Source organism: Tachyglossus aculeatus, chromosome 8 (genome assembly GCF_015852505.1).
Source record: "Tachyglossus aculeatus isolate mTacAcu1 chromosome 8, mTacAcu1.pri, whole genome shotgun sequence".
Lineage (NCBI taxonomy): Eukaryota > Metazoa > Chordata > Mammalia > Monotremata > Tachyglossidae > Tachyglossus > Tachyglossus aculeatus.
This window is the reverse complement of record NC_052073.1, coordinates 6,076,145-6,211,138: the sequence shown is the minus strand read 5'-3', so window position 1 is coordinate 6,211,138 and position 134,994 is coordinate 6,076,145. Positions and strand designations below refer to the sequence as shown.

The 134,994-nt window shown below is 48.3% G+C and overlaps 3 protein-coding genes and 1 pseudogene across 3 annotated transcripts; 1 reads left to right on the top strand and 3 right to left on the bottom strand.

Moving 5' to 3' along the window:
- Window positions 1-12,086: 12,086 nt before the first annotated feature.
- Window positions 12,087-40,956, bottom strand: MATN4 (matrilin 4). The gene is made up of 12 exons (XM_038750696.1): window positions 40,869-40,956; window positions 39,853-39,872; window positions 37,112-37,363; window positions 36,905-37,018; window positions 36,629-36,742; window positions 36,256-36,535; window positions 35,646-36,218; window positions 28,301-28,423; window positions 21,665-22,069; window positions 18,565-18,717; window positions 15,377-15,507; window positions 12,087-12,161 (listed from the first exon to the last, which is right to left on the bottom strand). Exons 1-12 carry the CDS (start codon window positions 40,954-40,956, stop codon window positions 12,087-12,089), a joined length of 2,328 nt encoding a protein of 775 aa, XP_038606624.1.
- On the bottom strand, window positions 24,685-24,789 carry LOC119931931 (annotated as a pseudogene).
- Window positions 40,957-45,835: 4,879 nt separating the features above from the next.
- Window positions 45,836-71,176, top strand: RBPJL (recombination signal binding protein for immunoglobulin kappa J region like). The gene is made up of 12 exons (XM_038750518.1): window positions 45,836-45,860; window positions 49,478-49,586; window positions 53,035-53,160; window positions 53,370-53,440; window positions 53,572-53,675; window positions 57,823-57,997; window positions 60,970-61,107; window positions 64,076-64,185; window positions 66,399-66,548; window positions 66,649-66,804; window positions 69,128-69,231; window positions 70,903-71,176. Exons 1-12 carry the CDS (start codon window positions 45,836-45,838, stop codon window positions 71,174-71,176), a joined length of 1,542 nt encoding a protein of 513 aa, XP_038606446.1.
- Window positions 71,177-81,903: 10,727 nt separating this feature from the next.
- SDC4 (syndecan 4) lies at window positions 81,904-124,195 on the bottom strand. The gene is made up of 5 exons (XM_038750711.1): window positions 124,079-124,195; window positions 94,691-94,841; window positions 90,584-90,630; window positions 87,327-87,516; window positions 81,904-83,387 (listed from the first exon to the last, which is right to left on the bottom strand). The coding sequence occupies exons 1-5, from the start codon at window positions 124,148-124,150 to the stop codon at window positions 83,236-83,238; spliced, it is 612 nt and encodes a 203-aa protein (XP_038606639.1). The 5' UTR covers window positions 124,151-124,195; the 3' UTR covers window positions 81,904-83,235.
- Window positions 124,196-134,994: the final 10,799 nt, after the last annotated feature.

Below are 134,994 nucleotides of genomic sequence, written 5' to 3'. Positions count from 1 at the left end.
AACCTGTTTCCCTAGGACACCCAATCCCCCATTCAGTGGTATTTATTGAGTGCTTAATGTGCGCAGAGCATTATTCTCAGAGCTTGGGACGGTACCGTATAATGGATTTGGTAGACACGGTCCCTGATCACAACGAGCTTCCAGTCTAGAGGGGGAAATGGGCATTAAAATAAAGATAATAATAATAATGGCATTTATTAAGCGCTTACTATGTGCAAAGCACCGTTCTAAGTGGTGGGGAGGTTGTACCGCTTAGTACAGTGCTCTGCACATAGCGCTCAATAAATACAATTGATTGATTGATTACAAGGTGATCATGTTGTCCCACGGGGGGCTCACAGTCTTAATCCCCGTTTTAAAGATGAGGTCACTGAGGCCCAGTGAAGTGACTTGCCCAAAGTCACACAGCTGACAATTGGCAGAGCCGGGATTTGAACCCATGACCCCTGGCTCCAAAGCCCGGGCTCTTTCCCACTGAGCCACGCTGCTTCTCTAAAGGATGGATAAGCGCTTACTATGTGTCAAGTGCTGCCCTAAGTGCCGGGACAGACACAAATTAGAGAAGCAGCATGGTTTAGTGGAAAGAGCCCGGGTTCTAATCCCGCCTCCGCCACTTGTCAGCTGTGTGACGTCGGGCAAGTCACTTCACTTCTCGGGGCCTCAGTTACCTCATCTGCAAAGTGGGGATGAAGACTGTGAGCCCCATGTGGGACAACCTGATTGCCCTGTATCTACTCCAGTGCTTAGAACAGTGCTTGGCACATAGTAAGTGCTTAACAAAGCGCTCTCCCCCTCCTCCCCCTCTCCATCCCTCCCACCTTACCTCCTTCCCTTCTCCACAGCACCTGTATATATGTATATAAGTTTGTACGTATTTATTACTCTATTTTACTTGTACATATTCAATTTATTTTATTTTGTTAATATGTTTTGTTTTGTTCTCTGTCTCCCCCTTCTAGACTGTGAGCCCGCTGTTGGGTAGGGACCGTCTCTATGTGTTGCCAACTTGTACTTCCCAAGCACTTAGTACAGTGCTCTGCACACAGTAAGCGCTCAATAAATTCGATTGAATGAATGAACAAATACCAATATTATAATTAAGTTAATCTAGTTGGACTTAGTCCCTTTCCCATATGGTGTTCCCAGTCTATAATTATAATCAAAATAATAATGATGGCATTTATTAAGCACTTACTATGTGCAAAGCACTGTTCTGAGCGCTGGGGAGGTTACAAGGTGATCTTCTTGTCCCACAGGGGGCTCACAGTTTTCACCCCCATTTTACAGATGAGGTAACTGAGGCCCAGAGAAGCGAAGCGATTTGCCCAAAGTCACACAGCTGACAATTGGCAGGGCCGGAATTTGAAACTAGGACCTCTGACTCCAAAGCCTGGGCTCTTTCCACTGAGCCAGGCTGCTTCTCATAAGTAGGAGGGAGTAGGGTTTTATCTCCATTTTACAGTTGAGGAAACTAAGGTACAGAGAAAAGAAGCGGCTTGCCCATGGTGGTAGAGCAGACAAGTGGCAGAGTCTGGATTAGAACCCAGGTCCTCCGGGGCTGAGGGTGGGGTGACTGTCTGATATTTAAAGGATTCGGATCCAAGTTTGCAAGGGAGTGGCAGAAGGGACAGGGAGTAGGGGAAAATAAATACCCTCTCAATAAATACGATTGATTGATTGATTGACAAGAGGGCTCCGTTGGGGAAGGTCTCTTGGAGGGAATGACCCCGCCAAACTGTAAACTCCTTGCGGGCGGGGATCCTGACTACCGATTCTATTGTAGATATTCCCCCAAGCACTTAGTACACCAGCAGCGTGTACACTTAGTACACTGCAGCAGCGTGGCTCAATGGAAAGAGCGCGGGCTTTGGAATCAGAGGTCATGGGTTCAAATCCCGGCTCCACCAATCAATCAATCGTATTTATTGAGCGCTTACTGTGTGCAGAGCACTGTACTAAGCGCTTGGGAAGTACAAGTTGGCAACATACAGAGACAGTCCCTACCCAACAGTGGGCTCACAGACTAGAAGGGAACTGACACCAACTGTCAGCTGTGTGACTTTGGGCAAGCCACTTCACTTCTCTGTGCCTCGGTTCCCTCATCTGTAAAATGGGGATTAAAACTGTGAGCCCCCCCTGGGACAACCTGATCACCTTGTAACCTCAACAGAGCTTGGCACATAGTAAGCACTTAACAAATACTGTAGTTATTATTATTATTATTATTATTAGACCACTCAGCTGCGTGTGCAGTAAGTGCCCAGTAAATACAATTGATTGATTGTTGGATTTACCTTGAGGGGACGCGGCTGCAAAACGAGATGGCAGGTCTTCGGATTTCAGGAAACCTCCTTGGGATTTCCCCCAGATGGTTTTGTGAGCTTCTTTTCCTCCTCCGATCTGGCATCTCACACCTCCTCTCCCAGTTCCTCCCCTGACTGACCTTTTGAGAGCCAGTTCTTCCCCTAACCACCTCATGGGATTGGGATCCCGCTAAAGAACTCATTTCCAACACTCATTCTCCCATACCACTCCCGCAATAACGACGGTATTTACTGACCGCTTGCTCTGGGCCAAGCACTGTGGGGTGTTCAGAAAAATCAGATAAATAATAACAATGGTGGTATTTAGTCTGAGTTTTTACTCTGTGCCAGGCACTTTATTAAGCCCTGGGGTGGATACAAACAAAGAGAGTTGGACACAGTCCCTGTCTCACATGGGGCTCACGGTCTCGATCCCCATTTTATTGTTGCCAACTTGTACTTCCCAAGCGCTTAGTACAGTGCTCTGCACACAGTAAGCGCTCAATAAATACAATTGATGATGATGATTTTACAGATAACTGAGGCCCAGAGAAGTGAAGTAGTAATAATAATAGTATTTGTTAAGCGTCTATGTTCTAAGCACTGGGGTAGATAGAAGGTAAGCAGGTTGTCCCACGTGGGGCTCACAGTCCTTATTCCCATTTTATAGATGAGGTAAGTGAGGCACAGAGAAGCTAAGCGACTTGTCCAAAGTCACACAGCTGACAAGTGGTTAGAACCCACGACCTCTGAATCAGTCGTATTTATTGAGCGCTTACTGTGTGCAGAGCACTGTACTAAGCGCTTGGGAAGTACAAGTTGGCAACATATAGAGACGGTTCCTACCCAACAGTGGGCTCACAGTCTAGAAATCACCTCTGAATCCCAAGCCCGGGCTCTTTCCACTAAGCCGCGCTTGCCCAAGGCCTCCCAACAGACACGTGGCGGAGACAGGATTAGAATCTGTGACCAGACCCCCTTTGCTTGTATCCACCCCAGGGCTTAATACAGTGCCTGGCACAGAGTAAAAACTCATAATAAACACCACCGTTGTTGTTATTATCTGATATTTCTGAACGCCCCACAGCACTCGGCCCAGTACGAGCGGTCAGTAGATACCGTCGTTATTGCGGGAGTGGTATGGGAGAATACCACTGACCTCTGTCCCCTAGGCCGCTATCTACTAGGTCCAGAGAAGGGACAGTTGGGCTCTGAGTTCCAGAAACACAACCCACCCCACACGGGGCTCAGTGTCCAAGAGGAAGGGAGAACAGGGATCTTATGTGTTGCCAACTTGTACTTCCCAAGCACTTAGTACAGTGCTCTGCACACAGTAAGCACTCAATAAATATGATTGATTATCCCCATTTTACAGGTGAGGAAACCAAGGTTGTGGTGTGGCAGGGCCCCGCGCTTCTGTGCTCAGAGACTGGCTGGGATAATAATAATAATAATAATAATGGCATTTATTAAGCACTTACTATGTGCAAAGCACTGTTCTAAGCGCTGGGGGGGTTATAAGGTTATCAGGTTGTCCCATGGGGGCTCACAGTTTTAATCCCCATTTTACAGATGAGGGAACTGAGGCACAGAGAAGTTAAGTGACTTGCCCAAAGTCACACAGCTGACAATTGGCGGAGCCGGGATTTGAACCCACGACCTCTGACTCCAAAGCCCGGGCTCTTTCCCTGTATATATGTATATATGTTTGTACATATTTATTACTCTATTTATTTATTTATTTATTTTGCTTGTACATATCTATTCTATTTATTTTATTTTGTTAGTATGTTTGGGTTTTTTTTTTCCTCTGTCTCCCCCTTTTAGACTGTGAGCCCAATGTTGGGTAGGGACTGTCTCTATATGTTGCCAATTTGTACTTCCCAAGCGCTTAGTACAGTGCTCTGCACATAGTAAGCGCTCAATAAATATGATTGATTGATTGATTTCCACTGAGCCACGCTGCTTCTCTAAAACTCATGGATCCAAAAACTCACGGTTGGACAGCCTATCTTGGCCTTCTAATCTCAAGGCTGACTCCGTGGTGACTCCACTGAAACCGACGGGTACCCTGACACAGGTAATATTAATAATAATGACGATGGCATTTCTTAAGCGCTTACTACATGCAAAGTAGCGTTCTAAGCTCTGGGGAGGATACAAGGTGATCAGGTTGTCCCACGTGGGGCTGACAGTCTTCGTCCCCATTTTACAGGTGAGGTCACTGGGGCACAGAGAAGTGAAGTGACTTGCCCAGAGTCAATCAGTCAATCAATCAATCGTATTTATTGAGCGCTTACTGCGTGCAGAGCACTGTCTGACAGTCGGCAGAGCCGGGATTAGAACCCACATCCTCTGATTCCCAAGCTTGGCTGCTGCTTCTCAGGGTTTTCGGGCATACCGAGGCCCACGCCTCAGAGGGCCACGGCAGGCCTGAGGAGCGTCCCAATCCGGCTTCGGCTACTCCCGGGCCGACGAGGCTACCTGGAGTTGGCTCCGGGCCCGGCTGGGGAGGCGGGGAGCGGCCCACGAGGCCGTTCTGGTAGCCGCATTTCCGAAAGGACGCGGCCGAGGGACCTGAGCCAGAAATCCTCCACGAGGGAGGGCCCGCCATCACGGTGTTCCCGCCCCTGCGTGCGAGCCTGACCAACTGGATCTTTGGAAGTCAGCCGAGGGAAAGGGATGGGTCACCAAGCTGGGGCATTCCCACAGCAGACACATCATCATCGTAATAATAATGATGGCATTTATTATTAAAGCACTCTACCTTGCCCCTTCCTACCTCACCTCCCTTCTGTCCTTCTCCAGCCCAGCCCGCACCCTCCGCTCCTCTGCTGCTAATCTCCTCACCGTACCTCGTTCTCGCCTGTCCCGCCATCGACTCCCTGCCCACATCATCCCCCGGGCCTGGAATGCCCCCAATCCCTCTGCCCATCCGCCAAGCTAGCTCTCTTCCTCCCTTCAAGGCCCTACTCAGAGCTCACCTCCTCCAGGAGGCCTTCCCACACTGAGCCCCTTCCTTCCTCTCCCCCTCGCCCCCCCTCCATCCCCCCATCTTACCTCCTTCCCTTCCCCACAGCACCTGCATATATGTATATATGTTTGTACATATTTATTACTCTATTTTACTTGTACCTACCTATTCTATTAATTTTATTTTGTTAGTATGTTTTGGTTTTGTTCTCTGTCTCCCCCTTTTAGACTGTGAGCCCACTGTTGGGTAGGGACTGTCTCTATACGTTGCCAACTTGTACTTCCCAAGCGCTTAGTACAGTGCTCTGCACACAGTAAGCGCTCAATAAATGCGATTGATGATGATGATGATTTATTAAGCACTTACTATGTGCAAATAATCATCATCATCATAATAAAGGCATTTATTAAGCGCTTACTATGTGCAAATAATAATAATAATAAAGGCATTTATTAAGCGCTTACTATGTGCAAATAATCATAATAATAATAGTAAAGGCATTTATTAAGTGCTTACTATGTGCAAATAATAATAATAATAATAATAAAGGCATTTATTAAGCGCTAACTATGTGCAAAGCACTGTTCTCAGCACTGGGGAGGTTACAAGGTGATCAGGTTGTCCCACTGGGGGCTCACAGTCTTAATCCCCATTTTACAGATGAGGTCACTGAGGCCCGGAGAAGTGAAGTGACTTGCTCAAAGTCACATCATCCCCACCCACCCTGCCCCCTTGGCGCAGACGGCCCCTCCTGAGGGCAGGGCAGGTGCTGGGCCCCAGCCTGGGCGTCGCAAGGACCTGGATTCCAATCCTGGCTCCGCCACTCATCTGCCCTGTAATTTTGGGCCAGTCACTTCCCTTCTCTGGGCCTCAGTTCCTTCACCTGTCAAATGGGGATTAATAATAATAATAATAACCATATGAAAAATTATGGTATTTGTTAAATGCTTACTGCTGCTACTACTACTAATAGCATTTATTAAGCGCTTACTGTGTGCAATCAATCAATCAATCGTATTTATTGAGCGCTTACAGTGTGCAGAGCACTGTACTAAGCGCTTGGGAAGTACACGTTGGCAACATATAGAGACAGTCCCTACCCAACAGTGGGCTCACAGTCTAAAAGAAAGCACTGTTCTAAGCTCTGGGGAGGTTACAAGGTGATCCGGTTGTCCCACGGGGGGGCTCACGTGTCTGCTGTGTGACCTTGGGCAAGCCACTTAACTTCTCTGAACCTCAGTTACCTCATCTGTAAAATGGGGATTAAGACTGTGAGCACCACGTGGGACAACCTGATCACTTTGTATCCCCCTCAGCGCTTAGAACAGTGCTTTGCACATAGCAGGCTCTTAACAAATGCCAACATTATTATTATTATGTTATTATTTATCCCCATTTTATAGATGAGGGCCCAGAGAGGTGAAGTGACTTGCCCAAAGTCACACAGCTGACAACTGGCGGAGCCGGGATTTGAACCCATGACCTCTGATTCCAAAGCCCGGGTTCTTTCCACTGAGCCACATTACTTCTCTAACTAGGTGACAGGCACCGTTCATTCGTTGTCGTATTTATTGAGCGCTTACTGTGTGCACAGCACTGTAGTAAGCACTTGGAAAGTACAATTCAGCAGCAAATAGGGACAATCCCTGCCCAAGGCACTGTTCTAAGCATTGGGGTAGATGTAATAATAACGTTGGCATTTGTTAAGCGCTTACTATGTGCCAAGCACTGTTCTGAGCGCTGCGATAGATACAAGGTCATCAGGTTGTCCCACGTGGGTCTCACAGTCTTCATCCCCATTTGACAGATGAGGGAACTGAAGCACAGAGAAGTGAAATGACTTAATAATGATAATAACGGCCTTTATTAAGCACTTACTATGTGCAAAGCACTGTTCTAAGTGCTGGGGAGGTTACAAGGTGATCAGGTTGTCCCATGGGGGGCTCACATTTTTTAATCGCCATTTTCCAGATGAGGTAACTGAGGCCCAGAGAAGTGAAGTGACTTGCCCAAAGTCACACAGCTGACAAGTGGCGGAGCCGGGATTAGAACCCACGACCTCTGACTCCTAAGCCCGGGCTCTTTCCAGTGAGCCACGCTGCTTCTCATAGATATAAAATAATCGGGTTGGAGAATAGTCCCTATCCCACATAGGACTCACAGTCTTCATCCCCATTTCACAGATGAGGGAACTGAGGCACAGAGAAGTAAGTGACTTGGTAATAATAATAATAATGATGGCATTTATTAAGCGCTTACTATGTGCCAAGCACTGTTCTAAGCACTGGGGTTGATACAAGGTAATCAAGTTGTCCCACGTGGGGCTCACAGACCTAATCCCCATTTTCCAGATGAGGTAACTGAGGCCCAGAGAAGAGAACTGACTTGCCCGAAGTCGCACAGCTGACAAGTGGCGGAGCCGGGATTTGAACCCATGACCTCTGACTCCAAAGCCCGGGCTCCTTCCACTGAGCCACGCTGCTTCTCTTCTCTTAATCTCTTGGTGTGAGATTAAGATTGGGAGCCCCACATGGGGTGTGGACGGGGTCTAACCTGACTATCTTGTATCTACCTGTATATATATTTGTACATATTTATTACTCTATTTATTTTACTTGTACATATCTATTCTATTTATTTTATTTTGTTAATATGTTTGGTTCTGTTCTCTGTCTCCCCCTTCTAGACTGTGAGCCCACTGTTGGGTAGGGACTGTCTCTAGATGTTGCCAACTTGGACTTCCCAAGCGCTTAGTACAGTGCTCTGCACACAGTAAGCGCTCAATAAATACAATAGATTGATTGATTACCCCAGCGCTTAGTGGAGTGTTTGTCTCAGACAAGTGAGACTGTGAGCCCACTGTTGGGTAGGGACCGTCTCTATATGTTGCCAACTTGTACTTCCCAAGCGCTTAGTACAGTGCTCTGCACACAGTAAGCGCTCAATAAATACGATTGATTGATTGTTAGGCAATAAATTACCGATAAACAGAAAGCTGACGGACCGCTCGAGAAGGAGTCGGAGTGTGGCCGAGTGGAAAGAGCACGGAACTGGGAATCAGAGGCCCTGGGTTCTAATCCCAGCTCCACCACTTGTTTGCCGGGTGACCTTGGGCAGGTCACTTCCCTTCCTCTCTGCCTCAGTTACCTCATCCGTAACCTGGGGACTAGGACTGTGAGCCCCGCGTGGGACTTGGACTGGGTTCAACTTGATTATCTTGTAGCCAGTGCTCAGAAGTAGCGTGGCTCAGTGGCTTGGGAGTCGGAGGTCATGGGTTCTAATCCCGGCTCCGCCACTTGTCAGCTGGGTGACTTTGGGCGAGTCGCTTCACTTCTCTGGGCCTCAGTTACCTCATCAGTAAAATGGGGGTGAAGGCTGTGAGCCCCATGTGGGACAGCCTGCTGACCTTGTATCCCCCCCAGCGCTTAGAACAGTCTATCCCAGCGCTTAGAGCGGTGCCTGGCACATAGTAAGCGCTTATTAAATACCATCATCATCATTATTATTATTATTATCCCGAATGAGCGTGGATCAGAGCCAACCTGGGATGGAAGGAGGGCGGGAAAGGCCTCCTCGCCCCTCTTCCTGGGCCTTCCTGGTGGCCCAGGCTCCGAATAAAGGAGCCATATGTTCTCGGCTAAATAAACAAACTCCTCTCCCCCCTTCTTCCCCTTTGCTTCCTCTGCCCCCCGAGTCCCGCTCGACCCCAGCAAAATGAGCCTTTCTCTCGGGGAGACGTCCAGCGGAGGACCGGCACCGTGGGCCTGTGATGAGCGACCCCCACCCCCATCCCCATGGGGCAGCATGGTGTATTCATTCATTCTTTCAATCGTATTTATTGAGCGCTTACTGTGTGCAGAGCACTGTACTAAGCACTTGGGAAGTCCAAGTTGGCAACATAGACGGCCCCTACCCAACAACGGGCTCACAGGCTAGAAGGGAGAGACAAACAACAAAACAAAACATAATAAGCGCTTCACAGTAAGTCTTCTAGACTGTGAGCCCACTGTTGAGTAGGGACCGTCTCTATATGTTGCCAACTTGTACTTCCCAAGCGCTTAGTACAGTGCTCTGCACACAGTAAGAGCTCAATAAATACGATTGATTGATTCACTAATACCATCGTTATTATCATTCCGTTACTCCGTGCCTCAGTTCCCTCATCTGGAAAATGGGGATTGACACGTGGGACAGGGGACTGGGTCCAATCCGATCAGCTTGCCATAATAGAAGCAATAATAGAAGCAGTGAGGTTTAGTGGAAAGAGCCTGGGCTTGGGAGGCAATGGTCACGGGTTCTAATCCTGCCTCCGCCGCTTGTCAGCGGGGTGACTTTGGGCAAGCCACTTCATTCATTCATTAATTCAATCGTATTTATTGAGCGCTTACTGTGTGCAGAGCACTGTACTAAGCGCTTGGGAAGTACAGGTTGGCAAAATATAGAGATGGTCCCTACCCAAGAGTGGGCTCATAATCTAGAAATTTCATTTCTCTGTGCCGCAGTGATCTCCTCTGTGAAATGGGGATAAAGCCTGTGAGCCCCACGTGGGACAACCTGATGACCCGTGTATCTACCCCAGTGCTTAGAACAGTGGTACGCTCTTAAATTCCATTATTATTATTAATCTTCTTTGGGCCTCAATTCCCTCATTAGTCAAATGGGGATTAAGACTGTGAGCCCCACGTGGGACAACCTGATGACCCGGTATCTTCCCCAGCGCTTAGAACAGTGCTTGGCACATAAGAAGTGCTTAACAAATGCCATTATTATGATGATGATGGTGATTACCCCAGTGCTTATAACAATGATTGGCCCTTAGTAAGCCCTCAACAAAATACCATCATTATTATTCTTCTCTGGGCCTCAGTTCCCTCATCTGTCAAATGGGGATGAAGACTGTGAGCCCCACGGGGCACAATCTGATGACCTGCTGTCTCCCCCAGCGCTAAGAACAGTGCTAGAAGCATAGTAAAAGCTTAACAAATCCCATTATTATTATTTTTATTCTTCTCTGGGCCTCAGTTCCCTCATCAGTCAAATGGGGATGAAGACTGTGAGCCCCACAGGGGACAACCTGATGACCTGGTATCTCCCCCAGGGCTTAGAACAGGGCTTGGCGCATAGTAAAAACTGAACAAATCCCATCATTATTATTTTTATTCTTCTCTGGGCCTCAGTTCCCTCATCTGTCAAATGGGGATGAAGACTGTGAGCCCCACGGGGGACAACCTGATGACCTGGTATCTCCCCCAGCGCTTAGAATGGTGCATAGCGCATAGTAAAAACTGAACAAATCCCATCATTATTATTTTTATTCTTCTCTGGGCCTCAGTTCCCTCATCTGTCAAATGGGGATGAAGACTGTGAGCCCCATGGGGGACAATCTGATGACCTGGTATCTCCCCCAGCGCTTAGAACAGTGCTTGGTGCATAGGAAAAGCTTAACGAATCCCATTATTATTATTTTTATTCTTCTCTGGGCCTCAGTTCCCTCATCAGTCAAATGGGGATGAAGACTGTGAGCCCCACATGGGACAACCTGATGGCCTGGTATCTCCCCCAGTGCTTAGAACGGTGCTTGGCGCATAGTAAAAACAGAACAAATCCCATTATTATTATTTTTATTCTTCTCTGGGCCTCAGTTCCCTTATCTGTCAAATGGGGATGAAGACTGTGAGCCCCACGGGGGACAACCTGATGACCTGAGATCTACCCCAGGGCTTAAAACAGGGCTTGGCGCATAGTAAAAACTGACCAAATCCCATTATTGTCATTTTTATTCTTCTCTGGGCTTCAGTTCCCTCATCTGTCAAATGGGGATGAAGACTGTGAGCCCCACGGGGGACAGTCTGATGACCTGAGATCTCCCCCAGGGCTTAAAACAGGGCTTGGCATATAGTAAAAACTTAACAAATCCCATTATTATTATTTTTATTCTTCTCTGGGCCTCAGTTCCCTCATCTGTCAAATAGGGATGAAGACTGTGAACCCCACGGGGGACAACCTGATGATCTGGTATCTCCCCCAGCGCTTAGAACGGTTCTTGGCACATAGTAAAAAGTGAACAAATCCCATCATTGTTATTTTAATTCTTCTTTGGGCCTCATTCCCTCATCTGTCAAAGGGGAATGAAGACTGTGGGCCCCACGGGGGACAACCTGATGACCTGGGATCTCCCCCAGGGCTTAAAACAGGGCTTGGCGCGTAGTAAAAACTGAACAAATCCCATTATTGTTATTTTTATTCTTCTCTGGGCCTCAGTTCCCTCATCTGTCAAATGGGGATGAAGACTGTGAGCCCCACGGGGGACAGTCTGATGACCTGAGATCTCCCCCAGGGCTTAAAACAGGGCTTGGCGTGTAGTGAAAACTGACCAAATCCCATTATTGTCATTTTTATTCTTCTCTGGGCCTCAGTTCCCTCATCTGTCAAATGGGGATGAAGACTGTGGGCCCCACGGGGGACAACCTGATGACCTGGTATCTCCCCCAGCGCTTAGCACAGTGCTTGGCACAAAGTAAAAGCTTAACAAAACCCATTTTTATTATTTTTATTCTTCTCTGGGCCTCAGTTCCCTCATCTGTCAAAGGGGGATGAAGACTGTGAGCCCCAAGGGGGACAACCTAATGACTTTGGATCTCCCCCAGCGCTTAGAACAGTGCTCGGCACGGAGGAGGCGCCTCCCAAATGCCATTCTGATGACGAGGAGGATGATGATGATGATGAAGATGGATGATGAAGGTGATTTCCCCAGCGCTGGGCCCATGGTAAGCGCCGGGTCGTCGTGAGGAGAGTGGGGGAGGGGGCCGTCAGGGATGGCGGGAAAAAAGGCGCCGCTCGGCGGCCCGCAGGCGCGCGGTCACCTGCCGCAGTGATTGACAGCGCTAAGGACCAACAGCCGAGAGGGGGCGGGGCCTAACGCCGGGGCTCCGCCCTCCCCCTGCCTGTAGCCCCGCCCTCCGTCGGCGCCCGGCGTGCAGCCCCGCCCTGCGCCTGCGCGTGGCCCCGCCCTCCCTACATGCAGCCCCGCCCTGCGCCTGCGCGAAGCCCCGCCCTCCGTATATGCAGCCCCGCCCTGCGCCTGCGCGTGGCCCCGCCCTCCCCCTGCCTGTAGCCCGCTCTGCGCCTGCGCGCGGCCCCGCCCTCCCCCCTCCTGTATGCCGCTCTGCGCCTGCGCGCGGCCCCGCCCTCTGTCATAGAGAAGCAGCGTGGCTCAGTGGAGCCACAGGTCATGGGTTCGAATCCCTCCTCTGCCACTTAACAATAATAATGATGGTATATTATTATTGTTATTATTATTATTATTATTATTATACTATTATTATTGTTAAGAAGTGCTTACTTACTCTCGCCCTCCTCATCCCCCCCCGCCACGCCTTACCTCCTTCTCCTCCCCACAGCACCTCACAGAGAAGCAGTGTGGCTCAGTGGAAAGAGCCCGGGCTTTGGAGTCAGAAGTCATGGGTTCTAATCCTGACTCTTCCAATTTCCAGCTGGGTGACTTTAGGCAAGTCACTTCACTTCTCTGTGCCTCAGTTCCCTCATCTGGAAAATGGGGATGAAGACTGTGAGTTCCCCGTGGAACAACCTGATCACCTTGTAACCTCCCCAGTGCTTAGAACAGTGCTTTGCACATAATAATAATAAGAAGAATAATAATAATGGCATTTATTAAGTGCTTACTATGTGCAATATAATAATAATAATGATGATGGCATTTATCAAACACTTACTATGTGCAAAGCACTGTTCTAAGCGCTGGGGGGGTGACAAGGTGATCAGGTTGTCCCCCTGGGGGCTCACAGTCTTAATTCCCACTTTACAGATGAGGGAACTGAGGACCAGAGAATAATAATAATAATAATGGCATTTATTAAGCACTTACTATGTGCAAAGCACTGTTCTAAGCGCTGGGGAGGTGACAAGGTGATCAGGTTGTCCCCCGGGGGGCTCACAGTCTTCATCCCTATTTTACAGATGAGGGAACTGAGGCCCAGAGAAGTGAAGGGACTTGCCCAAAGTCACACAGCTGACACTTGGCGGAGCTGGGATTTGAACCCATGACCTCTGACTCCAAAGCCCGGGCTCTTTCCACTGAACCATGATGCTGCTGCTTCACACAGTAAGCACTTAATAAATGCTATCATTATTATTATTATAGCGCATGTATATATGTTTGTACATATTTATTACTCTATTTTAATTTACATATTTATTCTATTTATTTTATTTGGTTTATATGTTTTGTTTTGTTGTCTGTCTCCCCCTTCTAGACTGTGAGCCCACTGTTGGGTAGGGACCGTCTCTATATGTTGCCAACTTGGACTTCCCAAGCGCTTAGTACAGTGCTCTGCACACAGTAAGTGCTCAATAAATACATTTGAATGAATGAATACTATGTGTGCCAAGCACTGTTCTAAGCACTGGGAAAGATACAAGGTTGTCAAGTTGTCCCAAGAGGGGCTCACAGTCTTAATCCCCATTTTACAGATGAGGGAACTGAGGCTCAGAGAAATGAAGGGACTTGCCCAAAGTCACACAGCTGACAAGTGGCAGAGCTTGGATTTGAACCCACGTCCTCTGACTCCCAAGCCCAGGCTCTTTCCACGGAGCCATATAAGTCACTTCACTTCTCTGTGCCTCAGTTCCCTCATCTGTAAAATGGGGATGAAGACTGTGAGCCCGCGTTGGACAACCTGATCAGCTTGTATCTGCCCCAGTGCTTAGAATAGTGCTTCTAAGCTGTGAGCCCACTGTTGGGTAGGGACTGTCTCTATATGCTGCCAACTTGTACTTCCCAAGCGCTTAGTACAGTGCTCTGCACACAGTAAGCGCTCAATAAATACGATTGATTGATTGCTTGGCACAGAGTAAGCGCTTAACAAAATATTATCATTATTATTCAGTACTTAGAGCAGTGTTCAGCACAGAGTAAGCGCTTAACAAATAATAATAATAATGATGATGGTACTTGTAAAGCACTTACTCTGGCACAGAGTAAGCGCTTAACAAATAGTAATAATAATAATGATGGTACTTGTTAAGCACTTACTCTGGCACAGAATAAGCGCTTAACAAATAATAATAATGATAATGATGGTACTTGTAAAGCACTTACTCTGGCACAGAATAAGCGCTTAACAAATAATAATAATGATAATGATGGTACTTGTAAAGCACTTACTCTGGCACAGAATAAGCGCTTAACAAATAATAATAATGATAATGATGGTACTTGTTAAGCACTTACTCTGGCACAGAATAAGCGCTTAACAAATAATAATAATGATAATGATGGTACTTGTTAAGCACTTACTCTGGCACAGAATAAGCGCTTAACAAATAATAATAATGATAATGATGGTACTTGTTAAGCACTTACTCTGGCACAGAATAAGCGCTTAACAAATAATAATAATAATAATGATGGTACTTGTTAAGCACTTACCCTGGCACAGAATAAGCGCTTAACAAATAATAATAATGATAATGATGGTACTTGTTAAGCACTTACTCTGGCACAGAGTAAGCGCTTAACAAATAATAATAATGATAATGATGGTACTTGTTAAGCACTTACTCTGGCACAGAGTAAGCGCTTAACAAATAATAATAATGATAATGATGGTACTTGTTAAGCACTTACTCTGGCACAGAATAAGCGCTTAACAAATAATAATAATGATAATGATGGTACTTGTTAAGCACTTACTCTGGCACAGAATAAGCTCTTAAATAATAATAATAATAATGATGGTACTTGTTCAGCACTTACTCCGTGCCAAACACTGTTCTGAGCACTGGGGCAGATACAAGGTCATCAGGTTGTCCCACATTCTGGCTCACAGTCTTCATCCCCATTTTACAGATGAGGCAGCTGAGGCCCAGAGAAGTGGAGTGACTTGCCTAAAGTCACACAGCCGACAAGTGGCAGAGGCAGGATTAGAACCCAAGACCTCTCTGACTTCCAAGCCCGGGTTCTTTTTATTCAGCGCTTAGAACAGCGCTTGGCACAGAGTAAGCGCTTAACAAATACCTTCGTTGTTATTATTATTATTATTATTATTATGCCTTGAGCGCATCCCCGTCCCCCACGTGCCCCCGGCGTGTGCCCCCAAAGGATATAGTGTCCCTGCAGTCGGTGCAGCTCGTCCTGTACACTGGTCTGGAAGTCCATCACACTCTCGCAATCGCACGGGCGGCGCTGAGCCGTCTCCCCTTTCCCCTCCTCTGCCCAACAACAACAACAACAATAATAATAATATTATTAATAATAATAATGATGGCATTTGTTAAGCGCTTACTATGTGCCAAACACTGTTCTAAGCGCTGGGGGGGATACAAGGTGATCAGGATGTCCCACGTGGGGCTCGCGGTCTTCATCCAACATACATCATCCAACATCCATCATACAACATCTTTATGGTTGTACATATTTATTACTCTATTTATTTATTTATTTATTTTACTTGTACATTTCTATCCTATTTATTTTATTTTGTTGGTATGTTTGGTTCTGTTCTCTGTCTCCCCCTTTTAGACTGTGAGCCCACTGTTGGGTGGGTGGGGACTGTCTCTATGTGTTGCCAATTTGTACTTCCCAAGCGCTTAGTACAGTGCTCTGCACATAGTAAGCACTCAATAAATACGATTGATTGATTGATTGATTCATCCCCATTTTACAGATGAGGGAACTGAGGCCCAGAGACATGAAGTGATTTGCCCAAAGCCACCCAGCTGACAAGTGGCAGAGCCGGGATTTGAACCCATGACCTCTGATTCCCCAGCCTGGGCTCTTTCCACCAAGCCATGCAGAAATATCATTGTTATTATTATTATGATTATTACTGCTCATTACCCTACAGAGAAGCAGCATGGCTCAGTGGAAAGAGCCCGGGATTTGGAGTCAGAGGTCATGGGTTCAAATCACGACTCCACCAATTGTCAGCTGGGTGACTCTGGGCAAGTCACTTCACTTCTCTGGGCCTCAGTTACCTCATTTGTAAAATGGGGATTAAGACTGTGAACCCCCTGTGGGACCACTTGATCACCTTGTAACCTCCCCAGCGCTTAGAACAGTGCTTGGCACATAGTAAGCGCTTAATAAATGCCATTATTATTATTATTTTTACTCAGGGAGGGCCAGAGAAGACCTCTAGCCTGTGAGCCCGTTGTTGGGTAGGATTAGAGGAGCAGCGTGGCTCAGTGGAAAGAGCCCGGGCTTGGGAGTCAGAGGTCATGGGTTCGAATCCTGGCTCTGCCCATTGTCAGCTGTGTGACTTTGGGCAAGTCACTTCACTTCTCTGGGCCTCGGTTCCCTCATCTGTAAAATGGGGATGAAGACTGTGAGCCCCACGGGGGACAACCTGATCACCTTGTGTCTTCCCCAGTGCTTAGAACAGTGTGCAGCACATAGTAAGCGCTTAACAAATGCCATCATTATTATTAGTAGTAGTAGTATTTACTCATTCATTCATTCAATCGTATTTATTGAGCGCTTACTGTGTGCAGAGCACTGTACTAAGCACTTGGGAAGTACAATTTGGCAACATATAGAGGCAGTCCCTACCCAACAACGGGCTCACAGTCTTGTACTTCCCAAGCGCTTAGTACAGTGCTCTGCACACAGTAAGCGCTCAATAAATATGATTGAATGAATGAATGAATGAATAGAAGGGGGAGACAGACAACAAAACAACATGGGGACAGGTGTCAATACCAACAGAATTGTCTCTGTTGCCGAATTGTCCTTTCCAAGCGCTTAGTCCAGTGCTCCGCACGCAGTAGGCGCTCAATAAATACAATGGAATGAATGAATTAATGAACTGTCCTTTCCAAGCGCTTAGTCCAGTGCTCTGCACGCAGTAGGTGCTCAATAAATACGAGGGAATGAATGAATAAATTGTCCTTTCCAAGCGCTTAGTCCAGTGCTCCGCACGCAGTCGGTGCTCAATAAATACGATGGAATGAATGAATAAATTGTCCTTTCCAAGCGCTTAGTCCAGTGCTCCGCACACAGAAGGCACTCAATACGATTGAATGAATGAACTGTCCTTTCCAAGCGCTTAGTCCAGTGCTCCGCACGCAGTAGGCGCTCAATAAATATGATGGAATGAATGAATTAATGAACTGTCCTTTCCAAGCGCTTCGTCCAGTGCTCCGCACGCAGTCAGTGCTCAATAAATACGATGGAATGAATGAATTAATGAACTGTCCTTTCCAAGCGCTTTGTCCAGTGCTCCGCACACAGTCGGTGCTCAATAAATACGATGGAATGAATGAATTAATGAACTGTCCTTTCCAAGCGCTTCGTCCAGTGCTTCGCACGCAGAAGGTGCTCAATAAATACGATGGAATGAATGAATTAATGAACTGTCCTTTCCAAGCGCTTCATCCAGTGCTCTGCACAAAGTAAGCGCTCAATAAATATGATGGAATGAATGAATTAATGAACTGTCCTTTCCAAGCGCTTCGTCCAGTGCTCCGCATGCAGTCGGTGCTCAATAAATACAATGGAAGGAATGAATAAATTGTCCTTTCCAAGCGCTTAGTCCAGTGCTCTGCACTCAGGAAGCGCTCAATAAATACGATGGAATGAATGAATGAATGAACTGTCCTTTCCAAGTGCTTCGTCCAGTGCTCCGCACGTAGTAGGCGCTCAATAAATACGATGGAATGAATGAATTAATGAACTGTCCATTCCAAGGGCTTCGTCCAGTGCTCTGCATGCAGTCGGTGCTCAATAAATACAATGGAATGAATGAATAAATTGTCCTTTCCAAGCGCTTAGTCCAGTGCTCTGCACTCAGGAGGCACTCAATAAATACGATGGAATGAATGAATGAATGAACTGTCCTTTCCAAGCGCTTCGTCCAGTGCTCCGCACATAGTAGGCGCTCAATAAATACGATGGAATGAATGAATTAATGAACTGTCCTTTCCAAGCGCTTCATCCAGTGCTCTGCACAAAGTAAGCGCTCAATAAATATGATGGAATGAATGAATTAATGAACTGTCCTTTCCAAGGGCTTCGTCCAGTGCTCCGCACGCAGTCGGTGCTCAGTAAATGCGATGGAATGAATGAATGAGTGAATTGTCCTTTCCAAACGCTTAGTCCAGTGCTCCGCACGCAGTCGGTGCTCAGTAAATGCAATGGAATGAATGAATGAGTGAATTGTCCTTTCGAAGCGCTTCGTCCAGTGCTCCGCACGCAGGAGGCGCTCACTAAATAGGATGGAGAGCGGGAATGAGTGGCTGGAGAGCTGTGGCCTTGGGTGGGCCCCTCACCTGGACAGGTGTTGAGCTCGAGGTTCTGTGAGAGACGCTCCCTGGTGCCGAAGTCCACTGTGCGCAACACGTGCTGCTCCACGGGCTCGGAGGCGATTTCCCGCAGCTCCTCCTCCACGGCCTTGCCGACCCCCACGGCGAACAGCACGATGCCTGGGGTCGGGGGTCAGGGGTCAGGGGTCAGGGGCGTCCAAGACCCAGCCTCGCCGCTCCGCAGACTCCTGGTCCTCCCCCTCCTCTCCCCCCACTCTGCCCCCCCAGTTCTTGGACTCTGCTGGGATCTCATTCATTCAATCGTATTTATTGAGCGCTTACTGTGTGCAGAGCACTGGACTAAGCACTTAATGATCTCATCATCATCAGGCTGACATTAGAGAAGCAGCGTGGCTCAGTGGAAAGAGCCCGGGCTTCGGAGTCAGGGGTCATGGGTTCAAATGTTGCCAACCTGTACTTCCCAAGCGCTTAGTACAGTGCTCTGCACACAGTAAGCGCTCAATAAATACGATTGATTGATTCAAGTCCCGGCTCCGCCAACTGTCAGCTGGGTGACTTTGGGCAAGTCACCTCCCTTCTCTGTGCCTCAGTCGCCTCATCTGGAAAATGGGGTTAAAACTGTGAGCTCCCTGTGGGACAACCTGATCACCTTGTAACCTCCCCAGTGCTTAGAACAGGGCTGTGCACATAGAGCTTAACAAATACCATCATCGTCATCATCAGTGGTCGTGGGTTCTAATCCCGGCTCCGCCAGTTGTCAGCTGTGTGACTTTGGACAAGTCACTTCACTTCTCTGGGCCTCAGTTCCCTCATCTGGAAAATGGGGTTAAAACTGTGAGCTCCCCGTGGGACAACCTGATCACCTTGCTGGGAATTAAAGCGTGGATGTCAAGACCGGGGTTGTATTCTGCGATTGACATTGCCGCCTCCTCGGGGCTATAAACTGGGATGATAATAATAATAATTATGATACTTGTTAAGCTCTTACTATGTGCCAAACACTGTTCTAAGCAACTGGGGAGCACTGGGGGCTCCCAGACTGAGCCCCCTCCTTCGTCTTCCCCTCCTCCCCCTTCTCATCCCCCCCGCCTTCCCTCCTTCCCCTCCCCACAGCACCTGTATATATGTATATATGTTTGTACTTATTTATTACTCTATTTATTTTACTTGTACATATTTATTCTATTTATTTTATTTTGTTAATGTGTTTTGTTTTGTTGTCCATCTCCCCCTTCTAGACTGTGAGCCCGCTGTTGGGTAGGGACCGTCTCTCTATGTTGCCAACTTGGACTTCCCAAGCGCTTAGTCCAGTGCTCTGCACACAGTAAGCGCTCCATAAATACGACTGATTGATTGATTGTTGGGTAGGGACTGTCTCTATATGTTGCCAACTTGGACTTCCCAAGCGCTTAGTCCGGTGCTCTGCACACAGTAAGCGCTCCATAAATACGATTGATTGATTGATTGATGGTTGGGTAGGGACTGTCTCTATATGTTGCCAACTTGGACTTCCCAAGCGCTTAGTCCGGTGCTCTGCACACATTAAGCGCTCCATAAATACGATTGATTGATTGATTGATGGTTGGGTAGGGACCGTCTCTATATGTTGCCAACTTGGACTTCCCAAGCGCTTAGTCCGGTGCTCTGCACACAGTAAGCGCTCCATAAATACGATTGATTGATTGTTGGATAGGGACTGTCTCTATATGATGCCAACTTGGACTTCCCAAGCGCTAAGTCCGGTGTTCTGCATACAGTAAGTGCTCCATAAATACGATTGATTGATTGATTGATAGTTGGGTAGGGACTGTCTCTATATGTTGCCAACTTGGACTTCCCAAGCGCTTAGTCCGGTGCTCTGCACACAGTAAGCGCTCCATAAATACGATTGATTGATTGTTGGATAGGGACTGTCTCTATATGTTGCCAACTTGGACTTCCCAAGCGCTTAGTCCGGTGCTCTGCACACAGTAAGCGCTCCATGAATACGATTGATTGATTGATTGTTAGGTAGGGACTGTCTCTATATGTTGCCAACTTGGACTTCCCAAGCGCTTAGTCCGGTGCTCTGCACACAGTAAGCGCTCCATAAATACGATTGATTGATTGTTGGATAGGGACTGTCTCTATATGTTGCCAACTTGGACTTCCCAAGCGCTTAGTCCGGTGCTCTGCACACAGTAAGCGCTCCATAAATACGATTGATTGATTGATTGATGGTTGGGTAGGGACTGTCTCTATATGTTGCCAACTTGGACTTCCCAAGCGCTTAGTCCGGTGCTCTGCACACAGTAAGCGCTCCATAAATACGATTGATTGATTGATTGATGGATGGGTAGGGACTGTCTCTATATGTTGCCAACTTGGACTTCCCAAGCGCTTAGTCCAGTGCTCTGCACACAGTAAGTGCTCCATAAATACGATTGATTGATTGATTGATTGTTGGGTAGGGACTGTCTCTATATGTTGCCAACTTGGACTTCCCAAGCGCTTAGTCTGGTGCTCTGCACACAGTAAGCGCTCCATAAATACGATTGATTGATTGTTGGGTAGGGACTGTCTCTATATGTTGCCAACTTGGACTTCCCAAGCGCTTAGTCCGGTGCTCTGCATACAGTAAGTGCTCCATAAATACGATTGATTGATTGATTGATAGTTGGGTAGGGACTGTCTCTATATGTTGCCAACTTGGACTTCCCAAGCACTTAGTCCGGTGCTCTGCACACAGTAAGCGCTCCATAAATATGATTGATTGATTGATTGTTGGGTAGGGATCGTCTCTATATGTTGCCAACTTGGACTTCCCAAGCGCTTAGTCCAGTGTTCTGCACACAGTAAGCGCTCCATAAATACGATTGATTGATTGATTGATGGTTGGGTGGGGACTGTCTCTATATGTTGCCAACTTGGACTTCCCAAGCGCTTAGTCCGGTGCTCCGCACACAGTAAGCGCTCCCTGAATACGATTGATTGATTGATTGATTGTTGGGTAGGGACTGTCTCTATATGTGGCCAACGTGGACTTCCCAAGCGCTTAGTCCGGTGCTCTGCACACAGTAAGCGCTCCATGAATACGATTGATTGATTGATGGATGGATGGACTCACCTTGGTCTTTGGCCCAGGCGGCCCACGGGGACACGGCGTCCTGGGAGCGGCCGTCGGTGAGCAGCAGGCCGACCCGGCGGGAGCCAGGCCTGGCCCCCTCGGCCTCGGTGAAACTGCGCTCCACCAAGTGCCGCAGGGCCAGGCCCGTCCTGGTGCCCTGCCCCATGGGGGCCAAGGCCAGGATGGCCGCCTTCACCTCGCCCGCCGTCCCGTAGCGGCCTAGCGGGAACTCGGTGCGGGCCCGGCTGGAGAACTGCAGCAGCCCCACGCGCGTCCCCGCGGGGGACACGTCCAGCAAGTCCACCAGGCCGGCCGCCCAACGCTTCACCAGCTCCAACTGCCGCCCGCCCACGCTCTTCGAGCCGTCCACCAGCAGCACCAGGTCCAGGGGGCCCGCCGCGCAGCCTGCCACGGAGGGAGACGGTGGGCACATAGTAACAATAATAATAATGGCATTTATTAAGCGCTTACTATGGGCAAAGCACTGTTCTAAGCGCTGGGGAGGTTACAAGGTGATCAGGTTGTCCCATGGGGGGCTCACAGCCTTAATCCTCATTTTACAGATGAGGTCACTGAGGCACAGAGAAGTTAAGAAGGCCCTGCTGAGAGCTCACCTCCTCCAGGAGGCCTTCCCAGACTGAGCCCCTTCCTTCCTCTCCCCCTCGTCCCCCTCTCCATCCCCCCATCTTACCTCCTTCCCTTCCCCACAGCACCTGTATATATGTATATATGGTTGTACATATTTATTACTCTATTTATTTATTTATTTTACTTGTACATTTCTTTCCTATTTATTTTATTTTGTTGGTATGTTTGGTTCTGTTCTCTGTCTCCCCCTTTTAGACTGTGAGCCCACTGTTGGGTAGGGACTGTCTCTATGTGTTGCCAATTTGTACTTCCCAAGCGCTTAGTACAGTGCTCTGCACATAGTAAGCGCTCAATAAATACGATTGATTGATTGATTGATTGATTGATTGATTAAGTGACTTGCCCTTCTAGACTGTGAGCCCACTGTTGGGTAGGGACTGTCTCTAGATGTTGCCAACTTGGACTTCCCGAGCACTTAGTACAGTGCCCTGCACACAGTCAAGTCGGAGCCGGGATTTGAACCCATGACCTCTGACTCCAAAGCCCTTAAGCGCTTACTGTGTGCGAAGCACTGTTCTAAGCGCTGGAAAACACTGCTGTAGGTGCGGAGGAGGTTACAAGGTGATCAGGTTGTCCCACAGTCTTAATCCCCATTTTACAGATGGCGTAACTGAGGCACAGGGAAGTTAAGTGACTTGCCCAAAGTCACCCAGCTGACAGTTGGCGGAGCCGGGATTTGAACCCATGACCTCTAACTCCAAAGCCCTTAAGCGCTTACTGTGTGCAAAGCACTGTTCTAAGCACTGGAAAACACTGCTCTAGGTGCGGAAGAGGTTACAAGGTGATCAGGTTGTCCCACAGTCTTAATCCCCATTTTACAGATGGTGTAGCTGAGGCACAGAGAAGTTAAGTGACTTGCCCAAAGTCACACAGCTGACAAGTGTCGGAGCCGGGATTTGAACCCATGACCTCTGACTCCAAAACCCTTAAGCGCTTACTATGTGCAAAGCACTGTTCTAAGCGCTGGAAAACACTGCTCTAGGTGCGGAGGAGGTTACAAGGTGATCAGGTTGTCCCACAGTCTTAATCCCCATTTTACAGATGGCGTAACTGAGGCACAGAGAAGTGAAGTGACTTGCCCAAAGTCACACAGCTGACAGTTGGCGGGGCCGGGATTTGAACCTATGAACTCTGACTCCAAAGCCCGGGCTCTTTCCACTGAGCCACGCTCGTTAAGTGCTTACTATGTGTTGAGTTTACAAACAATCAATCAATCGTATATATTGAGCATTTACTGTGTGCAGAGCACTGTACTAAGCGCTTGGGAAGTACAAGTTGGCAACATATAATAATAATAATGATGGCATTTATTAAGTGCTTACTATGTGCAAAACACTGTTCTAAGCGCTGGGGAGGTTACAAGGTGACCAGGTTGTCCCACGTGGGGCTCACAGTCTTAATCCCCATTTTACAGAGGAGGTAACTGAGGACCAGAGAAGTGAAGTGACTTGCCCCAAATCACACAGCTGACAATTGGCGGAGCCGGGATTTGAACCCATGACCTCTGACTCCAAAGCCCGGGCTTTTTTCCACTGAGCCACGCTGCTTCCCCTACCCAACAGTGGGCTTACAGTCAAGGTGATCAGGTTGTCCCACGGGGGGCTCACAGTCTTCATCCCCATTTGATGATGGCATTTATTAAGCGCTTACTATGTGCCAAGCACTGTTGTAAGCGCTGGGGAGGTACGAGGTGATCAGGTTATCCCACATGGGGCTCACAGTCTTAACCCCTATTTTACAGCTGAGGGAACTGAGGCCCAGAGAAGTGAAGCTACTTGCCCAAAGTCACACAGCTGACAAGTGGTGGAGCCGGGATTTGAACCCATGATCTCTGACTCCAGAGCCCGTGCTCTTTCCACTGAGCCATGACAGATGAGATAACTGAGGCCCAGAGAAGTGAAGCGACTTGCCCCAAGACACCCAGCTGACAAGTGGCAGAGATGGGATTTGAACCCATGATCTCTGACTCCAAAGCCCGGGCTCTTTCCACTGAGCCATGACAGATGAGGGAACTGAGGCCCAGAGAAGTGAAGTGACTTGCCCGAAGTCACCCAGCTGACAAGTGGTGGAGCCGTAATTCGAACCCATGACCTCCGACTCCAAAGCCCGGGCTCTTGTACATATTTATTACTCTATTTATTTATTTATTTTACTTGTACATATCTATTCTATTTATTTTATTTTGTTAATATATTTGGTTTTGTTCTCTGTCTCCCCCTTCTAAGACTGTGAGCCCACTGGTGGGTAGGGACTGTCTCTAGATGTTGCCAACTTGGACTTCCCAAGCGCTTAGTACAGTGCTCTGTACACAGTAAGCGCTCAATAAATATGATTGATTGATTGATTGATTTCCACTGAGCCACGCTGCTTCTCCAAAAACTTGGTTAGATGCCACGAAGTAGGTGACAATGCCTTAACTAGGACCTCTTCCATCCATCCCAAGGGGAGTGCTAACCTTCTCTCTTTTCATACAACACATAGTAAGCGCTCCGCAAATACCATCGTTATTATGATTATTATCCAGTTTAGAACAGTGCTTGGCACCTAGTAAGCGCTTAACAAATACCATCATTAATATGATTATCTAGCGCTTAGAACAGTGCTTGGCACACGGTAAGCGCTTCACCAATACCATCATTATTATGATGATTATCCAGCATAGAACAGTCTAGTGCTTAGAACAGTGCTTGGCACCTAGTAAGCGCTTAACTAATACCATCATTAATATGATTATCCAGCGCTTAGAACACTGCTTGGCATCTAGTAAGTGCTTAACAAATACCATCATTATTATGATGATTATCCACCTTAGAATAGTCCAGCGCTTAGAACAGTGCTTGGCACCTAGTAAGCGCTTAACAAATACCATCATTAATATGATTATCCAGCACTTAGAACAGTGCTTGGCACCTAGTAAGCGCTTAACAAATACCATCATTATTATGATTATCCAGCGCTTAGAACACTGCTTGGCATCTAGTAAGTGCTTAACAAATACCATCATTATTATGATTATTATCCACCTTAGAATAGTCCAGCGCTTAGAACACTGCTTGGCATCTAGTAAGTGCTTAACAAATACCATCATTATTATGATTATTATCCACCTTAGAATAGTCCAGCGCTTAGAACAGTGCTTGGCACCTAGTAAGCGCTTAACAAATACCATCATTAATATGATTATCCAGCACTTAGAACAGTGCTTGGCACCTAGTAAGCGCTTAACAAATACCATCATTATTATGATTATTATCCAGCTTAGAAAAGTCTAATGCTTAGAACAGTGCTTGGCACCTAGTAAGCGCTTAACAAATACCATCATTAATATGATTATCCAGCGCTTAGAACAGTGCTTGGCACATAGTAAGCGCTTCGCCAATACCATCATTATTATAATGATTACCCAGCTTAAAACAGTTCAGTGCTTAGAACAGTGCTTGGCACCTAGTAAGCGCTTAGCAAATACCATCATTAATATGATTATCCAGCACTTTGAACAGTGCTTGGCACCTAGTAAGCGCTTAGCAAATACCATCATTATTATGATTATTATCCAGCTTAGAAAAGTCTAATGCTTACAACAGTGCTTGGCACCTAGTAAGCGCTTAACAAATACCATCATTAATATGATTATCCAGCGCTTAGAACAGTGCTTGGCACATGGTAAGCGCTTAGCAAATACCATCATTATTATGATTATTGTCTAGCTTAGAATAGTGCTTGGCACCTAGTAAGTGCTTAACAAATGCCATCATTAATATGATTATCCAGCGCTTAGAACAGTGCTTGGCACACGGTAAGCGCTTCACCGATACCATCATTATTATGATGATTATCCAGCTTAGAACAGTCCAGCGCTTAGACAGTGCTTGGCACCTAGTAAGCGCTTAACAAATACCATCATTAATATGATTATCCAGCGCTCAGAACAGTGCTTGGCACATGGTAAGCGCTTAGCAAATACCATCATTATTATGATTATTGTCTAGCTTAGAATAGTGCTTGGCACCTAGTAAGTGCTTAACAAATGCCATCATTAATATGATTATCCAGCCCTTAGAACAGTGCTTGGCAGATGGTAAGCGCTTAACAAATACCATCATTATTATGATTATTATCCAGCTTAGAACAGTCCAGCGCTTAGAACAGTGCTTGGCACCTAGTAAGCGCTTAACAAATACCATCATTAATATGATTATCCAGCGCTTAGAACAGTGCTTGGCACATAGTAAGCGCTTCACCAATACCATCATTTTTATGATGATTATCCAGCATAGAACAGTCCAGCGCTTAGAACAGTGCTTGGCACCTAGTAAGCGCTTAACAAATACCATCATTAATATGATTATCCAGCGCTTAGAACAGTGCTTGGCACACAGTAAACGCTTCACCAATACCATCATTATTATGATGATTATCCAGCTTAGAACAGTCCAGCGCTTAGAATAGCGCTTGGCACCTAGTAAGCGCTTAACAAATGCCATCATTAATATGATTAGCCAGCGCTTAGAACACTGCTTGGCACATGGTAAGTGCTTCACCAATGCCATCATTATTATGATTATTATCCAGCTTAGAACAGTCTAGCGCATAGAACAGTGCTTGGCACCTAGTAAGCGCTTAGCAAATACCATCATTAATATGATTATCCAGTGCTTAGAACAGTGCTTGGCACACGGTAAGCGCTTCACCAATACCATCATTATTATGATGATTATCCAGCTTAGAACAGTCCAGTGCTTAGAACAGTGCTTGGCACCTAGTAAGCGCTTAACAAATACCATCATTAATATGATTATCCAGCACTTAGAACAGTGCTTGGCACATAGTAAGTGTTTAATAAATGCCATTATTATTATTATTACTTTATTATTATTATTATTATCTGGGCCTCAGGCCCCTCGTCTGTCAAATGGGGATGAAGACTGTGAGCCCCATGTGGGACAACCTGATCACCTTGCATCTACCTCAGCGCTTAGAACAGTGCTTGGCACATAGTAAGCGCTTCAGAAATGCCATAATAATAATAATTATTATTATTCTCTGGGCCTCAGGCCCCTCATCTGTCAAATGGGGATGAAGACTGTGAGCACCACGGGGGACAACCTGATGACCTCGTATCTACCTCAGCACTTAGAACAGTGCTTGGCACATAAGTGCTTAAGAAATGCCATCATTATTATTATTATTATTATTATTATCTGGGCCTCAGGCTCCTCATCTGTCAAATGGGGATGAAGACTGTGAGTCCCAAGTGGGACAACCTGATGACCTTGTATCTACCTCAGTGCTTAGAACAGTGCTTGGCACATAGTAAGCGCTTCAGAAATGCCATCATTATTATTATTATTATTATTGTTCTCAGGGCCTCAGGCACCTCATCTGTCAAATGGGGATGAAGACTGTGAGCCCCATGGGGGACAACCTGATGACCTTGTATCTACCTCAGCGCTTAGAACAGTGCTTGGCACATAGTAAGTGCTTCAGAAATGCCATCATTATTGTTATTATTATTATTCTCAGGGCCTCAGTCTACTCATCTGTCACATGGGGATGAAGACTGTGAACCCCACGGGGGACAACCTGATCACCTTGTATCTACCTCAGCGCTTAGAACAGTGCTTGGCACATAGTAAGCGCTTCAGAAATGCCATCATTACTGTTATTATTATTATCTGGGCCTCAGTCTACTCATCTGTCAAATGGGGATGAAGACTGTGAGCCCCACGGGGGACAACCTGATCACCTTGTATCTACCTCGGCGCTTAGAACAGTGCTTGGCACATAGTAAGCGCTTCAGAAATGCCATCATCATCATCATTATTATTACTCTCAGGGCCTCAGGCTCCTCATCTGTCAAATGGGGATGAAGACTGTGAGCCCCACGGGGGACAACCTGATGACCTTGTATCTACCTCAGCGCTTAGAACAGTGCTTGGCACATAGTAAGCGCTTCAGAAATGCCATCGTCATCACGGAGACACTCACGGCCGCAGCTCTTCTGGTCAGGCTGGAGCCGGCTCCCCTCCGGACAGGCACAGTGGTAGGAGGAGCCCACGCTCACGCACTCGAACTCGCAGCCGTGGTCCACGCCATTGCAGAGATCTTGGGCTACAACGAGACGTGGAGGGGAAAGTTACAGGTGGGATGGGAGAGATTCCCCCCACCTGCCTTCACTCTGCTGCCTCGATTAGCTTTGTACAGAAATGCCCTGGGCAATGCCCACCCTCAAAAATCTCCAGTGGTTGCCCGTCAACCTTCGCATGAACCCAAAACTCCTCACTCTGGGCTCCAAGAGAAGCAGCGTGGCTCAGTGGAAAGAGCCCGGGCTTTGGAGTCAGAGGTCATGGGTTCAAATCCCGTCTCCGCCACTTGTCAGCTGGGGGACTTTGAGCAAGTCACTTCACTTCTCTGGGCCTCAGTTCCCTCATCTGGAAAATGGGAATGATGACTGTGAGCCCCCCGTGGGACAACCTGATCTCCTTGTAACCTCCCCAGCGCTTAAAACAGTGCTTTGCACATAGTAAGTGCTTAATAAATGCCATTATTATTATTATTATCTGGGCCTCAGGCCCCTCATCTGTCAAATGGGGATGAAGACTGTGAGCCCCACGGGGGACAACCTGATGACCTTGTATCTACCTCAGCGCTTAGAACAGTGCTTGGCTCATAGTAAGCACTTAATAAACGCTATTATTATTATTACTTTATTGTTATTATTATTATTATTATCATCATCATCATCTGGGCCTCAGGCCACTCATCTGTCAAATGGTGATGAAGACTGTAAGCCCCACGGGGGACAACTTGATGACCTGGTATCTACCGCAGCGCTTAGAACAGTGCTTGGCACATAGTAAGCACTTAATAAACGCTATTATTATTATTACTTTATTATTATTATTCTTATTATCTGGGCCTCAGGCCCCTCATCTGTCAAATGGGGATGAAGACTGAGCCCCATGGGGGACAACCTGATGACCTGGTATCTACCTCAGCTCTTAGAACAGTGCTTGGCACATAGTAAGCGCTTAATAAACGCCATTATTATTATTATTACATTATTATTATTATTATTATCTGGGCCTCAGGCCCCTCATCTGTCAAATGGGGATGAAGACTGTGAGCCCCACGGGGGACAACCTGATGACCTTGTATCTACCTCAGCTCTTAGAACAGTGCTTGGCACATAGTAAGCGCTTAATAAATGCCATTATTATTATTACATTATTATTATTATTATTATTATCTGGGCCTCAGGCCCCTCATCTGTCAAATGGGGATGAAGACTGTGAGCCCCACGGGGGACAACCTGATGATCTCGTATCTACCTCAGTGCTTAGAACAGTGCTTGGCACATAGTAAGCGCTTAAGAAATGCCATTATTATTATTATTATTGTTGTTATTATCTGATCTCCTTGTAACCTCCCCAGCGCTTAGAACAGTGCTTGGCACATTGTAAGTGCTTAATAAATGCCATCATTCTTATGAATAATAAATACGATTGAATGAATGGAGATGGGAGTGGACCTGGCCCACATGGGAAGCTGACAGACTGGTGCTGTGGTTTCTGAGGCTGCGGAGGGGGCGACCAGGGAAACTGAGTCCCAGCCGGTGGTCAGGGGGCGGGGGGCGCTTATTAAGGGTGCTTACTGGTGCAGCTCCTCTGGTCCTGATGGAGGCTAGAGCCCTCTGGGCAGCGGCAGGAGAAGGAGCCGGGCGAAGGCACACAAAGATGCTGGCAGTCAATTAATCAATCAATCAATCAATCGTATTTATTGAGCGCTTACTGTGTGCAGAGCACTGTACTGAGCGCCTGGGAAGTACAAGTTGGCAACACACAGAGACGGTCCCTACCCAACAGTCAATGGTTGCCAAATGACACAGGTTAGGTTGGGTCCCTCTGGGCAACTGACACCACCACCCCCTGGCCCTCCTCCCTCCTTTTTAATGATGATAATAATAATAATAATAATAATAATAATGGCATTTATTAAGCACTTACTACGTGCAAAGCACTGTTCTAAGCGCTGAGGTAGATACAGGTATTAAGCACTTACTATGTGCAAAGCACTAAGCGCTGGGGTAGATACAAGCACAGGTATTAAGCACAGTGTACCAGGCACTGTAATAATAATAATAAAGGTATTTGCTAAGCAGTTACTATGTGTTAGGCACTGTAATAATAATAATAATAATGGTATTTGTTAAGCGCTAACTATGTGCAAAGCAGTGTTCTAAGCACTGGGGTAGATACAAGCACAGGTATTAAGCACAGCGTACCAGGCACTGTAATAATAATAATAATGGTATTTGCTAAGCGGTTACTATGTGTTAGGCACTGTAATAATAATATTAATAATGGTATTTGTTAAGCGCTTACTATGTGCAAAGCACTGTTCTAAGCGCTGGGGTAGATACAAGCACAGGTATTAAGCACAGTGTACCAGGCACTGTAATAATAATAATAAAGGTATTTGCTAAGCAGTTACTATGTGTTAGGCACTGTAATAATAATAATAATAATGGTATTTGTTAAGTGCTAACTATGTGCAAAGCACTGCTCTAAGTGCTGGGGTAGATACAAGCACAGGTATTAAGCACAGTGTACCAGGCACTGTAATAATAATAATAATGGTATTTGCTAAGTGGTTACTATGTGTTAGGCACTGTAATAATAATATTAATAATGGTATTTGTTAAGCACTTACTATGTGCAAAGCACTGTTCTAAGCGCTGGGGTAGATACAAGCACAGGTATTAAGTGCTTACTCTGTGCCAGGCACTGTAATAACAGTAATAATACTGTTGACATTTGTTAAGCGCTTACTATGTGCCAAGCACTGTTCTAAGCACCGGGGGAGATACAGGTCATCAGGTTGTCCCCCGTGGGCCTCACAGCCTCATTCCCCATTTGTCAGATGAGGGAACTGAGGCCCAGAGAAGTTAAGAGCGCTTAGTACAGTGCTCTGCACACAGTAAGCACTCAATAAATACGATTGATTGATTGATTGATTGATTGATTGATTGATAAGAGACTTGCCCAAAGTCACACAGCTGACAAGTGGCGGAACAGGGATTAGAACCCACGACCTCTGACTCTCAAACCCGGGCTCTCTCCACTAAGCCATGCATGGTATTTGCTAAGTGCTTATTATGTGCCAGGCACTGAAATAACAATAATAATAATCATGGTATTTGTTAGGCACTTACTATGTACCAGGCATGGTAATAATAATAATAATAGTATTTTTTAAGCACTGGGCTGGGATTAGAACCCATGACCTCTGACTCCAAAGCCCTGGCTCTTTCCATTGAGCCACTCTGCTTCTCATTCATTCATTCATTCATTCATTCATTCATTCATTCATTCATATTTATTGAGCGCTTACTGTGTGCAGAGCACTGGACTAAGCGCTTGGGAAGTCCAAATTGGCAACATATAGAGACGGTCCCTACCCAACAGCGGGCTCACAATCTAGAAGGGGGAGACAGACAACAAAACAGTGGAGAAGAGCCTGGGCTTTGGAGTCAGAGGTCATGGGTTCAAATCCCTGCTCCGCCAATTGTCAGCTGTGTGACTTTGGGCAAGTCACTTCACTTCTCTGGGCCTCAGTTACCTCATCTGTAAAATGGGGATGAAGACTGTGAGCCCCCCGTGGGACAACCTGATCACCTTGTAACCTCCCCAGCGCTTAGAACAGTGCTTTGCACATAGGTGCTTAATAAATGCCATTATTATTATATTAACAAAATAAAGTAAATAGAATAGTAAATATGTACAAGTCAAATAAATAGAGTAATAAATATGTACAAACATATATCCAGGTGCTGTAGGGAGGGAAAGGAAGAGCTCAGTCTGGGAATTATGACTGAGGGCCCCATGTGGGACAGGGACTGTGTCCAACCTGATTACATAGTAGCCACCCCAGCGCTTAGTACAGTGCCTGGCACATAGTAAGCGCTTAACAAAGACCAGAGGGAACTGAGGCCCAGAACAGTAAAGTGACCGGCCCAGGGCCACCCGGCGGACACGTGGAAGAGGCAGGATTAGCACCCAGGTCCTCCGGGCTCCCAGGACCATACTCACCGGAGCAACTCCGGTTGTCGGCGTCCAGCTGGTAGCCGGGATTACAGGCGCAGTGGTAGGAGCCGGGGCTACTGACGCACAGGTGCTGGCAACCGTGAGCCTGCCCCGCGCACAAATCCGCGCCTGTGGACAGGATAACCAAATCATCATCATCATCATCATCATGGTATTTGTTAAGCGCTTACTACTACTAATAATAATAATGGTATTTGTTAAGTGCTTACTATTACTACTATTCATTCATTCATTCAAACATATTTATTGAGCGCTGGGTGCAGAGCCCTGTACTAAGCGCTTGGGAAGTACAAGTTGGCAACATAACATTACTACTACTACTAATAATGATGATGGTATTTGTTAAGCACTTACTACTACTACTACTAATAATGATGGTATTTGTTAAGCACTGCCTCTATATGTTGCTGACTTGTACTTCCCAAGCGCTTAGTACAGTGCTCTGCACACAGTAAGCGCTCAATAAATACGACTGATTGAATGAATGAATGAATAATAATAATGATGGTATTTGTAAAGCACTTACTACTACTACTACTGATAATAATGATGGTATTTGTTATGCACTTACTACTATTACTACTAATAATCATAACAATAATGGTATTTGTTAAGCGCTGTCTCTATATGTTGCCAACTTGTACTTCCAAAGCGCTTAGTACAGTGCTCCACACACAGTAAGCGCTCAATAAATAGGATTGAATGAATGAATGAATGAATAATAATAATGATGGTATTTATTAAGCGCTTACTACTACTAATAATAATAATAATGGTATTTGTTAAGCGCTGTCTCTACATGTTGCCGACTTGTACTTCCCAAGCGCTTAGTCCAGTGCTCTGTACACAGTAAGTGCTCAATAAATACGATTGAATGAATGAATGAATAATAATAATGATGGTATTTGTTAAGCACTTACTACTACTACAAATAATAATTATGGTATTTGTTAAGCGCTTTCTACTCCTCCTACTACAAATAATCGTATTTGTTAAGCACTTACTTTGTGCCAAGCACTGTTCTAAGCGCTGGAGGAAATACAAGGTCATCAAGTTGTCTCATGTGGAACTCACAGTCTGATGACCTGTATCTCCCCCAGCGCTTAGAATAGTGCTTGGCACATAGTAAGCGCTTAGCAAATACCATCATTATTATTCCAGAGCTTAGAACAGTGTTTGGCACATAGTAAGCGCTTAATAAATGCCATCATTATTATTATTATTGTATTTATTACTCTATTTTATTAATGATGTGTATCTATCTATAATTCTATCTATTTTGGTGCTATTGATGCCCGTCTACTTGTTTGGCTTTGTTATCTGTCCCCTTCTAGACTGTGAGCCCATTGTCCGGTAGGGATTGTCTCTATCTGTTGCCGAATTGTACTTTCCAAGCGCTTAGTCCAGTGCTCCGCACACAGTAAGCGCTCAATAAATACGATTGAATGAATTAATTAATGATGTGTACATAGCTATAATTCTATTTATCTATGTTGATGCTGTTGATGCCCATCTTCTTGTTTTGTTTTGTCGTCTGTCTCCCCACTTCTAGGCTGTGAGCCCGTTGTCCGGTAGGGATTGTCTCTATCTGTTGCCGAATTGTACTTGCCAAGCGCTTAGTCCAGTGCTCTGCACACAGCAAGCGCTCAATAAATACGATTGAATGAATTAATTAATGATGTGTATATAGCTATATTTCTATTCATCTATGTTGATGCTAGTGATGCCCATCGACTTGTTTTGTCGTCTGTCTCCCCCCTTCTAGACTGTGAGCCTGTTGTTGGGTAGGGATCACCTCTATTGTCTAACGGTGCTTTCAAAGTGCTTAGTCCAGTGCTCTGCACACAGTAAGCGCTCAATAAATACGATTGAATGAATGAATTAATGATGTGCACATAGCTATAATTCTATTTATCTATGTTGATGCTATTGATGCCCGTCTACTTGTTTTGTCATCTGTCTCCCCCCTTCTAGACTGTGAGCCCGTTGTTGGGTAGGGATCATCTCTATTGTCGAACGGTGCTTTCCAAGTGCTTAGTCCAGTGCTCTGCACACAGTAAGTGCTCAATAAATACGATTGAATGAATGAATTAATGATGTGTATATAGCTATAATTCTATTTATCTATGTTGATGCTAGTGATGCCCATCTACTTGTTTTGTCGTCTGTCTTCCCCCTTCTAGACTGTGAGCCCGTTGTTGGGTAGGGATCATCTCTATTGTCGAACGGTGCTTTCCAAGTGCTTAGTCCAGTGCTCTGCACACAGTAAGCGCTCAATAAATATGACTGAATGAATGAATTAATGATGTGCACATAGCTATAATTCTATTTATCTATGTTGATGCTATTGATGCCCGTCTACTTGTTTTGTCATCTGCCTCCCCAATTCTAGACTGTGAGCCCGTTGTCGGGTAGGGATCATCTCTATTGTCGAACGGTGCTTTCCAAGTGCTTAGTCCAGTGCTCTGCACACAGTAAGCGCTCAATATATACGAGTGAATGAATGAATTAATGATGTGCACATAGCTATAATTCTATTTATCTATGTTGATGCTATTGATGCCCGTCTACTTGTTTTGTCGTCTGTCTCCCCCCTTCTAGGCTGTGAGCCCGTTGTCGGGTAGGGATCATCTCTATTGTCAAACGGTGCTTTTCAAGTGCTTAGTCCAGTGCTCTGCACACAGTAAGCGCTTAATAAATACGATTGAATGAATGAATTAATGATGTGTATGTAGCTACAATTCTATTTATCTATGTCGATGCTATTGATGCCTGTCTACTTGTTCTGTTTTGTCGTCTGTCTCCCCACTTCTAGACTGTGAGCCCGTTGTCCGGTAGGGATTGTCTCTATCTGTTGCCAAATTGTACTTTCTGTTGTACTATAATTCTATTTATCTATGTTGATGCTATTGATGCCCATCTACTTGTTTTGTCATCTGTCTCCCCCCTTCTAGACTGAGCCCTTTGTTCATTCATTCAGTCATATTTATTGAGCACTTACTGTGTGCAGAGCACAATACTAAGCGCTTGGGAAGTACAAGTTGGCAACATCTAGAGACGGTCCCTACCCAACAGCGGGCTCACAGTCTAGAAGACTGTTGGGTAGGGATCGTCTCTGTTGTCGAACTGTGCTTTCCAAGCGCTTAGTCCAGTGCTCTGCCCACGGTGGGTGCTCAATAAAGACGACTGAATGACTGGGGGCCGCCCCCCGGCTGCCCGAGGCTCACCGCACAGCAGGCCGCGGAACTGGAGGCCGGCCTGGGGGAGGAGGTCGAAGGAGTCGACGAGGAACACGTGCCCGTCCAGCGGCGGCGAGGCCATGGCGCGCAGGGAGTCCACGTCTGCCCGCCGCACCCCCACCGCGTAGATCTCGATGCCCCGGGCCCTGGCCCTGGATGCCACCTCGTCCACACGGTCCTGCGGCCGCCCGTCGGTCACCACCACGGCCACGCGCGGGACCCGGGCCTGGGGAGGCCGGGCGCCCTCCGGCCCGGTGAAGGCCACGTCCACGGCATACTGGAGGGCCAGCCCCGTCATGGTGCCCCGCGCCAGGGGCACCATGGCCCCCACGGCCCGCTCCAGGTCGGCCAGCGGCCGGGCAGAGGCCGCCAGCGGGAAGATGGGCTGCAGGCGGCTGGAGTACTGGACCAGGCCGACGCGGGTGGCGTCGGGGCCCACGTCCAGGCCCCGGAGGACGGCCAGCAAGAAGCCCCGCACCGCCTCGAACTCCCGGGGCCGCACGCTGCGAGAGCTGTCGACCAGGAACACCAGGTCCACGGCGCCCGTCCGGCATCGCCCACCTGCGGGGACCCACCCGCCCGCCCTGCTCAGGATGACCGCTCGGAGGATATTCGTTGTTTAGCGCATAGCAGTAGTAGTAGCAATAGTAGTAGTATTCAGGATGACTGCTCTGAGGGTATTCGTTGTTTAGCGCGTAGCAGTAGTAGTAGTAATAGTAGCAGTGTTCAGGATGACCGCTCTGAGGGTGTTCGTTGTTTAGCGCGTAGCAGTAGTAGTAGCAATAGTAGTAGTGTTCAGGATGACTGCTCTGAGGGTATTCGTTGTTTAGCGCGTAGCAGTAGTAGTAGCAATAGTAGTAGTGTTCAGGATGACTGCTCTGAGGATATTCATTGTTTAGCGCATAGCAGTAGTAGTAGTAATAGTAGTAGTGTTCAGGATGACTGCTCTGAGGGTATTAGTCGTTTAGCACGTAGCAGTAGTAGTAGTAATAGTAGTAGTGTTCAGGATGACCGCTCTGAGGGTATTCGTTGTTTAGCGCGTAGCAGTAGTAGTAGCAATAGTAGTAGTGTTCAGGATGACTGCTCTGAGGGTATTAGTTGTTTAGCGTGTAGCAGTAGTAGTAGCAATAGTAGTAGTGTTCAGGATGACTGCTCTGAGGATATTCGTTGTTTAGCGCATAGCAGTAGTAGTAGTAATAGTAGTAGTGTTCAGGATGACTGCTCTGAGGGTATTAGTCGTTTAGCACGTAGCAGTAGTAGTAGTAATAGTAGTAGTGTTCAGGATGACTGCTCTGAGGATATTCGTTGTTTAGCGTGTAGCAGTAGTAGTAGCAATAGTAGTAGTGTTCAGGATGACTGCTCTGAGGGTATTAGTTGTTTAGCGCGTAGCAGTAGTAGTAGCAATAGTAGTAGTGTTCAGGATGACTGCTCTGAGGGTATTAGTTGTTTAGCGCGTAGCAGTAGTAGTAGTAATAGTAGTAGTGTTCAGGATGACCGCTCTGAGGGTATTCGTTGTTTAGCGCGTAGCAGTAGTAGTAGCAATAGTAGTAGTGTTCAGGATGACTGCTCTGAGGGTATTCGTTGTTTAGCACGTAGCAGTAGTAGTAGCAATAGTAGTAGTGTTCAGGATGACTGCTCTGAGGGTATTCGTTGTTTAGCACGTAGCAGTAGTAGTCACAATAGTAGTAGTGTTCAGGATGACTGCTCTGAGGGTATTAGTTGTTTAGCATGTAGCAGTAGTAGTCACAATAGTAGTAGTGTTCAGGATGACTGTTCTGAGCGTATTCGTTGTTTAGTGCGTAGCAGTAGTAGTAGCAATAGTAGCATTCAGGATGACTGTTCTGAGGGTATTAGTTGTTTAGCGCGTAGCAGTAGTAGTAGTAATAGTAGTAGTGTTCAGGATGACTGCTCTGAGGGTATTCGTTGTTTACCGCGTAGCAGTAGTAGTCACAATAGTAGTAGTGTTCAGGATGACTGCTCTGAGGGTATTAGTTGTTTAGCGTGTAGCAGTAGTAGTAGTAATAGTAGCAGTGTTCAGGATGACTGCTCTGAGGGTATTAGTTGTTTAGCGCTTAGCAGTAGTAGTAGTAATAGTAGCAGTGTTCAGGATGACTGCTCTGAGGGTATTAGTTGTTTAGCGTGTAGCAGTAGCAGTAGTTTATTACACTATTTATTTTATTTGTACATGTTAATTCTATTTGTTTTATTTTATTAATACGTTTTGTTGTCTGTCTCCCCCTTCTAGCCTGTGAGCCCGCTGTTGGGTAGGGACCGTCTCTATAATAATAATAATAATGATGGTGATGGCATTTGTTTAGCGTTTACTATGTGCAAAGCACTGTTCTAAGCGCTGGGGGGGAGGAATACAAGGTGATCAGGTTGTCCCACGTGGGGCTCACAGTCTTCATCCCCATTTTATGGATGAGGGAACTGAGGCTCCGAGAAGTTGAGTGACTTGCCCAAGGTCACACAGCAGATGTGGTGGAGCCGGGATTCAAACCCATGGGGGAAATGCAAGGTGATTAGGTTGTCCCACGGGGGGCTCACAGTCTTCATCCCCATTTGACAGATGAGGTCACTGAGGTCCAGAGAAGTGAAGTGACTTGCCCAAGGCCACACAGCAGATAAGTGGCGGAGCCGGGATTAGAACCCACGACCTCTGACTCCCCAGCCCGGGCTCATAATAAAAATAATAATGATAATAATAATAATAATAATAATAATTTCTCTGCTAGACTGTGAGCCCGTTGTTGGGTAGGGATTGTCTCTGTTGCCGATTTGTCCTTTCCCAAGCGCTTAGTCCAGTGCTCTGCACACAGGAAGCGCTCAATAAATAGGATCGAATGAATGAATGGCATTTGTTAAGCGCTTACTATGTGCCGAGCACTGTTCTAAGCGCTGGGGGAGATACCAGGTCATCAGATTGTCCCCCATGGGGCTCACAGCCTTCATCCCCATTTGACAGATGAGGGAACTGAGGCACGGGGAAGTGAAGTGACTTGCCCAGGGTCACCCAGCTGACAAGTGGGTCAGAGAAGCCGCGTGACTCAGTGGAAAGATCCCGGACTTGGGAGCCAGAGGTCGTGGGTTCAAATCCCGGCTCCGCCACTCGCCAGCTGGGTGACTTTGGGCAAGTCACTTCACTTCTCTGGGCCTCAGTTCCCTCCTCTGTAAAATGGGGATTAAGACTGTGAGCCCCACGTGGGACAACCTGATCACCTTGTATCCCCCCAGCGCTTAGAACAGAGCTTTGCACATAGTAAGTGCTTAACAAATACCATCATTATTATTACTATTCTCTGTGCCTCAGTTCCCTCCCCTGTAAAATGGGGATGAAGACTGTGAGCCCCCCCATGGGGCAACCTTATCACCTTATAACCACCCCAGCGCTTAGAACAGTGCTTTGCACATAGTAAGCGCTTAATAAATGCCTTCATGATCATCCCCATTTTACAGATGAGGGAACTGAGGCACGGAGAATAATAATAATAATGGTATTATTGGCAATAATGGCATAATAATAAGCGGTTACTCTGTACCAAGCACTGTTCTAATCGCTGGGGGGATACAACGTTATCAGATTGTCCCCCGTGGGGCTCACAGTCTTAATCCCCATTTTCCAGAGGAGGGAACTGAGGCCCGGAGAATACTAATAATAATAATGATGGCATTTATTAAGCGCTTACTATGTGCAAAGCACTGTTCTATGGGCTGGGGAGGTTACAAGGTGATCAGGTTGTCCCACGGGGGGCTCGCAGTCTTAATCCCCATTTTACAGATGAGGGAACTGAGGCCCAGAGAAGTTAAGTGACTTGCCCAAAGTCACACAACTGACAATAATAATAATAATAATAATAACAATAATAATAATAATAATGGCATTTACTGAGCGCTTACTATGTGCAAAGCACTGTTCTAAGCGCTGGGGAAGTTACAAGGTGATCAGGTTGTCCCACGGGGGGCTCGCAGTTTTAATCTAGACTGTGAGCCTTCTGTTGGGTAGGGACCGTCTCTAGATGTTGCCAACTTGTACTTCCCAAGCGCTTAGTCCAGTGCTCTGCACACAACAAGCGCTCAATAAGTTACGACTGACTGACTGACTGAATCCCCATTTTCCAGATGAGGCCCAGGGAAGTGAAGTGACTCGCCCAAAGCCACCCAGCTGACCAGCGGCGGCGTCGGGATTAGAACCCACGACCTCGGCCGCTCTCTGCGCTGAGCGGTCAGTTCGGGGGTGGGGGGGGAGGGGAGATCCCCACTTCATCATCATCATCATCAATCGTATTTATTGAGCGCTTACTGTGTGCAGAGCACTGTACTAAGCGCTTGGGAAGTACAAGTTGGCAATATATAGAGACAGTCCCTACCCAACAGTGGGCTCACAGTCTAAAAGGGGGAGACAGAGAACAAAACCAAACATACTAACAAAATAAAATAAATAGAATAGATATGTACAAGTAAAATAAATAGAGTAATAAATATGTACAAACATATATACATATATACAGGTGGTGTGGGGAAGGGAAGGAGGTAAGACGGGGGGATGGAGAGGGGGACGAGGGGGAGAGGAAGGAAGGGGCTCAGTGTGGGAAGGCCTCCTGGAGGAGGTGAGCTCTCAGTAGGGCCTTGAAGGGAGGAAGAGAGCTAGCTTGGCGGATGGGCAGAGGAACGGCATTCCAGGCCCAGGGGATGACGTGGGCCGGGGGTCGATAATAATAATAATAATAATAATAATAATAATAATAATGGCATTTATTAAGCGCTTACTATGTGCAAAGCACTGTTCTAAGCTCTGGGGAGGTTACAAGGTAATCAGGTTGTCGCACGGGGGTCTCACGGTCTTAATCCCCATTTTACAGATGAGGGAACTGAGGCCCAGAGAAGTGAAGTGACTTGCCCACAGTCACACAGCTGACAATTGGCGGAACCGGGATTTGAACCCATGACCTCTGACTCCAAAGCCCGGGCTCTTTCTACCGAGCCACGCTGCTTCTCCATGGCGGGACAGGCGAGAACGAGGTACGGTGAGGAGATTAGCGGCAGAGGAGCGGAGGGGGCGGGCTGGGCTGGAGAAGGACAGAAGGGAGGGGAGGTAGGAGGGGGCGAGGGGATGGACAGCCTTGAAGCCCCGGGGTCTCCCCTGGCTCCCCCCAGGCTGTGGGGAGGCAGCCGGGGAGGGCCCCCAGGGAGAGGAGGGCGCCGGGGGCTCACCTGCGGGCTGGGGTCTGTCATCCAGGGCGGCCAGTACAGTGATGAAGAGGGAGAGGAGGGGCAGGGGGCTGCAAGGAAGGAGCCCCATGGCTGGGAGGGGGCAAGGACTGGACACACACACACACACACACACACAGACAGAGAGACAGAGACAGAGGGAGAAGGGGCAGGGCAGGGCATGGGGGAGATGCCCAGCCAGCCCTGCCCCTCTCCCTGTGCCCGCCCCTCACTCCTCTGTGCCCACCCCTCTCTGGGCCCCCAGCGCACAAGGCCCCTCTTTGTGCGGCAGCCCCCTCCTCCTCTCCCCTCTCCTCCCCCAGACCCCCAGGCCTCCTCCTCCCACCAGGGCCTTTACAATAATAATAATGTAATAATGGCATTGGCATTATTGGCATTAATAATAATGATAATAATAATTAATAATAATAATATTGGCATTATTGGCATTATAATTGGCAATAATGGCATTGGCATTATTGCCAGTAATGGCAAATGCCATTATTATTATTATTATTATTACTATGTGCAAAGCCCTGTTCTAAGCTCTGGGGGGGGGGATACAAGGTGATCAGGTTGTCCCACGTGGGGCTCACAGTCTTCGTGCCCATTTTACAGAGGAGGGAACTGAGGCTCAGAGAAGTGAAGTGACTTGCCCAAGGTCACACAGCAGACATGTGGCGGAGCCGGGAGTCGAACCCATGACCTCCGACTCCCAAGCCCGGGCTCTTTCTATTGAGCCATGCTGCTTCTCTAAATAATAATAATAATAATGGTATTTGTTAGGCGCTTACTATGTGCCAAGCACTGTTGTAAGCGCCGGGGAGGATACGGGGTTGTCCCACATGGGGCTCACAGTCTTCATCCCTGTTTTACAGATGAGGGAACTGAGGCCCGGAGAAGAAGAAGAATGATGGTATTTGTGAAGCGCCAAGCACTGTTCTAGGCGCTAGGGAGGATACGAAGTGATCAGGATGTCCCACATGGGGCTCACAGTCTTCATCCCTATTTTACAGATGAGGGAACTGAGGCCCGGATTAGAATAAGAATGATGGTATTTGTGAAGCGCTTACTATGGGCCAAGCACTGTTCTAGGCGCTGGGGAGGATACGAGGTGATCAGGTTGTCCCACATGGGGCTTACAGTCTTCATCCCCATTTTACAGATGAGGGAACTGAGGCCCGGAGAAGAAGAATAATGATGGTATTTGTTAAGCGCTTACTATGGGCCAAGCACTGTTCTAAACACTGGGGGGGGGGGGGAGGATACAAGGTGATCAGGTTGTCCCACATGGGCTCACAGTCTTCATCCCTATTTTACAGATGAGGGAACTGAGCCCCGGAGAAGAAGAATGATGGTATTTGTGAAGCGCTTGCTATGGGCCAAGCACTGTTCTAAGCGCCGGGGAGGATACGAGGTTGTCCCACATGGGGCTCACAGTCTTCATCCCTGTTTTACAGATGAGGGAACTGAGACCCGGAGAAGAAGAATGATGGTATTTGTGAAGCGCTTACTATGGGCCAAGCACTATTCTAGGCACTGGGGAGGACACGAGGTGATCAGGTTGTCCCACGTGGGGCTCACAGTCTTCATCCCTATTTTACAGATGAGGGAACTGAGGCCCGGAGAAGAAGAAGAATGATGGTATTTGTTAAGCGCTTACTATGGGCCAAGCACTGTTCTAAGCGCTGGGGAGGATACGAGGTGATCTTACTCTATTTATTTATTTATTTTACTTGTACTTATCTATTGTATTTATTTTATTTTGTTAATATGTTTGGTTTTGTTCTCTGTCTCCCCCTTCTAGACTGTAAGCCCACTGTTGGGTAGGGACTGTCTCTATATGTTGCCAACTTGTACTTCCCAAGCGCTTAGTACAGTGCTCTGCACACAGTAAGCGCTCAATAAATACGATTGATTGATTGATTGATTCATCCCTATTTTACAGATGAGGGAACTGAGGCCCGGAGAAGAAGAATAATGATGGTATCTGTTAAGCGCTTACTATGGGCCAAGCACCGTTCTAAGCGCTGGGAGGATACGAAGTGATCAGGTTGTCCCACATGGGGCTCACAGTCTTCATCCCTATTTTACAGATGAGAGAACTGAGGCCCGGAGAAGAATAATGATGGTATTTGTTAAGCGCTTACTATGGGCCAAGCACTGTTCTGAGCGCTGGGGAGGTTACAAGGTGATCAGGTTGTCCCACGGGGGGCTCACAGTCAATCCCCATTTGACAGATGAGGTCACTGAGGCCCATAGAATAATGATAATAATAATAATAATAATGGTATTTATTAAGCGCTTACTATGTGCAAGGCACAGTTTTTAGCGCTGGGGAGGTTACAAAGTGATCAGGTTATCCCACTCGGGGCTCACAGTCTCAATCCCCATTTTACAGATGAGGGAACTGAAGCACAGAGAAGTGAAGTGACTTGCCCAAAGTCACACAGCTGACAGTTGGCGGAGCCGGGATTTGAACCCATGACCTCTGACTCCAAAGCCCGGGCTCTTTCCACTGAGCCACGCTGCTTCTCCAGAGAAGTGAAGTGACTTGCCCAAGGTCACACAGCAGGCAGGTGGCGGAGCCGGGATTAGAACCCACGACCTCTGACTCTCAAACCCGGGCTCTTTCCACTAAACCATTCTTATCCCATCGCTTAGAACCGTCCCTAACACATTGTGAGCTCTTAACAAGTTCCCTAATTAGCAGCGATTAGAATAGTGCTTGGCACATAATAAGCGCTTAATAAGTTCCCTAATTATCAGCGCATAGAATAGTGTTTGGCACATAATAAGCACTTAAGGTCCCTAATTAGCAGCGCTTAAAACAGTGCTTGGCACATAATAAGCGCTTAACAATTTCCCTAACTAGCAGCGCTTAGAACTGTACATGGCACAAAGTAAGCGCTTAACAAGTTCCCTAATTAGCAGCGCATAGAATAGTGTTTGGCTCATAGTAAGCGCTTAACAAGTTCCCTAATTAGCAGCGGTTAAAACAGTGCTTGGCACATAGTAAGCGCTTAAGTTCCCTAATTAGCAGCGCTTAGAAAAGTGCTTGGCACATAGTAAGCGCTTAACAACTTCCCTAATTAGCGCTTAGAACTGTACTAGGCACAAAGTAAGCGCTTAACAAATTCCCTTATTAGCAGCGCTGAGAAAAGTGCTTGGCACATAGTAAGCGCTTAACAACTTCCCTAATTAGCACTTATAATTGTACTTGGCACAAAGTAAGCGGTTAACAAGTTCCCTAATTAGCAGCGGTTAAAATAGTGCTTGGCACATAGTAAGCGCTTAACAAGTTCCCTAATTAGCGCTTAGAACTGCACTTGGCACAAAGTAAGCGCTTAACAAATTCCCTAATTAGCGCTTAGAACTGTACTTGGCACAAAGTAAGCGCTTAACAAGTTCCCTAATTATCAGCGCATAGAATAGTGTTTGGCACATAGTAAGCGCTTAACAAATTCCCTAATTAGCAGCGCTTAAAACAGTGCTTGGCACATAGTAAGCGCTTAACAACTTCCCTAATTAGCGCATAGAACAGTGCTTGCCCCATAGCAAACGCTTAATACCACTATTTATTATTATTATTATTATTATTATTATTATTATTATTTTCCCCCCATGGGCTTTTCTGGCCTCATCTTCAGCCTGCTTCTTGGTTGGAGTGGCTGGAGGCTGGGAGGTTGGGGGTTGGAAGTTGGAGGCTGGAGATTGGAGGCTGGAGGATGGAGGTACTAGACTGTGAGCCCACTGTTGGGTAGGGAAACTATATGTATATATGTTTGTACGTATTTATTACTCTATTTCTTTATTTATTTTATTTGTACATATTTATTCTATTTATTTTATTTTGTTAATATGTTTTGTTTTGTTCTCTGTCTCCCCCTTCTAGACTGTGAGCCCGCTGTTGGGTAGGGGACTGTCTCTATATGTTGCCAACTTGTACTTCCCAAGAGCTTAGTACAGTGCTCTGCACCCAAGAAGCGCTCAATAAATACGATTGGATGAATGAATGGAGGTTGGGGTTTGGAGGCTGGAGGTTGTGGGGCTGGGGTTTGGAGGCTGGGGGTTGGAGGCTGGAGGTTGGGGGTTGGAGGTTGGGCTGGAGGCTGGAGGTTGGGGGTTGGAGGCTGGAGGCTGGAGGTTGGGGATTGGAGGTTGTGGGGCTGGGGGTTGGAGGTTAGAGTTTGGAGGCTGGAGGTTGTGGGGTTGGGGGCTGGAGGTGGAGGTTGGGGTTTGGAGGTTGGGGGCTGGAGGCTAGAGTTTGGGGGTTGGGGGCTGGAGGTTGTGGGGCTGGGGGTTGGAGGCTGGGGGCTGGGGGCTGGAGGTTGGGGGCTGGAGGTTGTGGGGCTGGAGGCTGGAGTTTTGTTTTTTTTCGATGGCATTTATTAAGCGCTTACTATGTGCAACGCACTGTTCTAAGCGCTGGGGAGGTTACAAGGTGATCGGGTTGTCCCACTGGGGGCTCACATTTAATCCCCATTTTCCAGATGAGGTAACTGAGGCCCAGAGAAGTTAAGTGACTTGCCCACAGTCACACAGCTGACAAGAGGCGGAGTCGGGATTTGAACCCATGACCTCTGACTCCAAAGCCCGGGCTCTTTCCACTGAGCACTGTACTAAGCGCTTGGGAAGTCCAAGTTGGCAACAGATAGAGACGGCCCCTACCCAACAGCGGGCTCACAGTCTGGAAGGGTCTGGAAGCTGGAGGTTGGAGGTCAGAGGCCGGAGGTTGGAAGCTGGAGGCTGGAGATTGGAGGCTGAAGGTTGTAGGGATGGAGGCCGGGCTTGGAGCCGTGGGAAGCTGACATGTGCGGAGCAGGTGTGGGAGAGGAGTGTAAACAGGGCCCGGCCTGGGCTGGTGGGGGGTGGAGGGGAGGGCAGGGGAAGGGGAGGGCCCAGCCAAGGGAGCCAGGCGTCCTGTCCACTGGGAAGAGGCCGGGGATCAGGGGGGCTTGGGCCCAGCCATGGAGCCGCCACCGGGGCCACCAGGTGAGAGACCGTCCGCTCCCCCACCCCAGACCCCACCCGCATCCCCAAGAGGCCCAGCCAGAGAATCAGCATCTCTATTTGTTGCCAACTTGTACTTCCCAAGCGCTCAGTACAGTGCTTTGCACGCAGTAAGCGCTCAATAATAATAATGTTGGCATTTGTTAAGCGCTTACTATGTGCCAAGCACTGTTCTAAGCGCTGGGGCGGTTACCAGGTGATCAGGTTGTCCCACGGGGGGGGGGGGGGGGGCGCACAGTCTTCACCCCCATTTTACAGATGAGGTCACTGAGGCCCAGAGAAGTGAAGTGACTCGCCCAAAGCCACACAGCCGACAACTGGAGGAGTCGGGATTTGAACCCATGACCTCTGACTCCCAAGCCCGGGCTCTTTCCACTGAGCCACGCTGCTTCCCTAAGGAAGGAGAGAGGCTCCAGTTTTTCCCTTTCCCGCATCCCGGCCCTCGCTTTTCCCTCTCCTTCCAAACACACTCCTTCCTGAACAAAGAGGAGGAAACACAGACCAACCCTAACCCGACACGCGCTTTCCTTTTATAAATTGGTATTTCGTGCATTCAGTCGTATTTATTGAGCACCTACTGTGTGCAGAGCACTGGACTAAGCGCTTGGAAAGACAGTCCCTACCCACTTGTCAGCTGTGTGACTTTGGGCAAGCCACTTTCATTCATTCAATAAATACGATTGATTGATTGATTCATTCATTCAATCAATCGTATTTATTGAGCACTTACTGTGTGCAGAGCACTGGACTAAGCGCCTGGGAAGTCCAAGTTAGCAACATCTAGAGACGGTCCCTACCCAACAGCGGGCTCACAGTCTAGAAGGGGGAGACAGACAACAAAACAAAACATATTAACAAAATAAAATAAATAGAATAAATATGTACAAATAAAATAAATAAATAAAAGGCCTCAGTTCCCTCATCTGTCAAATGGGGATGAAGACTGTGAGCCCCACGTGGGACAACCTGATGACTTTGTATCTCCCCCAGCGCTTACAACAGTGCTTGGCACATAGTAAGCGCTTAACAAATGCCATTATTATTATTATTACTTTAATAATAATAATAATGGCATTTAAGCGCTTACTATGTGCAAAACAATAGTTCACTCCGAGCAGGCAACTTTCATCCCTGGTGCCCACCGTGCCCAGGCCATCAATTTTTAGACTGTGAGCTCGTTGTTGGGTAGGGATCGTCTCTATATGTTGCCGATTTGTACTTCCCAAGCGCTTAGTACAGTGCTCGGCACACAGTAAGCGCTCAATAAATACGATGGAATGAATGAAGGAATGGAGTGGAGCTAATCAAGTTGGATACAGTCCCTGGGGCTCACAGTCTAAGAGAAACAGAGTGGCTTAGTGGAAAGAGCCCGGGCTTGGGAGTCAAAGGACGTGGGTTCTAATCCTGAGTCTGCCAGTTGTCTGCTGCGTGACTTTGGGCAAGTCACTTCACTTCTCTGGGCCTCGGTTCCCTCCTCTGGAAAATGGGGATGAAGACTGTGAGCCCTGTGTGGGACAACCTGGTCACCTTGTATCTATGATAATAATAATAATAATAATAATAATAATAATGGCATTTATTAAGCACTTACTATGTGCCAAGCACTGTCATCGGGTTGTCCCGTGTGGAGCTCACAGGCTTCATCCCCATTTTACAGATGAGGGAACTGAGGCCCAGAGAAAAATAATGATGGTATTTGTTAAGCACCTACTATGTGCCAAGCACTATTCTAAGCGCTGGGGGAAACACAAGGTGATCGGGTTGTCCCACTTGGGGCTCGCAGTCTTCATCCCCATTTGACAGATGAGGGAACTGAGGCACAGAGAAGTGAAGTGATTTGCCCAAAGTCACACAGCTGAGAATAATAATAATAATGATGGCATTTATTAAGCGCTTACTATGTGCAAAGCACTGTTCTAAGCGCTGGGGAGGTTACAGGGTGATCAGGTTGTCCCATGTGGGGCTCACAGTCTATCCCGAGAAGCAGCATGACTCAGTGGAAAGAGCACGGGCTTTGGAGTCAGAGGTCATGGGTTCAAATCTCGGCTCCGCCAGTTGTCGGCTGTGTGACTTTGGGCAAGTCACTTAACTTCTCCCCCTTCTAGACTATGAGCCCAGTGTTGGGTAGGGACCATCTCTATATGTTGCCAATTTGCACTTCCCAAGCGCTTAGTACAGTGCTCTGCACACAGTAAGCGCTCAATAAATACAATTGAATGAATGAATGAACTTCTCTGGGCCTCAGTTCCCTCATCTGTAAAATGGGGATGAAGACTGTGAGCCCCCCGTGGGACAACCTGATCACCTTGTAACTTCCCCAGCGCTTAGAACAGTGTGTTGCACATAGTAAGCGCTTAAGAAATGACATCATTATTATTATTAATCCCCATTTTACAGATGAGGTAACTGAGGCCCAGAGAATTTAAGCAACTTGCCCAAAGTCACACAGCTGACAATTGGCAGAGCCGGGATTTGAACCCATAATAATAATAATAATAATGACATTTGTTAAGCGCTTACTATGTGCAAAGCACTGTTCTAAGCGCTGGGGGGATACAAGGTGATAAGGTGGTCCCTCGTGGGGCTCACAGTTTTAATCCCCATTTTCCAGATGAGGGAACTGAGGCTCAGAGAAGTGAAGCGACTTGCCCAAGGTCACACAGCAGACATGTGGTGGAGCCGGGATTCGGACCCATGACCTCTAACTCCAAAGCCCGGGCTCTTTCCATTCATTCATTCGTTCAATCAATCAATCAATCGTATTTATTAAGCGCTTACTGTGTGCAGAGCACTGTACTAAGCGCTTGGGAAGTACAAGTTGGCAACATATAGAGACAGTCCCTACCCAACAGTGGGTTCACAGTCTGGATCAGCTTGGGGAATAAATTCAAGAAGCTCGACCATATATTTACCCTCCCTCTTGAAAGACGATTCAGTCGTCTTTATTGAGCGCTTACTGTGTGCAGAGCACTGTACTAAGCGCTTGGGAAGTCCAAATTGGCAACATATAGAGACGGTCCCTACCCAACAGTGGGCTCACAGTCTAGAGCCGCGCTGCTATGCCAGCTCTCAGAACAGTGCTTGGCACATAGTAAGCACTTAACCCCCCTCTCCCCCTCCTCCCCCTCTCCATCCCCTCCGCCTTACCTCCTTCCCTTCCCCACAGCACCTGGATGTATGTATATATATTTGTGCATATTTATTACTGTATTTATTTTACTTGTACATATATAATTCTATTTAGTCTATTTAGTTAATATGTTTTGTTGTCTGTCTCCCCCTTCTAGACTGTGAGCCCGCTGTTGGGTAGGGACCGTCTCTATGTGTTGCCAACTTGTGCTTCCCAAGCGCTTAGTACAGTGGTCTGCACACAGTAAGCGCTCAATAAATACGATTGATTGATTGATTGATTAACCAATACCGTCATTATTATTATTATTATTTTAGTTCACTCCAAGCAGGCCACTTTCATCCCCCGTGCCCAGGCTCTGGAGGAGGGATGGAGGAGCAGAGGGGAGAGGCTGGGAGGTTTTTTGGGGGGTATGGGGGGCACCGAGGGGGCTGAGCTTGTCCTCACTGCTCCTCTGTAGTGGCCGCAGACCTCCAGCTGTGCCCAGGGCCTCTCACTCATCTGGGGCGGCTGGAGAACTCCGAGGGGACACTGGAGAGACGAGGCGACGGGCCAACTCCACCAGGCCGCTGGGACAGGTAACGGGGGGACAGAGAGACGGGGGCACTTAGGACAGTGCCTGGCACGTAGGAAGCCCTTCACAAATAATAATAATAATAATAATGACATTTGCTAAGCGCTTACTATGTGCAAAGCACTGTTCTAAGCGCTGGGGGGGATACACCGTGATCAGGTGGTCCCACGCGGGGCCCACAGTCAATCCCCATTTTCCAGATGAGGTCACTGAGGCTCAGAGAAGTGACTTTCCCAGGGTCACACAGCAGACACGTGGCAGATCCGGGATTCGAACCCATGACCTCTGACTCCAAAGCCCGGGCCCTTTCCACTGAGCCACACTGCTTCTCTAAATGCTATCATTATTATTAGTAATCAATCAATCAATCGTATTTATTGAGCACTTACTGTGTGCAGAGCACTGTACTAAGCGCTTGGGAAGTACAAGTTGGCAACATATAGAGACGGTCTCTACCCAACAGTGGGCTCACAGTCTAGAAGGGGGAATAATAATGATGGCATTTATTAAGTGCTTACTATGTGCAAAGCACTGTTCTAAGCGCTGGGGAAGATACAAGGTGATCAGGTTGCCCACGGGGGGCTCACAGTCTTAATCCCCATTTTACAGATGAGGGAACTGAGGCCCAGAGAAGTTAAGCGACTTGCCCAAAGTCACACAGCTGACAGATGTTGGAGTGGGATTTGAACCCATGACCTCTGACTCCAAAGTCCGTGCCTGTCCACTGAGCCACGCTGCGTCCCCTAATAAATGCCATCATTAGTAGTAGTAGTAGTAGTAGTAGTACTACTTTAGTGCCTTAGTACCCACCCCAGCGCTTAGTACAGTGCCTGGCACATAGTAAGCGCTTAACAAATACCATCATTATTAATAGTAGTAATAGTAGAAGTACCTTAGTGCCTTAATATCCCACCCCAGTGCTTAGTACAGCCCCGCCTTACCTCCTTCCCCACCCCACAGCACCTGCATATATGTATATATGTTTGTATGTATTTATTACAGAGAGGCAGCGTGGCTCAGTGGAAAGGGCCCGGGCTTGGGAGTCAGAGGTCATGGGTTCGAATCCCGACTCCTCCACTTGTCAGCTGGGTGACTTTGGGCAAGTCATTTCACTTCTCTGGGCCTCAGTTCCCTCATCTGTAAAATAGGGATTAAGACTGTGAGCCCCCCGTGGGACAACCTGATCACCTTGTATCTCCCCAGCGCTTAGAACAGTGCTTTGCACATAGTAAGCGCTTAACAAATACCATTATTATTATTACTCTATTTTATTTGTACATATTTACTATTCTATTTTATTTTGTTAATATGTTTTGTTGTGTTGTCTGTCTCCCCCTTCTAGACTGTGAGTCTGCTGCTAGGGAGGGTGCCTGGTCCATAGGAAGCACTTAACAAATACCATCATTATTATTAGTAATAGTAACGGAGCCTCTGGCATCAATGCGGTCATTGTGCGGGCCGGCTGGGCACGGGGCCAAGGTGGGTGGGGAACTTGGGTGGTCGCCCCCGCAGAGCCGGGGGGGGCCGAGGCTCCGCAAAGGCCCCATTGAGCCCGGGGCTGCCCAAATATTTAGACACCGGCCTACTCCGTGCCAACTCCCCACTCCCCAACCGAGCCCGGGCCTGGCAGTCAAAGGACCTGGTGGCTCCTCCGCATGTCTGCTGTGTGACCCTTAATCATCATCATCATCATCAATCGTATTTATTGAGCGCTTACTGTGTGCAGAGCACTGTACTAAGCGCTTGGGAAGTACAAATTGGCAACATATAGAGACGGTCCCTACCCAACAGTGGGCTCACAGTCTAAAAGGGGGAGACAGAGAACTAAACCAAACGTACTAACAAAATAAAATAAATAGGATAGATATGTACAAGTAAAATAAATAAATAAATAAATAGAGTAATCAATCAATCAATCGTATTTATTGAGCGCTTACTATGTGCAGAGCACTGTACTAAGCACTTGGGAAGTACAAATTGGCAACATATAGAGACGGTCCCTACCCAACAGTGGGCTCACAGTCTAAAAGGGGGAGACAGAGAAGTAAACCAAACATACTAACAAAATAAAATAAATAGGATAGATATGTACAAGTAAAATAAATAAATAAATAAATAGAGTAATAAATATGTACAACCATATATACATACATACAGGTGCTGTGGGGAAGGGAAGGAGGTAAGATGGGGGGGATGGAGAGGGGGGCGAGGGGGAGAGGAAGGAAGGGGCTCAGTCTGGGAAGACCTCAATAATAATATTATTATTATTATTATTATAATTTATAATAATATCATCATAATAATAATGATGGCATTTATTAAGCACTTACTATGTGCAAAGCTCTGTTCTAAGCACTGGGGAGGTTACAAGGTGATCAGGTTGTCCCCCCGGGGGCTCACAGTCTTAATCCCCATTTGACAGATGAGGTCACTGGGGCACAGAGAAGTAAAGTGAGCCCACTGTTGGGTAGGGAAGCACTCAATAAATACGATTGAATGAATGCATCCGGGCAATCATAACACCAAGCTGGCACCCACCGCCCTGACGCATCGCTAGTTGGCTGGCTGCCCCTTCTCCTGTACCAAGCCCCGGGTGATGTGATACTCACCCATCTTCTCATTCATTCATTCATTCAGTCAATCCTATTTATTGAGCACCTACTATGTGCAGAGCACTGTACTAAGCGCCTGGGAGAGTACAATAGAACAATAAACAGACACACTCCCTGCCCACAGTGAGTTTCCCAGCGTGGCTCAGTGGAAAGAACCCGGGCTTTGGAGTCAGAGATCATGGGTTCAAATCCCGGCTCCGCCAGTTGTCAGCTGTGGGACTCTGGGCAAGTCACTTAACTTTTCTATGCCTTAGTTCCCTCATCTGGAAAATGGGGATTAAGACTGTGAGCCCCCCTGTGGGACAACCTGATCACCGTGTAACCTCCCCAGTGCTTAGAACAGTGCTTGGCACATAGTAAGCACTTAATAAATGCCATCGTTATTGGAGGAGTAGCATGGCTCAGTGGAAAGAGCACGGGCTTTGGAGTCGGTGGTCATGGGTTCAAATCCCGGCTCCGCCACCTGTCAGCTGTGTGACTTTGGGCAAGTCACTTCACTTCTCTGTGCCACAGTTTCCTCATCTGTAAAATGGGGATTGACTGTGAGCCCCCCCGTGGGCCAACCTGGTCACCTTGTAGCCTCCCCAGCGCTTAGAACAGTGCTTTACTCATAGTAAGCATTTAATAAATGTCATCATCAATCATATTTATTGGGGGCTTACTGTGTGCAGAGCACTGTACTAAGCGGTTGGGAAGTACAAATTGGCAACATATAGAGACAGTCCCTACCCAACAGTGGGCTCACAGTCTAAAATGTCATTATTATTATTATTATTCTTAGAGGGACTGTAAGCTGACCATGGTCCTTCAGACTCCGGAGGCTGTTCCTCATTTCCCCAGGGTCCTCCAAGAGCAGGCGGCCTTCCGGCAGGATTGGATGCGTCGCTCCCTGCAGCTGCCTTCGGAGCAGACGGTGCGGATTCTGCATGCCAAAGTGGCTCAGAAATCTTACGGGAATGAGAAGCGGTAGGAGCCTGGACCCCTGGGTGGGCAGCCCCCTCCCCATAACCTCTCCCATCTCATTCCTTCGCAGCCCCCCATCGTGCCCTCCCTCCCTCTCCACCTGGTCCTGTGCCCACCGGGTGGGTAGGCCCGGGGGGAACCTGTGTCTGGGTCCGCGGGGGGCATCGAGGCCCCGCGGGGACCCGGCTGATCCGCGTCTGGTTCTGGTTTAGGTTCTTCTGTCCTCCGCCGTGCGTCTACCTTGCGGGCCCAGGCTGGAGGCTCAAGGCTGAGCAGGGGCAAGGTGGGAAGGTGGAGTCGGGCGGGTGCGGGCCACGAGGGCCTGGTGTTCCTGGGGAGAAAGGAGAGGGCCGCACGGGGCAATCCTGGTGGCGGCTGACCCCTGGATGACCGCTGGATGACCTCCGGTTGCAGCGCCGGAGGCCGGGGAGTTGGGCCCCACGGTCTGCGGCTACATGGGCCTGGACGGGACGGCCGAGACGCAGAAGCTGAACTTCGAGGAGCAGCCCGACTCCAGAGTGAGCTCAACCCGCATCCTTCTATTGATGATGATGATGGGATTTGTTGAGCTCTTACTACGTGCCGAGCACTCTTCTAAGTGCTGGGGGAGATACAGGGTTATCAGGTTGTCCCCCATGGGACTCACAGTCTTCACCCCCATTTTACAGATGAGGGAACTGAGGCCTTAGAGAAGTGAAGTGACTTACCCAAAGTCACCCAGCTGACAAGCGGCGGAGCCGGGATTAGAACCCACGACCTCTGACTCCCAAGCCTGGGCTCTTTCCACTGAGCCACGCTGTTCCAGTTTTGGGGGGCAAGGTGGAGGCAGGGCAGGGGAGGAGATGGGGGAGAGGGGGACAGGGGCCTAGGGTTCAGAAGGTCACATGTTCTGATCCCAGCTCTGCCACTTTTTTTTTTAATGGCATTTATTAAGTGCTTACTATGTGCAAAGCACTGTTCTAAGCACTGGGGAGGTTACAAGGTGATCAGGTTGTCCCACGGGGGGCTTCACAGTCTTAATCCCCATTTTACAGATGAGGTCACTGAGGCACAGGGAAGTGAAGTGACTTGCCCAAAGTCACATAGCTGACAAGTGGCGGAGCATTTGAATTTGAACCCATGACCTCGGACTCCAAAGCCCGGGCTCTATCCACTGAGCCACGCTGCTTCTCTACTTGTCACTTGTCTGCTGCGTGACCTTGGGTGAGTCACTTCACTTCTCTGGGCCTCAGTGACCTCATCTGTAAAATGGGGGATTGAGATTGTGAGCCCCACGTGGGACAGGGACTGTGTCCAAACCCATTTGCTGGTACCCACCCCAGCGGTTAGAACAGTGCCGGGCACCAGGGAAGCGCTTAACAAATACCACAATTATTATTATTATTATTAGAGGGGGCGGTGGAAGGGATAGGGGTGAGGCGGAGGGGAGTGGAGGAGAGCTGGAGGGGGAGTTGTGACAAGTTTCCCTTTGTCAAAAAGCTCCTGTCAGCTTCATGTGGGGGGCTTGTGCCTCACCACTGTGGGGCCAGTAAAAGTCTCATCTCTGCTGGCTTGGGACCTTGGGTTCAAGATAAGGAACACATTCCGCCAGCGAAGACGGTTTCCAGGGACCCATCGCTGATCATTGCGCTCCCTCTGCTTTCAGAACTTGGATTTACACCCTTTATTCACCCCTCCCTTAGCCCCACAGCACTTATATACATACCTATAATTTGTTTGTCAATATTAATATCTGCCTCCCCCTCTAGACTGTAAGCTCGTTGTGTTATAAGCTGTTATAATGTTCTCTCCCAAGTGCTTAGTACGGTGCTCTGCACACAGTAAGCGCTCAATACATCTGATTGATTGATTCAGATAGGGGTGGGACAGAAGGGGCAGAGCTGGGATGGAGGGGGCAGGGGTGAAGCGGAGAGGGGCAGAGGAGATAGAGGTGAAGCAGAGGGGGCAGGGGGGGCAGGGGTGGGATGGAGGGGGCAGAGGTGAGGTAGATGGGGGCAGATATGGGATGGAGGGGGCAGGGGTGAGGCAGAAGGGGGAAGAGAAGATAGAGGTGAAGCAGGGGGGAGGCAGAGGGGGACAGAGGTGGGATGGAGGGGGTAGGGGGGAGGCAGAGGGGGCAGAGGTAGGATGGAGGGGGCAGAGATGAGGCAGAGGGGGCGGAGGTGGGATGGAATGGGCAGGGGTGAAGCAGAGAAGTGGGGTGGAGGAGATAGAGGTGAAGCAGAGGGGGACAGGGGTGAGACGGGGGGGCAGAGGTGGGATGGAGGGGGCAAGGGTGAAGCAGAGAGGGGCAGAGGAGATACAGGTGAAGCAGAGGGGGCAGGGGTGGGATGGAGGGGGCAGGGGTGAAGCAGAGAGGGGCAAAGGAGATAGAGGTGAAGCAGAAGGGGCAGGGGGGGAGGCAGAGGGGGGCAGAGGTGGGATGGAGGGGGCAGGGGTGAAGCAGAAGGGGAAGAGAAGATAGAGGTGAAGCAGAGGGGGCAGAGGGAGGCAGGGGGGGCAGAGGTGGAACGGAGGGGCAGGGGTGGGGCAGAGGTGGGACGGGGGGCAGGGGTGAAGCAGAGAAGTGGGGTGGAAGAGATAGAGGTGAAGCAGGGGTGAGGCAGAGGGGGACAGAGGTGGGATGGAGGGGGCGGGGGGGGCAGAGGTGGGATGGAGGGGGCAGAGATGAGGCAGAGGGGGCGGAGGTGGGATGGAATGGGCAGGGGTGAAGCAGAGAAGTGGGGTGGAGGAGATAGAGGTGAAGCAGAGGGGACAGGGGTGAGACGGGGGGGCAGAGGTGGGATGGAGGGGGCAAGGGTGAAGCAGAGAGGGGCAGAGGAGATACAGGTGAAGCAGAGGGGGCAGGGGTGGGATGGAGGGGGCAGGGGTGAAGCAGAGAGGGGCAAAGGAGATAGAGGTGAAGCAGAAGGGGCAGGGGGGGAGGCAGAGGGGGGCAGAGGTGGGATGGAGGGGGCAGGGGTGAAGCAGAAGGGGAAGAGAAGATAGAGGTGAAGCAGAGGGGGCAGAGGGAGGCAGGGGGGGCAGAGGTGGAACGGAGGGGCAGGGGTGGGGCAGAGGTGGGACGGGGGGGCAGGGGTGAAGCAGAGAAGTGGGGTGGAAGAGATAGAGGTGAAGCAGGGGTGAGGCAGAGGGGGACAGAGGTGGGATGGAGGGGGGCGGGGGGGGGCAGAGGTGGGATGGAGGGGGCAGAGATGAGGCAGAGGGGGCGGAGGTGGGATGGAATGGGCAGGGGTGAAGCAGAGAAGTGGGGTGGAGGAGATAGAGGTGAAGCAGAGGGGACAGGGGTGAGGCGGGGGGGCAGAGGTGGGATGGAGGGGGCAAGGGTGAAGCAGAGAGGGGCAGAGGAGATACAGGTGAAGCAGAGGGGGCAGGGGTGAAGCAGAGAGGGGCAAAGGAGATAGAGGTGAAGCAGAAGGGGCAGAGGGGGGCAGAGGTTGGATGGAGTGGGCAGGGGTGAAGCAGAAGGGGAAGAGAAGATAGAGGTGAAGCAGAGGGGGCAGAGGGAGGCAGAGGGGGGCAGAGGTGGAACGGAGGGGCAGGGGTGGGGCAGAGGTGGGACGGGGGGGGCAGGGGTGAAGCAGAGAAGTGGGGTGGAGGAGATAGAGGTGAAGCAGAGGGGACGGGGCGAGGCAGAGGTGGGATGGAGGGGGCAGAGGTGGGATGGAGGGGGCAGGGGTGAAGCAGAGAGGGGTAGAGGAGATAGAGGTGAAGCAGAGGGAGCAGGGGTGAGGCAGACGGGGCCAGAGGTGAAGCAGAGAGGGGCAAAGGAGATAGAGGTGAAGCAGAGGGGGCAGGGGGAGGCAGAGGGGGGTGGAGGTGGGACGGAGGGGGCAGGGGTGAGGCAGAGGGGGCAGAGGTGAGATGGAGGGGGCAGGGGTGAAGCAGAGAGGGGCAGAGGAGATAGAGGTGAAGCAGAGGGGACAGGGGTGGGACGGAGGGGGCAGGGGTGAAGCAGAGAGGGGCAGAGGAGATAGAGGTGAAGCAGAGGGGACGGGGGTAGGACGGAGGGGGCAGGGGTGAAGCAGAGAGGGGCAGAGGAGATAGCGGTGAAGCAGAGGGGGCAGGGGGAGGCAGAGGGGGGCAGAGGTGGGATGGAGGGGGCAGGGGTGAGACGGGGGCAGAGGTGGGATGGAGGGGGCAGGGGTGAGACGGGGGGCAGAGGTGGGATGGAGGGGGCAGAGGTGAGGCAAATGGGGGCAGAGGTGGGATGGAGGGGGCAGGGGTGAAGCAGAAGGGAGAAGAGAAGATAGAGGTGAAGCAGAGGGGGCAGGGGTGGGATGGAGGGGCCGGGGGAGAGGCAGAGGGGGCAGAGGTGGGATGGAGGGGGCAGAGGTGAGGCAGAGGGGGGCAGAGGAGATAGAGGTGAAGCAGAGGGGGGCAGAGGTGGGATGGAGGGGGCAGAAGAAGCAGAGGTGGGATGGAGGAGGAAAAGGTGAGGCAGAGGGGAGTGGAGGAAGCCAAAGAGACCCTCTGACCCCTCACTGCCCGAGGAACCAGGGTTCTAGGCGATGAGAGGGGGGCAGAGGGTGGTCACCTCTCTTTACAGGCCGGAGGAAGCGGCGGGAGGCCGAGGCTCTCGGGGGGGAAGGGGGAGGTGGAGGGTAAAGGTGGGGACCCCCCCACCCCCCACCTCTCCCCTCCCCTGTACCCGGGGCCGGGCAGGAGTTCGGTTGCGCCAAGGCCCTGTTCATCTCGGACGCCGACAAGAGGAAGCACTTCCGCCTGGTGCTACGCCTGGTACTTCGAGGAGGCCGAGAACTGGGCACCTTCCACAGCCACCTCATCAAGGTCATCTCCAAGCCCTCGCAGAAGAAGCAGTCCCTGAAGAACACTGACCGTAAGCCGGGGACACCAGGGGCCACCGGTTCAGTCGATCGTATTTACTGAGCGCCTACTGTGTGCAGAGCGCTTGGGAGAATACAACAGAACAATAAACAGAGGCATTCCCTGCCCTCAACGAGCTTACAGTCCAGAGGTTGAGTTTACAGTCTAGAGGATGAGTTTACGGGCAGAAGGACTTTCATTCGTTCATTCATTCAGTGGTATTTATTGAGTGCTTACTATAATAATAATAATAATAATAATGGTGGTATTTGTTAAGCACTTATTATGTGCAAAGCACTGTTCTAAGCGCTGGGGGGGCTACAAGGTGATCAGGTTGTCCCACTTGGGGCTCACAGTCTTAATCCCCATTTTACAGATGAGGTAACTGCGGCACAGAGAAGGTAAGTGGCTTGCCCAAGGTCACACAGCTGACAAGTGGCGGAGCCAGGATTCGAACCCATGACCTCTGACTCCCAAGCCCTTGCTCTTTCCACTGAGCCTTGCTGCTTGGGAGAGTCCAATAGAATAATAAATGCACATATTTCCTGCCCACAAACAGCGTACAGTCTATGGGACGAGTTTAATAATAATGATGGTATCTGTTAAGCACTTACTATGTGCCAAGCACTGTTCTAAGCACTGGGGTAGAGACAGGGTAATCAGGTTGTCCCGCATGGGGCTCACAGTCTCAATCCCCATTTTACAGATGAGGGAAACTGAGGCACAGAGAAGTTAAGTGACTTGCCCAAGGTCACACAGCTGATAAGTGGCAGAGTCGGAATTAGAACTCACGACCTCTGACTCCCAAGCCCGGGCTCTTTCCACTGAGCCACGCTGTTTACAGTCCAGAGGATGACTTTACAGGCAAATGGGCTTTCATTCTTTCCTTCAATCATTCAGTGGCATTTATTGAGAGCTTACTATGTATAAAGCACTGTACCAAACGCTTGGGAGAGTACAGTGAGAGAAGCAGCGTGGCTCAGTGGAAAAGAACCCGGGCTTTGGAGTCAGAGGTCATGGGTTCAAATCCCGGCTCCACCACTTGTCAGCTGTGTAACTTTGGGCGAGTCACTTCACTTCTCTGGGCCTCAGTTCCCTCGTCTGTAAAATGGGGATGAAGACTGTGAGCCCCATGTGGGACAACCTCATGACCTTGTATCCCCCCAGCGCTTAAAACAGTGCTTTGCACATAGTAAGTGCTTAATAAATGCCATCATTATTATTATTATTATTATTACAATAGAATAATAAATGGACATATTTCCTGCCCACAGCGAGGTTACACTCCAGAGGACGTGTTTACAGTCTAAAGGATGAAATTACTGTCAAAAGAACTTTCATTCGTTCCTTCATTCAGTGGTATTTATTGAGTGCTTACTATGTGCAGTGCTCTGTAGTAAACGCTTGGACGAGTACAATAGAATAATAAATGGACATATTTCCTGCCCACAAAGAACTTACAGACAGAGGATGAGTTTACATTCTAGTGGATGAGTTTACAGGCAAAAGGACTTTCATTTCATTCATTCATTCTTTCAATCGTATTTATTGAGCGCTTACTATGTGCAGAGCACTGTACTAAGCACTTGGGAAGTACAAGTTGGCAACATATCGAGACAGTCCCTACCCAACAGCGGGCTCACAGTCTGTAAGAGGGAGCATTCCTTCATTCATTCAGTGGTATTTATTGAGTGCTTATTAGCGAAGCAGCGTAACTCAGTGGAAAGAGCCTGGGCTTTGGAGTCAGAGGTCATGGGTTCAAATCCCGGCTCCGTCAACTGTCAGCTGTGTGACTTTGGGCAAGTCACTTCACATCTCTGGGCCTCAGTGACCTCATCTGTAAAATGGGGATTAAGACTGCAAGCCTCCCGTGGGACAACCTGATCACCTTGTAACCTCCCCAGCACTTAGAACAGTGCTTTGCACATAGTAAGTGCTTAATAAATGTCATTATTATTATTATTATTATTATTATTATTATTATTATTATTATGTGCAGTGCTCTGTAGTAAACGCTTGGATGAGCACAATATGTTGCCATATTGTACTTCCCAAGCGCTTAGTACAGTGCTCTGCACACAATAAGCGCTTAATAAATAGGATTGAATGAATGAATACAATAGAATAATAAGTGGACGTATTTCCTGCCCACAAAGAGTTTACAGAGCAGAGGATGAGTTTACAGTCTAGAGGATGAGTTTACAGGCAAAAAGACTTTCATTCATTCCTTCATTCATTCAGTGGTATTGATTGAGTGCTTACTATGTGCAATGCACTGTACCAAACACTTGGGAGAGTACAATAAAGTTAGAAATGGATGCATTTCCTGCCCACAACGAGCTTACAGTCTAGAGGATGAGATTACTAGTGTCTAGAGGGGGTCTTTGAGGGGATAATAATGATGATAATAATAATAATAATAATAATAATAATAATGGCATTTATTAAGTGCTTACTGTGTGCAAAGCACTGTTCTAAGCGCTGGAGAATACAAGGTAATCAGGTTGTCCCACAGGGGGCTCACAGGCTTCATCCCCATTTTACAGATGAGGGAACTGAGGCCCGGAGAAGTGAAGTGACTTGCCCAAAGTCACACAGCTGACAGTTGGCGGAGCCGGGATTTGAACCCATGACCTCTGACTCCAAAGCCCAGGCTCTTTCCACTGAGCCACGCTGCTTCTCTGGGCAGATTACTAGTGTCTAGAGGGGGAGGCAAGCAGGCAGTGGGTCTGGGCCCATATCTATTCAATTTACTTTATTTTATTTTGTTAATTTGTTTTGTTCTCTGTCTCCCCCTTCTAGACTGTGAGCCCACTGTTGGGTAGGGACTGTCTCTATATGTTGCCAGCTTGGACTTCCCAAGCGCTTAGTCCAGTGCTCTGCACACAGTAAGCGCTCAATAAATACGTTTGATTGATTGATTGATTGATTGGGCCCCGGGTAGGGGCGACAGGCTGAGCGTCGTGTTTTTCTTTCCCGGCGCAGTGTGTATCTCCTCCGGCTCCAAGGTGTCCCTTTTCAACCGGCTGCGCTCCCAGACCGTGTCCACCCGCTATCTGTCGGTGGAGGGAGGCGCCTTCATCGCCAGCGCTCGCCAGTGGGCAGCCTTCACCCTGCACCTGGGTACCATTCTTTCATTCAATCGTATTTATTGAGCGCTTACTGTGTGCAGAGCACTGTACTAAGCGCTTGGGAAGGGCAAGTTGGTACCACCATCCCTCGCCCAGCCCGGGCCTGCAGCAGGGGTGGAAAGGAGAGAATCAGCCCGTGTGTGTGTCTGTGCTACTGGTTTGTGTGACTGTGAGCCCACTGTTGGGTAGGGACTGTCTCTATATGTTGCCAATTTGTACTTCCCAAGCGCTTAGTACAGTGCTCTGCACATAGTAAGCGCTCAATAAATACGATTGATGATGATGATGATGTGGACACGAGTGTGAGTTTGGGGGGGAGGGGTTAAGGTATTTATTAATAATAAGAAGAACGGTGGCATTTCTTTAGCCCTTACTATGTGCCGAGCACTGTTCTAATCTCTGGGGGAGATACAAGATGATCAGGTTGTCCCACGTGGGGCTCACAGTCTTCATCCTCATTTTACAGATGAGGGAACTGAGGCCCAGAGAAGTGAAGTGACTTGCCCAAAGTCACACGGCTGACAAGTGGTGAAGCTGGAATTAGAACCCACATCCTCTGGCTCCCAATGATAATAATTATGATGGTATTTGTTAAGCGCTTACTATGTGCAGAGCACTGTTCTAAGCGCTGGGGAGGTTACAAGGTGATCAGGTTGTCCCACGGGGGGCTCACAGTCTTCATCCTCATTTTACAGATGAGGGAACTAAGGCCCAGAGAAGTGAAGTGACTTGCCCAAAGTCACACAGCTGACAAGTGGTGAAGCTAGAATTAGAACCCACATCCTCTGGCTCCCAATAATAATAATAATGATGGTATTTGTTAAGCTCTTACTATGTGCAGAACACTGTTCTAAGCGCTGGGGAGGTTACAACATGATCAGGTTGTCCCACGGGCGGCTCACAGTCTTCATCCCCATTTTACAGATGAGGTAACTGAGGCACAGAGAAGTTGTGACTTGCCCAATGTCACACAGCTGACAAGTGGCGAAGCCAGAATTAGAACCCACATCCTCTGGCTCCCAATAATAATAATGATAATGATGGTATTTGTTAAGCGCTTACTATGTGCAGAACACTGTTCTAAGCTCTGGGGAGGTTACAAGATGATCAGGTTGTCCCATGTGGGGCTCACAGTCTTCATCCCCATTTTACAGATGAGGTAACTGAGGCACAGAGAAGTTAAGTGACTTACCCAAAGTCACACAGCTGACAATTGGCAGAGCCGGGATTTGAACCCATGACCTCTGATTCCAAAGCCCGTGCTCTTTCCACTGAGCCACGCTGCTTCTCAAGCAGCTTAAGCACTTACTATATGCCAGGCACTGTACTAAACACTGGGATAGATACAAGCTGATCAGTTTGGATCCAGACCCTGTCCCATACGGGGCTCACCATTTCAACCCCCATTTTACGGATGAGGGAACTGAGGCACAGAGCACATAGTACAGTGCTCTGCACACAGGAAGCGCTTAATCCTGTTGTTGGGTAGGGACTGTATATGTTGCCGACTCGAACTTCCCAAGCGCTTAGTCCAGTGCTCTGCACACAGTAAGCGCTCAATAAATACGATTGGATGGATAAATACGATTGAATGAACGAATGGCTCGCCCCAGGTGACAGAGCAGACCAGGACTAGAACCCAGGGTCTCCTGACTCCTTCATTCATTCATTCATTCAATCGTATTTATTGAGTGCTTACTGTGTGCAGAGCACTGTACTAAGCGCTCGGGAAGTACAACCCAGCCCCTCCTCTATTCAGCAGGTCATGCTCGTTTCTTTGCGTGTGCTTTTCTGTGCGGGGCCTTGGGTGCCAGCGTGTGTATATTTGTGTGTATGGTGGTGGCTGTGGGTGTGTGTGTGTTTGTGTATGCACTTGTGTGTGACTGTGGTTGCAAATGTGTATAATAATGATGGCATTTATTAAGCACTTATTATGTGCCAAGCACTGTTCTAAGCGCTGGGGAGGTTACAAGGTGATCAGGTTGTACCTCAGGGGGCTCACGGTCTTCATCCCCATTTTACAGATTCATTCAATTGTATTTATTGAGTGCTTACTGTGTGCAGAGCACTGTACTAAGCGCTTGGGAAGTACAAGAATGAATGAGTGTATGAATGGAAGCAGTGTGGCTCAGAGGAAAGAGCCAGGGCTTTGGAGTCAGAGGTCAATGGGTCAAATTCCGGCTCCGCCACTTGTCAGCTGGGTGACTTTGGGCAAGTCACTTCACTTCTCTGGGCCTCAGTTACCTCATCTGTAAAATGGGGATTAATAATAATAATAATAATGGCATTTGTTAAGCACTTACGATGTGCAAAGCACTTTTCTAAGTGCTGGAGGGGATACAAGGTGATCAGGTTGTCCCACATGGGGCTCACAGTCTTAATCCCTATTTTACAGATGAGGTAACTGAGGCTCAGAGAAGTTAAGTGACTTGCCCAAGGTCACATTCATTCATTTATTCAGTTGTATTTACTGAGCACTTACTGTGTGCAGAGCACTATACTAAGCGCTTGGGAAGTACAAGTTGGCAACATCTAGAGACGGTCCCTACCCAATAGTGGGCTCACAGTCTAGAAGGGGGAGACAGAACAAAACAAAACATATTAACAAAATAAAATAAATAGAATATGTACAAGTAAAATAAGTAAATAAATGGCATTCAAACCCGTGACCTCTGACTTCAAAGCCCGTGCTCTTTCCACTGAGCCACGATTAAGACTGTGAGCCCCACATGGGACAACCTGATCACCTTGTAACCTCCCCAGCGCTTAGAACAGTGCTTTCCATGTAGTAGGTGCTTAATAAATGCCATTATTATTACCATGTGTTTGTGTGGGTGCGAGGGTGTGTGTATATGGGCTGGCACAGGTGTTTGGGGCTGGGTTGGTGGGGGGTAGTTGAAGATTTTGCTCCTCATGTACCCGGTTACTATCCCTCCTGGCCTTCACCCCCTTTTCTGCAGCCGACGAGAGGGTCCCCCCGGGGGACTTCCCACTCCGAGAGGGCTACATACGCTACGGCTCCCTCGTGCAGCTCGTCTGCACCGTCACTGGGGTCACTCTGCCCCCCATGGTATGGTCCTGGGGGGATGGAGGAGGGGGGCCAGGGGAGGGGACACACACACACAGAAACAACGGAGAGACATAGAGGGACAGGGAGAAGGAGAGAGAAACAGAGACACAGATTCAGAGACAGCCAGAGAGAAACAGAGAAAGAGACAGAGAGGGTGAGAGAGAGAGGAACAGACACAGAGAAAGACAGATATAGAGGGAGCCAGAGATGGGGAGGGAGGAACAAAGAGAGAGAAACAGAGAGACATGGAGAAAGAGCGATACAGAGAGAGCCAGAGATGGGGAAGGAGAAAGAGATAAGAAGAGTGCCAGAGAGTGAAACAGGGAGAGACATAGAGGGACAGGAAGAGAGAGAAACAGAAACACAGATTCAGAGACAGCCACAGAGAAACAGAAAGAGACAAAGAGGGAGAGAGAGGAACAGACACAGAGAGACAGATATAGAGGGAGCCAGAGATGGGGAGGGAGGAAAAAAGAGAAACAGAGAGACATGGAGACTGGAGAGAGCCAGAGATGGGGAGGGAGAAACAGAGAGACATGGAGAAAGAGAGATACGGAGAGAGCCAGAGAGTGAGAGAAACAGGGAGAGACATAGAGGGACAGGGAGAAAGAGAGAGAAACAGAAACACAGATTTAGAGACAGCCAGAGAGAAACAGAGAAATAGACAGAGAGGGGAACAGACATAGAGAAAGACAGATATAGAGGGAGCCAGAGATGAGGAGGGAGGAACAAAGAGAGAGAAACAGAGAGACATGGAGAAACAGAGATACAGAGAGAGCCAGAGATAGGGAGGGAGAAACAGAGAGACATGGAGAAAGACAGATACAGAGAGGGTCAGAGAGTGAGAGAAACAGGGAGAGACTAGAGGGACAGGGAGAGAGAGAAACAGAAACACAGATTTAGAGACAGTCAGAGAGAAACAGAGAAAGAGACAGAGAGGGAGAGAGAGAGCGAGGAGCAGACACAGAGAAAGACAGATACAGAGGGAGCCAGAGATGGGGAGGGAGGAAGAAAGAGAGAGAAACAGAGAGACATGGAGAAAGAGAGATACAGAGGGAGCCAGAGAGTGAGAGAAACAGGGAGAGACGTAGAGAGACAGGGAGAAAGAGAGAGAAACAGAAACACAGATTCAGAGACAGCCAGAGAGAAACAGAGACACAAAGAGAGATACCGAGAGGTGGAGAGAGAAACACACAGAGAAAGAGAGAAACAGAGAGATGGAAACAGAGAAACAGAGCTACGGAGAAAGAGCGATACCTAGTGAGATAGAGTGAGAAACAGAGACACAGAGAAAGAGGTACAGAGAGAGACAGAAAGATGAAGAGATGGAAACAGAGAGAGAAACAGAGAAAGAGAAAAACAGAAAGAGATGGAGAGAGAAACAGACATAGAGAAAGAGAGAGACAGAGAGATGGGGAGAGAAACAAAGACAGAGAGAGTTACAGAGAAAGAGACAGAGATGGAGAGAAAGAGAAACAGACACAAAGACAGATACTGGGGAGGGAAAAACAGAGAGAGAAAGAGATACAGAGCCAGAGGGAGAGAGACAGAGAGAGACAGAAAGAGAAATAGAAACACAGGGAGATTGAGAGAGCTAGAGAGAGAGAGAAACAGGGAAAGACAGAGAGAAACAGAAAGAGAGAGAAACAGAAACAGAGATTCAGAGAGCTAGAGAGAGAGAGAAATGGAGACAGAAAGAGAACAGAAACACAGGGAGATTCAGAGAGCTAGAGAGAGACAGAAAGAGAAACAGAAACAGGGAGATTCAGAGAGCTAAAGAGAGAGAAACAGGGAAAGACACAGAGACAGAAAGAGAAACAGAAACACAGAGATTCAGAGAGCTAGAGAGAGAAATGGAGACAGAGACAGAAAGAGAACAGAAACACAGGGAGATTCAGAGAGCTAGAGAGAGAGACAGAAAGAGAAACAAACACAGGGAGATTCAGAGAGATAGAGAGAAACATGGAGAGACAGAGACAGAGAAAGAGAGAGATGGAGAGAGAAACAGAGACACAGAGAAAGATGCAGAGAGAGCCAGAGAGAGGTGGGGAGAGAAAGAGAGAGAGCATCTATGTGCCGGGCAAGGGGATGGTCTGGATTTGGGAGGTGGAGGGAGAGTGGGGGCTTGGCGATGGGGTCCAGTGTGGCTGGGACGACCCCTTCCCTTCCCTGTCCATGGGGCTCCTCCTGCCTCCTGCTTCCTCTCCCTCCAGATCATCCGCAAAGTGGCCAAGCAGTGCGCCCTCCTGGACGTCGATGAGCCCATTTCTCAGCTGCACAAGTGCGCGCTCCAGTTCCCCAGCGGGGGCGGAGAGGGCGGCCTCTACCTGTGTTTGGCCACCGAGAAGGTCGTGCAGTTCCAGGTGCCCGGCCTCCCCCCGCCACCGTGCCCTCCCGCCCCCTGCCCACTCCAGGCCCCCTTGGGCTTCCCTTTGGACCCCTTTGCCCCCTCTGCCCTCGCAGGCTTCGCCCTGCCCGAAGGAAGCCAACCGGGCCCTGCTGAACGACAGCTCCTGCTGGACGATCATTGGCACCGAGTCGGTGGAGTTCTCCTTCCGCGCCAGCCTCAGCTGTGCCCGAGAGCCCGTCACCCCCGTGCCCCTCATCAGCACCCTCGAGGTACGACACAGAGGCCGTGCGGCCTAGCGGAAAAAGCCCGGGCCTGGGACTCAGAGGATCTGGGTTAATAATAATAATTATTATTATTATGGTACTTGTTAAGCACTGTTCTAAAGCACTGGGGTACATAGGAGGTAATCAGGTTGTCCCACGTGGGGCTCACAGTCTTCATCTCCATTTGACATATGAGGGATCTGGGGCCCAGAGAATAATAATAATAATGATAGCATTTATTAAGAGCTAACTATGTGCAAAGCACTGTTCAAAGCGCTGGGGAGGTTACAAGGTGATCAGGTTGTCCCACTGGGGGTTCACAGTCTTAATCCCTATTTTACAGATAAAGGAACTGAGGCCCAGAGAAGTTAAATGGCTTGCCCAAGGTAAAAGAGCAGACAAGTGGCGGAGCTGGGATTAGAACCCACGTCCTCTGGCTCCCAAGCCCAGGATCTTTCCACTAAACCATGCTGCTTCTCTAATCTGGGTTCTGATCCCAGCTCCACCCCTCACCTGCTGTGTGATCTTGGGCAAGTCATTTTACTTCTCCAGGCCTCGGTTCCCCCATCTGCAAAATGGGGATATCCTGGTCTCCCTCCTAAGCTCGTTGCGGGCGTGGAATGTGTCTGTTTATTGTTCTGTTGTACCCTCCCAAGCGCTTAGTACAGAGCTTTGCACACATAAGCACTCAATTCATTCATCCAGTTGTATTTATTGAGCGCTCACTGTGTGCAAAGCACTGCACTAACCACTTTTCCTCATCTCACACTCCCTCCTGCATCACTCTGACTTGCTCCCTTTGCTCTTCCTGCCTCCCAGCCCCTCAGTACTTACGGACATATTAGAACAGTGCTTGGCACATAGTAAGCACTTAACAAATAATAATAATAATAATAATGGCATTTATTAAGCGCTTACTACGTGCAAAGCACTGTTCTAAGCTGCTGGGGGGGTTACAAGGTGATCAGGTTGTCCCATGGGGGGCTCACAGTCTTAATCCCCATTTTACAGATAAGGTCACTGAGGCCCAGAGAAGTGAAGCGACTAGCCCAAAGTCACACAGCTGACAGTTGGCGGAGCGGGGATTGGAACCCATGACCTCTGACTCCAAAGCCCGGGCTCTTTCCACTGAGCCACGCTGCTTCTCTATATACCAACATTATTATTATCTGCAGTTAATTTTTTTGTATTGATGTCTGTTTCCCCACCTCTAGACTGTAAGCTCGTTGTGGGCAGGGAATGTGTCTGTTTATTTTAGTGTTGTACTTTCCCAAATGCTTAGTACAGTGCCCTGCACACAGTGAGGGCTCAATAAATACGATTTAATGAATGAATGAACACTAACCAGACACATTCCCTACCCACAAAAATACGAGTGAATAAATGAATAAATTGAGGGCCCCTTGGGGAAAGAGATTGTGACTGACCTAACTGACTTGTCCCTACCCCAGGGCTTAGTGTGTGACCCTTAGTGATAATAATAATAATAATAATGGCATTTCTTAAGCGCTTATTATGTGCAAAGCACTGTTCTAAGCGCTGGGGAGCTTACAAGGTGATGAGGTTGTCCCACAGGGGGCTCACAGTCTTCATCCCCATTTGACAGAGGAGGTCACTGAGGCACAGAGAAGTGAAGTGACTTCCCCGAAGTCACACAGCTGACAATTGGCACAGCCGGGATTTGAACCCATGACCTCAGACTCCAAAGCCCATGCTCTTTCCACTGAGCCACGCTGCTTGACAAATATCATAGAACACGCACCCTCGTTCCCAGGCCCTCTGACTGTGCCAGAGCGACCCTATGCCCTTCCCCGCGGGTGGTTCATTCATTCAGTGGTCGAGGGTTCTAATCCCGCCTCCGCCACCTGTCTGCTGTGTGACTTTGAGCCAGTCACTTCACTTCTCTGGGCCTCAGTTCCGTCATTTGTAAAATGGGGGTTAAGACTGTGAGCCCCATGTGGGACAACCTGATGACCTTGTATCTACCCCAGAGCTTAGAACAGTGCTTGGCACATCGTAAGCGCTTAACAAATACCAATGTTATTATCATTATTATTACTATTCATTCAATCGTATTTACTGAACGCTTACTGTGTGCAGAGCACCGTACTAAGCACTTGGGGGGGGAGGTATAATAGAAAAATAAACAACTTTGCACATAGTAAGCGCTTAATAAATGCCATCATTATTATTATTATTATTAATAGACATATTCCCCACGCACAACGACCTTACAGTCTAGAGGGTGCCAGAAGGGATGGCTTGGGCTCTGGCTCCTGATCCCAGGCTGACCCCAGGGTGACCCCAGGGTGACCCTTTGGTCCCACAGCTGAGTGGCGGAGGAGACGTGGCCACCTTGGAGCTGCAGGGAGAGAACTTCCACGGGGGCCTCAAAGTCTGGTTCGGTGACGTGGAGGCCGAAACCTTGTACAGGTACTTGGCCTTGGGTGGGCCGGAGGGCAGCAACTTGGTCGGGGTTGGGGGTCTTGGGACTTAGTTGTTCCTCCTGGGACCCAGCTGTTCCTCCTGGGGCTTAGCTTTTCCTTCTGGGACTCGGTTGTACTTCCTGGGGCTTAGCTCTTCCTCCTGGGACTTCCCTGTTCCTCCTGGGACTCAGCTGTTAGTCCTGGGGCTTAGCTTTTCCTCCTGTTACTCGGCTGTTCCTCTTGGGACTTAGTTATTCCTCCCGGGATTCAGCTGTTCCTCCTGGGACTTAACTCTTCCTCCTGGGACTTTCCCGTTCCTCCTGAGGCTTAGCTTTTCCTCCTGTTACTCGGCTATTCCTTTTGGGGCTTAACTATTCCTCCTGGGATTCAGCTGTTCCTCTGGCATCTCGGCTGTTCCTCCTGGTACTTGGCTATTCCTCCCGGGCCTCATCCGTTCCTCCTGGGACTTAGCTTTTTCTTCTGTTACTCTTCTATTCCTCTTGGGACTTAGCTATTCCTCCCGGGATTCAGCTGTTCCTCCTGGTACTAGGCTATTCCTCCTGGGACTTCCATGGTCCTCCCGGGACTCAGCCGTTCCTCCTGGGACTTAGCTTTTCCTCCTGTTACTCAGCTATTCCCTGGGTAACAGTTACCTGTTACTCTTGGGACTTAGCTATTCCTCCCGGGATTCAGCTGTTCCTCCTGGATCTCGGCTGTCCCTCTGGGATCTTGGCTGTTCCTCCTGGTGCTTAGCATTTCCTTCTGTTACTCGGCTATTCCTCTTGGGATTTAGCTATTCCTCTTGGGATTTAGCTATTCCTCACGGGATTCAGCTGTTCCTCCTGGGACTCAGCCGTTCCTCCTGGAGCTTAGCTTTTCCTCCTGTTACTTGGCTATTCCTCTTGGGACTTAGCTATTCCTCCCGGGATTCAGCAGTTCCTCCTGGGACTCAGCCGTTCCTCCTGGAGCTTAGCTTTTCCTCCTGTTACTTGGCTATTCCTCTTGGGACTTAGCTATTCCTCCCGGGATTCAGCAGTTCCTCCTGGGACTCAGCCGTTCCTCCTGGAGCTTAGCTTTTCCTCCTGTTACTTGGCTATTCCTCTTGGGACTTAGCTATTCCTCCCGGGATTCAGCTGTTCCTCCTGGGACTTCCCCGTTCCTCCTGGGGCTTAGCTTTTCCTCCTGTTACTAGGCTATTCCTCTTGGGACTTAGCTATTCCTCCCGGGATTCATCAGGTCCTCCCGGGACTCAGCCGTTCCTCCTGGGACTTGGCTTTTCCTCCTGTTACTTAGCTATTCCTCTTGCTACTTAGCTATTCCTCCCGGGATTAAGCTGTTCCTCCTGGTACTTGGCTATTCCTCCTGGGACTTCCCTGGTCCTCCCGGGACTCTGCCGTTCCTCCTGGGACTTAGCATTTCCTCCTGTTACTCAGCTATTGGGACTTAGCTGCTCTTCCTGAGACTTAGCTGTTCCTCCTCGTACTCGGCTATTCCTCCTGGGGCTTAGCTTTTCCTCCTGGTAGTTGGCTGTACCTCGTGGGGCCTAGCTCTTCCTCCTAGGACTTACCTGTTCCTCCTTGGTTCTCGGCTGTTCCTGTCGGGGTTTGGGGAAGGCCCATGAGGTAGAGCTGCCCGGCGGGTGGCTGACGTGGCCCCCGGGGGGCACGGGTGCCCGCAGGAGCCCCCGCTCGTTGGTTTGCGTGGTGCCGGATGTGGCGGCCTTTGGCAGCGACTGGCGTTGGCTGCGGGTCCCAATCACGGTTCCTCTGAGGCTGATGCGGGCGGATGGGCTCCTCTACTCCAGCGCCTTCTCCTTCACCTACACCCCGGAGCAGAACGGCCTGGCCGGACTCCCAGGCCTCCCCGAAAGGCCCCAGGACTCTGACACGTTTCTAGACAGCATTCACCACGAGTTCACCCGAACCAACTTTCACCTCTTCATACAGAACTAGGCCTGGGAGAGGGTGGGAAGGGGGAAACAGAGGCAGGGATGGGGTCAGGCTTTGAGGAGTGTCCTCCTGTGCTCAGTAAACTCACTGCAAGAACCCCTTTCTCCGAGTACCTCCTTTTTTCTGCCCAGGAAGCCCGTCGCGATGTACTTATTGCCTGTCCTAAAGCATCCCTCCTGGATCAGTAGAATTAGGCTCTTCCTCCTGGGATTTAGCTGTGGTTATTATTATTATTATTATGGTATTTGTTAAGCGCTTCCTATGTGCCGAGCACCGTTCTAAGTGTTGAGGTAGATACAAAGTCATCAGGTTGTCCCACCGGGGGCTCACAGTCTTAATCCCCATTTTCCAGATGAGGTAACTGAGGCCCAGAGAAGTTAAGCAGCTTGTCCAAGGTCAGCCAGCAGACAAGTGGCAGAGCAGGGATTAGAACCCACAACCTCTGACTCCCAAGCCCGGGCTCTTTCCACTGGGCCATGCTGCTTCTCTACCCCACTTTTTTTTTGCTGCCAAGCCACGCTACTTCCTCACGCTGCTGTTCCTTCTGGAACTCGGCTGTTCCTCCCAGGACTTGGGTGTTAATAGTAATAATAATAATAATGGCATTTGTTAAGCGCTTATTATGTGCTAAGCACTGTTCTAAGTGCTGGGGGGGGATACAAGGTGATCAGGTTGTCCCACGTGGGGCTCACAGTCTTCATCCCCATTTTACAGATGAGGGAACTGAGGCCCAGAGAAGTGAAGTGACTTGCCCAAAGTCACCCAGCTGACAATTGGCGAAGCCGGAATTAGAACCCATGACCTCTGATTCCCAAGCCCGGGCTCTTTCCACTGAGCCACGCTGCTTCTCAGGGACTTGGTGTGCTTCCCGGATCTTGGTTATTCCTCCTGGGACTCTGCTGTTCCTCTTGGAATTTGGTTATTTGGTTAACCTCCCCAGTGCTTAGAACAGTGCTTTGCACCTAGTAAGTGCTTAATAAATGCTCAGTGGAAAGAGCCCGGGTTTTGGAGTCAGAGGTCATGGGTTCAAAAATCCCGGCTCTGCCAATTGTCAGCTGTGTGACTTTGGGCAAGTCACTTCACTTCTCTGGGCCTCAGTTACCTCATCTGTAAAATGGGGATGAAGACTGTGAGCCCCCCGGGGGACAACCTGATCACCTTGAAACCTCCCCAGCGCTTAGAACAGTGCTTTGCACATAGTAAGTGCTTAATAAATGCTATTATTATTATTATCATTATTATTATTATTATTACTATTATTCCTGGGACTCAGCTGCTGCCATTGTACAGGGAGCTGCTGCCACCTCGTGTCCTAAACTCAAACTGCACTTTTCACGGACTTTCCAGCCCGTAGGGTCAGTCAACCCTATTAATAATAATAATAATAATATTGCCATTTTTTAAGCGCCTACTATGTGCCAAGCACTATTCTAAGCGCTGGGGTAGATCCAAGGTCATCAGGTTGTCCCACGGGGGGCTCCCAGTCTTCAGCATGGCTCAGTGGAAAAAGCCCAGGCTTTGGAGTCAGAGGTCACGGGTTCAAATCCCGCCTCCGCCAATTATCAGCTGTGTGACTTTGGGCAAGTCACTTCACTGTGCCTCAGTTACCTCGTCTGCAAAATGGGGATTAAGCCCCACGTGGGACAATTTGATCACCTTGTACCCTCCCAGTGCTTAGAACAGTGCTTTGCACATAGTAAGCACTTAATAAATGCCATTATTATTATTATTCATCCCCATTTTACAGAGGAGGGAACTGAGGCCCAGAGAAGTGAAGTGACTTGCCCAAAATCACACAGCTGACACGCGGCAGAGCAGGGATTAGAACCCACGACCTCTGGCTCTCCAGCCCGTGCTCTTTCCACTGAGCCACGCTGCTTTTCTAAGCACTTGGGGGAGGACAACAGAACAATAATTTATTTCTTGTTTATTTATCTATTCATTCTGACGGTTTTGACAGCTGTCTCCATGTTTTGTTTTGTTGTCTATCTCCCCCTTCTAGACTGTGAGCCCGTTGTTGGGTAGGGACCGTCTCTATCTGTTGCCAACTTGTACTTTCCAAGCACTTAGTACAGTGCTGTGCACACAGTAAGCGCTCAATAAATACAATTGAATGAATGAATAAATGGACACAATCTCTGCCCACAATGAGCTGACAGTCCAGAGGCACCCAGCGCCAACGCAACCCTTCTAGACTGTGAGCCCGTTGTTGGGACCGTCTCTATATGTTGCTAAATTGTACTTTCCAAGTGCTTAGTACAGGGCTTTGCATACAGTTAGTGCTCAATAAGTATGATTGAGTGAATGAATGAATGAATCCAGCAGCTTGAAGGTCAGAGCAGCGAGCTGGGCCAGGGGCCTGAGAGTTGCAGCTTGGTGGCTTGGTAAAGAGAAGCAGCGTGGCCTTGTGGATAAAGCATGGGCCTGGGGGGTCAGAAGGACCTGAGTTCTAATCCTGACTTCACCACTTGTCTGCTGTGTGAGCTCGGGGAAGTCACTTGACTTCTCTGAGCCTCAGTTCCCTCCTCTGGTAAATGGGGATTAAGACAGTGAGCCCCATGTGGGACATCCTGATTACCTAGTCTTCAGCGTGGCTCAGTGGAAAGAGCCCGGGCTTTGGAGTCGGAGGTCATGGGTTCAAATCCCGGCTCCGCCAATTGTCAGCTGTGTGACTTTGGGCAAGTCACTTCACTTCTCTGGGCCTCAGCTACCTCATCTGTAAAATGGGGATTAAGACTGTGAGCCCCATGTGGGACAGGGACTGTGAGGGCGAGGCCTAGAGCCAGTTGGGCCCCACAGGCCAGATCCTGTGCTCAGGAACACACCAGCAATTAAGGAAGTCATTCAGTCAATCAATAAATCATATTAAGTGCTTACTGTGTGCAGAGCATGTACTAAGCACTTGGGAGACTACAGTATAAGAGTCGGTGAATACATTCCCTGCCCACAGTGAGTTTACAGTCTAGAGTGGGAAACCGAAATTAATATAAATAAATTAGGGATGGGTACATAAGTGTTGTGGGGCACTGAGGGAGGGGTGAATAAATGGTACAGAGGTAGCGTGGTTCAGTGGAAAGAGAACGGGCTTTGAAGTCAGAGGTCATGGGTTCAAATGCCGGCTCTGCCAATTGTCAGCTGGGTGACTTTGGGCAAGTCACTTCACTTCTCTGAGCCTCAGTTACCTCATTAGGAAAATGGGGATGAAGACTGTGAGCCCCCCATGGGACAACCTGATCACTTTGTAACCTCCCCAGCGCTTAGAACAGTGCTTTGCACATAGTAAGCACTTAATAAATGCCATTATTATTATTATTATTATTATTATTATTATTATTATTATTATTACAAATCCAAGTCCCTAGACTGTAAGCTCATGTCCAGACTGTAAACGCTTTGTGGGCAGGGAATGCGTCTGTTTATTGTCATATTGTCCTCCCCCAAGTGCTTACGCTTTGTGGGCAGGGAATGTCTGTTTATTGTCATATTTTCCTCCCCCAAGTGCTTAGTACAGTGCTTAGCACAATCAGTTGTGCAATTGACAATCAATATGATTAAATGAATGAATAATAATAATAATAATAATGATGGCATTTATTAAGCGCTTACTATGTGCAAAGCACTGTTCTAAGCGCTGGGGAATTTACAAGGTGATCAGGTTGTCCCACATGGGGCTCACAATCTTAATCCCCATTTTACAGAGGAGGTAACTGAGGCCCAGAGAAGTGAAGTGACTTGCCCAAAGTCACACAGCTGACCGGTGGCAGAGCCGGGATTTGAACCGATGACCTCTGATTTCAAAGCCCGGGCTCTTTCCGCTGAGCCACGCTGCTTCCAATGAATGAATGAAAGTGCGAGGATGATACAGAAGGGAGTGGGAGAAGAGTCAGAAGGTCATGGGTTCTAATCCCGGCTCTGCCTCTTCCCTGCCGTGTGGCCTTGGACAAGTCACATTACTTTTCCGTGCCTCAGTTATCTCATCTGTAAAATGGGGATTGAAACTGTGAGCCCCATGTGGGACAGAGGGACTGTGTCCAACTCGATTTGCTTGTCTCCATCCCAGGGCTTAGTTCAGTGCCTGGCACATAGTAAGTGCTTAACAAATACCATAATCACTATTATTATTATTATTAATACGAGGAAATGAGGGCTTAGTTGGGGAAGGCTTCTTGGAGGAGATGTTGGTCCGGTTTATAGCCCGTCTGTTCCTTGTCTGATACTGGGTGGACGTGTGGGGTGGTGGGGGAGAGGTCAAAGGGCAGACTATTATTCTTGAGTGCCGTCAGTGACCACCTCACCTGCCCTAGAGGAAAGTTAAGCATGGGAACAATAAGTTGGCTATCGGTTAAATTCATTCATTCATTCATTTAATCGTATTTATTGAGCCCTTACTGTGTGCAGAGCACTGTACTAAGCGCTTGGGAAGTACAAGTTGGCTATGCTTTCTATGTACCAAGCACTGTGCTGAGATCTGGAGTAGCACCAAGACGATCAGATCAGACACAGCACCTGCTGCTCCCCCCGCCCCCCGAAATTCACAGTCTAAGGAGCAAGATTTTACAGATGGAGGAACTGAAGCCTGAAGAAGTGACAAAGCCGTCAAGTGGTAGAGCCAGGATTAGAGCCCAAGGCCTCTGACTCTTTGCTCTTTCCACTAGGCCACGCTGCTTATAACAATAATAACAATAATAATAGTATTAAACGGTTACTATATGTCAAGCACCATCATCAATCGTATTTATTGAGCACTGGGTTAGAGACAAGCTAATCAGGTTGGACGCAGTCCCTGTCCTACATGGGGCTCACAGTCTTAAACCGCGTTTTATAGATGAGGAAATAGAGGCATGGAGAAGTGGTGACACAACAGACAAGTGGCGGAGCCGGGATGCTCTCCCAAGCGCTTAGTACAGTGCTCTGCACACAGTAAGCCCTCGATAAATACGAATGATTGAATGAATAACAGTCTGATCCCTGACCTCGAGGACCAGACGAGTCTAGGGACGTCAAGAACCGATCACGGGATAGTGTGAGAACACGTCAGGAGGGTGTGACCGTCTGTGAGAGAGCCAGGAAGGAGCTGGCCACCAGTGGGGAATGAAAAGTTACGCCTCATCCTGGTTTTAGAGGAAGGCCAGAGAGTGGAAACCCCCCTTTGGAAAAAGGGAAGTGGACCTGAAATTTCCCAGGGAAGGGTCTGAGCTGGAGTTAAAGGGATTCTCCATTCTTAAGCTTCCTTAAGCTTAAGCATTCTTAAGCTTCAAGGCCCTGCTGAGAGCTCACCTCCTCCAGGAGGCCTTCCCAGACTGAGCCCCTTCTTTCCTCTCCCCCTCGTCCCCCCTCCATCCCCCCGTCTTACCTCCTTCCCTTCCCCACAGCACCTGTATATATGTATATATGGTTGTACATATTTATTACTCTATTTATTTATTTATTTATTTATTTTACCTGTACATTTCTGTCCTACTTATTTTATTTTGTTGGTATGTTTGGTTCTGTTCTCTGTCTCCCCCTTTTAGACTGTGAGCCCACTGTTGGGTAGGGACTGTCTCTATGTGATGCCAATTGGTACTTCCCAAGCGCTTAGTACAGTGCTCTGCACATAGTAAGCGCTCAATAAATACGATTGATTGATTGATTGATTGATTGATTCCTTCTTGGGCTTTTGTGCCTATGAAGCTGGGCAGAGTCCGGAGCCAAAGTCAATCACGTTTCCTCTAAACTGTAAGCTAGGGTGGGCAGGGAACCTCTCTACCAACTCTATTGTACCGCTTTCCCCCAAACATTTACAGCGTGGCTCAGTGGAAAGAGCCCAGGCTTTGGAGTACATATTTATTCCATTTATTTTATTTTGTTAATATGTTTTGTTTTGTTGTCTGTCTCCCGCTTCTAGACTGTGAGCCCGCTGTTGGGTAGGGACCGTCCCTATATGATGCCAACTTGCACTTCCCAAGCGCTTAGTACAGTGCTCTGCACACAGTAAGCACTCAATAAATGCGATTGAATGAATGAATGAATGAAAGGTCTTAGGTTCAAATCCCTACTCCGCCAATTGATGATGATGATGATGATGGTATTTGTTAAGTGCCTACTATGTGCAAAGCACTGTTCTAAGCGCTGGGGAGGTTACAAGGCGATCAGGTTGTCCCATGGGGGGGGCTCACAGTTTTAATCCCCATTTTACAGATGAGGGAACTGAGAGGCCCAGAGAAGTGAAGCGACTTGCCAATTGCCAGCTGTGTGACTTTGGGCAAGTCACTTCACTATGCTGTGCCTCAGTGACCTCATCTGTAAAATGGGGATGAAGACTGTGAGCCCTGCGGGGGACAACCTGATCACCTTGTAACCTCCCCAGCTCTTAGAACAGTGTTTTGCACATAGTAAGCACTTAATAAATGCTATCATTATTATTATTATTATTATTATTATTATTATTATTATTAATGTGCTCTGCATACAGTAAATGCTCAATGAATACAATTCATTGACTCATGTTTGACTCCAGAAACTGGAGGAAAGTCGTGGCTTAGAAGAAGAATAATTATGGTACTTGTTAAGGGCTTACTATTCATTCAATCGTATTTATTGAGCGCTTACTGTGTGCAGAGCACTGTACTAAGCACTTGGGAAGTACAAGTCAGTAACATATAGAGATGGTCCCTACCCAACAACGGGCTCACAGTCTAACATATGTGCAAAGCACTGTTCTAAGTGCTGGGGTAGAAACAAGTTAATCAGGTTAACACAGTCCCTGTCCCACGTGGGGCTCACAGTCTTAATCCCCATTTTACAGATGAGGTAACTGAGGCCCAGAGAAGTGAAGTGGCATGCCCAAAGTTACACAGCAGACAAGTGGCGGAGCCACTCCGGAGTCGGAGGTCGTGGGTTCAAATCCTGGCTCTGCCAATTGTCAGCTGTGTGACTTTGGGCAAGTCACTTCACTTCTCTGGGCCTCAGTTTCCTCATCCGTAAAATGGGGATTAAGATTGTGAGCCCCTCGTGGGACAACCTGATCACCTTGTAACCTCCCCAGCGCTTAGAACAGCGCTTTGCTCATAGTAAGTGCTTAATAAATGCCATTATTATTATTATTATTAGAACCCAGGACATCTGATTCTCAGGCCCCGGCTCTTTCCACTAGGCCACACTGCTCCCCTCCTCTCAGCTCTGTCCCCTAAATTGCATTTGTCGTCATCTCTAAGGAAATCTGCTTTCCCTGGCATTGGTTGACAGGTGAGGGCCGTCTGTCAAATCCACGGATTGATTGCGGAGGCGGGGATGGGATAAGGTGGGCAGGGGGTAACCCTGGGATCAAATCCCGGCTCTGCCAATTGTCAGCTGTGTGACTTTGGGCAAGTCACTTAACTTCTCTGGGCCTCAGCTCCCTCATCTGTAAAATGGGGATTAAGACTGTGAGCCCCACGTGGGACAACCTGATCACCTTGTAACCTCCCCAGCTCTTAGAACAGTGCTTTGCCCATAGTAAGCGCTTAATAAATGCCATCATCATCATTACTATTATTATCAGCTCAAAGACACCTCTGCAGAATCCAGTAATTACAACTGTGGTATTAAGCACCGGATAAATACAAGGTAATCAGGTCGGACACAGTCCTTACCCTATGTGGGACTCGTCGTCGAAGTGGGTGGGAGCGGTTATTGAGTCCCCATTTTACAGATGAGGAAACTGAGTCACAGCAGTTAAGTGATTTGCCCAAGAGGGCGACCGGCAGAAGTGGAAATTAGAATCCAGGTCCTTTGGCTCCCACGCCTATAATAATAATAATAATAATGGTATTAAGTGCTTATTATGTGCCAAGCACTGTTCTAAGCACTGGGGAGGTTACAAGGTGATCAGGTTGTCCCACGGGGGGCTCACAGTCTTAATCCCCATTTTCCAGATGAGGGAACTGAGGCCCAGAGAAGTGAAGTGACTTGCCCGAAGTCACACAGCTGACAAGCGGTGGAGCTGGGATTTGAACCCACGACCTCTGACTCCAAAGCCCGGGCTCTTTCCACTGAGCCACGCTGCTCCGCGCTACGATCTTTCCACGTTGCTTCTCTAACCTCAGCATTAGCTTCTGGGTCCCTAGAAGGTGCCAAAGTCCTCTCCCCGTCGTCCCCCTCTCCATCCCCCCCATCTTACCTCCTTCCCTTCCCCACTGCACCTGTATCTATGTATATATGTTTGTACATATTTATTACTCTATTTATTTTACTTGTACATATCTATTCTATTTTATTTTGTTAGTATGTTTGGTTTTGTTCTCTGTCTCCCCCTTTTAGACTGTGAGCCCACTGTTGGGTAGGGACTGTCTCCATATGTTGCCAACTTGTACTTCCCAAGCGCTTAGTACAGTGCTCTGCACACAGTAAGCGCTCAATAAATACGATTGAGGATGATGAGAGCTTGTGGGCAGATCGGGGAATGACGACACCTGAGTTCTTTAGCCGCTCCACCCTCCCCGTGGAGGTTTTGGGCGAGTCCCGTCAGGCCTCTCGGCCTCCCTCCCTGCCCCTGTTCGGCAGACAGAGGCGGGTGGCACAGCCGGCTCAGGCCCTGCCCCACGCCCTCCACCTCGTCCGACTGAGGAGCCGAGGAGGAGGAAGCCGGACAGTCAGTCGGTCGTATTTGTTGAGCGCTTACCCTGTGCGGAGCGCTGTGGTAAGCGCTGGGGAGAGTACGACACAACACGACTGACCGGGCCTAGGAGGAGCGGCCGGCATGTCTGCAGGAGGATGGCGGCCCACCTGGTCATCCCCTTCCTAGAAGGCCTCCAGGCCTGGGCCCTCCCTCACCCCCGCCCCGGGCTTACAGAGCGACGCACGAGAGGAGGGGGCTTAGAAAGTACCGGTTTTTATTTTTATCAAAAAAATCAGTAACAGATACAGTGAAGAGCCCTGCATAAGGAAAATCGGACTCCCACTGGTGGCCGGCCCCATCCCCGGGCAGAGAGGGAAGGGAGGAAACGGAGGAGATCCAGGACCACGACCGTGCTCAGTCTTCTAGCCGAGGCCCAGCCTACAGCCCAAGGGTGCGAAGGGAAGGAGACGGGGAGAGGAACGGGACACGAAAGGAAGAGTTCCTGGCCCCGGAACCAGATTCGGGTAGCCGTGCCAACTGGCCCAAGCACCGGCCTACAGGACATCCATTTCAGTGCGGCGGAGGAAGAGAGGCCACGAGCAGGTTGTGAGAAGCCAGGGGAAGGGGGAAAGGGGCGGCGTGTCCGCATTAGGAAGCATTAGAGAAGCAGCGTGACTCAATGGAAAGATCCCGGTCTTGGGAGTCAGAGGTTATGGGTTCGAATCCAGGCTCTGCCACATGTCTGCTGTGTGCCCTTGGGCAAGTCACTTAACATCTCTGAGCCTCAGTTCCCTCATCTGTAAAATGGGGATTAAGACTGTGAGCCCCACGTGGGGCAACCTGATCACCTTGTATCCCCCCCAGCACTTAGAACAGTGCTTTGCACATAGTAAGCGCTTAACAAATGCCATCATTACATTACATTACATTAGGAGCCACCCTCTCCTTCCCCGGCGACTCTTCTGCAGAAAACATTGTCCTCTAGCTCCAACTCAAAGTTCCCTCCCGGGCCCCAGAGCCCCGGTAGAGGAAAGCGGCACAGCAGCTCGACTTTCTCATCATCATCATCATCAATCGTATTTATTGAGCACTTACTGTGTGCAGAGCACTGTACTAAGTGCTTGGGAAGTACAAGTTGGCAACGTATAGAGATAGTCCTACCCAACGGTGGGCTCACAGTCTAAAAGAGATGGGAAAGGAGGAGGGAAAGAGATGGGGAAGGAGGAGGGAAGGAAATGGGGAAGGAGGAGGAAAGGAGAAGGGAAGGAGATGGGAAAGGAGGAGGAAAGGAGATGGGAAAGGAGGAGGGAAGGAGAAAGAAAAGGAGGAGGGAAGGAGATGGGAAAGGAGGAGGGAAGGAGATGGGGAAGGAGGGGGGAAGGAGATGGGAAGGGAAGGAGATGGGAAAGGAGGAAGGAAGGATAAAGGATAAAGGAAAAATATATTTCTCGTGATCAGGACAGAGGATGAAAAGGAGCCCTCAGAAACGCTGAGAAGCAGCATGGTCTGGTGGTTAGAGCCCGGGCCTAGGAGTCGGAAGGTCATGGGTTCTAATCCCGGCTCCACCGCTTGTCTGCCGTGGGACCTTAGACACATCACTTCATGTCTCTGGGCCTCAGTTCCCTCACCTGCAAAATGGCATTAAGACTCTGAGCCCTATGTGGGACAGGGACTGTGTCCAAAGCGACTATCTTGTATCCACCCCAGCGCTTAAAACAGTGCCTGGCACATAGTAAACGCTAATTAATTAAACGCTCCTAACATCCTTCCCTTTCCTGGCCCCCAAAAGATGCCCCAAAGATGGGGGAAAGTGTTCTTTCTAGACACTTTCATTCAGACTCACTTCCACAGTGCAGGGAATGTGTCAAGCTTACTGTTCTGTTGTCCTCTCCCAAGCACTTAGTACAGTGCTCTGCATGCAGTAAATGCTCAATAAGTACGACTGAATGAATGACTGTCTGAAGGCCAAGGGAGAGAGTTGGAGCACCTAGACACTTATCACAATTTCTACATTCAAAATCAGAGAAAGAGTGCCAAGGGTGAAACAACACAGAAAACAGCCACTCAGAGGGGGGTGCGCTCACTCACAACACACACACACACACACACACACACATACCCACACACAAACAAAACACACAAACACAAAAACTGATTTTATATTCTTATTATTATGCACTTTACTGGAAAAATATATGTCTCTATCATCTAGAACTGTAAAACTGAGTAATATATATTACAAGCTAAAAAAAAAAATCCCCAAAGTCCATCATCCCCTACACTAAAACAGCGACCAGCTACCTCGGAGCAAATTAATTGCCTTTAGTTAAGAGGACGAGATCTCAAGATAAAAGGAGAGCTAGGCAAGCGTCCAAAGTGTGAACAGGGATGAAGGGAGGAAGAAGAGAAGCAGCCGTGTCTGGAACTATAAATAATACAAAATTACAACAACAAAGACCCCCCCAAAAAAACCCCACATCTCCCCGGCAATTCTCTCATTCTGGAGAAAACGAAACCAAAACACATAAATAAAGTCAGGCTGGAGCTGCTGATAGTGAAACCCCGCCCTCACCCGATACCTGCTCCCTCAGGGTACGCTGTGATGCAGGGGGGTGGCCAGATGAAGCGGAGAAGGAATGAATCATTTAAAAAAAAAAGGATAACGTAAGAACCGTTAAAAGTTTTACAAACATTTTCCCAAAAACATTCAGCTGTTCTATCCCACCGACGCTCCCGTAGATGTGAAATCTTGTACAGGAATCGGTCCTCCCTCCCGTGGATGTGAAATCTTGTACAGGAATCGGTCCTCCCTCCCGTAGATGTGAAATCTTGTACAGGAATCTCAAACCAGCCCAGAGCTGGGGGACATTTTAATCAGATCCCACGGTACCCATGGCTACTTGGAGGGTTGGGAGTCGACCTCCCATCTCTCCTACCACCTCAGGACAGGCCTGCGGTCACGGCCGGGCTGCTAGCCCCTCCGGGAACCACAGGACGGGGGTTACAAATATGTGAAGATTTAATCTAATGTGTCCGTAGCTCAAGGTCCCCTCCATCCCCACCCATGTGCCCCCTGGGTCCCACCACTCACCCTGCCAGGGTTGGCACATTTGGAGGAAGCCAAATTAACTGGTGGGAAAAGGGAAGGAAGTGCAGACTCCTTATGGAAGGGGTACGGGTGGGGTTGCTTTGTAGATTGGCAAAGGGCCGGGGCGAGGGGCATCTGCCTGACCCCCCCCTCACAGCAAAATGGGGGCAATGTGAGCCCCTCAGCCCGTCCTCCTTGCCCCCTGAACAGGGCCTGAGGAGTGGGTGGATGGGGGACCGTAGGTTATCTTTTTATATACAAGGAACATGATGCAAATCCCTAGTCTGGAGAGAGAGGAAATGGACACAGGGATGCCAGCAGGGGAACTGCCTCCCCACCCGCCACGGCCTCCTCCCCACGGCGTGCCCGGTCTGCGCCCCTTCGCCCACCGGGGCCTCAGGCGAAGAACTCGGTGGTGGGGGCTTTCTTGTAGATGGGTTTCTTGCCCAAATCGTAGCTGCCCTCGTCCTTCTTCTTCATGCGGTAAACCAGGAGCAGGATCAAGAACACGGCGAACAGGAGTCCCACGATGCCGCCTGCAATGAGGGCTGGAGGAGGGGGCAGAGGGGTGAGGACGCGGGCACAGACGATGATGGAGACCCTCCCCTTCCCCCTTTCTTCCCCATGACTGTCCCAAGCCAGGCGCCGGAGCCTGAGCAGACGTGGGCATACGCTTCGCTTCCTGCCGCGTTCAGCCGGTCGGACGCTGGCCAAACCTGTTCCGTTTGAGTTATAGGGTAAGTACAACAACAACTGCAGGGTTGAGTGATAATAATGATAATAATAATGACAATGACGGTCTGTATTAAGCCCTTACTATGTGCCCAGCACTGTTCTAAGAGCTGGGGTAGATACAGGGTGATCAGGTTGTCCCTCGCGCGGTTCACAGTCTTCATCTCCATTATACAGATGCGGTCACTGAGGCCCAGAGAAGTGAAGTGACTTGCCCAGGGTCACACAGCAGACAAGTGATGGAACTGGGATTGGAAGCCATGACCACTGACTTCCAAGCCCATGCTCATTCCACTAAGCCACGCTACTCTCTTAGTGCTGACTATGTGCCAAGCACCATGCTAAGCACTGAGGTAGACATTAATGCAGTCAGATTGGACACAGTCTCTATCCTACTTGGGGATCATCTTTTTTTTGCAGTGGGGTGGTCGTATTTGTTAAGTGCTTAGAGAAGCAGCATGGCTCAGTAGAAAAAGCTTTACACATAGTAAGCGCTTAATAAATGCCATTATTATTATTATTATTATTATTGAGCACTTACTGTGTACAGAACCCTATTCTAAGAGGTATTCGTTGAGTGCTTAGAGAAGCAGCGTGGCTCAGTAGGAAGAGCCCGGCTATAGGAGCCAGAGGTCGTGGGGTCTAATCCCGGCTCCGCCACTTGTCAGCTGGGTGACTTTGGGCAAGTCACTTCACTTCTCTGGGCCTCAGTTACCGCATCTACAAAAATGGGGATTAAGACTGTGAGCCCCTCCGTGGGACAACCTGATCACCTTGTAACCTCCCCAACGCTTAAACAGTGCTTTGCACATAGTAAGCGCTTAATAAATGCCATCATCATTATTATTATTATTGAACACTTACTGTGTACAGAGCCCTATTCTAAGGGGTATTCGTTAAGTGCTTAGAAAAGCAGCGTGGCTCAGTAGAAAGAGCCCGAGTATGGGAGCCAGAGGTCATGGGTTCTAATCCCGGCTCCGTCACTTGTCAGCTGGGTGACTTTGGGCAAGTCACTTCACTTCTCTGTGCCTCAGTTACCTCATCTATAAAAATGGGGATTAAGACTGTGAGCCCCCTGTGGGACAACCTGATCACCTTGTAACCTCCCCAGTACTTAAACAGTGCTTTGCACATAGTAAGCGCTTAATAAATGCTATCATTATTATTATTATTGAGCACTTACTGTGTACAGAGCCCTATTCTAAGGGGTATTTGTTAAGTGCTTAGAGAAGTGGCGTGGCTCAGTAGAAAGAGCCCAGGTATGGGAGTCAGAGGTCATGGGTTCTAATCCCGGCTCCGCCACTTGTCAGCTGGGTGACTTTGGGCAAGTCACTTCACTTCTCTGTGCCTCAGTTACCTCATCTACAAAAATGGGGATTAAGACTGTGAGCCCCTCCGTGGGACAACTTGATCACCTTGTAACCTCCCCAGCCCTTAGAACAGTGCTTGGCACATAGCACTGAACAAATGCCATCATTATTATTATTATTACTGTGTGACAGGCACTGCACCAATGCAATCAGATCGGACACACCTTCTATAATAATAATAATAATAATAATTATGGTACTTGTTAAGCGCTTACTATGTACCAAGCACTGTTCTAACCGCTGGGGTGGATACAAGTTAATCAGGTTAGACACAGCCCCTGTCCCACCCGGGACTTACAGTCTAAGTAGGAAGGAGTAGGATTAATCCTCAGTATAGAGATGAGGAAACAGAGGCACTGAGAAGTGAAGTGACTTGCCCAAGGTCGCACAGCAGGCACAGGGCAGAGCCGGGATTAGAACCCAGGCCCTCTGACTCTCAGGCCCGTGCACTTTCCATTAGGCCTTACTGCCTCTCTCTTCCCTCTAGACTGTAAGCTCGTGGTGGGCAGGGGATGTGCCTGCCAACTCCATTGTATTCTCCAAAGCGCTTAGTAATAATAATAATGATGGCATTTGTTAAGCACTTACTATCTACAAAGCACTGTTCTAAGCACTGGGGGGGATACACAGTGATCACATTGTCCCAGGTGGGGCTCACAGTCTTAATCCCCATTTTACAGATGAGGTAGCTGAGGCTCAGAGAAGTTAGGTGACTTGTCCAAGGTCACACAGCAGACATGTGGGAGAGCCGGGATTTGAACCCATGACCTCTGACTCCGAAGCCCGGGCTCTTTCCACTGAGCCATGCTGCTTCTCTACAGCGCTATGCACATCCCGGCTCCGCCACTTGTCAGCTGTGTGACTTTGGGCAAGTCACTTTATGTCTCTGTGCCCTCAGTTCCCTCATCTGTAAAATGGGGATTAAGACTGTGACCCCCTTGTGGGACAACCTGATCATTTTGTATCGTCCCCAGCGCTTAGAACAGTGCTTTGCACAAATTAAGCGCTTAACAAATGCCATTATTATTATTATTACTAAGAAATATGATTGATTTATTCTGGGGGGTTCGGCTACTGATAATAATAATAATAATAATAATGGCATTTATTAAGCTCCCACTATGTGCAAATCAATCAATCAATCAATCAATCATATTTATTGAGCGCTTACTGTGTGCAGAGCACTGTACTAAGTGCTTGGGAAGTCCAAGTTGGCAACATATAGAGACAGTCCCTACCCAACAGTGGGCTCACAGTCTAGAAGGGGGAGAGCAATGGCTACCGATCAATCTGCGCATCAAGCAGAAACTCCTCACCCTGGGCTTCAAGGCTGTCCATCACCTCGCCCCCTCCTACCTCACCTCCCTTCTCTCCTTCTACTGCCCAGCCCGCACCCTCCGCTCCTCCACCACTAATCTCCTCACTGTACCTCGCTCTCGCCTGTCCCGCCATCGACCCCCGGCCCACGTCATCCCCCGGGCCTGGAATGCCCTCCCTCTGCCCATCCGCCAAGCTAGCTCTCTTCCTCCCTTCAAGGCCCTGCTGAGAGCTCACCTCCTCCAGGAGGCCTTCCCAGACTGAGCCCCTTCTTTCCTCTCCCCTCGTCCCCCTCTCCATCCCCCCGTCTTACCTCCTTCCCTTCCCCACAGCACCTGTATATATGTATATATGGTTGTACATATTTATTACTCTATTTATTTATTTATTTATTTATTTTACTTGTACATTTCTATCCTACTTATTTTATTTTGTTGGTATGTTTGGTTCTGTTCTCTGTCTCCCCCTTTTAGACTGTGAGCCCACTGTTGGGTAGGGACTGTCTCTATGTGATGCCAATTTGTACTTCCCAAGCGCTTAGTACAGTGCTCTGCACATAGTAAGCGCTCAATAAATACGATTGATTGATTGATTGAGAGCAAAGCACAGTTCTAAGTGCTAGGGAGATTACAAGGTGATTGGGTTGTCATCATCATCATCATCAATCGTATTTATTGAGCGCTTACTATGTGCAGAGCACTGTAGTAAGAGCTTGGGAAGTACAAATTGGCAACATATAGAGACAGTCCCTACCCAACAGTGGGCTCACAGTCTAAAAGACTGTCCCACATGGGGCTCACAGTCTTCATCCCCATTTTCCAGATGAGGGAACTGAGGCCCAGAGAAGTGAAGTGACTTGCCCAAGGTCACCCAGCTGACAATTGGTGGAGCCGGGATTTGAAGCCATGAACTCTGACTCCAAAGCCCGGGCTCTTTCCACTGAGCCACGCTGCTTCTGAGCAGCACCTGGGGTGCTCAGAACGGCTCGTTCTGAGACTTTAAAGGAGCAGTTGCTCTCTAATCGGGGTTTTTCTCCTTCTCCCCTCCTTCCGCATCAGCCACAGTTACCTGCCAAGACCTCTGTCCTCTCAAAGATGCTCTCATGGGTAGCGCTGGCCATGGCGACTTTGTTGGACACATCTCCCCCCTCCAAGGCTGGGGATTCCTCGAGCGGGATCTCGTTCCCTTCCACCACCTTGGGGTCCTCAGGATCCTGGTTTCTGGACTCCTCATCAGGGATGCGATTATCCATGGTGGTCTGAACAATAATAAATAAAATAATCATCATTCATAATCATTCATAATCATCATTCATAATCATCCTCTTCCTCCCTTCAAGGCCCTACTGAGTGCTCACCTCCTCCAGGAGGCCTTCCCAGATTGAGCCCCTTCCTTCCTCTCCTCTCTCCATCCCCCCATCTTACCTCCTTCCCTTCCCCACAGCACCTGTATATATGTATATATATGTTTGTACATATTTGTTACTCTATTTATTTATTTATTTATCTTGTACATTTCTATTCTATTTATTTTATTTTGTTAGTATGTTTGGCTTTGTTCTCTGTCTCCCCCTTTTAGACTGTGAGCCCACTGTTGGGTAGGGACTGTCTCTATATGTTGCCAACTTGGACTTCCCAAGCGCTTAGTACAGTGCTCTGCACACAGTAAGCGCTCAATAAATACGATTGATGATGATGATGATGATGATGACCATTCGGTACTTGAAAATTCACCACGGGCCAAGCACCGTGCTAAGTGTTGGGGCAGATTACGGGATAATCCAATCAGACGGTCCTCGGAATTCTGTTCCCGGACTCCACGTCAGGGACGTGTTTATCCGTGGTGGCCTGAACAACAATAATAATAATAATAATTTGGTATCTGATCATTTACTATGTGACAAACACTGTGCTAAGTGTTGGGGTGGATACAGGATAATCCGATCAGACAATCCTCAGAATTCTGTTCCCGGACTCCTCATCAGGGACGTGTTTATCCATGGTGGCCTGAACAATAATAATAATAATAATAATTTCATTCATTCAATCATATTTATTGAGCACTTACTGTGTGCAGAGCACTGTACTAAGCACTTAATTTGGTATTTGATAATTTCCTGTGTGCCAAGCACTGTGCTAAGTGTTGGGGCAGATACAGATCGGGCAGATCCGATCAGACAGTCCTCAGAATTTTGGTCTCAGACTCCTCGTCAGGGACGTGTTTATCCATGGTGGCCTGAACGATAATAATATAATAATAATTTGGTATTTGATCATTTACTGTGTGCCAAGCACTGTGCTAAGTGTTGGGGCAGATACAGAATAATCCGATCAGGCAGTCCTCAGAATTTTGTTCTCGGACTCCTCGTCAGGGACGTGTTTATCCATGGTGGCCTGAACGATAATAATACAATGATAATAATAATTTGGCATTTGATCATTTACTATGTGCCAAGCACTGTGCTAAGTGTTGAAGTAGGTGCAGGATAATAATGATGGCATTTATTAAGCGCTTACTAGGTGCAAAGCACTGTTCTAAGCACTGGGGAGGTTCATGGTTATCAGATTGTCCCATGTGGGGCTCACAGTCTTAATCCCCATTTTATAGTTGAGGTAACTGAGGCCCAGAGACGTGAAGTGACTTGCCCAAAATCACACAGCTGACAATTGGCAGAGTCGGGATTTGAACCCACAACCTCTGACTCCAAAGCCCGGGCTCTTTCCTCCGAGCCACGCTGCTTCTCCAATCGGATAGTCTCTATCACAGACTCACAGACTAAGGGGGGAGGGAGAACAGGCACTGAATCCCCATTTGACAGACGAGGAAACCAAGGCACAGAGTAATTAAGTGACTTCCCCAAGGTCACCGGGTAGGTAAGTGACGGAGCCGGGACTAGAACCCAGGTCTCTTGACTCTCTGTCCTATGTTCTTTCCACTAGGCCACACTGCTTCTCCCTCTTCTAGACTGTGAGCCCACGGTTGGGTAGGGACCGTCTCTATATGTTGCCGACTTGTACTTCCCAAGCGCTTAGTCCAGTGCTCTGCACACAGTAAGCGCTCAATAAATACGATTGAATGAATGAATGAATGAACTAGACGGTGAGCCCGTCGTTGGGTAGGGACTGTCTCTATATGTTGCCAATTTGTACTTCCCAAGCGCTTAGTACAGTGCTCTGCACACAGTAAGCGCTCAATAAATACGATTGAATGAATGAATGAATGAACTAGATGGTGAGCCCGTCGTTGGGTAGGGACCGTCTCTATATGTTGCCGACTTGTACTTCCCAAGCGCCTAGTACAGTGCTCTGCACACAGTAAGTGCTCGATAAATACGATTGAAAGAATGATTGAATGAATGGGGTAACCCAGGAATGGACTTTCCCGAGTGACCGGTCCAGTGCTTCCCACCCGGAATGATTGACCAAAGTTCCCGGGGACGCCCGGAGCGTTTAAGGAGCAATGGGCCGGCTCTCCTGGGGGGTGACCTCCCAACAGGGAAACTGGGGGGGTCAGAATGAGCCAAGGAATCCAGAAGCACGAGGTGTGAGGGCATTGGGGGCACCTGTATATATGTATAAATGTTTGTACATATTTATTACTCTATTTATTTATTTATTTATTTATTTTACTTGTACCTATCTATTCTATTTATTTTATTTTGTTAGTATGTTTGGCTTTGTTCTCTGTCTCCCCCTTTTACTTGTACTTCCCAAGCGTTTAGTACAGTGCTCTGCACACAGTAAGTGCTCAATAAATACGATTGATTGATTGATTGGGGGGCTGAGACGTGGAGAAGGCGGATGGCAATCAATCAGTCGTATTTATTGAGCACTTACTGTGTGCAGAGCACTGTCCTAAGCACTTGGGAAGTCCAAGTTGGCAACATCTAGAGACAGTCCCTACCCAACAGCGGGCTCACAGTCTAGAAGGGGGAGATGGACAACAAAAGAAAACATATTAAGCAAATAAAATGAATAGATGTGTACAAGTAATCACAGTCTAGAAGGGGGAGACAGACAATAAAAGAAAACATATTAACCAAATAAATAGAATAGATATGTATAAGTAAAATAGAGTAATAAATACATACAGACATATATACATATATCCAGGTGCTGTGGGGAAGGGAAGGAGGTAAGACGGGGGGGATGGAGAGGGGGAGGAGGGGGAGAGGAAGGAGGGGGCTCAGTGTGGGAAGGCCTCCTGGAGGAGGTGAGCTCTCAGTAGGGCCTTGAAGGGAGGAAGATCCCCTGGGCATCCCGTTTCGATCCCGTCTCTGTTCCCTCGCCCACTAGCCCCAGCTGAGCACCAGCGGTGGTACCTACTTCTGGCTTCTCTGTTAGGTAAGTCTTCTCCTCTAGCTCGGTGTATTCTGTGGAGAAAAAGGACAGAGTGTGAGATCCCAGGGGCTAGGTAGGAACTTTAAGAATAATAATAACAATGATAGCATTTATTAAGCGCTTACTACGTGCCAAGCACTGTCCTAAGCTCTGGGGAGGTTACAAGGTGATCAGGTTGTCCCACGAGGGGCTCACAGTCTTCATCCTCATTTTACAGGTGAGGTCACTGAGGCGCAGAGACGCTGCTACTTTAGTAATAATAATAATTTTGGCATTTGTTAATCAATCAATCAATCGTATTTATTGAGTGCTTACTGTGTGCAGAGCACTGTACTAAGCACTTGGGAACTACAAGTTGGCAACATATAAGCACTTGTTAAGCACTTACTATATGCCAAGCACTGGTTAGAGGGCTGGGGGAGATACAATAATAATTATAATTTAATAATTTTGGTGTTTGTTAAGCGCTTACTATGTGCAAAGCACTGTTCTAAGCGCTGGGGAGGTTACAAGGTGATCAGGTTGTCCCACGGGGGGCTCACAGTCTTCATCCCCATTTTACAGGTGAGGTCACTGAGGCGCAGGGACGCTGCTACTTTAGTAATAATCATAATTTTGGTATTTGTTAAGCGCTTACTACGTTCCAAGCACTGGTTTAAGCACTGGGGGAGATACAATAATAATAATAATTTAATAATTTTGGTGTTTGTTAAGTGCTTACTACGTGCAAAGCACTGTTCTAAGCACTGGGGAGGTTACAAGGTGATCAGGTTGTCCCCCGGGGGGCTCACAGTCTTCATCCCCATTTTACAGGTGAGGTCACTGAGGCGCAGAGACGCTGCTACTTTAGTAATAATAATAATTTTGGTATTTGTTAAGCGCTTACTACATTCCAAGCACTGGTTTAAGCACTGGGGGAGATACAATAATAAGAATAATTTAATAATTTTGGTGTTTGTTAAGCGCTTACTATGTGCAAAGGACTGTTCTAAGCACTGGGGAGGTTACAAGGTGATCAGGTTGTCCCACGGGGGGCTCACAATCTTAATCCCCATTTTACAGATAAGGTAACTGAGGCACAGAGAAGTTAAGTGACTTGCCCAAAGTCACACAGTTGAAAAGCAGTGGAGCCAGGATTTGAACCCATGACCTCTGACCCCAAAGCCCAGGCTCTTTCCACTGAGCCACGCTGCTTCTCTTGTACTAAGCACTGGGGAAGATACAAGCTAATCAGGTTATTAATAGTAATAGTGGTATTTGTTATGTGCTTTCTGTCTGCCAGGCACTGTACTGAGCAGTGGGGAAGCTAATCAGATTATTAACAATAATAATAATAATTGTGGTATTTGTTAAACGCTTACTACGTGCCAGGCACTGTATCGAGTGCTGGGGAAGATACAAGTTAATCAGGCTATTAATAATAATAATTGTGGTATTGGTTAAGCACTTACTATGTGCCAGGCACCATACTAAGCACTGGGGTAGATACAAGATAATCGGCTCGCTCCTGGCTCAGTCCAGGAAGCCCCTGCATCCGCCTGGACACTTGAACTAACCCACATTTGCCAAGCTAGCTCTCTTCCTCCCTTCAAGGCCCTACTGAGAGCTCACCTCCTCCAGGAGGCCTTCCCTCATCTGTAAAATGGGGATTAAAACTGTGAGCCCCCCGTGGGACAACCTGATCACCTTGTAACCTCCCCAGCGCTTAGAACAGTGCTTTGCACATAGTAAGCGCTTAATAAATGCCATTATTATTATTATTATTATTACCACACTCAGCCCCCTCCTTCCTCTCCCGCTCCTCCCCGCTCCATCCCCCCCGCCTTACCTCCTTCCCTTCCCCACAGCACCTGGATCTATGTATATATGTTCGTATGTATTTATTACTCTATTTATTTTACTTGTACGTAGCTATTCTATTTATTTTATTTGGTTAATATGTTTGGTTTTGTTCTCCGTCTCCCCCTCCTAGACTGTGAGCCCGCTGTTGGGTAGGGACCGTCTCTAGATGTTGCCAACTTGGACTTTCCAAGCGTTTAGTACGGTGCTCTGCACACAGTAAGCGCTCAATAAATACGATTGATTGATTGATTGATTGATTGAAGGGTAGGGACAAGGAATCAGGCCATCGGGAATGGGGTTGGCTCCCTCCGGCCGTGGCCCACTGGCCAAATCTTGTCCCGAGCAAACCCGTAGCCCGGGACCCTGGGCTCGTCTTCTGCCAACTGCCCGTCCAGACCCGCGGGGCGGCCACTCGCTCCCCTTCCCTCCTCCCCACACCCACACATGCTCCACTGGTTTTACAGGCAGTACTTTTCCTTTGCAAAACACCCTCCCTCCCCTCGCACTGGGTGCCAAAAACCAGAGGGAGGAGGTTTTTACTTCATGGTATTTGTTAAGCGCTCACTACGTACCAATCAATCAATCAATCAATCGTATTTATTGAGCACTGCACTAAGCGCTTGGGAAGTCCAAGTTGGCAACATCTAGAGCCGGTCCCTACCCAACAGTGGGCTCACAGTCTAGAAGGGGGAGACAGACAACAAAACCAAACATATTAACAAAATAAAATAAATAGAATAGATAGGTAAAAGTAAAATAAATAACTAGAGTAATAAATATGTACAAACATATATACATATATCCAGGTGCTGTGGGGAAAGGAAGGAGGTGGGGCAGCAGGGATGGAGAGGGCGAGGAGGGGGAGAGGAAGGAGGGGGCTCAGTCTGGGAAGGCCTCCTGGAGGAGGTGAGCTCTCAGTAGGGCCACAGTACCAAGCACTGTGAAAAGCCCTGAGATAGATCTAAGCTAATCAGGTTGGACTCAGTCCCTGTCCCACGTGGGGCTCACAGCCTTAATCCCCACTTTACAGATGAGGGAACTGAGGCAGAGAAGTGAAGTGACTTGCTCAGGGTGGCCCAATCAATCAATCGTATTTATTGAGCGCTTACTGTGTGCAGAGCACGGTACTACTACTACTACTACTAATAATAATAATGGCATTTATTAAGCGCTTACTATGTGCAAAGCACTGTTCTAAGCGCTGGGGAGGATACAAGGTGATCAGGTCGTCCCACGGGGGGCTCACAGTCTTCATCCCCATTTTCCAGATGAGGTAACGGAGGCCCTGAGAAGTGAAGTGACTTGCCCAAAGTCACACAGCTGACAAGTGGCGGAGCCGGGATTTGAACCCATGACGTCTCATGGTGTGCATCTAGCTTTATTTCTATTTATTCTGATGACTTGACACCTGTCCACATGTTTTGTTTTTCTGTCTCCCCCTTCAAGACTGTGAGCCCGTTGCTGGGTAGGGGCCGTCTCTCTATGCTGCCGACTTGCACTTCCCAAGCGCTTAATACAGTGCTCTGCACACAGTAAGCGCTCAATAAATATGATTGAATGAATGAATGAATATAGCATTAATTCTATTTGTTCTGACGATTCTGACACCTGTCTACATGTTTTGTTTCGTTATCTGTCTCCCCCTTCTTGACTGTGAGCCTGTTGGTGGGTAGGGACCGTCTCTATCTGTTGCCGACTTGGACTTCCCAAGCGCTCAGTACAGTGCTCTGCAAGCAGTAAGCGCTCAATAAATACGATTGAACAATAATAATAATAATACAATAATACGATTGAATAAATGAACTGAGCTGGTGGGGAGATGGCCAGGAGTCCCCCTGGGACAGAGCTAACACGCTGCCCCTCCCTCTGTCCCCTTCCCATCCCTGGCTACCCCAGTCAATCAATCTATCAATTGTATTTATTGAGTGCTTACTTGTGTGCAGAGCGCTGTACTAATCAATCAATCATATTTATTGAGCGCTTACTGTGTGCAGAGCACTGTACTAAGCACTTGGGAAGAACAAGCTGGCAACATATAGAGACAGTCCCTACCCAACAGTGGGCTCACAGTCTAGAATTAAGTACTTCCTACGAGCTAAGCACCGAGGCAATAATCAATCAATCAATCGTATTTATTGAGCGCTTACAGTGTGCGGAGCACCGTACTAAGCGCTTGGTAAGTACAAGTTGGCAACATATAGAGACAGCCCCAACCCACCTCCCCACCCTCGGTGCCCCCAGACTCCGTACCCTCATCCCCGGAGCCCGACAGCTCGAAGTCCTCCGGGTGGGAATCACGGTCCAGCCAGGTTTTTCCAACATCCTCATCATCCGGCAAGGCTCCGGAGTAGTACCTCGTATCATAGAAATCCTGGGGGTCCATTACCTCAGTTTCCCGAACCTGGAGGGGGAAACAAGAGTTGGCGTTAGTCGAACCAAGGCCTCCAAAGGTTAAGGCGCCTTGCTGCTCTCAGTCGGGGGGTGTCTGAATTGATTTCTAGACTGTGAGCCCACTGTTGGGTAGGGACCGTCTCTGTATGTTGCCAACTTGGACTTTCCAAGCGCTTAGTACAGTGCCCTGCACACTGTAAGCGCTCAATAAATACGATTGATTGATTGCCTCAGTGCTTAGCTCATAGGAAGTACTTAATAAATACCACAGTGGCAGGTAGGCATGATATTTATTAAGGACCCATCAATCGTATTTATCGAGCGCTAACTGTGTGCGGGGCACTGTACTAATAATGGTATCTGTTAAGCGCTTAGAACAGTGCTTGGCACATAGTAAGCGCTTAACAAATACCATTATTATTATTATTATTATTACTACTATCGAGAAGCAGCGTGGCTCAGTGGAAAGAGCCCGGGCTTTGGAGTCAGAGGTCATCATCATCATCATCAATCATATTTATTGAGCGCTTACTATGTGCAGAGCACTGTACTAAGCGCTTGGGAAGTACAAATTGGCAACGTATAGAGACAGTCCCTACCCAACAGTGGGCTCACAGTCTAAAAGGGGGAGACAGAGAACAAAACCAAACATACTAACAAAATAAAATAAATAGAATAGATAGGTACAAGTAAAATAAATAAATAAATACATAAATAGAGTAATAAATATGTACAAACATATATACGTATATACAGGTGCTGTGGGGAAGGGAAGGAGGTAAGATGGGGGGCATGGAGAGGGGGACGAGGGGGAGAGGAAGGAGGGGGCTCAGTCTGGGAAGGCCTCCTGGAGGAGGTGAGCTCTCAGCAGGGCCTTGAAGGGAGGAAGAGAGCTAGCTTGGCGGATGGGCAGAGGGATTGGGGGCATTCCGGGCCCGGGGGATGACGTGGGCTGGGGGTCGATGGCGGGACAGGCGAGAACGAGGTACGGTGAGGTCATGGGTTCAAATCCAGACTCCACCACTTATCAGCTGTGTGACTTTGGGCAAGTCACTTAACTTTTCTGGGCCTCAGTTACCTCATCTGTAAAATGGGGATGAAGACTGTGAGCCCCCCATGGGACAACCTGATCACCTTGTTAACCTCCCCAGTGCTTAGAACAGTGCTTTGCACATAGTAAGTGCTTAATAAATGCTATCATTACTATGTATTATGTAATACTACTACTACTATGTAATACTATGTAACATGTAATTACTACTACATATAGTAATAATGTAGTAGAAGCAGCGTGGCTCAGTGGAAAAGAGCCCGGGCTTTGGAGTCAGAGGTCATGGGTTCAAACCCTGGCTCCACCAATTGTCAGCTGTGTGGCTTTGGGCAAGTCACTTCACTTCTCTATGCCTCAGTTCCCTCATCTGTAAAATGGGGATTAAGACTGTGAGCCCCCCGTGGGACAAACTGATCACCTTGTAACCTCCCCAGCGCTTAGAACAGTGCTTTGCACATAGTAAGCGCTTAATAAATGCCATCATTATTGCTATGTGCCACTGTTCTAAGCACTGATAATATTGATGATGGTATTTGTTAAGCGCTTACTATGTGCCAAGCCCTGTTCTAAGCACTGATAATAATGATGATGGTATTTGTTAAGTGCTTACTATGTGCCAAGCACTGTTCTAAGCACTGATAATAACGATGATGGTATTTGTTAAGCGCTTACTATGTGCCAAGTACTGTTCTAAGCGCTGGGGAGGTTACAAGGCGATCAGGTTGTCCCACGGGGGGCTCACAGTCTTCATCCCCATTTTACAGATGAGGGAACTGAGGCCCAGAGAAGTGAAGTGACTTGCCCAAAGCCACACAGCTGACAATTGGCAGAGCCGGGGTTTGAACTCATGACCTCTGACTCCAAAGCCCGGGCTCTTTCCACTGAGCCATGCTGCTTCTCATTAGAAGAGGAGAGGAAAAAGGGGGCTGAGGACCACCGTGGGAGAAGTGGGGGGCGGGAATTCCCACAGTTATGCAACGGATGAACCACCTGAATGCCAAATCCACAGATTCCAGTGAGGGGCTGGGAATTCCAGCAGCAACAGCTTCTGATTCTCCAGCCATGAAGTCATCCCACAGGGAGTGTTTTCACCTCTTCCAGTCCTCCCCACCCACCAGGAGCAGGAATTCCCCATGCAGGCCCAGGGCAGAGTCACCCCCGCTCACCCTTCATTCAATCCATATTTATTGAGCGCTTACAGTGTGCAGAGCACTGGACTAAGCGCTTGGGAAGTCCAAGTTGGCAACATATAGAGACGGTCCCGACCCAACAGCGGGCTCACAGTCAACCCAGTGAGGGGCTGCTCTCTGGAATGGAGGGAGGGAATGGGGGGTGATGATGGATATGTTTGTACGTATTTATTACTCTATTTTATTTGTACATATTTATTCTATTTATTTTATGTTGTTAATATGTTTTGTTTTGTGGTCTGTCTCCCCCTTCTAGACTGTGAGCCCGCTGTTGGGTAGGGACCATCTCTAGATGTTGCCAACTTGGACTTCCCAAGCGCTTAGTACAGTGCTCTGCACACAGTAAGCGCTTAATAAAGACCATTGAATGAATGAATGAATGAAAGCAGCGTGACTCAGTGGAAAGAGCCCGGGCTTTGGAGTCAGGGGTCATGGGTTCAAATCCCAACTCCGCCACATGTCTGTTGGGTGACCTTGGGCAAGTCACTTAACTTCTCTGAGCCTCAATTACCTCATCTGTAAAATGGGGATTGACTGTGAGCCCCACGTGGGACAACCTGATCACCTTGTATCCCCCAGTGCTTAGAAAAGTGCTTTGCACATAGTAAGCGCTTAACAAATGCCATTATTATTATTATTATTATTATTATTATTATTTGTTAAGCACTCACTATGTGCAAAGCATTCATTCATTCATTCAATCGTATTTATTGAGCACTTATTGTGTGCAGAGCACTGTACTAAGCGCTTGGGAAGTCCAAGTTGGCAACATATAGAGACGGTGCCTACCCAACAGCGGGCTCACAGTCTAGAAGGGGAGACAGACAACAAGATAGAACATATTAACAAAACAAAATAAATAGAATAAATATGTAAAAATAAAATAAATAGAGTAATAAATATGTACAAACATATATACAGCACTGTTCTAAGTGCTGGGGAGGTTACAAGGTGAGCAGGTTGTCCCATGGGGGGCTCATATGGCAACATATAGAGACGGTCATTCATTCATTCAATCGTATTTATTGAGTGCTTACTGTGTGCAGAGCACTGTACTAAGCGCTTGGGAAGTCCAAGTTGGTAACATATAGAGACGGTCATTGATTCATTCAATCGTATTTATTGAGGGCTTACTGTGTGCAGAGCACCATATAGAGATGGTCATTCATTCATTCATTCAATCGTATTTATTGAGCGCTTACTGTGTGCACAGCACTGTACTAACCGCTTGGGAAGTACAAGTTGGCAACATATAGAGACGGTCATTCATTCATTCATTCAATCGTATTTATTGAGCGCTTACTGTGTGCAGAGCACTGTACTAAGCGCTTGGGAAGTACAAGTTGGCAACATATAGAGGCGGTCATTCATTCATTCATTCACTCGTATTTATTGAGTGCTTACTGTGTGCAGAGCACTGTACTAAGTGCTTGGGAAGTCCAAGTTGGCAACATCTAGAGACGGTCCCTACCCAACAGCGGGCTCACGTCTAGAAGAGGGAGAAAAGCCCGGGCTCTTGCCACTGGGCCACGAGGTCGCGGCCCTGCCCGACTCATTGGGTCAGGGGGCAGGGGTGACTTTGGGCGCTGCTCTGGACAACAAGTGTATAGAAGTGGTGTTCCCCTTTAAGAAACAACCACAGGAAAATGGTGCCAGCCAAGCCTCTGACCCCATTACATATCTATTCTATTTATTTTATTCTGTTAGTATGTTTGGTTTTGTTCTCTGTCTCCCCCTTCTAGACTCTGAACCTGCTGTTGGGTAGGGACCGTCTCTATGTGTTGCCGACTTGTACGTCCCAAGCGCTTAGTACAGTGCTCTGCACACAGTAAGCGCTCAATAAATACGATTGATTGATTGATTGATTAGGGGAGGTGGAGGAAGCTTCCCAGGATGTTTATTTGTGGGGAGAAGGCAGGCAGGGCCCCCCAGGACGGCCCCTTTCCCCTCCACACCCCATTCACTGCCCCTGCAGCCTAAAAAGTTGCTTGGGCAGGGACCACCCAGGAGCCTGGCAGGCATCTTTGGCTCTCGGGACCGGGCTCTGCTACGCACATGCTCCGGCTTTGCCCTCTACGGTGGAACAGGGCCCATCCTCGTCGCAGTTGAGCAGGTGAGGTCAGGAAAGCGGCAGCTGCCAATCACCCGTCTTCTCACACCCCCAGCCCCCTGGGGCATCCACCATTTGTAATAATAATAATAATAATAATGATGTCTCCTCTCTCCTCTCCCCCTCAATCCATCAATCGTATTTATTGAGCGCTTACTGTGTGCAGAGCACTGTACTAAGCGCTTGGGAAGTACAAGTCGGCAACATAATATATTTTTTATGTTTTGTTCTCTGTCTCCCCCTTCTAGTCTGTGAACCCGTTGGTGGGTAGGGACCGTCTCTCTATGCTGCCGACTTGCACTTCCCAAGCGCTTAGTCCAGTGCTCTGCACACAGTAAGCGCTCAATAAATACGATTGAATGAATGAATGAATATAGCATTAATTCTATTTGTTCTGATGATTCTGACACCTTGTCTACATGTTTTGTTTTGTTGTCTGTCTCCCCCTTCTAGACTGTGAGCCCGTTGGTGGGTAGGGACCGTCTCTAGATGTCACCGACTTGTACTTCCCAAGCGCTTAGTACAGTGCTCTGCACACAGTAAGTGCTCAATAAATACGATTGATTGATTGATTGGTGGCATTTATTAAGCGCTTACTATGTGCGAAGCACTCTTCTAAGCGCTGGGGAGGTTACCAGGTGATCAGGTTCAAGGCCCTTCGGAGAGCTCAAGGCCCTACTGAGAGCTCACCTCCTCCTGGAGGCCTTCCCAGACTGAGCCCCCTCAGTCTGAACCCAGGCGGGCGAGACTGCGACTTCTAGACTTCTAGACTGTGAGCCCGCTGTTGGGTCGGGACCGTCTCTATATGTTGCCAACTTGTACTTCCCAAGCGCTTACTCCAGTGCTCTGCACACAGTAAGCGCTCAATAAATACGATTGATTGATTGATTGATTGATTGATTGAGGGCTCGGGTATCCCTCGGGGCAAGATGCCCTCTGAGGACCTTCTAGACTGTGAGCCCGCTGTTGGGTAGGGACCGTCTCTAGATGTTGCCAACTTGGACTTCCCAAGCGCTTAGTTCAGTGCTCTGCACACAGTAAGCGCTCAATAAATATGATGGATTGATTGATTGATTGAGGGCTCGGGTATCCCTCGGGGCCAGATGCCCTCTGAGGACCTTCTAGACTGTGAGCCCGCTGTTGGGTAGGGACCGTCTCTAGATGTTGCCAACTTGTACCTCCCAAGCGCTTAGTCCAGTGCTCTGCACACAGTAAGCGCTCAATAAATACGATTGATTGATTGATTGATTAATTGAGGGCTCAGGTATCCCTTGGGGCAAGAGGCCCTCTGAGGACCTTCTAGACTGTGAGCCCGCTGTTGGGTAGGGACCGTCTCTAGATGTTGCCAACTTGGACTTCCCAAGCGCTTAGTCCAGTGCTCTGCACACAGTAAGCGCTCAATAAATATGATGGATTGATTGATTGATTGAGGGCTCGGGTATCCCTCGGGGCCAGATGCCCTCTGAGGACCTTCTAGACTGTGAGCCCACTGTTGGGTAGGGGCCGTCTCTAGATGTTGCCAACTTGGACTTCCCAAGCGCTTAGTCCAGTGCTCTGCACACAGTAAGCGCTCAATAAATACGATTGATTGATTGATTGACCTTGAGTCCTGCTTCTAGAGGGGCCCAAGGAGGGTGAGGCTGGGGCGTGGAGGGGTGAAGTTGCCCTGCAGGGCTGCTCACCTCCAGAAAACACACCCAAGAATAAACAGCAGGTGAAAGTTGACACAAAAGAACAGAAACTTGGCTCGGGCCCCTGGGAGGAACTGCAGGGCCTTGTTAACTGCTTGCGAGAGAAGCAGCGTGGCTCAGTGGAAAGAGCCCGGGCTTTGGAGTCAGAGGTCATGGGTTCAAATCCCGGCCCCACCAATTGTCAGCTGTGTGACTTTGGGCAAGTCACTTCACTTCTCTGGGCCTCAGTTCCCTCATCTGGAAAGTGGGGATTAAGACTGTGAGCCATTCCCGGCTTCCAGAGAAACAGGAAGGATCAGGGAAGGACTCAAAGGCCCTGGAGATATTCATTCATTCAATCGTATTTATTGAGCGCTTACCGTGTGCAGAGCACTGGACTAAGCGCTTGCACTGTACTAAGTGCTTAGGAGAAATCAATCAATCAATCAATCGTATTTATTGAGCGGTTACTGTGTGCAGAGCACTGTACTAAGCGCTTGGGAAGTCCAAGTTGGCAACATCTAGAGATGGTCCCCACCCAACAGTGGGCTCACAGTCTAGAAGGGGGGAGACAGACAACAAAGCAAAACAACTGGACAGGCATCAATTGCATCAATGTAAATAGAGTTATTGATCTATAAACATCATTAATGTTTATTAATTAATTATAAAGTTAATTAGAAAATTAATTAGAAGCAGCGTGGCTCAGGGGAAAGAGCCCGGCCTTGGGAGTCAGAGGTCGTGGGTTCTAATCCCGGCTCCACCACTTGTCTGCTGTGTGACCTTGGGCAAGTCACTTCACTTCTCTGAGCCTCGGTTACCTCATCTGTGAAATGGGGATGAAGACTGTGAGCCCCCCGTGGGACAACCTGATCACCTCAGTGGAAAGAGCCCGGGCTTTGGAATCAGAGGTCATGAGTTCAAACCCCAGCTCTGCCAATTGTCAGCTGTGTGACTTTGGGCAAGTCACTTCACTTCTCTGGGCCTCAGTGACCTCATCTGGAAAATGGGGATGAAGACTGTGAGCCCCACATGATCACCTTGTAACCTCCCCAGCGCTTAGAACAGTGCTTTGCACATAGTAAGCGCTTAATAAATGCCATTATTATTATTAGAGAAGCAGCGTGGCTCAGTGGAAAGAGCATGGGCTTTGGAGTCAGAAGTTATGGGTTCAAATCCCATTCCACCAATTGTCAGCTGTGTGACGTTGGGCAACTCACTTCACTTCTCTGAGCCTCAGTTCCCTCATCTGTAAAATGGGGATGAAGACTGTGAGCCCCCATGGGCTGTTGGGTAGGGACTGTCTCTATATGTTGCCAACTTGTACTTCCCAAGCGCGTAGTACAGTGCTCTGCACACAGTAAGCGCTCAATTAATACGATTGATGATGATTGTCTGTCGGATTTGAGGAGGGGACACATGATCCCCGTGTACACCACGCTACAGTTCCTCCCCTTGCTGGCCGGGGGGACATGTCATCCCCAGTGCCACACTCACAAAGTTTGAACCTCTTTAAACTAAAAATGTTAAACCAGGCCCCACTGGGCCCAGTGAGAAAGGCCAGATCTTGCGGGCTCTGGGTTTGGATTCCTTTAACAGTAATAATGATGGGATTTGTTAAGCGCTGTGCCAAGCGCTGTTCTAAGCGCTGGGGAAGATCCAAGGTCATCAGGTGGCCCCACGTGGGCCTCACAGTCTTCATCCCCATTTTTACAGATGAGGTGACTAAGGACCGGAGAAGTGAAGTGACTTGCCCAAGGTCACACAGCAGACAAGTGCAGGAACTGGGATTAGAACCCACAACCTTCTGACTCCCAAGCCCGTGCGCTTTCCACTAAGCCATGCTGCTAGAAACATTATTTTATTTTGTTAATATATTTTGTTTTGTTGCCTGTCTCCCTCTTCTAGACTGTGAGCCCGCTGTTGGGTAGGGACCGTCTCTATCTGTTGCCAACTTGTACTTCCCAAGCGCTTAGTACAGTACTCTGCACACAGTAAGCGCTCAATAAATACGATTGAATGAATGAATGAACGAACAGTAATTATGGTATCTGCCAGGCACTGTCCTAAGCTCTGGGGTGATACAAGCAAATTGGGTTGGACACAGTCCCTGTCCCACATAAGGCTCACGCTCTCAATCCCCATTTTACAGATGAGGTCACTGAGGCACAAAGAAATGAAGCGACTTGCCCAAGGTGATGATGGTATTTATTAAGTGCTTACTATGTGCACAGCACTGTTCTAAGCGCTGGGGAGGTTACAAAGTGATCAGATTTTCCCACAGGTGGCTCACAGTCTTCATCCCCATTTTACAGATGAGGGAACTGAGGCACAGAGAAGTGAAGTGACTTGCCCAAAGTCACACAGCTGACAATTGGCAGAGTCGGGATTCGAACCCATGACTTCTGACTCCAAAGCCCGGGCTCTTTCCACTGAGCCACGCTGCTTCTCTGGTCACACAGCAGAGTGGCTGAGCCGGGATTAGAACCCACAACAGTTGCCACAGAGGAGCCCAAATCCTCACAGAAACCAGCCAGCACTCATTCATTCAATCGTATTTATTGAGCGCTTACTGTGTGCAGAGCACTGGACTAAGCGCTTGGGCAACATATAGAGACGGTCCCTACCCAACGAAGGGCTCACAGTCTAGAAGGGGGAGACGGACGACAAAACAAAACACGTGGACAGGGGTCAAGTCACCAGAATAAATACAAATAAAGCTAGATACACATCATTAACAAAATAAATAGAATAGTAAATATGGACAAGTCAAATAAATAGAGTAATAAATCTGTACAAACATATAGACAGGTGCGGTGGGGAGGGGAAGGAGGAGAGGAAAAAGGGGGCTCAGTTTGGGAAGGCTGAAAAGCCTTTTCACTCCAGAAAAGCTTTTCACTCCAGAAAAGTCCATTCTCCCGGGGCACTGTTTTGGGTCAGTCAGTCAGTTAATTGTATTTATTAAGTGTTTACTGTGTGCAGAGCACTGTGCTAAGTGCTTGGGAGAGTCCAATAGAACGTCCCCCTCTCCATCCCCACCCCGTCTTACCTCCTTCCCTTCCCCACAGCACCTGTATATATGTATATATGTTTGTACATATTTATTACTCTATTTATTTTACTTGTACATATCTATTCTATTTATTTTATTTTGTTAATATGTTTGGTTTTGTTGTCTGTCTCCCCCTTCTAGACTGTGAGCCCACTGTTGGGTAGGGACCGTCTCTATATGTTGCCAACTTGGACTTCCCAAGCGCTTAGTCCAGTGCTCTGCACACAGTAAGTGCTCAATAAATACGATTGAATGAAGGAATGAATTAGCCGTGTGACTTTGGGCTAGTCACTACACTGTTTTGTGCCTCAGTGACTTCACCTGAGAAGCAGCGTGGCTCAGTGGAAAGAGCCTGGGCTTTGGCGTCAGACGTCGTGTGTTCAAATCCCGGCTCTGCCGGTTGTCAGCTGTGTGACTTCGGGCAAGTCACTTCATTCATCCCACAGCACCTGTATATATGTTTGTACGTATTTATTACTCGACATTTTATTTGTACATATTTATTCCGTTTATTTTATTTTAATATGTTTTGTTTCGTGGTCTGTCTCCCCCTTCTAGACCGTAAGCCCGCTGTTGGGCAGGGACCGTCTCTAGATGTTGACGACTTGGACTTCCTAAGCGCTTAGTCCAGTGCTCTGCACACGGTAAGCGCTCAATAAATACGATTGAATGAATGAACCAGAGCCCGTCGGACAGTAAACAAATTTCCTGTGTTCTCGAGTCCCTAGTAACCACCGTTCTTTCTAGCTGCGTCACAGTCAATTAGATCACCGTTCTCAGGCCCACGGACCCTGTCACCCATCCAACGTCCCTGGCTCGACGCCTCCTCGGCCACCCTAAGAGACTCCCTCTCACGGGGGTGTCCCCGTCCCCGGAGAGGTCACTCTGTCCCTCGTTATTCACGGCTCCTGGACGGAAGCCTTCCCTCCCGGGCTGTGCCTGGGACTGGGCCAGCCAGCTCTGTGGTCCGGGGCTCCGAGCGGGAATTCTCAGAAGCCGGAGGGGACACGCAGTCCCTGCAACAAAATCCCGGCCCAGATCCAACCGGTTCAGTCCCAGTGTCCATCCCAAGCTGGGCCATTCTCCCCCGTGCTGTCCCTCTCTCTCCCACCTTCCCCCCCAAGACAGCCAATCTTCCCTTCTCCCAGGTTGACCCCCGACCCTCTGTACCGGGACCACAAACGCTGCCGATCGGTCAGTAGTAATTAACTATCGAGGGTATTTATTGAGCGCTTCCCGTGTGCAGAGCGTTGGACTAAGCAGTTGCGAGGGTTCGATATAGTAAAGCAGATAGGCAGGATTACCGCTCTCAGGGGGTCTACAGTGTAGGAGCCCATCTGGAATGGCTGGGATCCTGGGCCCACTTTGGGAAGGTAGGGAAAAGGAACAGAAGCAAAGATCCTAAAATCTGGAAGCGCCTTCAGACGCTCCATGGATGGGGGAAGGGGATTAGTATTAATATTATTAATTATAATAAATAAGCAATATATTAATAAATTATATTTATTAATATAATAATAAAATACTATATTATCATAATTATTATTATTAATGGCATTTATTAAGCGCTTACTATATGCAAAGCACTGTTCTAAGCACTCAGGAGGTTATAGGGTGATCAGGTTGTCCCACATGGGGCTCAGTCTTCATCCCCATTTTACAGATGAGGGAGCTGAGGCACAGAGAAGTGAAGTGACTTGCCCAAAGTCACATAGCTGACAATTCACTCATTCATTCAATCGTATTTATTGAGCGCTTACTGTGTGCAGAGCACTGGACTAAGCGCTTGGGCAGTACAAGTTGGCAACATCTAGAGACGGTCCCTACCCAACAGTGGGCTCACAGTCTAGAAGGGGGAGACAGAGAACAAAACAAAACATAGTAACAAAATAAAATAATTAGAATAAATATGTACAAATAAAATAGAGTAATAAATATGTACAAACATCTATACATATATCCAGGTGCTGTGGGGAGGGGAAGGAGGTAAGGTGGGGGGGGATGGGGAGGGGGAGGAGGGGGAGAGGAAGGAGGGGGCTCAGTCTGGGGGTGGAGCCGGGATTTGAACCCATGACCTCTGACTCCAAAGCGTCTTTCCTGAGCCACGCTGCTTTTAAGCCCCCTTGCTCCCATTAGGAGCCCACCAGCTAAATTTCCTAATCTTTTCTCTCCTTATGACCTTATCTCTCTGTTCTGCCCCCTTTACTCAACACCCCTCTCAGCATCACAGCACTTATGTACATATCTGTAATTCAGTCATTCGTTCAGTCAATAAATTGTATTTATTGAGCGTTTACTGTGCGCGGAGCACTGTACTAAGCGCTTGGGAAGTACAAGTCGGCAACATATAGAGACGGTCCCTACCCAACAACGGACTCCCAATCTGTAATGTATTTATATTGTCTGACTCCCCTCTGAAGGGTAAGCTCACTGTGGGCAGGGAATGTGTCTGTTGTTATATTGTCCTCTCCCAAGCAGTTAGTACAGCGCTCTGCACACACTAAGTGCTCAGTAAATATGATTGAATAAATAATGATGGTACTTGTTAAGCATTCATTCGTTCAATCGTATTTATTGAGCGCTTACTGTGTGCAAAGCACTGTACTAAGCGCTTGGGAAGTACAAGTCGGCAACATAGAGAGATGGTCCCTACCCAACAGTGGGCTTACAGTCTACTATGTGCCAAGCACTGTTCTAAGCACTGTGGAAGCCATAAATTAATCAGGTTGGACACAGTTCCAGTCTCACATGGGGCTCACAAGTCGAAGTAGGAGGGATGATCTCATAGCCAGACACCCTTTCCCTCTGCCATGGGAATAATAATAATAATAATAATAATAATAATAATAATAATAATAATAATAATAATGGTATTTGCCAAGCACTTGTTCTAAGCAGTGGTAGATATAAGGTAATAATAATAATAATGATGATGGCATTTATTAAGCGCTTACTATGTGCAAAGCACTGTTCTAAGTGCTGGGGAGGTTACAAGGTGATCAGGTTGTCCCCCGGGGGGCTCACAGTCTTAATCCCCATTTTACAGATGAGGTAACTGAAGCCCAGAGAAGTGAAGTGACTTGCCCAAAGTCCCACAGCTGACAATTGGCAGAGCCGGGATTTGAACCCATGACCTCTGCCTCCACAGCCCGGGCTCTTTCCACTGAGCCACGCTGCTTCTAATCAGGTCGGACACAGTCCCTGTCCCATATAGAAGCTCACACTCTCCATCCCCATTTTTCAGATGAGGTGACTGAGGCCCAGAGAAGATCAGCGACTTGCCCAAGGTCACACAGCAGACAAGTGGTGGAGTCAGGATTAGAACCCACGACCTCCCAAGCCCGGGGTCCTGCCGCTTTAGCAAATAGGGGAGGACACGCCACTAGCGCCCAGAATCTGCTTGGTCCAGATTCATTCATTCAGTCAATCGTATTTATTGAGCGCTTGCTGTGTGCAGAGCACTGTACTAAGCGCTTGGGAAGTCCAAGTTGGCAACATATGGAGACGGTCCCTACCCACCAGTGGGCTTCCAGTCTAGAAGAGTGAGGGGTGTGTCCCATCAGGCGGTTAGCTCTTCTCCTGGGTCTCCCTGGGTGTTGCAGAAATAGCTAAACTAGCAGCTCTTTCTGCTCCAGGCCAGACAGGCCACGGGGAGGGGCAGGAAATGTTTCTTGTTTAAATATAAACCATCTGATAATTAGCAAACACAGGCAGGCTCTTGGGTAAATAAGTGAGGGATTCTGCAGCTGAGCTCCTTCGGACTGAGGCCCACCTCCCCAATCTACCCCCCAAACCCCCCTCCACCAGTCCCTTCCAAAGAGTCCTGGAAAAGGCCTAATGGGGGGTCGGAGAAGGAACCCGAAAAGACGGGGTGGGAAAAAGCTCCAGTCCCGCTGGCTCTGCCGGCTCATGAGGTGGGAGAGACTCATCAATCGTATTTATTGAGCGCTTACTGTACTAAGCGCTTGGGAAGTACAAAATGGGTACTGAGAGAATGGGTAGGAATGGATGCCCACCCTCTTGGACAACTGAGTGGTGGAGAGCAACGATAGAATCCACGTTGTTGGGTAGGGACCGTCTCTATATGTTGCCGACTTGTACTTCCCAAGCAGTACAGTGCTCTACACACAGTAAGCGCTCAATAAATATGACTGAATGAATCTTCTAGACTGTAAGCTTGTTGTGGGCAGGGAATGCGTCTGTTTATTGTTGTGCTGTACTCTCCCAAGAGCTCGGTACAGTGCTCCGCACCCAGGAAGCGCTCAATAAATACGACTGAATGAATCTTCTAGACTGTAAGCTAGTTGTGGGCAGGGAATGCGTCTGTTTATTGTTGTGCTGTACTCTCCCAAGAGCTCGGTACAGTGCTCCGCACCCAGGAAGTGCTCAATACATACGATTGACTGAATCCTCTAGACTGTAACAGAAAAGATGGGGTGGGAAAAAGCTCCAGTCCGGCTGGCTCTGCCGGCTCATGAGGTGGGAGAGAATGGGTAGGAATGGATGCTCACCCTCTTGGACAACTGAGTGGTGGAGAGCACGTGGACAGACGCCAGCCCGTTGTTGGGTAGGGACCGTCTCTATATAATAATAATAATAATGGTATTTATTAAGCGCTTACTATGTGCAAAGTACTGTTCCATGTTGCCGACTTGTACTTCCCAAGCCCTTAGTACAGTGCTCTACACACAGTAAGCGCTCAATAAATACGACTGAATGAATCTTCTAGACTGTAAGCTCGTTGTGGGCAGGGAATGCGTCTGTTTATTGTTGTGCTGTACTCTCCCAAGAGCTCAGTACAGTGCTCTGCACCCAGGAAGCGCTCAATAAATATGATTGAATGAATCTTCTAGACTGTAAGCTCGTTGTGGGCAGGGAATGCATCTGTTTATTGTTGTGCTGTACTCTCCCAAGAGCTCAGTACAGTGTTCTGCACCCACGAAGCGCTCAATAAATACGATTGAATGAATCTTCTAGACTGTAAGCTCGTTGTGGGCAGGGAATGTGTCTATTGTTGTACTGTACTCTCCCAAGAGCTCAGTACAATCAATCAATCGTATTTATTGAGCGCTTACTGTGTGCAGAGCACTGTACTAAGCGCTTGGGAAGTACAAGTTGGCAACATGTACAGTGCTCCACACCCAGGAAGCGCTCGATAAATACATTTGAATGAATAAGTAAAGCCCGGGCCTTGGAGTCAGAAGGACCTGGGTTCTAATCCTGGTTCAGCCACTAATCTGCCGTGTGACCTCGGGCAGGTCGCTTCACTTTCTTTTGGGCCTTGGTTACCTCATCTGTAAAGTGGGGATTAAGATGGCCATGTGGGACATGGACTGTGTCCATCCTGATTCATTAATTTCATTCAATCGTATTCATTGAGCGCTTACTGTGTGCAGAGCGCTGTACTAAGCGCTTACGATGATCAGCGTGGCTCAGTGGAAAGAGCCCGGGCTTTGGAGTCAGAGGTCATGGGTTCAAATCCTGCCTCTGCCACTTGTCAGCTGTGTGACTTTGGGCAAGCCACTTCACTTCTCTGGGCCTCAGGTCCCTCATCTGGAAAATGGGGATTAAGACTGTGAGCCCCCCGTGGGACAACCTCATCACCTTGTAACTTCCCCAGTGCTTAAAGAACAGTGCTTTGCACATAGTAAGTGCTTAATAAATGCTATCATTATTATCTTCAGTCTAACCCAGCTTTCTGCCCAGTGGCCTGGCACATAGTAAGCGCTTAACAAATACTATAAAAAGACAAAAAAAGAGGTTAGTGGAAGGGGGGAGGTGCTAGCCCATCAGGCCTCTTAATAATAGCAATTATTAATAAAGCAATAACATAATTATTCAAAACAATAAGTATGATGATGGTATTTGTTAAGTGCTTACTGTGTGTCAAGCACTGGGGTAGACACAAGCTAATCAGGTTGGACACAGTCCCTGTCCCACATGGGGCTCACAGTCTTAATGCCCATTTTACAGATGAGGGAACTGAGGCACAGAGAAGTGAAGTGACTTACCCAAGGTCACACAGCAGACAAGTTGGGGGGAGGAGTGGGATTAGAACCCAGATCCTTCTGATCCCAGGCCCATGCTCTATGTCCTAGGCCCTGCTGTGGGTCTTCCCATCTTCCCCCCAACATCAGCTCTTCTCAAAAGGCAATTCTCTTCCTCCAAGTAGGTAAGTAGGAGATGTGAGAGACTTGAAAGAGGCAAATTTTTTTCATTTTCATTTGATCGTATTTATTGACCGCTTACTGTGTGCAGAGCTTACTGTGTGTACAAATAGAAATTGAATCCTAGAAATTGAATCCTCCCCTTTGGTAGGAGCCGAAAGGGGAGGTCCCAGAATCAAATTCCAGCAAAAAGCGTCCTCTAAGCAGCGTGGCTTAGTGGAAAGAGCCCGGGCATCAGAGGTCATGGGTTCGAATACCGGCTCTGCCACTTGTCAGCTGTGTGACTTTGGGCAAGTCACTTCACTTCTCTGGGCCTCAGTCACCTCATCTGGAAAATGGGGATGAAGAAGACTGTGAGCCCCACGTGGGACAACCTGATCACCTTGTATCCCGCCAGCGCTTAGAACAGTGCTCGGCACATAGTAAGCGCTTAACAAATACCACTACGGCGCTGGCCCCAGCTCAAAGCCCAATCCTCGGTCAGGTGAGCGAGCGAATCAATATTTAACCAGCTTCTGGAGGAGAAAATAAGCAGCAGCCCCTGCCCTGTGGAGCTCCTCACCCTGACCACCTTGGCCTCCGCAGGTTTATTCCCTGAAAAGTCCAAGCATAGTTCACAGAAAATGGAACTCTCCATCCATTAAGGAACAAACATTCAATCGTATTTATTGAGCGCTTACTGCGTGCAGAGCACTGTACTAAGCGCTTGGGAAGTACAAGTCAGCAACATCTAGAGACGGTCCCTATCCAACAACGGGCTCACAGTCTAGAAGGGGGAGGCAGACAACAAAACAAAACGTGTGGACGGGTTTCAAAATCGTCAGAACAAATAGAATCCAACTTCCCCTCCCCTCGGTTTTAGCTGGGGCTTCAAAACGAAAGACAGAAGCAGAGAGAAAGGGGTCAGTCTAGACGTTTCCAGAGCTAAAGCTTGTCCAAGTTCCCTCACCCCTCTTTTCCTCATGGCAAAAAAAGGAAAAAAAAAAAAGAAAAAGGTGCTCATTCCCAGCGGGTCCGGGCCACGGGCCTAATTTCCCAAACTCTTTCCCAAACAGCCGGACCCCTGTGTCACCATGCTCGGTCCCAGGAAAAGCCCTGAAGAGAACTTCTGTTCCTCAAGAGGCTGGGAAGGAGGGGGAAGGGGTAGCCCAAGGTTGAATTGCCGTTTGTCCAACATCACATGGCTTCAACCCTCCCTCCATCCTCCAGAGGGGAAGACGGAGAGCGGAGAGACCTTCGGTCCAGCCCCCGGAGCCCAGAATTCCTCCTACAGCCTGGATATCCAAGGCCTGGTTCCGCCTCTTCCTCATACCCCCTGCTCTTAGAATCCGCCTCGGAGAAATAATAATAATGATAGCATTTATTCAGCGCTTACTAGGGGCGAAGCGCTGCTCTATCTCTATTAGAGATGAGATTCCGCCTCGGAGAAATCTCTATTAGAGAAGAGATTTAGCGAAGTAGCATTGCCTAGTGGCCAGTGCTTAGAGCAGTACTTTGCACATAGTAAGTGCTTAATAAACGCTATCATTATTATCATTATTATTATTTAGACCAAGGGACTGGGTTCTAATCCCAGCCCAGCCACTTGTCTGCTGTCACTTCCCTCATCTGAAAAATGGGGATTAAGACTGTGGGCCCCATGTGGGATGAGGACTCTGTCCAACCTAACCCTCTCCATCCCCCCCGCCTTACCTCCTTCCCCTCCGCACAGCACCTGTATATATGTACATACGTTTGTATGTATTTATTACTCTATTTATTTATTTATTTTATTTGTACATATTATTCTATTTATTTTATTTTGTTAATATGTTTTGTTTTGTTCTCTATCTCCCCCTTCCAGACTGTGAGCCCCCTGTTGGGTAGGGACCGTCTCTATATGTTGCCAACTTGTACTTCCCAAGTGCTTAGTACAGTGCTCTGCACACAGTAATCGCTCAATAAATACGATTGAATGAATGAATGAATCCACCCCAGTGCTTAATACAGTGCCTGGCACATAGTAAGCACTTAACAATTCTATTTATTCTAACGATTTTGACACCTGTCTCCATGTTTTGTTTTGTTGTCTGTCTCCCCCTTCTACACTGCGAGCCCGTCGTTGGGCACGGACCATCCCTATATGTTGCCGACTTGTACTTCCCAAGCGCTTAGTACAGTGCTCTGCACACAGTAAGTGCTCAATAAATACGATTGAATGAATGAATGAAATACCATTAAAAAAAATGAATCAGCGTGGCCAAGCGGAGAGAGCACGAACCTGGAGTCAGAGGTCCTGGGTGTTAATTCTGGCTCAGCCAATTGCTTGCTGTGTGACTTTGGGCAAGGCACTTCACTTTTCTGGGCCTCAGTCACCTCATCTGTAAAGTGGGAATTAACCCCTCCTCCTTGGGACAGGGGCTGTGTCCAACCCGATAAACTTGTATCTACCCCGGCGCTTAGGACAGTGCTTGACGCATAGTAAGCACTTAAATATCATAAAGAAAAGAAAGAAGAGAGGGGCCCAAGTTCCAAAGTGTCTGGGCTCTCAGCCCTAAGCTTTGGCCTGTGAGCGGGTTGGGGCAAGTCCAGAACATTGTAGCCCTGGACTAAAGAAGCAGCATGGCTCGGTGGAAAGAGCACAGGCTTTGGAGTCAGAGGTCATGGGTTCGAATCCTGACTCCGCCACATGTCTGCTGTGTGACCTTGGGCAAGTCACTTAACTTCTCTTCTCTATATATTAAATTATATAATTAATTAAATTAAATAATTCTGTTTATTTATATTGATGCCTATTTACGTTTTTTGATGTCTGTCTTCCCCCCACCCCCCCTAGACTGTGAGCCCGTTGTGGGCAGGGATTGTCTCTCTTTGTTGCCGTATTGTACTTTCCAAGAGCTTAGTACAGTGCTCTGCACACAGTAAGTGCTCAATAAATATGAATGAATGAATAGTAAGCACTTAACAAAGACCATTATTATTATTATTATTAATAATAATAAATATTAATACTGCTACTGATCACTTAGCAGAAGAAGGTGACATCACTCACACAAACGTGGAGAGATATCATCACCAATGTTATTTATTCACTCAATCGTATTTATTGAGCGCTTACTGTGTGCAGAGCACTGTAATAATAATAATAACAATAAAGGTATTTACTAAGCACTTACTATGTGCCAAGTACTGTTCTAAGCACTGGGGAGGTTACAAGGTGATCAGGTTGTCCCAAAGGGAGCTCACAGTCTTAATCCCTATTTTGTAGATGAGGCAACTGAGGCCCAGAGAAGTTAAGTGACTTGCCCAAAGCCACACAGCTGACAATTGGCAGAGCTGGAATTTGAACCCATGACCTCTGACTCCAAAGCCTGGGCTCTTTTCACTTTGAGAGCCCCCTGTGGGACAACTTGATCACCTTGTAACCTCCCCAGCGCTTAGAACAGTGCCTTACACATAGTAAGCGCTTAATAAATGCCATCATTATTATTATTAAAGGACACAATCTCTGTCCCCGCCGCTCTCAGTCTAAGAAGGAGGGGTGGGAGGGAACGGGCGTTTACTACGGATTTTACGGATGAGGAAACTGAGGCCCAGGGATGTTGTGACTTGCCCCAAAGCACATCGAATCCCAGCTCTGCCACATGTCTGCTGTGTGACCTTGGGCAAGTCAGTTCACTTCTCTAAGCCTCAGTTACCTCATCTGTAAAGTGGGGATTAAGACTGCGAGCCCCCCATGGAACAACCTGATCACCTTGTAACCTCCCCAGCGCTTAGAACAGTGCCTTACACACAGTAAGCGCTTAATAAATGCCATCATTATTATTATTAAAGGACACAATCTCTGTCCCCGCCGCTCTCAGTCTAAGAAGGAGGGGTGGGAGGGAACGGGCGTTTACTACGGATTTTACGGATGAGGAAACTGAGGCCCAGGGATGTTGTGACTTGCCCCAAAGCACATCGAATCCCAGCTCTGCCACATGTCTGCTGTGTGAACTTGGGCAAGTCACTTCACTTCTCTAAGCCTCAGTTCCCTCATCTGTAAAATGGGGATTAAGACTGTGAGCCCCCCATGGGACAACCTGATCACCTTGTAACCTCCCCAGTGCTTAGAACAGTGCTTTGCAAATAGTAAGCGCTTAATAAATGCCATCATCATCATCACAGCAGGTAAGTGGCAGAGCCAGGATTAGGACTCAGGTCTCCTAACTCCCAGCCCTCGGCTTTTTCCACCGGACCACACCCCTTCCCACCTTGAACAACAGTTCTCTAGGACTCAATCAATCAATCAATCATATTTATTGAGCACTTACTGTGTGCAGAGCACTGGACTAAGCGCTTGGGAAGTACAAGTTCCCAAGGAGAAGCAGCGAGAAGCAGCATGGCTCATTGGAAAGAGCACGGGCTTTGGAGTCAGAGGTCATGGGTTCAAATCCCAGCTCCACCAATTGTCAGCTGTGTGACTTTGGGCAAGTCACTTAACTTCTCTGGGCCTCAGTTACCTCATCTGTAAAATGGGGATTAAGACTGTGAGCCCCAAGTGGGATACCCTGATCACCTTGTATCCTCCCCAGCGCTTAGAACAGTGCTTTGCACATAGTAAGCGCTTAACAAATCCCATCATTATTATTACAAGTTGGCAACATATAGAGACGGTCTACATTCCCAAGGGCAGCTAAAAGTGACCTTTCCATCCTGATAAAGGCCCTCCAACCCTCTTTTCTCCTCAGGCCGGTCTTACACAACCGCTTCTGAACACCAGATGCTGAATTTTCTTGGGCAAGTCACACGCCCCGGGCTAGAAGCCCTATAGCTGACATCCTCTAAGACTTCCTCCTATCAGTGACTTATTTTAATGTCCACCTCACATGGGTTCCACCCCCGGCTCCGCCACCGGTCTGCGGTGTGACCTCGGGCGAGCCACTTCACTTCTCTGGGCCTCAGTCCCCTCCTCCGGAAAATGGGAACTGAAACTGTGAGCCCCACAGTTTCACAGTGTGGGGCTTATTTATTTATTTATTTTACTTGTACATATCTAGTCTATTTTATTTTGTTAGTATGTTTGGTTTTGTTCTCTGTCTCCCCCTTTTGTGAGCCCACTGTTGGGTAAGGACTGTCTCTATATGTTGCCAACTTGGACTTCTCAAGCGCTTAGTACAGTGCTCTGCACACAGTAAGCGCTCAATAAATACGATTGATTGATTGATTGACAGGGACTGCCGATTGGCTCGTATCCACCCCAGCGCTTAGTATCGTGCCCGGCACATAGTGAGTGCTTAACGAATACCATAATAATAATTATTATTATTACCGTCCCAAGTGCTTAGGACAGTGTCCTATCTTAAGTCACTCCTGATTGACGGAGCGATCCTTCAGCTCAAGCACTGAGGAAGCAACAATCCGTCCCTCCCCTTGCGCTTATTGAGTGCTACGTGCGATGTCCCACCCTTCCTTCTTAGGCTGAGAGCGGTGGAGACAAGAGCTTGTGTCCTAATCCAGAGCTTGGAGCTGCAGGGACAAGCTTTGGGCTTGGCCCTCGGTTTCCCTTTCCTAGGCAGAACCGTTTACAACAGCCTCCCCAGGCCGGGTGCCAGTTCTGCGGGCATCAGCGGAGGCCCATTCTGGTTCTCACCGCAGGGCCGGCTCCCCACACGGCGGTATCTAGAGCGACCGTGCCCGGAGACGACAACGACGCCTTTTATTTGGGGCGGGAGGGACGGGCAAGAAAGCCGAGTAGGGAGCAGAAGGAATGAGCCCGGGGAGGAGGGAAGTCTCTCCCTCGCCAGACAGGAGGAACAGGTTTGAGATGTGAGCGGGGCGGACGGAGAGCAGGCCTCGGGCCCGCAAGCAGGAAAAGTGGAACGCGGCCTCATTGAGCAAGAGTAGACAGGCACCCACTGTGCTACCCTCCAAATCAATCATCAATCGTATTTATTGAGCGCTTACTGTGTGCAGAGCACTGGACTAAGCGCTTGGGAAGTACAAGTTGGCAACATATAGAGACGGTCCCGACCCAACAGCGGGCTCACAGTCTAGAAGGGGGAGACAGAGAACAAAACCAAACATATTAACGAAATAAAATAAATAGAATAGATATGTACACGTAAAATAAATAAATAAATAGAGTAATAAATACATATATACATAGATACAGGTGCTGTGGGGAAGGGTTGGAGAGGGAGAGGAAGGAGGGGGCTCAGTCTGGGAAGGCCTCCAAAGCCAGCTCTACCTGCTGAGGGAGAGCACAACAGGCCCAAGACGTGGGGGAGAGGAGCGAGGAGGTCAGTCAGTCCGTCAGGCGGATTTATTGAGTGCTTACTCTGTGCAGAGCCCTGGACTAAGCGCTCGGGAGAGGACAACAGAACAATAAACAGATGCAACGCAACCCAGCAGCAGGGACAAAATGAGGGGGCATCTGGGAGCTCCAAAGGGCACCAGCCTGAAGGTCAAAGAAGTGACCTGGGCCAGGGGCCTGAGAGTTGCAATTTGGTCGCTTGGTAGAGAGAAACAGCATGGTCTAGTGGATAGAGCACGGGTCTGGGGTCAGAAGGACCTGGGTTCTAATCCCGACTTGCCACCTGTCTGTTGGGTTGGGACTGTCTCTATATGTTGCCAATTTGTACTTCCCAAGCGCTTAGTACAGTGCTCTGCACATAGTAAGCGCTCAATAAATACTATTGATGATGATGATGATGATGCTGTGTGACTTTGTGCAAAGTGACTTGACTTCTCCACACCTCAGTTCTCTCCTCAGGAAAATGGGGATTAAGACGGTGAGCCTCATGTGGGACTGGGACTGTGTCCAACCTGAACAACTTGCATGATAATAATAATAATGTTGGTGTTTGTTAAGCGCTTACTCTGTGCCAAGCACTGTTCTAAGCACTGGGGGGGATACAAGGTAATCAAGGTTGTCCCACGTGGGGCTCACAATCTTAATCCCCATTTTCCAGATGAGGGAACTGAGGCCCAGAGAAGTGAAGTGACTTGCCCCAAGTCACACAGCTGAGAAGCAGCAGAGCCGGGAGTAGAACCCATGACTTCTGACTCCCAAGCCCGGGCTCTTCGGGAGAAGCAGCGTGGCTCAGCAGAAAGAGCCCAGGCTTTGCAGTCAGAGGTCATGAGTTCAAATCCTGGCTCCACCACTTGTCAGCTGTGTGACCTTGGGCAAGTCACTTCACTTCATGCCTTGGTTCCCTCATCTGTAAAATGGGGATGAAGACTGTGAGCCCCCCGGGGGACAACCTGATCACTTTGTAACCTCCCCAGCGCTTAGAACAGTGCTTTGCACATAGTAAGTGCTTAATAAATGCCATTATTATTATTATTTCCACTGAGCCATGCTGCATCTACCCTAGCACTTAGTACAGTAAGTACTTACTGTACTTACCAAATACCATTATTATTATTATTATTACCGCCCACCCATCTATCACGGGTGAAAGGCCTTGGTCTCACGGCGCTGCTGTAGAACTTTTGGTTGACCGCTCCGACAGCAGCCCGGATCCCATGACCCCCGCATCAGTTTGCCTTCTCTCCCCCTCCTCCCCCTCTCCATCCCCCCAGGCTTACCTCCTTCCCTTCCCCACAGCACCTGTATATATGTATATATGTTTGTACATATTTATTACTCTATTTATTTATTTATTTTACTTGTACATGTCCATTCTATTTATTTTATTTTGTTAATATGTTTGGTTTTGTTCTCTGTCTCCCCCTTCTAGACTGTGAGCCCGCTGCTGGGTAGGGACCATCTCTACATGTTGCCAACTTGGACTTCCCAAGCGCTTAGTACAGTGCTCTGCGCACAGTAAGCACTCAGTAAATACGATTGATTGATTGATTGATTGATTCTGTTCGGTTCATAGGCCCCAAGCTGAACCGCCAGCCATTTCCGCAGGAAACTCCGAGGAAGCACAATCTCCTCGCCTTACCTCCTTCCCTACAGCACCTGTATATATGTATATATGTTTGTACATATTTATTACTCTATTTATTTTACTTGTACATATCTATTCTATTTATTTTAGTTTGTTAATATGTTTGGTTCCGTTCTCTGTCTCCCCCTTCTAGACTGCGAGCCCGCTGTTGGGTAGGGACTGTCTCTATATGTTGCCAACTTGTACTTCCCAAGTGCTTAGTATAGTGTTCTGCACACAGTAAGCGCTCAATAAATACGATTGATTGATTCTGTTCGGTTCGTAGGCCCCAAGCTGGACCGCCAGCCGTTTCCGCAGGAAACTCCGAGGAAGCACAATCCCCTCACCTTCCCCCGCGAACTCTTGGCCACCCACTGCTCGCTTCCGTCGAGCTCGCCAGAATTGTCATGTCACTGTCCCTGGGGTTTCCCCAGGTCCCGGCGGGCCACCCACGGGACCTCAGCTGTCTGCCCCGAACCCTCAGACATCTGCAAGCTCAGCAGCCAGAGGCTGGGTGGAAGGCTCAGGGCAAAAAAGTGACTCACTCCAAGTGACTCAATCAATGGTATCTATCGAGAACATACTACGTGCAGAGCACTGGACTGAACGTTTGGGAGAGGACAAACCAACAGAGTAGGGAAGCAGCGTGGCTCAGTGGAAAGAGCCCGGGCTTTGGAGTCAGAGGTCATGGGTTCTAATCCCAGCTCTGCCACTTGGCAGCTGTGTGACTTCGGGCAGGTCACTTCACTTCTCTGGGCCTCAGTTCCCTCATCTGTAAAATGGGGGTGAAGCCTGTGGGCCCCCCGTGCACCTTATATCCCCCCCAGCGCGTAGGACAGTGCTTTGCACATAGTAAGCGCTTAACAAATGCCATCATCATCATTATTATTATTATAGTTGGCAAACCCGCCCCTGCCCTCCTGCGGAGTTTAGTCAATCAATGCATTTACTGAGCGCTCACTGTGTGCAGAGCACTGTACTAAGCACTTGGGAGAGCATCAAGCCAGAGTTGGTAGACTCGCACCTGCTCTCCTGCAGAGTTTAACCAGTGGTGTTTACTGAGCGCTTACTACGTGCAGAGCTCTATACTAGAGAAGCAGCATGGCTCAATGGAAAGAGCATGGGCTTGGGAGTCGGAGGTCATGGGTTTAAATCCTGGCTCTGCCAATTGTCAGCTGTGTGACCTTGGGCAAGTCACTTCACTTCTCTGTGCCTCAGTTACCTCATCTGTAATATGGGGATTAAGACTGTGAGTCCCCTGTGGGACAACCTGATCACCTTGTATTATAATAATAATAGTAATGATAATGGCATTTGTTAAGCACTTACTATGTGCAAAGCACTGTTCCAAGTGCTGGAGGGGTTACAAGGTGATCATGTTGTCCCACTGGGGGCTCACAGTCTTAATCCCCATTTTACAGACTAGGGAACTGAGACCCAGAGAAGTGAAGCGACTTGCCCAAAGTCACACAGCCGACGAGTGGTGGATTCGTACCCATGACTTCTGACTCCAAAGCCCGGGCTCTTTCCACTGAGCCACGCTGCTTCTCTGTATCTGCCCCAGCTCTTAGAACAGGGTTTTTCACATAGTAAGTGCTTAACGAATGCCATTATTATTATTATACTAAGCACTGGAGAGTACAAAGCAAGTTGGTAGACTCGCCCCAGCTCTCCTGCAGAGTTCAGTCAGTCGGTGGTATTTATTGAGCACTTCCCAGACTGAGCCCCCTCCTTCCTTTCCTCCTCTTCCCCCTCTCCATCCCCGCCGCCTTACCTCCTTCCCTTCCCCACAGCACCTGTCTATATGTATATATGTTTGTACGGATTTATTACTCTATTTATTTATTTATTTTACTTGTACATATCTATTCTATTTATTTTATTTTGTTGATATGTTTTGTTTTGTTCTCTGTCTCCCCCTTCTAGACTGTGAGCCCACTGTTGGGTAGGGACCGTCTCTATATGTTGCCAACTTGTACTTCCCAAGTGCTTAGTACAGCGCTCTGCACACAGTAAGCGCTCAATAAATACGATTGATTGATTGATACAGAGCACTGAATTAAACTCCTGGGTGAGTGCAAAGCAACAGAGTTGGCAGACCCATCCCCTGCTCTCCTGCAGAGTGCAGGGGTGGCTCAGGTAAAGCTTCAGGGGGACAGGTCCGCTGGCCAGGCTGGAGACCACCCATCGGTGGGTAGGCCGTGGTCTCACCTCAGTTGGCACAAGGATCACAGTCCCCTAAGGGATCGCAGTCAAGAGGGGGGAGATGGGGGGTGGGCGAGGGGAATCATAGCATCAGGAGCAGCAAGGCTCAGTGGAAAGAGCCCGGGCTTTGGAGTCAGAGGCCATGGGTTCAATTCCCAGCTCCGCCACTTAGCTGTGTGACTTTGGGCAAGTCACTTCACTTCTCTGGGCCTCAGTTACCTCATCTGGAAAATGGGGATTAAGACTGTGAGCCCCCCGTGGGACAACCTGATCACCTCGCAACCTCCCCAGCGCTTAGGATGGTGCTTTGCACATAGTAAGCGCTTAATAAATGCCATTATAAAAAAAAATCAGGAGTGGGCTCAGACAGCTAGGCAGTAAGACCTGGGAGAGCAGCCCAATCTGGCTTCACAAAGACACCCAATGATCCCTCTCCCTAAGGAATATACGGGCGATAGGTATGTAATCGACGTGCATGAAGATCTTGCAATACATAGATGATTGGAAATTTCATATCATTTATGGAATGCATTGGTGACAGTGTGGCTAAGTGGCAAGAGCCTGGGCTTGGGGGGTCAAAGGTCACACAGCCGACGATTGGCAGAGCCGGGATTTGAACCCATGACCTCTGACTCCAAAGCCCTGGCTCTTTCCACTGAGCCATGCTGCTTCTCTGTATCTGCCTCAGCTCTTAGAACAGTGTTTTTCACATAGTAAGTGCTTAACGAATGCCATTATTATTATTATTATTATACTAAGCACTTGGGAGAGTACAAAACAAGTTGGTAGAGGAGGTTCTACTCCTGGCTTCGCCACTTGTCAGCTGTGTGATTTTGGGCAAGTCACTGAACTTCTCTGAGCCTCAGTTCCCTCATCGGTAAAATGGGGATTAAGACTGTGAGCCCTACACGGGACAACCTGATTACCTTGTATCTACCCCAGTGCTTAGAACAGTGCTCAGCACATAGTAAAAGCTTAACAAATGCCATTACTATTATTGTTATTGTTATTAAAAGGCGGGAACAGAGAGCCCTCCCAGCCGTTCTTCCAGAAGCAGCATGACTTAGTGGATACAGCAGGGGTCTGGGAGTCCTGGGTTCTAATCCTATCTCTGCCACTTGTCTGCTGTGTGACTTTGGGCAAGTCACTTCACTTCTCTGGGCCTCAGTTACCTCATCTGTAAAGTGGGGATTATAGCTGTGAGTCCCACATGGGACATGGACATCCAACCTGATAACCTCGTATCTACCCCAGCGCTTAGTACAGTACTTGGCACATAGTAACCGCTTAACAAATATCATTATTACTATTCAGTTCTCCCCAGGATATGGAGGTGGTTTCCCCAGTCAGATTGACCTGTGGCTTTTCAGAACAGCACAGAGCTGTGGAAAAATAGCCTGAGAAAAAGGAGCTTCAAAGCCCTGAGTGGCAGCAACACTTAATGATTAAACTTTCTATGACTCAAACCTCCTTGGGTCCAGGGCTAAAGGGCAAAAGGGAGAAGGGAAACCAGGGTCTGGATCTGGGCAAGACAAGGAGCTTGGATTTTCTCTCAAGGCCAAGAAACCGTTGGGTCCTTGGTTTCTAGGGCTCGTGACTTTACAAACTAAGCGGAGGACTCCGATGGAGTCATTTTCCCTGGTTCTAGAGTAGCACAATGAGCAATTCAGTGACAGGTGACTCACTTGTGGGGAGGGAAAAGGGGACTTATTTCCTCCCACAGGGAAAGGCAGAAGGGAGGGGCAGAGGAGGGAGAGTGAAGGCCACAACCCTTGAACAAGCTGTCCTGACTAGGGATGAGAGAAATCATAAAAAATGCCCCCTTCGATCATCCTTGCTCTCCCCAGCCTGAACCCCCTTGACCCTTGGCTAGAAAGGAGGCAGGTGGGCAACCTCTCCTGGGGGGAAAAGCTGGGGGCCGCATCCAGAGAGGGAGTGCCAATCTCAGTTCAGCGTGGGCAGGAGGTGGTGGGGAGGGGCACAAGTGCCAGCAGAAGCCACTGAGCCATTAGGCCAGACCCGGGTTAGATACATACCACCAGGGAGGGAAAACCTCAAATAAGGGCAGTGGGCCAGAGGAAAGAGCCGGGGAGGGTAGAGGAGAGAAGGGGACAGAAGGAAGGGAGAGAAGAGGAAAGGGGGGTGAGGAAGAAGGAGAGAGAAAGAAGGGGGAAAGGAAAGGAGGAAAGGGGGGAAGAAAGAGGAGGAGGAAGGGAGAAAGGGAAAAGGAAAGGAAGGAGAGAAGGAGGGGGAAGAAAGAGGAGGAAGGGAGAAGCGGAAAGGGAGAGGGGGAGAGAAAAAAGGGGGAAAGGAGGAAAGGCGAGGGGGAAGGAAGAGGGGGAAGAAGAAGGGGGAGAGGAGGAAAGAAAGGGGAGAAGGAGGGAAGGAGGAGGAGAAGGAGGGGGGATGGGAGAAGGGAACAGAAGGAAGGGGGAGAAGAGGGAAGAAGGGGAGGAGGAAAGGAGGGGGAGAAGGAGGAAAGGAGGAGGAGAAGGAGAAGGGGGAAGGGAGAAGGGGACAGAAGGAGGGGGGAAGGAAGAAGGGGGAGAAGGAGGAAAGGAGGGGGAGAGGAAGGAAAGGGGGAGAGAAGGAGGAGGGGGAAGGGAGAAGGGGACAGGAAGAGGGGGGAGAGGAGGGAAGAAGGGGAGAAGAAGGAAAGGAGGGGGGAAAGGAGGGGGGAGGGAGAAGGGGGCAGAAGGAGGGGGGTGAGGAGGAAAGAAAGGAGAGAAGGAGGAAAGGAGGAGGAGAAGGGGGAAGGGAGAAGGGGACAGAAGGAGGAGGGAGAGGAGGGAAGGAGGGGGAAAGGAGGAAAAACACGGAAGGAGGAAAGGAGGAGGGGGAAGGGAGAAGAGGACAAGAGGAAGGGGGAGAGGAGGAAAGAAGGGAGAGAAGGTGGAAAGGAGGAGGAGAAGGGGGAAGGGAGAAGGGGACAGAAGGAGGGGGGAGAGGAGGGAAGGATCGGGGAGAGGAGGAAAGAAAGGGAAGAAGGAGGAAAGGAGGAGAGAAGGATTGGGGGAAGGGAGAAAAGGACAAGAGGAAGAGGGAGAGCAGGAAAGAAGGGAGAGAAGGAGGAAAGGAGGAGGAGAAGGGGAAGGGAGAAGGGGACAGAAGGAAAGACAGGGAAATAGGAGGAAAGGAGGAGAGGAGGAGGAGGGGGAATGGGAGAAGGGGACAGGAGGGAAGAAGGGGGAGAAGGAGTAAAGGAGGGGGAGAGGAAGGAAAGGAGGAGAGAAGGAGGACGGGGGAAGGGGGAAGGGGACAGGAGGAGGGAAGTAGGGGGAGAAGGAGGAAAGGAGGAGGAGAGGAAGGAAAGGAGAGAAGGAGGAGGAGGAGGGGGGAAGGGGACAGGAGGAGGGGGAGAGAAGGGGAGAAGGAGGAAAGGAAGGGGAGAAGAAGAAAAGGAGGAGAGAAGGAGAAGGAGGAAGGGGGAAGGGGACAGGAGGAGGGAAGAAGGGGGAGAAGGGGAGGAGGAGGGAGAGGAGAAGGGGAAAGGGGACAGGAGGAGGGGGGAGAGAAGGGGAGAAGGAGGAAAGGAAGGGGAGAAGAAGGAAAGGAGGAGAGAGGGAGGAAGGGGGAAGGGGACAGGAGGAGGGAAGAAGTGGGAGAAGGGGAGAAAGAGGAGGAGAAGGGAGAGGAAGAGAAAGGAAGAGAAGGGGAGGCTCCAACAGCCGACCCCAGGGAAGGGGAAACTTCTCCCTCCTCCACCTTTAGGGGGGACCAAAGTGGGGTGGAAAGGGGGGGCTGCCCGGGGGTCCCCTCCCCATCCCCAGGAGAAAAACTGGGGAAGAAAGTAAAGGGGGTCCCGCCTCCCTGGGGCCCCCCGAGTCCAGGCCGGGAAGAGTTGGGGGTCCGTGGGGGGGGTCCCCCCCGCCGCCCCCCGTCCCCCCGGGCCCGGGACACCCACCGACTCGGAGGCGCAGGGGGACACCACCACCAGCAGCAGCAGCGGCAGCAGCAGGACCGGCCGGGCCTTCATGGTGCGGAGCGTGGAGGGCAGGGTGGGCGCACGGCCTGGGCCTACGGGGGCGGGGGCCGGGACCACACAGGGACACTGAGGCGGGCAGGGCCGGGGCAGGATGCTTTATAGACGCCCCCGCCCCCGGGGCCCGCCCTCCAGGAATTCCCCCGCCGGGACGCACCGCCCCCGAGGAGGAGGAGGACGACGACGACGACGACGAGACATTTGGGAAGCGCCTACTAGGTGCCAAGCACTGTCCTAAGCGCTGGGGACGTTACAACGTCGTCCCACGGGGGGCTCATCCCCCATCTGACAGATTCATTCATTCGTTCAATCGTACTTATTGAGCGCTTACTGTGTGCAGACTGTTACTGTTCCCAAAAGCTTGGTCCAGTGCTCTGCACACAGTAAGCGCTCAATAAATACGATTGAATGAATGCACTGGACGGAGAGAGTGGGAAGGACAAGTTGGCAACATAGAGAGACGGTATTTATTGAGCGCTTACTGTGTGCAGACTGTTACTGTTCCCAAGCGCTTGGTCCAGTGCTCTGCACACAGGAAGCGCTCAATAAATACGATTGAATGAATGCACTGGACGGAGCGAGTGGGAAGGACAAGTTGGTAACATAGAGAGACGGTATTTATTGAGCGCTTAGTGTGTGCAGAGCACTGGACGAAGCGAGTGGGAGGGACAAGTTGGCAACATAGAGAGACGGTCCCGACCCAACAACGGGCTCACAGGTGAGGTCACTGAGGCCCAGAGAATAGTAATAATGATAATGATGGCATTTGTTAAGGGCTTACTATGTGCCAAGCACTGTTCTAAATGCTGGGGGAGAGCCAAGTCAACAGGTTGTCCTCCGTGGGGCTCACAGTCTTCATCCCCGATTTGACAGATTCATTCATTCATTCAATTGTATTTATTGAGCGCTTACTGTGTGCAGAGCACTGGACGAAGTGAGTGGGAAGGACAAGTTGGCAACATAGAGAGATGGTCCCGACCTAACAACAGGCTCACAGATGAGGTCACTGAGGCCCAGAGAATAGTGATAATGATAATGATGGCATTTGGTAAGTGCTCACTGTGTGCCAAGCACTGTTCTGAGTGCTGGGGGGAGAGCCCAAGTCAACAGGTTGTCCCCCGTGGGGCTCACGGTCTTCATCCCCCATTTGACAGATTCATTCGTTCATTCAATTGTATTTATTGAGTGCTTACTGTGTGCAGAGCACTGGACGAAGCGAGTGGGAAGGACAAGTTGGCAACATATAGAGACGGTCCCTACCCAACAGCGGGCTCACAGATGAGGTCACTGAGGCCCAGAGAATAGTAATAATGATAATGATGGCATTTGTTAAGCGCTTACTATGTGCCAAGCCCTATTCTGAGCGCTGGGGGAGAGCCAAAGTCAGCAGGTTGTCCCCCGTGGGGCTCACGGTCTTCATCCCCCATTTGACAGATTCATTCATTCATTCAGTCATATTTATTGAGCGCTTACTGTGTGCAGAGCACTGGACGAAGCGAGTGGGAAGGACAAGTTGGCAACATGTAGAGACGGTCCCTACCCAACAGCGGTCTCCCAGATGAGGTCACTGAGGCCCAGAGAATAGTAATAATGATAATGATGGCATTTGTTAAGGGCTTACTATGTGCCGGGCACTGTTCTGAGCACTGGGGGAGATCCAAAGTCCACAGGTTGTCCCCCGTGGGGCTCACGGTCTTCATCCCCCATTTGACAGATTCACTCATTTATTCAGTCGTATTTATTGAGCGCTTACTGTGTGCAGAGCACTGGACGAAGCGAGTGGGAAGGACAAGTTGGCAACATAGAGAGACGGTATTTATTGAGCGCTTACTGTGTGCAGAGCACTGGACGAAGCGAGTGGGAAGGACAAGTTGGCAACATATAGAGACGATCCCTACCCAACAGCGGGCTCACAGATGAGGTCACTGAGGCCCAGAGAATAGCAATAAAGATAATGATGGCATTTGTTAAGCACTCACTATGTGCCAAGCACTGTTCTGAATGCTGGGGGAGATCCAAAGTCAACAGGTTGTCCCCCGTGGGGCTCACGGTCTTCATTCCCCATTTGACAGATTCACTCATTCATTCAGTCATATTTATTGAGCGCTTACTGTGTGCAGAGCACTGGACGAAGTGAGTGGGAAGGACAAGTTGGCAACATATAGAGACAGTCCCTATTCATTCATTCATTCAATCGTACATATTGAGTGCTTACTGTGTGCAGGGCACTGTACTAAGTGCTTGGGAAGTACAAGTTGGCAACATATAGAGACGGTCAATACCCAACAGCGGGCTCACAGTCTAGAAGGGGGAGACAGACAACAAAACAAAACATATTAACAAAATAAAATAAATAGAATAAATATATACAAGTAAAATAAATAGAGTAATAAATATGTACAAACATATATACAGGCCCAGAGAATAGTAATAATGATAATGATGGCATTTGTTAAGCGCTTACTAGGTGCCAAGCACTGTTCTAAGTGCTGGGGGAGATCCAAAGTCAACAGGTTGTCCCACGTGGGGCTCACGGTCTTCATCCCCATTTAACAGATGAGGGAACTGAGGCCCAGATAATAATAATAATAATAATAATAATAATAATTAATAATAATAATAATAATAATGGCATTTGTTAAGCGCTTACAATGTGCCAAGCACTGTTCTAAGCTCTGGGGGAGATCCAAAGTCAACAGGTTGTCCCACGTGGGGCTCACGGTCTTCATCCCCATTTGACAGATGAGGGAACTGAGGCCCAGAGAATAATGATAATAATAATAATAATAATAATAATGGCATTTGTTAAGCGCTTACGATGTGCCAAGCACTGTTCTAAGCTCTGGGGGAGATCCAAAGTCAACAGGTTGTCCCACGTGGGGCTCACGGTCTTCATCCCCATTTGACAGATGAGGGAACTGAGGCCCAGAGAATAATAATAATAATAATAATAATAATAATAATAATAATAATAATAATAATAATAACAACATTTGTTAAGCACTTACTATGTGCCGGGCACTATTCTAAGCACTTATTATTAAAGGGGGGGCTCAGTCTGGGAAGGCCTCTTGGAGGAGGTGAGCTTTCGGTAGGTCTTTGAAGGGGGGGAAGTGTGCTAGTTTGGCAGATGTGAGGATTACTTCCACCCCAATTCCACAGTCGTCCCAAAATTGTCTTCCTTCCAGGGAGGCACCCCACTTCCTTTTTCAATTTATTGAGCACTCAGTGGATGCAAAGCACAGCACTTTTCAGTGGTATTTGTTAGATGTTGACTGTATGGTATTTGTTAATAATTGCGGTATTCCTTCGGCGTGGGTTAGTGAAAAGTGTATATATGTACATATTTACAATTCTACCTATTTATATTCATGATGTGGATATATCTATAATTCTATTTATTTGTATTGATGCTATTGATGCCTGTTTACTTGTTTTGTTGTCTGTCTCCGCCCCTCTAGACTGTGAGCCTGTTGTGGGCAGGGATTGTCCCTCTTTGTTGCTGAACTGCACTTTCCAAGCGCTTAGTACAGTGCTCTGCACACAGTATGCTCTCAATAGATACAATTGAATGAAAGAATGAATGAAATAGACCGGGTTTAGGAATCAGTGGATGTGGGTTCTAATTCCGGCTCCACCACTTGTCTGCTGTGTGACATTGGTCAAGCCACTTAACTTCTCTGTGCCTCAGTTACCTCATCTGTCAAATGGGGATTAAGATTGTGAGCCCCACGTGGGACAACCTGGTTACCTCATATCTCCCCCAGTGCTCAGAACAGTGCTTGGCACATAGTAAGTGCTTAACAAATACCATTATTATTATTATTATTACAGTACCTGGCACATAGAAAGTGCTTACCAAATACCGTCATTATCATTAGTAGGGCTTGGGAGTCAGAGGTTGTGAGTTCTAATCCTAACTCTGCCACTTGTCTGCTGTGTGACTTTGAGCAAGTCACTTCACTTCCCTGGGCCTCAGTTCCCTTATCTGTAAATTGGGGATTGAGACTGAGCCCCATGTGGGACAACCTGATCACCTTGAATATATATACTTCAATGCTTAGAGCAGTGCTTGGCACATAGTAAGTGCTTAACAAATACCATCATTATTATTAGTAGTAGTAATATTTACTGAGCACCTACTGAGTGAAATACTTTGCATAAGAATTTGGGAAGTTCCCACCCCCAGGGCCTTTATTTTCATACCCGGATACTCGGTTATTTCCCTTTCCTGTTGTTTGTTTTAATGTTTCTCTCCCCCGCTAGACTGCAGGGATCTCTGAGGGCAGGGATTATGTCTACTTTCTCTGTTGTACTTTCCCAAGTGATTGGTTCACTGTACAGAGTAAGCACTCAGTGAAAACCACCGATCGATGAATTGATTGACTGAGAAGTCACCCGCTCCCTGCCCATAAGGAGCTTACACTCTAAAGAGTGTCCTGATGGTATTTCATTTGACCTCAAAAATAAGAATTATTCTGCTTACCTGCCCTGTCTCCCCCACTAGACTGTAGTAGTTATTGTTGTTATTATTGTTATTATTATTATATTTGTTCAGTGCTCACTGTGTGTCAAGCCCTTTCCCAAATACCAGTAAATTGGGTCAGACAGAGATAGTCCCTGTCCCACGTGGGGCTCACAGCCAAAGTAATAATAATAATAATAATAATCATGGCATTTGTTAAGCGCTTACTATGTGCAAAGCACTGTTCTAAGCGCTGGGGAGGTTACAAGGTGATCAGGTTGTCCCACTGGGGGCTCACAGTTTTAATCCCCATTCTACAGATGAGGTCACTGAGGCACAGAGAAGTTAGGTGACTTGCCCAAAGTCACACAGCTGACAGTTGGCAGAGCAGGGATTTGAACCCATGACCTCTGACTCCAAAGCCCGGGCTCTTTCCACTGAGCCACGCTGCTTCTCAAAGTAGGAGGGAGAATAGAACAATGATGACGATGATGATGATGATGATGGTATTTGTTAACCACATACTATGTGCCAAACACTGTTCTAAGCGCTGGGGTGGATACAAGGTAATCAGGTTGTCCCTCATGGGGCTCACAGAATCATGTCTCCCAACTCTATTCTACTGAACTCTTCCAAGGACTTAGTACAGTGCTCTGCACACAGTGAGCACTCAATGAATTAATTAATTCGATCGTATTTATTGAGCGCTTACTGTGCGCAAAGCACTGATTGAGACCATGAGCCCAATTGGGGCAGGGAAATGTGTTCAACCCGATTTGCTTATAATCACCCCAGCGCTTAATAATTACTATTATTACAATATAATAATACGCTATTACAATACAAAGACAAATTCCCTGTCCACATCGTGTTTACAGTGTAGGGATACCACTGATTGACTGATTCATTCGTCATTCATTCATTCAATCATATTTATTATTATTATTAATAATAATAATGGCATTTATTACTATCATTTATTACCTCCAAACTGTAAGCCCCTTGTGGGCAGGGATTATTATTAATAATAATAATAATAATAATGGCATTTGTTAAGCACTTACTATGTGCAAAGCACTGTTCTAAGTGCTGGGAAGGTTACAAGGAGATCAGGTTGTCCCAAGGGGGGCTCACAGTCTTAATCCCAATTTTACAGATGAGGGAACTGAGGCACAGAGAAGTTAAGTGACTTGCCCAAAATCACACACCTGACAATTGACAGAGCCGGGATTTGAACCCATGACCCCTGACTCCAAAGCCCTTGCTCTTTCCACTGAGCCACGCTGCTTCTAGCATTTATTGAGTGCTTACTATGTGCAGAACACTGTACTAAGCGCTTGGAAAGTACAATTCAGCAATCAAGAGAGACTTGGCCAATTGCCAGCTGTATGACCTTGGGCAAGTCACTTCACTTCTCTGTGCCTCAGTTCCCTCATCTGCAAAATGGGGATGAAGACTATGAGCCCCCCGTGGGACAACCTGATCACCTTGTATCCTCCCTGGTGCTTAGAACAGTGCTTTGCACATAGTAAGCGCTTAACAAATGCCATTATTATTATTATTATTGTTATTATTATTATTAATCCCTGCCCACAAGGGGCTTACAGTCTGGAGGTGGGGAGACAGACAGCAAAACAAATAAACAGGACTGCTGTGTACTTTAGTTCTGGTAGCAGGTAAGAGTCAGGTTCAGTGAAAAGCAGCATCGTATAACAGACAGAGTCCAGGCTTGGGAGTCAGAAGGTCATGGGTTCTAATCCTGCTCTGCCACTTGTTTGCTGTGTGACCTTGGGCAAATCACTTCACTTCTCTGGGCCTCAGTTACCTCATCTGTAAAATGGGGGTTGAGACTGTGAGCCCCATATGGGACAGGGGCCGTGGGACAGGGACCTGTCCAGCCTGATTTGCTTGTATCTACCCCAGTGTTTAGAACAGTGCTCAGCACATAGTAAGCACTTAACAAATGCCATTATTATTGTTATTATTATTATTATTATTATTATTGTTAAGTGTAGCTCAGTGGAAAGAGCCCGGGCTTTGGAGTCAGAGGTCATGGTTTCAAATCCCGGTTCTGCCACTTATCAGCTGTGTGACTTGGGGCAAGTCACTTCACTTCTCTGGGCCTCAGTTACCTCATCTGTAAAATGGGGATAAAGACTGTGAGCCCCCTTGGGACAACCTGGTCAACTTGTAACCTCCCCAGCGCTTCGAACAGAGTTTTGCACATAGTAAGTGCTTAATAAATGCCATTAAAAAAAAAAGTGGAGTAGAGAAGCAGCATGGCCCAGTGAAAAGAGCCCGGGCTTGAGAGCCAGAGGTCATGGGTTCTAATCCTGGCTCCGCCACTTTTCTGCTGTGTGACTTTGGGCAAGTCACTTCACTTCTCTGGGCCTCAGTTCTCTCATCTGTAAAATGGGGATTAAAACTGTGAGCCCCAAGTGGGACAACCTGATCACCATGTATTCCCCCCCCAGCGCTTAGAACAGTGCCTCACACATAGTAAGCACTTAACAAATGCCATCATTATTATGACCTTCTGACTCCCAAGCCCGGGCTCTGTCCGTTACACCGTGCTGCTTCTCACTGAACCTGAAAAGGGAAGCAGGTTGTCCCATGTGAGGCTCACAGTCTTTTATCCCCATTTTACAGATGAGAGAACTGAGGCCCAGAGAAGTGAAATGACTTGCCCAGGGTCACACAGCTGACAAGTGGTGGAGCCGGGATTAGATAATAATAATAATACTAATTATGGTATTTGTTAAGCACGTACTATGTGCTAACTGTTGGGTAGGGACTGTCTCTATATGTTGCCAATTTGTACTTCCCAAGCGCTTAGTACAGTGCTCTGCACATAGTAAGCGCTCAATAAATACGATTGATGATGATGATGATAAGCCTTGTTCTAGGAGCTGACAAATACCATTATTATTATTATTCAGAAGGAATATGGGATATGGAATATGGGAATGGAGAGAAGACTGGATACAAATGAAAGTTGGGGAGCTGATGCCAGGCCTGGAATCCTTCCAAACCAGACTGAACCCCCTTTTTCCCAGACTGAGCCCCCTTTTTCCTCTCCCCCTCTCCATCCCCCGCCCTAACTCCTTCTCCACACAGCACCTGCATATATGTTTGTACAGATTTATTATTCTATTTATTTGACGTACATATTTACTATTCTATTTATTTTCTTTATGATGTGCCTCTAGCTTTATTTCTACTTATTCTGATGACTTGCCACCTGTCCACATGTTTTGTTTTGTTGTCCGTCTCCCCCTTCTAGACTGTAAGCCCGTTGTTGGGTAGGGACCGTCTCTATATGTTGCCAAATTGTACTTTCCAAGCTCTTAGTACAGTGCTCTGCACACAGTAAGCGCTCAATAAATATGATTGAATGAATGAATGAACTGTATACGCCTTCAGGCTCTTGCTTAGCATTTAACGCCCCATCTCTGGTATCAGTATCCAATCAATAGAACAGAGAAAGAAGTTCAGGATACCATCCCTGCCCTTGAGGAGTTTACAATCCGATGGCTAAATCTACTCTAGTTAAGAGAGAAGCAGTGGAAAGAGCCCGGGCTTTGGAGTCAGAGGTCATGGGTTCAAATCCCGGCTCCACCACTCGTCAGCTGTGTGACTTTGGGCAAGTCACTTAACTTCTCTGGGCCTCAGTTACCTCGTCTGTAAAATGGTGATTAACACTGTGAGCCCCACGGGGGACAACCTGATCACCTTGTAAATTCCCCAGTGCTTAGAACAGTGCTCTGCACATAGTAAGCACTTAACAAATGCCATTATTATTATTATTATTATTATAATGAGCAAAAGTGATTCCATCAATCAGCATCAAACAGAGGGCTATCTTCTGGAGGAAGTGGGTTTTTGGGGAGGGTCTGTGAGAGTCTGGAAAGGACAGGATTTGATAGTGTGGTGTGGGTTTTCTAGGCCCGTTAACTTCCATCCCTTGGTTGAGCCAGGGCTTGGGAGTCGGAGGTCTTGGGTTCTAATCCCGCCTCCACCACTTGTAGGCTGTGTGACTTTGGGCAAGTCACTTCATCTCTCTCTGCCTCAGTTCCCTCATCTGTAAAAAGGGGATGAAGACTGTGAGCCCCACGGGGGACAACCCGACGGCCTTATATCCCCCCAGCGCTTAGAATGGTGCCTGGCACAGAGTAAGCGCCTAAGAAATACTGGAATTATTATTCAATCCCATCTTGTAGACCTTGTCCCCTTCAAGGATCTGCTGGGGTCAAGGGAAATAGTAGGGGTGGCACCTTTGTGAAGTCGGTGTTTGGTAGGGGGAGGTTTACCTGTTCATCTGCTAATTCAATCATTCATTCATTCAATCCTATTTATTAAGCGCTTATTGTGTGCAGAGCACTGTACTAAGCACTTGGTAGAGTACAATTTGGCAACATGTAGAGACAGTCCCTACCCAACAGTCAGCGTGTGGAGATGGTCATGAACAATTTTCAGGCCTTCCAGGGGATGATCTTAGTTTTAAAGTGGTGGAGATCAGCGCAACCAATAATAGAAGTAGTAATAATAATATTACTACTAATAATGATGGTATTTGATAAGCGCTTAACTGTGTGCCAGGTACTGTATTAAGCGCTGGGGCTGATGCAAGCAAATCGGGTTGGACACAGTCCCCGTCCCATGTGGGGCTCACAGATTCAATCCCCATTTTACAGGTGAGGTAACCGAGGCCCAGAGAAGTGAAGTGACTTGCCCAAGGTCACACAGCAGACAAGTGGCAGAGATATAGGATTAGAACCCAGGACCTTCTGACTCCCAGGCAGAGTCTCTAGCAGGGGCTCGATCCACTAAACCATGTTGCTTCTCATAGTAGTAGTAGTAATATTCATTCATTCGATTGTATTTATTGAGCGCTTACTGTGTGCAGAGCACTGGACTAAGCGCTTGGAAAGTACAATTCAGCAACAAAGAGAGACAATCTCTGCCCACAACAGGCTCACAGTCTAGAAGAGGGGAGACAGACATCAAGTAGCAGCAGCAACTGCGTTGTACTCTGATTCATTCAATCGTATTTATTGAGCGCTTACTGTGTGCAGAGCACTGTACTAAGCTCTTGGGAAGTACAAGTTGGCAACATAAAGAGATGGTCCCTACCCAATAGCGGGCTCACACACAAGCACTTAGTAATAATTTACTAATTTATTTATTTTACTTGTACATATCTATTCTATTTATTTTATTCTGTTAGTATGTTTGATTTTATTCTCTGTCTCCCCTTTTAGACTGTGAGCCCACTGTTGGGTAGGGACTGTCTCTATATGTTGCCAACTTGGACTTCCCAAGCGCTTAGTACAGTGCTCTGCACACAGTAAGCGCTCAATAAATATGATTGATTGATTGATTGATAATAATAACGATGATGGCATTTATTAAGCGGTTATTATGTGCAAAGCACTGTTCTAAGCCCTGGGGAGGTTATCAGGTTGTCCCACGTGGGGCTCACAGTCTTAACCCCCATGTTACAGATGAGGGAACTGAGGCCCAGAGCAGCTAAGTGGCTTGCCCAAGGTCACACAGCTGACAAGTGGCGGAGCAGGGATTGGAACCCATGACCTCTGGCTCCCAAGCCCGGGCTCTTTCCACTGACCCCCGCTGCTTCTCAAGCACACTTGTCTGCTGCGTGACCTTGGGCAAGTCACTTCATTTCTCTGGGCCTCAGTTACCTCATCTGTAAAATGGGGAATAAGATTGTGAGCCCCAAGTGGGACAGGGACTGTGTCCAACCTGATTAGCTTGGATCTACCCAGTGCTTAGTAGAGTGCCTGGCACATAGTAAGCGCTTAAAAAATATCATTTTTTTAAAAAAAACCTAGCCTAGTGAGTAGAACATGGGCCTCGGAGCCAGGAGAACTTGGGTTCTAATCCTGCCCTCACCACATGGCTGCTGTGTGACTTGGGCACATCCCTCATCTGTAAAACGGGGACTGAGAGCCCCATGTGGGACGGGGACCGTCTCCAACCTTGTATCTACTTTGACGCTCAATACAGTGCCTGGTTCTGAGCAAGCACTTAACAAATACAATAAAAAATATAGGGAGTAGGGGAAATGAGGGCTCAGTCCGGGGAGGCCTCTTGGAGGAGATGTGATTATAATAACAATAATAATAATAATATTTTAGAAGCAGAACCTCATGGATGGATAGAAGGTGAGGACAGGGCAGGGTAGCAGCGTAGTCTAGTGGATAGAGCGCAGGCCTGGGAATCAGAAGGTCATGGGTTCTAATCCCGGCTCCACCACTTGTCTGTTGGGTGATCTTGGGTATGTCACTTCACTTCTCTGGGCCTCAGTTCCCTCAGCTAGAAAATGGGTCCTGAGACTAGGAGCCCCACGTGG

Coding starts and splice junctions, on each gene's coding strand:
- MATN4 (XM_038750696.1), bottom strand. CDS start 40,956: ATGGGGCTCCTTCCTTGCAGCCCCCTGCCCCTCCTCTCCCTCTTCATC. Junction 36,743..36,904: donor ATTACTACTACTACTGCTAC/GTGCTAAACGAC, acceptor TAATACCCTCAG/AGCAGTCATCCTGAACACTA. Junction 36,219..36,255: donor CAACGAATATCCTCCGAGCG/GTCATCCTGAGC, acceptor GGGTCCCCGCAG/GTGGGCGATGCCGGACGGGC.
- RBPJL (XM_038750518.1), top strand. CDS start 45,836: ATGGAGCCGCCACCGGGGCCACCAG. Junction 49,587..53,034: donor CCACCAGGCCGCTGGGACAG/GTAACGGGGGGA, acceptor TCATTTCCCCAG/GGTCCTCCAAGAGCAGGCGG. Junction 61,108..64,075: donor AGCCTTCACCCTGCACCTGG/GTACCATTCTTT, acceptor CCTTTTCTGCAG/CCGACGAGAGGGTCCCCCCG.
- SDC4 (XM_038750711.1), bottom strand. CDS start 124,150: ATGAAGGCCCGGCCGGTCCTGCTGCTGCCGCTGCTGCTGCTGGTGGTG. Junction 90,631..94,690: donor GTCGGGCTCCGGGGATGAGG/GTACGGAGTCTG, acceptor TTTTCTCCACAG/AATACACCGAGCTAGAGGAG. Junction 83,388..87,326: donor GAGGACAGAGGTCTTGGCAG/GTAACTGTGGCT, acceptor CCCCTCCTCCAG/CCCTCATTGCAGGCGGCATC.